Source organism: Triturus cristatus, chromosome 7 (genome assembly GCF_964204655.1).
Source record: "Triturus cristatus chromosome 7, aTriCri1.1, whole genome shotgun sequence".
NCBI classification, from domain to species: domain Eukaryota; kingdom Metazoa; phylum Chordata; class Amphibia; order Caudata; family Salamandridae; genus Triturus; species Triturus cristatus.
Genome location: NC_140590.1, coordinates 1,710,544,901 through 1,710,689,079, shown reverse-complemented (window position 1 = coordinate 1,710,689,079; position 144,179 = coordinate 1,710,544,901). Strand labels below are relative to the sequence as shown.

Sequence of the window (144,179 nt, the reverse complement as noted above, 5' to 3'; positions counted from 1 at the left end):
TTAAATAAAAATCATAATAGTGTGCAGATCATACATAATTTAAAAGCAACCCCAAAAAATACATCATAAATGCAATAATACATAGTGCAATAGATGAAACACTCAATAAAATCGATAAAAGATAACATAGAGGAAGATAGCAGCTTAACATATTATACTCTTGAAAAAGCGTTACAAAGAATTGTAATACATTTGCAAGAAAAGATACCACAAGCTAACATGGGTATTAATGTCTCGAGCGCAGAACCTGCTAAAATCCATATCACATAAAAACAGATTTTAGGTAAAGGTAAAACCTTGAATTATAGAAATGCAGGTCTAACCTGTCTAAAATTTACAGATGACATAGGAGGCCTTATAAATTTATAGTGAAGAGAATCAGATCTGGGGCAAATAAGAGCAAAATACAGAGTGTTACAAACTGATGTGTTCTCTTCGCACAAACAGGTAATTCAAACTTTGTATACCAAACACCATTTGCAAACATCAGCTGACAAAAAAATACCTAGTCTAAAGAAAATCAAGAGCCAGCAAGGTAGTTAGACATCTCCATATGAAGATAGGGTTCAATACCAGTTATTGTCTTCACCATAATATACTGGCACATCGACTCCTCGATTAAAGCAGAGGCCTCACACTCTGCTGCCACCCAGAGAGAAAAAGTTTGCTTCAGCCAAGCAAGATCTTCTTTAATGATGTGACCATGAACAAAAAAGAGCTCTGGTCTCCCAAGATCATTAAAATCGGACATGATATACTACAGCCATGGAATATGTATTCTGTTATCCAGACTCAAACAGTCACAGATAATTAGTCCATTTAACTTTAACTCTTCCTTCAGCCAGACTGTACACCAAAGTAAAAGGGGTAGGGGCGGTGTGTTGAATGTGCTGGAGCCTTTGCAGAAAATACTTTGGAAGATCAAATCGAAAGAAATGTGTATAATCCATGCAGGAGCTAAAGCTCTGACTGTCTAAAGATAGTAAGGAAATATGCTGGGCAAAACACGATGGACTGGATTGCGGTCCAGAGTAATTGCTAATGATGAGAATAAATCAAGCAATCTCCCTGCTACTTTTTCACAGTATAACACTTGAAGTGTGATGATCATGTCCAGGCATGAGTCCTGTGCTCACTGTGCCATGAGAATTAAACTGCACCCTACTGGTAAAGCCTAAACAGGCCAAAGCCAGTCTTGGATTGCTTCTGTTTCCATTGATATGGGATGTGGTCTGGAAGTTCAGGCAGTTCTATATCCTACAGGTCCAAGAATAATCTGCATAATACTTTTGGCTGTTTACTGTCACAAGTAGCATAACACAAAACATGTTACAAGTGACTGAGATTAATTCAAGCCATGATCCATGACTATTTTGTTTATCTCAAAAGCATGTGATTGTCAATCCTGGGTTGCCAATGTGATGCATAGGCAAGTGAGTCAGATTCTGCCCATCTGGGTGCTTGAGGGTAATCACAAGCTGCTGATTGAAGGCCAAACACATCGACTTATTGCATTTGCAAAGCAGGTATTGAGAGAATAAACTGCATGCAGGCATTTGGGAAAAATATATGTTTTTTTAAAGAATGTTAAACTAATACTAAGACACACAACTGTTGAACTCCATTGCGTAGATAAAGCCTATATTTCAGTAATAAGGATATAATATAGGCAATACTTTTTGAATACTGTTTGCCAGTGCCAGAGAGCACTTTCTTTTATAGTTGTTATTTCAAATTTGATGGGTAAGCCATCCATTATGTAAATTGATAAAACTGTTTAGAACATTATCATTGGTACTAATGCTTGATCAAAGCGTGTACGATCAGTGGACCCTGTAAGGATCCTATAACCTTAGCTGTAGCTCCAATGCCTAGGCCTATGAGATGTGTCTGACTTGTGGTTTAGCCCAACTGTCTATTAGTTGAGAGATTGAGATGTGTGTAACATTTGTATTTTCATCCAGATTGTCAGTCGTAATTGAAGATTGAAAAATGTGTTTGAAGGAGGAAGGACAACAGGTGGAAAAACACATTGAAGATAGATGTAATAAACATCATGAAATATTATAGAAGGACTTATATAACTGGGTTCTCATACCATTTGATATTGAAGGTAGAACTTACAGTTTTATAGCTATTTTTTAAGAAAACTGTAATGAAAAAGTCTTATTTTTCATACAATTTTTTATGAGAGTTACTTGTGGTGGGGGAATGTCCCCATACGATGCCCTAAAGTAGCATTTGGCTTGTCTGTCACGCCATTTGAATATTTGACAAACTACCTGAAAATCTATGTCGTCAGCTAATTTAGTCCAAAAGTTGTGTGCTAACATTCACAGCTTGATCTCTTTTAGAATGTTCCTAAATGTTCTTGGGGAGTAGGTGCCCACCCTCACCTGAGGGGAAGGACAATCTCTGCTGGAAACACTTGCTGTTCTAGCTAATTATCTGGTTCATGGAATAACAATGCAGTCATTAACAATAAATCACCTACGCATTTTTATATATGCATTCTGAAAAGGCCGCTGAAACTGTGACTGACAAGCACGAAAGAGCCTGATCTTAGCTAGTGAAGAAGATTTGCATAATTTAATTGAAGCAATGCTAGTTTGTTGCTTATATTGTCAGTGTTTAAATGGGCTATGTTTTATTTACTTTATTCTATTCATATCTGAAATAGTCAAGAAAGCTAGCCACAGGCCTTTTTTTCAAACTATACTTTTTAGTACATTTTGTAGTCCTATGAAACGTACTAAAAAATATAATGCAAAATGTAGATTTTACGTATACTTATGTGTGCAGAGTTCTCTGCTACAAGTGTGGAGTATCATGCCCCTATAACTCTAGATTTTCATAGTAAATGTGAGAGGGACAGAGGGGAGTGAGTGGGAAAAGGAACGGACTTACTAATAAAGTAAATGGGATTAGGGAAAAGAAAGAGGGTTTATGGAGGGTCAAAGATGCGTTTAGGGAGGGATGTCACGTACCCACACAAGACTAAGACAATTGCATTACTTTAGGGGTGGAATTATGCTAGTTCACAATACAGTGCTTTGTTTTTTTTCCTTTTATGTCACCTCTGAAAGGAACCAGTCAAACGCACATTGGTCTAGGTCCTGCTCCAATATGAATACAACTGATCCAACTGCCAGGCCTGGTCTCTTCTCATAGGGAATGCAAGCAACCCTGGACTGGAATTAGCCTATTCATCTGGGCCTTCCTTTCACACTGTAGGGTGTCACATTAAGGAAAATATAAGTGACAGGGGGATTGCTTGAATTCATCTTAGTTCCGTGCAATAACTCTGGGCTGCAATATAGTACATTGTTTTTCCCCACTATCTTACTTTACTTTATTTAGACTGTGAGCACATTGAAGTTTTGGATTCCGCTTGAACTGTGTGCAAAGGTTTTCTATCTGGATTTTTCTACACATGTTTTGCAACTGCTTAAATTCATCAAAAAACATGGCAGCAACTTTGTTTTTTGGACCCCTGCGTGGCACTTTCTTCAAGCCTGTGCTTCAGCAACTGCATTTCTCAGAACCTGTAGTTTAAAATATGTTATAGGATATATAAGGCCTTGCATAATCAATCCCATGGCTTTATCAGAAATTCTCATCTTCAAAGAAGTACTCCCACAAAAACTGCCATCTTCTTTAAACTATCTCAATGTTAAGAAAACAATGGGTGGCTGTACTTTTTTTCAAATTTGGCAGCAAGACTATGGAATTCTCTTGATGTTTCCAGATCTGATGTTTGTTTTTGTAGATAATTTGTTTTCAACTAAAAATTTGAATCAACCATTAGGCTTTGGATATCTTATTGATTATTAGACTTCATTTGACTACACTGAACATACATATGTCTATTTACCATTGGGAATTATGCCTGTAATAAAATATTTTAGCATGACATATTATGCTACCTCAGAGAGGAACCAGCCATATGCATAGCAGTCTTGGCCTTGCTCTGATGACTGAAAGACTAGCCCAAACTGCCAGGCCTGGTACTTCCTGCATGAGAACACAAGCAACCTGGACCGTAGTGGTAAAAAAACATGCATCTGAATTTTGGTTCAGAGAGATCGCTAGTAGCTTAATTTAATTCAATTATTCCTTTCTACATCTTGTTGTTTGTTGCATGGGACAACCACCCACTTCATAAAAGCCCACCTAAGTTAAGAAATACATCGGAAGCCATGGGTTTCTAATGTATGCCAAGGAAGGAAGCGCTATACCTTAAGTGGCCACACCAAAGACCAAAATAAAATAAAGTTACTTGCAATATGTTAAGAATGAACAGTACACAGCCATCTTGATGACTACAGTGCCCAAACTATCCCAGTAAGGGCCACAATATACCAGAGCCACCAAAGTGCCACGAATGACTATAATGTGGTAAAAGAGTGTGCCAGCAAAGTATTTATAAAACCGACATTATGCCAAGGAGGGCCAACTTATGCTATGGCTATCATAATGCCTACAATATCCATAGTATGTAGAGAGGGCCGTATTAATGAGAAAAATGGCCACAGTGTGGCCCAAGCCCAATATGTGAGGGCAACCATGGTGCCTAAAAGACCCACCACAATCTTTGCATGAGTCAGTGTCACCTCGGTCTCCTCATTCCCTTCTCACCAGTATTTGTCTCCCACTTGATTGCCTCTATTCTTCAGTTTCTCAAAACTCAATTTTTTCAGTTTCACTTTCGCCAAAATCACTATACTTTTTTCTTACCTGTCTCTCTGTCCTTCTTAAATATCTAGTGTATCAGTTCATTGTATTTGCCATCCTTTTCTGCCTTTGTGTCTATTTTCATTTTTATTATGTTAAATTCTTTCTGTAGGTATGTTTTTCACCACTGTTTTCCTGTTCTAAGTTCTATTGGTATTTATTTTTTCTAATACTTCCTTCCTCTTTTCCTCTCTCCTGTACTCTCTTTCTCTTTTCTTCCTCGACTTCATTCTTCCTTTCTATTCTTTCCTTCTTTCTGTTTATTTCCTCCTTTTTCTTTCTATGCATTGTTCCTCTTGCTTTCCTTTTTTAGTTTCTTTTCTCACTTCTCTTTCTTTTTTCTTTATTCTGTCTCCCACATTTTTTCTGTGGTACTATAATTTGTGCCTTCTGTTTCCTTTTTCTTTCTAGTTCATTTCAGTTCTTCATCTCTTTTCCCCACCTTTTCTATTCTTCTTCTACTGTTTCTTTAATCTATTACTTTCATTCTTTTCAAGTAAATTTTTCTTTGAAACAATGTTTTCGTTTTTTGGATGTCTTTTGTTCACTCTTATTCTCATTCTTTCCCATCTTTTTTCTTTCTTTATGTTTTTCTTTCTTCTCCTTTTCTTTTTACTTTCTTCTTAAAGTTTTCTTCTTTTTTTCCCCCTCCTAATTTTCTTCTGCCATTTGTTGTTTTCTTCCCTTTTATTTATACCTTTCTGATTTTTTATTTCCTTTCTTATCTTGTCATTCTGTTTCATTCATTCTATTTTGTTTGTTCATCCTTTCTGTCCTTATTTATTCTATCCTTCCATTATTCCTTATTTTCCCTTCTGTTCCTGTCTTTCTTTCTTTCTTCTTAGCTTCCCATTTTTCTTCCTTCATTTCTTGTCCCATCTTACTTTCTTATGCCTGATTATATTTCTTTCTTTATTTTTCTCTGTCCACCTCCCTTTTTCCTTTCCCTCCCATTTTTGTAATTTCACAGTTTCTATCACTGTACCTGATTCTTTTCACATCAGTCTGCCCTGTTTTCTTCACAATGCCAATATATTCACTTACCGTATATTTTATGAGTTTCTGCTGAAGATGTCAGAGTTATGCATAACCAGCTCTCCAGCCCATCAGCCCATGTGGCAACCCCCACATCTTAACTGCCAGAGTGGTGGTTCATGCTGCTCTTGACAGTGTTGAAAGCCATTTGCCTTAATGAGAGGTTAATAGAAGTGTGGGGGGGTGTAACTTCTATGAAGTTTTAATACCTACAACTTCAGTAGTGCCCTTGTAAAACACCAGAATTATGCTTATTCCCTAACACAGCATAGGCTGTTTTAAAGCCCCTTTTAAATGTCATTGAAAGGGGGAGGGACTTACCAAACTCATTTGTGAAGTGGCACTGTAGATCAAAATCCTTCCATCAAAAAGGAGTCCTTGGGGTCTCTTAGACCTGCCCAATATTCATTTAGTAAACTTACTCAGAAAGGGCATCCGTTCATCGATGAATGCTATGTCTCTGTTGCCCCTAAGCACTGTATGGGCTGGAAAAAAGAAGGAGGGTGCAAGGAAGGAACACACAAAGTCATGAAGGGGAGTCTCACTCTGGAGTGAGGTGGAAGGAGTTTGCAGAGAAGAAGAATGGAGAATAGGATTGCGATTGCCCATAGAGAGGTTCTTGAGGTATAGATACTGTGAAGAGGCCTGGCAGCATAGGGTGACAATGAGAAATAAGCTAAAAGTGCAAGCCATGATTATCTGTTTCATCACCAGGTTGGCTACAAGTTTGACCTCTTTTGTTTGAATTACAATTATATCTCTTTGACTTACTCAAAGGGATCTCCGGAGTAATATGTCTGTGATATATCCCTGGGCTGATAGCACTCCGCACAGATTAAAACCCAGCACTTGATCAGATCAAGATGTGATGACTAACTCTTTGTAGGTATGACAATGATTCCTAATTACCTCTCCTCCTCCTCCCCCAAGACATTATTCTGTGCCTGGAAGAGCTTTTTGGGCATTTTAAAAACCTAAATTACTTTCATAAAGATGGTCCTCACTTTTTGTAACAGCTAGGTCTGCTTCCATGAATAATGTAATTCTATGTTACCTAAATTTTGCAAAATGCCTAAAATGATGCTAGTGCAAAATTCCCATAAATCTTATGCTGTCAAGGACTGCTTCATGCAGACAATGTCTGACAAAAGAAAAGTCTGAGTAGAAAATATGTTACAAGTGACATTTTCTCAGGAAACCCATTCCCTGCCCAGTGTCTTGAGTGACCTATGACTGAAAGGAATGCCCTTAAATTGCATTTCAATCAAAATGTAGCAAAATTCTAATTTCAGAATTTACTTGTATTGTTTGCATTATTTTCTCGACATTTCATGAAATGTTGAGGGAATAAATTGTGCAGTTTTGCACACCATTTGTAAAAGTATGCTTGTACAAAAATACTGCTAACAGACCTGCTTTACCCCTTTAGTACTGTTGCACTTCCTACAATCCACTTTTTTTTTTTACATTTGGGGCACTTAAGTCTTCATAACACAATGTTTTCCACAAAAGATATCCCGGAAAAATGTGTGTCCTGCATGTTGTGCATTCTGAAAGTTCCCAGGGTTTGTGGATACCTTTTTCACCACAGTATTTGGAATTTACTACATTGCAGTCCATATTTCCTGTTTTTGTGGTTTATTTCTACTTGAAATATGTGGGGTACAATGAGAAGTCAAACTCACGTGTGAAACTGGAAAGGTGCACATTTCTGAAACATAGATATCATTATAAATTTACAAGGAGGTAATTTAATAGATCGTTCATGGTTTTCCAAAATATACCAATAATTGAAATCAAAAATCAATGACAGTAAATTTGAAAAAATTGAAATAGGTGGGATGAAAAGCTGTTCACATGCTCTGCATATACAGGTAGTGTGGGGGAAATGAACATCTCATCCCCTGCACTAAAGTGGTTAGGGGCATATCAGCATATCTCTGCTTTTTTGGCTTTAAAAGCCAAAAAAGGAGAGATAAACTAGCGCCCTATCAACAACAGGGTGCTAACACGCAAATTTGCATGTTAGCACCCTTTTACTCTACGCTTCCCCTTACATCTCTAATGAGATGCAAAGGGGGCGTTCCAGAGTAAAATAATAGGAGAAATGTCGCTAAGCGACATTTCTCCTATTATCAAGAATGTCGCTAACCCTGTTAGAGACAAAAAAAGCAGCGCTAACCGCGGTTAACGCTGCTTTTTTACGTCTGGTATTTTTCTGCCTTAGCCATGATATCCTATGGAAGGAGGATATCATGGCTAAGTTTGCCTGTCCCTATCAACAAGGTAACGTGAGATTATCGCTGGGTTTCCAGCGATAATCTCATGTTAGCCTGTTAGCGTGAGGATTTTTATCGCTATTGAGATAAGCGTTGCTAATAGCACGCTATCTCAGCGATAAAAATTCAAGCTAGCCGGCGATAATTATCCTAGCGCTAAGTGCGCTTAGAGATAATTATCGCCGGTTGTTGTTGATATGCCCCTTAGTAAGCTAATGCATGCAAAAACAGGCATGCACAACTGCACCCTAGTTTCCATGCCATCCTCTATCCTGCTGTGTAGTGTTGCAAGCTTGTGGAATAAAAAGCAGTGCACAAATATATCAGAGACATGGAAAGAGAAGCCCATTGAGGGGATACACAAATAGTCAGTGCACATTCGTGAATATCAGTTTTTACATACTTTGGGGCAGATTTACAATAACTGGTGCATCCCTGCATATCAGCAGGGATGCGCCAGTTATTGTGCGTCACGGCTCCGCCACCATGGATGCGCCGCATTTACAATGCGGCGCACCATGGGGCAAAAACGGGCAGATGCGTGACGCATCTGTGCCGTAAAGGCGGCGCATTGCTGGAGTTGCGTCGCAAGCGCAACGCAGCTCCAGCAAGGCTCTGGGGTGCCCTATCATTACAATGCTGCGTCAATCCTTACGCCTGCTTCAAGCAGGCGCAGGGTTTTGATGCAGCATGGGCTCAAAAGTGACTGAGTGAAATCCGTAGATTTCACTCAGCCACTTTTAGGAGGCGTTCCTGCAATGGAACGCCCACCCCCCTGCGCAGGAACGCCTACTTCTGGTGCAGGGCTTTACAACGTGAGGCATCTCCCAGATGCGTCACGTTGTAAATATCCTGCAGCCTGGCGCTTGCTTTGCGCCGCCGCTGCGTCACAAAAGTGACGCAACGGCGGCGCAAAAGTGGCGCACGGGGCTTATAAATCTGCCCCTTTATATATTAAAACCAGACCCATTGTGTTTCATAGTGCTTGTTTGCTTTTTTCATTGTGGCAACCTTGGTGATAATTGTATATTGAGCCATTGATCCATTGCTCACTGTGTCACTGGATTTGAGCTCTAAGTCAATGAGGATGCCCAACAGGCTGAAAACAAGGGGCCAGTTTCACAGAACTAATCTGAGGCAAAATTCTAAACTTACTACTTTTGGTATTCACAGAAGGCACTTACTCCTTTCGGTATTCACAGAACGCACTTACTACTTTTGGTTAAACTTACTACTTTTGGTTAAAATTACTACTTTTGATTGAACTTACTACTTTTGGTATTCACAAAAAGCCTTAAGTGGTAGTAAAGTTAGTTTACTACTATGAAATGCCTTCTGTGAATACCAAAATTAGTAAGTTTAACCAAAAGTAGTAAGTTTAACCAAAAGTAGTAAGTGCATTCTGTGAATAACCAAAAGTAGTAACTTTAACCAAAAGTAGCAAGTGCATTCTGTGAATACCAAAAGTAGTAAGTTTAGGATTTTGACTCAGATTAGTTCTGTGAATCGGGCCCAGTGTTAGGACACTTTTGTTCATGTTAGGAGATAATACAGCTTATCAATGCAGGCTGCATGGTTCCTATTCAAGGAGGAATAATTTTGAAATACAAATGTTTGGACTCTCTCTATAGTGGCAAAATGTACAAACAAAACACTGCATTGGAATCCAGCCCACGCAATTAGTGGTGGCTGAGATAGGCTTTCCACTTAACATCATTTTTGTTTTGTTGTGGCCACTTTGATTGCCCTTACCATAGTATTAGTTGTTTTAGTTGGTGTTGCCATGGTGACAGCTTTTGTCTTTGGTTTGTTTGAAGCTGTGGCCATTACTGTTATTCCTGTCATGGTGGCTACTATGATTCTGCTGCAGTCAAAATTGGGATGGAAGGTTTTCCATTGTTGTCACCCCTGCTGTCCTTATTACTGTCATTGCAGCTGTTGTTGCTACGGCGATGCTGGCTGTGGTGGCAGGTATTGTTCCTGCTTTTGTAAGACATGCTGTAGAAGCTATTGAGACTCAAAAGGCCAAAGTTAAAAAAACATTTAGTAGAATCAGGGCTCAGTAAGTCATGACTGTCCTGGGGCTCCTGCTAACTTTCTCAGAAGGTCTGATGCAAATATGGTAAACTGAAGAAACCACAGAAGAAATAGAACACAACTGAATGATAAAAGTGTATGTTTGCCATTCTCTGAAAAAAGGCTTGCCTAAACAAATAACTGCTGTGACAGTTTATTAAAAAGAGGTGCATTGTTTACAGGCCGCTGGGTACAGGATGCATCCTTGAACACACCTTAACATGTGACAAAAATCATTAATTCCTTTGCATGCAATTGCAATCCGTCTCCAGGACCCTCACGCCCATGATATTTATGTTTCAAAGATGTGACTTAAAAGCCAGCACTGGCTGAGGGTCTCACACCCAGATATGCTACTTGTTACCTGGGTCACTGGAGCTATATGTAGAATATGTCAAGAGTCTCCTAACAACCCTTATTATGGTTGGTGAGCACAGAGAGAGGGTTAGAGGACCAAAGATGAGTAGCTGTGCCATCAGGAGAGTGTAGGTAGAGTTGAGCATCCATTCAGTGATGTTGGGCTTGAACTGACATTTGATTTGATTGTCACAAAATGTTTTTTCTGCACAGATAAGCTAGCACACATTTAGTTTTTGCACTAGCAACTCTCTAAATGCCACTGAAAAATGACTCGGCGCTGGTTCAAAATATCCTGGTATCAGTGCGGTTTTCATGATCCAATTATAGAGCAGGTGGCATAGCTATAACAATGTTTAGGTTCTCACTGTTGAGATGTCTAAGTTGTGGTTTAAGACAATGGAAATGAGGAAGTTACTGGACATAGTTCTAAAATCTTGAAAGTTTGGATGAGTAATTATAATTTTAATAGGTTGTATCTGTCCTTAGTGCAGCGTGTGCACAAGCATCAAGGACCAGGGTTGTGAGTGGTCCTGGGCACCATACTCATAGTTGTCTTTCACAACCTATCAGGTTGTGGAGGGGCGTATTTCTCACATGAGAGGTCAGGATACCCGTGTTCTACCTTCAAATGGTGCATAAACTGACTTATGGCAAACACATAGCATTTCACTTTCAATCAAAGCGATTTTGCATTAAGAGGCAAGCAATGCATGTAGCTGAGCATCAGATGACCATTCATCTCTTTGAAAATGTAATACGTGTCATCCTCTGGAATTGAAAGTAAGTCAGAGAAGGGTGGTATAAGGGGAATCACTTTCAAGCTGCAATCTCACTCATTGATTTTGCCTGCCAATCCCCACATTTTTACTATTGTTTGTTTTAATACCAGGTTATTTTCCTCCTCTTCTTTCTCTTCCTTGAGTAGAAGAGAGGGCTGGAAAGAATGTTTCTCTGTTTTTCCAGTAGAGGATCGAACCATGTTGCATTCAGCAGTCCACTGACACTTCCACATACCTTTCCTGAAGACAAAGGAAGCTGGTAAACTGCAGCTGTAGATGGAGGGCTGAAAGCTCCTTCGAAAGAAGGCTAGAAAAACAGTATCTTAGTGCTTGCATTTGGACAACATCAAGCTAATACCATCTGGTCTAGACTAACATATTGTTTCTCTCTCGCTTATCAGGAAGAGTGAGGACTTCCCCCGGCTCATAACCTTGGTGTAATTGTGCAATAAGTGCTAAGAATGATTTCCCTAGATGTCAGATGCACCATAGAAAATGCAGCACAGAGTCCAAGTAATATTCATGACCTGAGAGGGTGGAAGTCACTTTTTGAAGGGTCAGTACCTCTCAACTTAATTGTTAGGAAAAACTCTTGTGGAACATGTACTGGGCACCTAGCAGACATTCGATGTATTTAACAATTGTTGAAGTTGGTGGTGCGGATGGCAATGGAGTGGGCACAACTTCTTGAAAAACATCTGTCCTTCTTCACTAGAAAAAAGCTTCAGAGCAGAGAAATCCACCAAAATGTCCAAAACATCCGAACAATTCCTTGAGAGGTTGAAGAACATACCTCTTGTCGTGGACCAGCTGCAGACAATTCAAATGTTGTGGTCCAAGTGCAAGATACTGTTGCCTAGGTATCATTTCTTACTCTACCTCCCAGCCTCAGAAGTGATTTCACAGGCTGGGATGGCTTTAGAAAATGGTCATGTAAGTTCAGGACCTAGTGTTAAAGCAATCCATTAGTTTGTTCTTTCCTTTTGTTGAAATCTTTGTAGCTGCACTGAGTCATTTGTCAAGTGTCCGTTGTGTTTTAAGTTTGTCACATTTGTTTTTTTGACATTCCTTGCCTCTGCTTGGCTGTGAGGTTTCCAAAATCTTTTCAATTTTCACTTAGGTTTTTATGAAGTTCAGTTAAGTTTCTAATCCATTTCACTCAATCATGACTCTGTCAAAAGTATCATTGCTCCTGAACACCATTAGTGAAAAGCAAGGCAAGTAGTTTTGTCGCCAGTAAGGATGCTGTCTACTTTAGTCACACAAACAAATTAGGGATGGAATGCTGAATAAATCTTAAATTCACCTACAGTCAGGAGAACTGGCATAAATACATCGTTCTTTTGCTCACCATGCCACCTCAGTTTAGACCCAGCCATATGCAAATCGGTCTTAACCCTGCTCCTCATGGAAACAGTCCAGCCCAAACTGCTTTTGTCCGTGCATAAGTCAGTGTGCACATGATGGACAAAATGATCTGTAACTATCAGAATGTTTTGAATGACCTCAGTCTGAGGGATTGACAGGATGTCCATCCAGACTGGGGCCAGATTTAGAAAGCTTTGAGGCAACACAGGGCAGCAATCTAAGTTGTTGTGCAGCATTGGATCAGCTGAAGAGAGAGCAGAACTTCACCAAAAGCTTGCTGTGTGTTCAACTGTTGAAACCTTGAATCAAAAACAGGACTTCTTGTGCTAATGGATTGGAAGCAGCCTGGCACTATCACTCCTTAAGTGGGCCACCAAAACGAGCATGAAAGCACCAGGCCCAGCAAAAACATGGATAGGAAAGTGTGCAGTACAGAAATCACTTTTTTAGTATAGCAGGAAGTGTTTTTTGTATTCAGTATAGTATGTTTTATTTGTCATGTGAAATAGATACAAATTTATACCGTTTTCGGCGATTTCAACATTCATTGGGACTGCCCCTTAGATTAGTAGGTGGTTACTTTAAATTACATTATGTGACCTTCGGATCTATCCCAATTTGTGTCTAAACCCACTCACAAGGGAGGATACATGCTCATTTTCATTTTTACTAATAAAAGATTACTGATGTCAGACTTTCTTCCACTATAATGGAGGGATCACTCCCTAATTCATTTTAGTTGTCCCAGTCCTTCACTCTTGAGCTCTGACGCTTGCCTTTTTCCTGGTCCAGTCAGTCGATATGCCAAGGTTACCCAAAACACCTTGACCCAGAACATCTTGCTAAGTATACTGCAAGATACATTACCAAATCTCCAGGGTCTGATCAAGTCAGATGCTCAGGATAACTGGATTTGCACCTTTGTGGAAACATTGGCACCTTTATCAGGACAAAAACTGGGTATAGATAGGAACCCTGGGTTATGGTTTAATGATACTATGAAATAAAATAAAAAACTCTGCAAAGAAGTCAAAAGAACCTGGTAGAAAGAATTCAGCATAGAAAAAGCCAAGCATAAACAGGCACTTAAAAGAAATACCAGGAAGTGGTTAACTAATAAAAGGGAATACTTCAAAGGTAGGATTAAGGCAGTGGATAACAAAGAAAGATATTTTTTGGTAATTTCAAAAAATGTCTCCGATCCAATAGCCTGTCAAAGAAATAAGGAACCCCCTACTGATTGATGGGAAACAGGTCACGTTCTTCCATTAAAAAAATCTGGAAATTCAAAGTAGCCTAAATGTGACAGCGTTACCAGACACTCAATCCAAGAGCCCAAATAAGGTTATTTGCTCCTTATCTTCCTTTAATGTGCTTTCTATGGAAGACACGAGGGCAGACATCCTAAACCTGAAATCAGGTTCTCACTTGGATCCCTGTCTACCCTTTCTTTTCACCCTTTGTGTGAATGCCATTAACCCAGTGGTTAATACTTTGCTGAATGAGTCTCTGCCAACAGATATAGTTCCCGCATTGTATAACAAGCTAAAATCTTACCCCTCTTCAAAAAACTAACAGTTGACCCTAATGTCCCAGGAAACTATAGGGCTATTCACCTGCTGCCAGCGCAGTTCAAACTAATGGAAAGGTTTGTAAATCAGCAGTTGTCCGAATATTTAGAATTGAATGAGCTACTACAACCCAGTCAGTCTGGATTTAGGCCAACATTTAGTACACAGACCGGACTCCCGGAAGTATCAGAACTGGTCAGAAATAACCTGGATGGGGCGTGGCTTAGGCGCCGTCAGGAATGGCAGCCGCTGTTCGGGGCTCCGGGAGAGCGTAGCGCGCCAGAGATCCTCCGGGCGCCCACCGCACTCAAGTGTATCCCGGGACTGCTTATCTAAGCGGCGGTAGCCCTCCTGCTTGGACTGTGGGAGTAATGGAGCTGTTTGGTGAGCGCGCATAATGCTTTACCTGACGGTTTTTATCGGCCGTGACTGGAAGCTGGAGCGCGGCCGCCATTTTGTGCATACAACCGCTTGCTGCCTGCTGCATGTCCTGTGTCACTCTTATATCTTTTCCTCTTGTTTAAAGACGACTAACAGCATTTTTTAGGGATTTTTAAGAAGTCATTTTATTTTGTTTCAACTTCCTTTGAATTCTAAAGCAACCTGGTTGGTGGTGTTTTCCATGCTCAGTCGTCTTACATCTCCTCAGTGTTGATCTTTGTCTCCCTGGATGCCATTTTAGCTCTGTGGCTTCTACCTTTCCACTATGCCATTGGAGGTTTAACTGACTGCAGTGCTTCTTTCCTTTAGCCAAAGATCAAATATGGGCATTTATGGATGAGTTTGTACTTTCAATACACTTTATTGGATTTTCATTTTTCTCAACATTTTTCAGCACTATCTGAAGCATCATTTTAATGTCTTGTGTGCACCAGCATTTTTGGGCAAAATGGCTCGCTCTAATCGCAGTACCGCACAGCACGTCAATACCAGCTGCGTACCTTTAGAGACCAACAATCCTTTTAGTGTGTTACAGGACGGCGTCACTGACATGTCTAATGACTCTATTGAAATGGGAAGTTCCTCTCCTGGTTCTTCCCGTACGGGCTCCAAGCCTAAATCTAAAATTCTTTCCACTCCAGGAAAGCGAGTGAAGGCGAACCCGCCTTCTCCTACCAGCGTCTCCTCCTCTCTCTCCATGGAGTTGCTTCTTGAAGAAATACGCTCGCTCAAACCGTATATGGCTGAAACAAATACCCGTCTTCAGAGCCTTGAGGATAATTGGTCTCATACCAAGCAGCAAGTGGCAGAACTTGAGGAAAAGGTGTTTTCAATGCAAGTGATCTCCGCCCAGGTTCCAGGAATACATAGAAAAGTACAATCTCTCAAGCAACAGATTGAGAATTTGGAAAATCGTAATAGGCGTAATAATCTACTCATTTATGGTCTTGCGGAAAATCTTGAAGGCACCAACCCCATATCTTTCTTTTAATCCTTTCTGCCAACACTTCTTGGACTCCCTAGCTCTCCTCCATTGAATATTCAGCGAGCCCACCGTCTAGGTCAAATCTCTCGTTCTGTCAGCTCCTCGTCCTCTCCAGTGAAACCTAGGGGTGTTATCCTGTATTTTTTGGAATATACGGATCTGATTAAAGTCCTTCAGGCTGCCAAACAGAAGGGGAGAATTACTTGGAATGGTTCCACTCTTTTCTTTGCTCAAGATTACGCTAAAACCACTGCGGATCGGCGCAAAAAGTTTTTGGACATGAGACCTGCTCTTCGTGCCCTAAATGCTCGTTATGGACTGTTTCATCCTTGTCTCTTCAAAGTGACTTATAAAAATAAAACAACAAATTACGAAGATCCCACGCTCCTTCAGCGGTTCCTTGACTCCTGCAGAGATAACTCCATGGACTCCTCTCGACAATAATTAATGTTATTGCCTAATTAAAGTCTATCTGCTGTTATGTGTTTGTTTTCTATTGTTTTACCTTCCTTCCGGATACACCCTGTTACGTCCTGAGATACCCTTCTAATGTTTTTTGTTCCTTTTCTTCTCCCAGGTGCGGTTCTGCGATCCTTTTGATTCTTGTCCTCTTCGTATCATGCCCGGAGGTTGAGTCTCCCCTTGCTGCGCCCTCTTGTAGTCCTCCGTTCGGTGTGCTACCTTCCTCATGTGGCTCCTCCATCCCCATTCTCATTGTCTTTTTGTGGTATGTCTTTTTGACATTTTCTTTTATCATCAATTATCGTTGGTTTTGTTTTGCATTCTTGTTTCATGTTTTTTCCTTCTCTGTTCTTCCTTCTTTCTTTCCTTTTTCTTTTTTCCTCCCCTTCCTCTTTTTTCTTATTTCTTTTTCCTCTCAATTTTGATAACAGTCTTATCATTCCTATCGCTCCTCTTTGTCTAATATTCATTCCTTATCTATTCTCCAGTTCTTTGTATCCTTATTATTTTCTCGGTAATACATTTAGCTTTTGTATTATTGGTTACAAGATAATTGCTCGAATTTATTTTAACTGGTCACTGTTTTGTTCCCTTTTTTACCAGTTATTTAGTACCGTGCTTAGTTTCCTATCTGTCTGTCTGATAATTTACAAATTCATTTTGATCAATTCCATTTCCCTCTTTTTCTACTCCTTCCTCTGTTCAATCTCTACTTTAAATTTTTCTTTTATGCTCCTTTTTTATATCATCTTTTTTCTAATTTTCATTTTTTCTTCTATCCCATGAATTTTTGTATCTCTCACTATTTAATGTTCATTTCCTGTCTTTTGTTGCATAATTCGCATGGTGTTTGCTTTTATATATGGCATACTTTTTCAAGAACTGTTTTCATTGTTTTGATTAATTTTATATAGGATTTAAATGTCGTTAAATATTATATCTTGGAATGTTAAAGGTTTGGGTTCTCCTATCAAACGCCAACGAGTTTTGTCGCATATTGCGAATTTGAAGGGAGACATTGCTCTTTTACAGGAAATTCATGTACCAGATACTGAAATAATTAAATTACGACGTAATTGGGTAGGCCATGTTTTTGCATCACCTGGCTCAGGAAAACGCAATGGTGTAGCTATTCTCTGCCATAAACGTTTGGATGTCCAGCTTATAAGACAAGACAATGATTCTGAGGGTAGGTGGGTTGTGATTTCCTTATTGATTAACAAGATTCCCCTTTCTATTTTTAATATTTATGCTCCCACTACTCAGGATAAATTGTTTTGGCCCCAAATTCTCTCCCTTTTAATGCAATGCAGTGATGATCATTTGATTTTTGGTGGGGACTGTAATATGATTGTAGACCCCTTTATTGATAGGAATTCCAACTCCAGATTCATCCCTTCCTTTACACATTCACAATTTACCTCCACTATTTCTCAAAGATCCCTTGTAGACTCTTGCCCCAGTTTCCTTCAGTTTAGATCTACTCCCCCATTAAAGGTACTAGACGATGGAGATTTAATAACTCTCTTCTATTAAACCCTAAGTTCACACCAGCTTTTCTCGATTTTGCCACCTTATTTTTTGATGAAAACGAATCTCCCCAGCTGTCTCCCCAACTTGGGATTCTTTTAAAGCTGCCTCTAGGGATTTTATCATTTCCTTTGTTGCTCAGAAGCGGCAGGCAGCTTCTCTTTCATCTCAGGCACTTAACTTACAAATTAAAAAATTGGAACACTGCTATTTTCTCACAAACAGTCAATCTACCTTAGAGGAACTTATTAATGCCAAACTCTCTTTTAATAAATGTTCTACTAATTCTGCAAATCTATATTTACTTAAGTCTATCGCGAAATTCTACAGTGCACAAAACAAATCAGGTAATCTTCTTGCTAATTATCTTAAAGTCAAGAAAGAGCGTACTAAAATTGATTCTATCATATCTTCATCTAATACCATACTCCATAAGGACGAAGACATTCTTTTAGAATTTTCCAACTTTTGCAAATCTCTTTACACACCTGAATCTTCGCCTCTTTTATCAGATATTGATCAATACTTAGCCTCTCTTCCTCCACCTACCTCTTTGGATGTGGATTTCTCCTTTCTGGAATCTGATATACACACTAAAGACATCCTCAAGGCTATCCAATCGCTTAAAAAGGGGAAAGCTCCAGGACCTGATGGTTTTACTATAGAATTTTATACCCATTTTTCAAATCTCCTTATTCCCAAATTACTTAACTTATTTTTGTTTTTATCACTTCCCAGAGATCTGAAGGATCATTTCAAGAGGCTTTGATTAGTCTCCTTCCTAAAGAAGGTAAAGACCATAAATTCTGCAAAAATTACAGACCCATTTCTTTAATCAATTTGGATTATAAGATCTTTGCGAAGATTCTTGCTCTTCAACTCGATAACATTTTACCACAATTAATAGGTAAAGAACAATGTGGATTCTATAAAGGTCGTCACCTCTCTGATAATACCCGGCTCTTTTTTAATGTACTTAGTAAATCTCATTCTCATCATTCTTTGTTAGCAGCTGTGGCCTTGGATGGAGAGAAAGCCTTTGATAGGGTTAATTGGCAGTTTATCTTTTCAAACCTTACTTGGTTTGGGTTTGGCCCTAAATTTCTTTCTTATGTTTCCTCACTTTATTCTTTTCCAAGATCATTTATTTTAGCTAATGGGCTCGTTTCCGCTTCTTTCCCACTTCTCAGAGGTGTCAGGCAAGGTTGTCCTCTCTCTCCCCTTTATTTATTTTAGCTCTAGAGCCCTTCTTATCTAAAATCTGGATGAACAAAAATATTACTGGTTTTCCGTATGGCGATAAGTATCTAAAGCTCTCGGCATATGCCGATGATATTCTTTTATTTATTTCTAATCCTCAGACCTCCTTGCCGGCTTTTCATTCAGAAGTCACTATTTTTTCTTCAGTTTCAGGCTATAAACTCAATGTAGACAAATGTAAAATTCTTCCATTAAATAAATATTGCTTTCATGCTGATTTTGTATCTTCTTCTTTCCACTGGAGTCCTACTAAAATTAGATACTTGGGTCTATGGTTTACCCCTTCTATTAAGGATACTGAATCGCTCAATCTTAAGAATCTCCAGTCTACTTTAACTAATTCCACATCGCGATGGCATCCTTTGTATTTATCTTGGTGGGGTCGACTAGATTCTATGAAGATGATGTTGGTCCCTATAATCTTGTTTTTCTTATCTAACCTTCCAGTTAACATTCCTAAATCCTGGTATAAACAAATATATGCTATTTTATCAAAATTTCTGTGGCAGAACAAAACGCCTAGGATTTCTTTCTCCAAGCTTAAACAACCTAAACATTTAGGTGGAGTTAACTTTCCTGACTTTGCATCTTATCACGCTTCTTTCTTCCTTAAGAATTCCTCTTCGTTATTATCACAAAATGTGACTGAGGTGTTATCCTTACCTTTATGGGTAGAAATTGAATCTTATTTTATTTCCCCTCTCTCATTTGATGAGTTTTTATCCTTACCTAGCACTCCCCATAAATTTTCTCTCCCCATTCTTAAGCATACTCGTCAACTCCTTCACCCTCTGATGGTAGAAGGTTTGAACGACCGAAAGCGTTTTTTTCAATCTCCGAATTGGTATAACAGTTACATTAAGATTAAAAATAGGACTCTTTTTTGGAAGGATTGGTTTGACCTGGGTCTTAAATGGACTCACCAGCTTTTTCAAGGTGATAACTGTTTGCCCTTCTCTATATTACAATTGTGTTATTCTCTTCCTTCTTCCTCTCACTCTAAATATCTATTATCAATCCCAGCTGCTCAAAGTTCTTACGATAACCTTCAGACTTCGTCCGTAGAGACCAGTTCTTCTTCTCTACAAATTTCGTTCTTGAAGATAGGCACTTCAGCTTCTCAAATTTATAATAAACTGAGGCATATTGTTCACACTCGTGACAGGTCTGCAGTGGAATCTAGTTGGGAATCTGATTTAAATTCTTCCTTTCCTTCTTCAGTATGGGCTAAAATTTGGACTAAAATAAGGAAATCTTCACGGGCAGCAAATACTACACAAACGCTATTTTTCATATATAATAGACTCCTAATTACTCCAGCCAAATTACATCAGATTAATCCTCTCATTCCCTCTACCTGTTGGTCCTGTCCAGCTCCTGTAGCAGATCTTAAACATATGTTGTTTACATGCCCAGTTATTCACCAATTCTGGATTAGGGAATGGCAACAAGTTAACAAAATATTTCACACACATATCCCTTTTTCTTTTTCTCATATTTTCCTAGGTAGTGTTGCTGAAATTTGGTCCTCTTCCACCTCTCTTAATACCCTCATCATTGACTTACTTCTCGCTGTTGCTTTTCAACAAATTACAAAATCATGGAAAAATGCTTCAAATGTTTCTTTTCAAGCCTGGTGGTATGGTGTTTGTTATAACCACAGACTAGATGGAGCCCATGTACACCCGATTACACTTGCTATTAAGCGTGACTTATTATGGCTGCCCGTTACCAATTTCTTAAATATGTCTGCTCAATCATTGCCATCACATACTCCAATCATAGAAGAAGTTCCCAAGCCTCCTTAAGCTACTGTTAGTTAACCATTATTATATTATGCTTTTATTTTGCAACACATAATTAAGTTTGTAGTAATGAGCTAAGTATGACAGTTATGTTATATTGTTGAGGGATGCTTCAGCTGTATTCATGTAAGGTATATATATTCTTATGCTTCCCTTCCCCCTCCTTCCCTTATTCCTCCTCCCTCTTTTTTCTTTACTGTATACAACATAGTTTCATTTTTTATTATTATATACTGTAATGTATTACTGTTTTATCTTCTGCTTATATCCAATAAACTTTCTTTAAACTTAAAAAGAAATAACCTGGATGCGGGGTAAAAGCTTGCCTTGGTTTTGTTGGACATGTCAACAGCTTTTTACATGGTCCCCTATTCCGGGCTGCTCTCTATGAGACAGAATAGGGATTGGGGTTCAGTATGGATGTGGCTGAACTCTTTTCTTGATGAAAAAAGACAGGAAGTCTGGATGCCTCCATATTCCTCAGGTAAAAGAAGAGTCAAAGCAGCCTTGCCTCAAGGATCAGCCCTTAGCCCAACGATGTTTAACACCTATATGACCCACTTGCTGCATTGGTAGAGTCTTTTGAGGTCAAAATAATCTCCTACACTGACAACATTCAGCTCTTCTTTTCATTTAAGAAAGGGAAATCAATTCCCACTGATGCTATCACACCATGTCTTTCAGCAGTTTTTCAATGGTTGGGCTTCAACCAACTTAATTGCAATGCACAGAAGACAGAGGTACTCAGCTCTGGAACACATTTTAACTTGAATTGGCAAATCCACTGGCCATAGGGATATGCACTTCCCAATTTGCAAAATGAGGCTGTCAAACCTGAGAATCAAGGTCGACAAATAGTTGACCTTTCATACACAAATAAACACTGTGACAGGAACGTGATTTGGTCTTTTAAGCACTGAAAAAAATGTCTGCACTTCCTTTCTATCCCAGCCAGAAAAAGGGTGGCATTGGTCTTGGTTATGGCCAAGCTAGACTATGCTAATGCTCACTACTCAGGTTTCCCACAGTACCTAGTTAGAAAATTGCAAATAGTCAAAAATGCTGCTGCTAGCCTTACGCTCAATCTCACAAGAAGGGCTCATATCTCTCCGCAATTGAGAGATCTGCATTGGGTCCCTGTGAACAAGCGTATTTTGTTCTAAATCCTGCTCCCACTGTACAGAACGCTGCACCACACTGGCTCAAAATATCTGTCCACTAGGGTAGTGCGATACTGCCCCAAAGAGAAACTTGCTTTTATTGGGGGGCCGCTTGGCCACAGTCAATAGGGTCTGCCTTTTAAATGGTGGAGGCTGCTTTGTTCCTACTTGGACACTCGGGAATGGAACAAACTCCCCTTAGACCTCTGGCAAATTGACGTTGAGGGACACTTAAAAAAAAAAAAAAAACGAAAGACTTGGCTTTTCACTCAATAGTCAGCTGGCATCCCTTTTCTTCATTAAGTGTGGATAGCACTGGGACGCTGTTTTGATCAGCAGAATGCTGTATAAATTCTGTTTTATTCATTCATTCATTTATAATCTGACTCTTATGCCTTTGCATTAGATTGACATACCAGAGATGACCATCATGCTTTTTTGGAAAACAAAGTTATTGATACATTGCCTGAAATAATCTCAAGCAACTAGTACTTGCAGTGGATCACAATCCAGTCAATCTCTTTTTGCACATAAAGGTACCAGAGAGGAACAGGCCATATGTGAATCAAACGTACTCCTCCTCTAATAGTAATAGAACTGATTGAACAGCCACACCAAGCCACTCTCAATGGCAACACAAGCAAACAAAGATGCGCCCTGGCCTATTTAGGCCTCACCAGTAGGGTGCAGCTGGAGGCCCATGGCCCAGTGATCATGCGACCTACATCTGGCATGCCTGTCACAGTTTGGGTGTTGCACTGAGAAAAAAAAATGAGTGGTGGGTGGATTGTTTGAAATAATTTTAGCCACTTGTAATTACTATATTAATCCTTGACTTTTGCCCAACATCTTCATTTACCATCTTTACCATCTTTAGACTGTAAGCATACTGCAGTCAGAACCTTGAATCCTGCCTGGGCTATGCACATTTCCTCTACCTGTACCTTCCAAAATATTGTTTGCAAAAGATCCATGGCATCCAAAAGACTGCAGCATGTTTGCATTTTAGACCCCTCATGTGCACCTTACTCCAAGCCTTTGTTTCAGAACTTGCATTGGCATCTTGTGCTCAGCAAGTGCAATATGTTGTATGATCCGCAAGGCCATGCATATTCATTTTCCTGGCTTTATGCATTCACACAAGAACCTTTACCTTTCTTATAAAATATCTCATTGTTAACAAATGAAGAGCAGATTGCCGTACTTTCTAGAAACTTTGCAACAAGACTATACAAATCTCTTCTACATTTTTTCAGTTATGAGATTGTCTCAAAACTTGGACTTTTTGTTAAGTTGAACAGTTGCACTTCTAAGAACCATTGGTGATAAAACGTATAATAAATTATTTTAACATAACATAATGTGCCACCTCAGATAGGTGAGCCCACCATGAAAAGCGTGTTAGAGAGGCAACAAAGGGGGCATGAACAGGGCCCCATTGCACCTCTGGGCCTGGTGGTGCATGTGGTGGAACACATGTAGTGCCCCCCCCCTCAATTTGCATCCTAATTTACTGCACGGTGTTGCCTTTTTGGGGACCAACTGCTAGAGCCACTTCCCCTCATTCGAGTGGTTAGGGGAGCAAAGAACTATGGAATAGCAATGGATTGCTCAGTTTGGAAATTATGTTACAAACTACAATGCATTCTATCGGGTGTCGCAATTTTTTTGCATGAAAAATAGGTGTTGAATTTTCACATCTATGTAAGAAGATAAATGTATGTTCTTCAAAAAACTGGGAGCGTGTGGGTCTATACTAATGATTTTTAAACCCCCAAAACACATCACCTAAATAAACAACACATAACAACAATTATAATTTTTTAGTATATTCAAAGTCATATATCTAAATAATATGAAAAAAAAAATCTATTTAACATAATGCTGTCAAAAACACAAAAAATATATAGAATGATGTTACTTGGTGATAAAGGGAAGAGGGAACTTTTGAAGTACCCTGTGCCCTGATCCAAGAGCACAGCTGGGTCTACCTTCACTTTTTGGATACTATGGGGCATATTTGAAAAAGTATGGTGGAGCACGGCGCTAATATAAAATAACTAATTTAAAAAAAGTAGGATTGCACCGTATTTACAACAATGTGGTGCATCTCTGCGTTTTCCCTAGCACTGGCACTGAACTCAGCTGCCTAGTGCCAAAACAGGCACTCTTGCACCATAGTGCAAGAGTGCCTGCATTGAGGGAATGATTGTTTATGTGCTGGAAGGTGTTCCTTCCTGCACATAAACAATCCAGAATGGTGATTTGTAACCTCTATGTGCGCTGCATTGTGCAGCACACATAGAAGTTGCAAATCGTCATTTTTTAAATAATTGTTTATTATCAGGAAGGGGCACCTTCTTGCACATAAACAATCATTCATAGAGTTTTGCTTTTTCTATGTGTCCTGCACAATGCAGCACATATAGAAACAGCAAAAAGGAGGAGAGATAAAGCAATTATCCTCATTTCGCCATGTTAAGACCAGGTTTTCCTTGGTCTTAATTTTGGTGCTGCTTCCAATGTATGCCACCCTTGTAAATCGGGAGCAGCATCAACATCAATGGATGTTGCGTTTGAACGCCCACCACAACACCCTTTGCCCACCCCTTTCACGCTAAGTGTAGTGTGAAAGGGTGCCTGATTTACAAGGCGGCTTTAAGCTACATTAAGTGGCTTAGTGCCACCTTGTAAATAAGGTGAAGCCACTATCGCCACAGGAACGTTGATAAAAGTGATGTTCCTGTGGCCATAGGGGCTTGTAAATATGCCCCAATAAGTGTGTTTATTATTACAGAGGCTTGTGAGCTAACATTGGAGATTAAGGAGTTTACACATTCAGAAAATATACACAAAAACACCACACTGATTGTAACAGTTCAGCGATAGTTTATGCTATATAATATCCCTGCAATAGACTATATTTGGGAAAAACAAGACAAATGTTGAACGCAACCTCAATATCTCAGCAGAATTAGACGTAAATTCCAAGGGCCCCCTCCGTTGAGCAGACTATGGGACAGATAGCTCAGTCTTCCCCTTGGATACTGCCCTGGGATTGAGCTATTGAGGGTTCATATTTTTTTCCTGTTGCAGATCCATTGAGTAGCTGGCCATTGATTAGGGCAAATAGCCCCCCAAGGTAAGAATCCAGGATGTGTGTTGCTGACCCACCTTGGGGAAGACTACTCCTGAAACCTCTTCCACACTTCCCAGTACGTTACACATTCATGGGTACTATTGGCATTATGACTTTGAATGTCAGAGGTATGGGGATGACTAGTAAGAGACATGTATTATGACGATATATCTGGAGGTGCAGGTTAAAAACATAGCACTATTATGAGAGCGCCACATGACAAGGGGGCAGGAGACCCAGTTCCAGAAGTGCTTGCTGAGTCATTCTTTTTGCACCGTCTATCCTTGTTTGGCAAGGGGTGCCCTTTTGTGGGTACGTACGGGGGGTTCCACTTAGCCCTTTAGATACTTCCATAGAGCCTGAAGGGCAATATTTCTTTGTAGAGGGGCTTCTTGATGGTTGCCAATATTTAGGGGCAGTGTTTCTGGGCCTCATGTGGCCAACCTGAACTTCCTTCTACACGTGTCCCTCACCCTCACGAGGTGGGCCCATATCCACTGGGATGTGGATGGCAATTTCAATTGTTTCCAAGAGCCGCAGCTTTACCGTTCTCAACCCACCCACCATCTTCTCCAGTGTTGGCAGCATGCCTTACACAATGGGCTTAGCAATGGTCCCTCCGATACTGTTGGTGGATATTACATACGGAGACCCAGGAGTGCTCCTAATACTCTGCAGTACACAATCTACACATTCGGATTGAGAATATTTGTTATCACCACACACTACAGCCTGAGGTGCTAGATGCTGAATACCTGGGGAGAAAATTCTTGAAAGATAACCCTCTGCACATACACATTGGGTGTGGTGCACAACTACACCCTGTTCACACATGGTAACTGAAGCCTATGTTGTTGTTGCCCCATGCATTTTGTGAATTGCTGAGGGAATCAATCTCCAAATATTTCAATGACAACTGAGATACAGCCACTTCTAGGTTGTTGGAGTGGGAATCACTGAAAGCAGTACTGAGCCGGCAGATGCTTGGGACTTTGGTGGCGGCTAGGGCCAAACTCCACAGGGCTTTGATGCAAACAGAGGCACCACTAGGTCAGCAGGAGACTGCAGTCCAGTTGCAGCCTGGAATTTTACCCACCCTGACAGATACTCAAAAACACCACACCCATCTCATTGAGCAACTACGTTGCTTTTACTTTAAAACTTTACAAGCTGAGATGTACGCAGAGGTAGATAAGTCAGGGCAACTCCTGGCATGCTTCCACCACGGCATAGCACCAACACAGCACATGACGATGATTAGGGATAACCTAAACCAGATGGAAACTAGTCAGGCAGCCATCCATGAAGCCTTCACAGTATATTGTTTTGGCCTCTTCATCCCCCATAGTCTGAGTGTCAGGTAGATATTTCCAAATTCCTAACTGGATTGAATCTGTCTCTACTTGATCCTGCAGCACGTGCAGTGATTTGATTTCCACCCCATTTGTTGAAACCGGAGATATGCAGAGTGATTAAGAGCGCTGCCATGTAAACATCTCTGGGGTTGGATGGCCTCCCGTCCAAGCTCTACAAGGCCTATGAGCTTTTACTTGCCCACAGGTTACTGTAGCTCTAACAGGCCACCTTGAGTGATTGGAGACAACCACAATCCATGCAAAAGTTCTTCTTGGCATCACTGGTAAAACCCAACAGTGACCCAATGGAACTGACTTCCTACCATCCATTGTCCATGCTATTTCTGATTATAAAATCCTTAGTAAGGTAGTGGCGCCCCACTTACTGGTACACATGCTGCATCTAGTGCATAGGTCCAAAAGGGTTTTATCCGAAAGATCCATGACATTTAATATTCAGAAGCTAAATAGGATGCTGGAGCTGGTCCTGGGAAGGTGGCCCTATGCAGCCTGCCTAGTGCTGGACTTAGTGATGGCATTCCTTACCGTTGATTGGAAATACCTGTTTACCACTCTGTCAAAACTGGGAATTGAGGTGCAGCTGCAACAGCACAAATGGCTTTTTCCTACCAAGCCGACTGTCCAAGTCATGTTTTCAAAATACATATCACCCTCTTTTACATTGGGCAGGGGGACTCGTCTAGGCTGTCTCCTTTCTCCACTGCTCTTTACCCTGACAATGGATCCGCTAGCCCAGCAGCTTTGTCAGGGGTGGTAAGCATGGGGAGTTCCACTAGGTGATGAGGTACATATAGCATCCAGAGAGACTAGCAGATTTCCAGAGTGCGTTGAGTTTGGGTGTTAACTGTGTCAAGCCTTTTGTTTTTCTCCTCTATGTGGACTATCCTCCACAAGAGGTAATGGCAGTGGAGCAGAGGGTGATGTGGGAGCTTCGGTGTTTTGGTATTTAGGGATCTGTAACTGTCATGATGCAAATGCTCTCATTGTGGAAATCTGACAAGGTCCATATCCTCTTTACGTCCACAGATGGCTTTTTGGAGCACTCTCCCAATTACAGTCCAAGGATGTATATCACTTTCCAAGATGGTAATGCTTCCCTGGATCTTGTATTTTTCCATCACCTAGCGGTGGCTTTGCCTCATACCACCTCCAGGGAGTTGGACACCATGCTGTGAGGGTTAATCTGAAATAGGGCCAGGAGAAGTGTAGCTCTGTGGAGGCTGCAGCTCCCGGTGGGAAAGGGTGTCCTGGCTGTGCCGCTTTATGAAAATGTTATGTGCAGCACCCCTGCAATGGCCAGCGTGATGTTTGGCTGGGAGGCAGTTGTACAAAGTGGGAGAGTTACCAACATGCATGGGACAGGAAATGCTTGGACCGATGTCGCTCCCTAGAGTGCTGCTTCCTTGTGGAGCTCACAGCCTGGTGAAAGTGGCTTATTGGAGCTATAAGAGCCTGAAGCTACTGACGGACATGATCCCATACTCTCCATCTATTACTCTGCACTTCCTACCACTGTTCCACACAAGCATTGTTAGGGAAGGACTTACGGCATAGAGAGAAATGGTATTGATCTCAGTGGGGGGCCTATTTAGGGTCCGGGAGCTCATAACTTTTGGCCAGTTGCAGGAAGTTCATTACATTCCGGTGGACTATTTCTTGGCATGTAGCACACTAATTGCTGTGATGGGATGACTGTGGAGGGCCAAAGAAACGGAACTAGAGCATTATCCATTAACCCACTCCCTGCATGTCATGGGTGTAGGTCGGAAACTGGTAACCTTCTTTGTTATTGGCTTGGTGCACACGACAACTCACTCTCTGTTACCTGTTCGCTGGCTATGGGACACTGATAGAGGACGAGCCCTCACAGCCAAGGAGTAGAATGCACTAGGCAATACCGATGTCAAGTATCTCGTAATGCCAAACTCCAGTACATTCAATTCGACATCCAGCACTGGACATATCTCACCCCAGTTGTCCTACACCAAAGGTTTGTGTCCTCCCCTCTGTGCCTACAATGCCATGCACTTACTTAGGATTTGATACATATGTTCTGGGCATGGCTGGTTGTAGCAAACCTGTGGTCCAGAGTCACAGATGTACTTGACACAGTGACTGGTCATTTGCTAGTATTGTAAGGCCACTGCACTCCCAACACTGCAACATGTGGGCACAGTGACTTTCTAATGGGGTAGGGCTGAGGCAACTCTGCTGTGCAGGGATGAAGTTGTGTGTCTCCAAAGGATTGCAATAGCTAACCTGTAAGACAACTTGTTACAGGACTTACAGGATACACAGGAAGAGCCACTGGATGGATGAAGGACTTTGAAGGGCTGGGAAGGGTGGGCTCTTAGAATCCACATATGCTAAAATGGAAACTGTTAACAATGGCTGTTGTACTAGAGGCCACTGTTTCACCCCCCCATGTCTTGACTGTGAGGTATCTGGGATGCTGACCTTCTAAATGACCAGGATCCCTCTGTGCTTGTCTATCTTGTTATGGTTATCATGCTTTTGAAGTTGTTCAATATTGAACCATATGCTCCTGTTGTGGTATTTATTTATTTATTTGGACAGTTTTATTTTGCGCTGGCTACACCCGAAGGTATCAGAGCGCTTTACATTAGGAAGGGCGGGTTACAGGTTACATAGATACATCAGTAGAATCAAAGAATCACGTTAGGATCAGCGAGTTACAGGTAACATAGTTGCATCATTTGAGTCAAAGAAACACAGGGGGGAGGAAACATACACGGGGAGAATAGGAAACCAATGTCAAATGACCGGCTGGGTAGGTGATGGCCAAGGGGGTAAGCCAGAGCCAAACTCCTCTTTAGCTGCATGAGCCAGCTCCACTGGGCATCCGCAAAGGTTGCTAGGGATCCGCGCTAGTAGCAAACAGTTTAGATATCCACCCAGGGGGCATCGTCATTGATCATCAATAGAATCAAAGAATCATTTTAGGATCAGCGAGTTGCTTTAAGGGAAAGGGTTAGTGGAAGGATTAAGTTTTGCTGGTTTGTTAGGCATGTAGTGAGGTTTCTGATATGCTGTAAGACAGTGAGCAGTATTCTTTTGGGTTGTGATGAACACCTGTCTCATTTAATCGAACTTTACCACCTTAGTGGTATACTTGTGCCGTCCTAATTGAGGCATGCTTAAAACAGTTCAATAATGTGTGTGTCTGTGACAACATTTAATTTGGGTTGCTGAGGACCTTTCTCACTGGAATATACATTTTGTTTGGGTTATGAGAGAAGAGCCTGTACCATAAGGGTTAATTGGCTTTGATAAATCTTATTTGTTGTAACAGGGTAAAACAAACTACCAGCAGTAATGTCTTGAACACGAGTTGAAGACCTTACCTTGATGATACCTCCATTATCAGTCAACTGAGAACTCCATTCTCAACTGCCCATTCTAATAGTTATGTCCCATCCTCGTTGGTTGGTGTGGGGGATGGGTGCGGTCCTAGTGCATTTTAAAATTAATGCAACATTGTGTGCTTTAGCCTTTTATAAGTTTACGTCTGTCTCTGACGTAGATTTTTGGTGTTTCTCTCAGTGTACCTTTCTTGACATGCTCATCTCCTCGGGCTGTTGTCGAGACATGTACCGCAGAGGCGCCTGCAAAGGGACAGCTTCAGTAATGGGGTGCAGTGTTCAATTGCCACATCACTAGCGTGGAGGGAGTTGAGGTTACAGAAAGCCAGAAAGTGACTTTCCTCCCTCTATCTCCACATTTGCCACTCACTGCAGGCGCTTGGAGCTGGAGACACTGCTCCCTGGCACAGACTCTGAGGAGGCAGGAAAAAGGATGCTTGTGATGTGCTAATGCCTCATTTTTTAGAATATGCAGCATACAAGTTGGAATTCCTCCACCCACATCTGGAAGTGCCAATACTTCTGTTTCCGGGTGCAGCAAGAGCTGTCCACAGAGCAGCCAGCGAACCACTGCAGCTTGCAGAGGCTGGCGCTGTGGAACTTGAAACCACCGTGGGGAGCACACTGAATGAGACAAAGCTGCATAAGAAAGTCCCCCTCTCCCAGCGTGGTCTGCAGACTAGAGCCCACAGAGGAGCACAAAGTCCACAGCAGGTATAAAGACTCTGCTGAACTTCCTTTGATTATGGCTGTGTGTTTAGTTCTTGCTTACTGGCCAGGGACTCAGAAGTGTCTTTGTGCTAAGTGAGGTAAGGCACTTTCTGTTTCTAGCCTGAGAAGGTGGGTTATGGGTGGGTGAGATTGCCCCAGAGGGAAACAGTACAGACACATACAGTGCCCCCAGGCAGAGCTTGCACCTTAGTCACCACTTGTTGAGCTGTGCCTACTGGCCGCGAGGAGGCTCAGGGGGAATTATCTCACAGGAGCCCCAGGTTCACGGCCCTCATCGAGCTGGCTGCAAGATGTGGTCAGGTTGGGTTCAGACAATTACCCTGCATGTATATAACACAAAAGTTTGATTAATTCGCCTGCACGCGGAACTCCATGGAAGTTTTTGATAAATCCACATATTCCGCAGACTGAAACTTCGCAAGCTCTGCCCACCTCTATCCTTGTTCAGACAAAGTGTATCCAACGAAGCTGATTTTCCTCTTCAGAATTTGTCATTTGTCAAGGCGAGTCTGGCATTTTTGATTCTCTGTAGTTCTCCCTGTAGGTATGCATGGTGTTCTTTCAGTGATTTGGCATAGACCAGGATGTCTGACATTTATTGCCCCTGGTAATCTATTTAGCATTTCTCTGATCTTATTCTGAAAGACTTCTACCATGCTGGATATGCCAAAATTCAAGCGACGGAAGCAGCGTAGCCCAACATGTGTGGAAAAAATGGCTATATACAGAGAATCAGGGTGAAGTGGTAGTTGATGACACCCAGAGCTGAGATCCACCTTTGAAAACCACATGGCTCCACTTAGCTCTCCCAGTATGTCATCAATCGTCAGGGTTAGATGTCTCTCCCGCTTAATAGCAACATTGGGGAGCCTCATGTCTATACATGTGCAGACCTGCCCCAGTTGTTTATGCTTCTTGGCAACCACAATTGGAGATACCTATGGGGTGGGCCCTGTGACCTTTTCTATGATGCCAGCCTTTTCAAGCTTTCTAGCTCTACCTTTGGCCTTAGATGGAATGTGATGTGGAAATGTTGCAGAGCAAACGGTTGGATGGATGGACCTCTATGCAACTTGACTTTATTGTGTTATGCAGACAATCCCTTTGAAAACAGTGTCAACCTCTTTGAGTAGTGTTGCAAGCTCTTTTTTCTGTACTTCCAGCTCAAATGATATTAGCCCTAGTACCTCTACAGTGCCACTGTTTACCAGCATGCAATGCCTGTCCTCAGCTACATAGACTGTTGTGTCTGCGTTGTTGCCTGAATGGGCTAATGTAGATTTGAAACAACCTATGGGTGGGATTACTGATTTCTGTCCGTATACAAAAACTTTGATCTTTTGCCTTTTCCAGTGTGGGTGGTGGTCCACAGCTCAGTATGTGGGCTCAGACATTAGCTCAATGGATGCTCCAGTATTTATGTTGGCGATGATCTGTTGAGTGCTGATGGTGATTTAACACTTTAGGAGATGGCAGTGAGTGGAAGGGGTTGCTCCTACTGTGAAGACATAGTGCACTGAGTACTCTTCATTGTTGTCATCCATGTCTTCCTTGCCTTCTGGCATGTTGGATGCCACTTGTGTTGTCTCTTGCCTTATTTTGGATGATCTACACACTTTTGCAAAGTGGTTGTACTTCCCACACGTTGCACATCTTTTGCCTTTTGCCGGACAGTCACTCATTTTGTGTGGAGATTCTCCACAGTATACACAATTTATTTCCTTTCTGGGAAGTCCTTGAAAGGTGTTGCTGATGGGTGTGACTTGGCCACGTTGACTTGCTCTGTTTTTATGGGTTGATTTAGAGCTGTCTCTATGTGTGAGGCACATGCTTTTGCTAATTCTTTGGATCTCCCTAGTGTCAGAATGACTTTTAGGGACTTTCCTCTCTCACTTCTGTAGAGTAGTACCCTTGTATAATCTGAATGTGAATTCTCTGTCTGCTAATCCTGGAATTCCCACGTTCATGCAAGTTCTTTCAATCTTTCAATTGACCATGGAAGGTGTTGGGAGATTCTGTGGCTTTTTGGCGGGTCTACCGGAACACAAAGTGCTCATAATTTTGGTTGGCCATAGGCTCGAATTGAGCAGTGAGAGCATTCAGCAGCGTGTGATATGTCGTTGGTGTTGCTTCCACCAAAGGTTTGTAAATTCTGTGGATATCCTTCCTGCCCAGATATAGTAGCATCTCTCTCGAGATATGCCTGCACCTTCAAAATAGAAGTTCAATCGCTCTGTCCAGTCCATCCACTTGGGTACTAGCTTGGACGGCGCACCATTCACGATGAATAGCTCAATGGCAGGAATGGCCGCCATGATGGATGATGGGCAGGGTCTACCCCCAAAGGACACCTTGCAGCACAAACACTGTCCTAATCTTGTTACGTTGAGGACAGCCTCCAGGCCGAGGGAATAAGCCTATGGTGGATAATGGTTTATCAAGTCAAGTCAAGAAGGCTTTATTTCGATATAAATATATCTTAAAAAGCATACATACACAAGGTACATATTAAAATATTAAAAGACATCAGTGCATTAAAAGATAGCCAAACATTTCAGGACCGCTACTGGTGTCAATAATTTAGGTAAAAGCCAAAATATTTAGATAAAAAACAAATTAAACAAAATAGGAAAGCCTAGTTGATCTAATGCGCCAAGCCCAACCTAGGAACTTGGCTAACCCACAGGCAAAAAGGGGCCGTGGGTCGTTTTTTAATATTCGCATGGCCTCTGTGTGGAGCCTGGTTCCAAGTTCTCTGCAAAGGGGCTTGAGCCATCTGCTCCGGGAGGTTGCATAAGCCGGGCATTCAAACAATAGGTGGGGTACAGACTCAAGCCTATTTTCACAGAAGGGGCAGGAGGAAGTTGTCTGCGTTGGAACCTTCCACCTAGATGTCAGATCACCAACGGGGAGTAAACCAACTCTGAATTGGAAGTACAAAGCCCTATCTTTGCGGTTTGAAATAATGTCCAGGTAGGGTTCACAGAAATACACTTCCTTGATCAGGAGAAAGTCCATAGATGTCCTACACAAATTGGCATCGCTATTTCTAGTACCAGCTACCCAGGCCCAATAGATTTTTTTCAACTCTAACTTAGGAGGAGCAGTTCTATTGGTCCAGTTTTCGCCGAGGCCAAGGTTGAAGAGAAGACGCTTGACTTCCCTCAGCCAAGGAATCTTGGCCCAGGCTGATGAACCCAGCACGTCGGTTAGGCCGTCTGCGTAGCTGGATAGTTCTGGTGTTCTCCATATTCTTGCCCATAGGAGGAGAGGGCGAAGCTTTGCTTGATCGCTCAATGGGCGAATTCTCGTATCTAGAAACAGGGGGAGGGTTGGGGTACTATAGGGAAGCCCCATTAGATCTTTAAGGAATTTATTTTCCGAACGGGAAAGAAGATCTACCTTTTGAACCCCCCAAAGTTCGGCCCCATATAGAGCAGCGCTAACAGCCCTTGCCCTGTATATGTCCAGAACAGCAGCGATGGGTTTTAAGGATGAAGCGCGGTGTTCCTTGAGCAAGGCACCCACCACCCTCTTATGTGTCAGCAACATCTTTTGAAGGTGGCAATTCCAGCTCATAGAGTCACAGAGTCGGACACCCAGGTAATCGAACTCTGAGACTCTCTCCAGCGCGACAGAATCTAAGGTCGGTGGTTTAGCCAGTTTTTTAGGGGGATTGAGGACCAAATACTTGGTCTTTGCAGTGTTAATAACTAACCCTCTTGCATCACAGAAGGACTTAAAGTTAGTTAACAGACTCTGCAAACCTGCCGGGGATTTTGAGATCAGGAGGGTGTCATCTGCAAATAGAAGGGTAGGTATTCTTCTACCAGCCAGGGATGGTGCATCTGCTGGGTGTTGGAGCAGGTGCTCCACCACTCCATTAACATATAAGGAGAACAAGGTAGGAACAAGAACGCATCCCTGGTGTACCCCTCTATTTACAGGGATGCATGCTGTTTTTTGCCCCTGGCTACCCCACCTGATCTGTGCAAAGTTGTCCGTGTGAAGATTTATTAACAGGTTTAACAGATAGGGTGGGATACCCAGTTCGTTTAGCACTCTCCAGAGTTGGCTACGTGGAACTAGGTCAAAGGCAGTCCGCAAGTCTATAAAGGCAAGGTATAGACTGCCCTTGGCCAAAAGAACAACCTTCCAATAGAGCATCATTAGTCGAAAGGATTGCTCTATTGTCCCCGTGCCTGATCTGAACCCTGCCTGAAAATCAGAGAGAATGCCCTTATCCTCCACCCACTGCAATATCCTGGTTAGAACCACCTTTCCAGCCACCTTTTGTGAGGTATCTAAAAGACTTATTGGACGGTAATTAGCTGGGTCGTTCCGACAGCCTTTCTTAAAAATAGGGACGACCTCAGCACCCTTCCATGAAGTCGGAAAAGTTGCCCCTTCAAAATTAGAATTTAGTAGGGCAGAAATGAGTTTTCCCCAGTGTTCTGGATTGGCGCGTAACAGGTCTCCGGGAATTCCGTCCAGACCTGCTGCTTTGTTGGGGACCAGATTATTTATTGCCCCCTCTACTTCCTTGGGTGTAAACTGAAGCTCATCCTTAAATTGGGCAGAGTCGTAAGGGTGTCGAGCACTCAAGCTAACCCCCGCTTCCTGAGCCATTGAGTAAAGTTTGGTGAAGTGGTCAACCCATGCACTCTCTGGTACATTGCACGTAATCATTGTGTCCGCGGGTTTCTCCCTGGATCTCAAAAGGTCCCAAAAACCCTTTGCATCCTTCCTTGTGCTTGCGGCTTTGAGGTCGCACCAAAACTGGTCTTCCCAATTTGCCTTTGCTTTTATTAGTGCCCTCTTGTAGTTGCCCCTGGCTGCACATACTAGGGTTCTATTCTTAGCTTTTACTGCTTTTAATAGTTCCCTTTTGGCCGCTCGACAAGAATCTGAGAACCACCCGGGTGGGCCCTTCCTTGAATCTCTCTTAGCCCCCTTGCCCGCATTCTTGGCTGTAAATAAGTCACCTATAGCCTTTGTGGTTTGTAAAAAAACTACAGATACCTCTGGTGCACTAATGGAGGGGGAGTCTAGACGCAATGAGATATTAGCCATTATAGATTGTGCCTCCCGCATCTTGGCCTCATTGCCAATAAAGGTCTTCCATTTCAGGCGCCTGCCGCAGTTAGAAGGACATACTTCGTGTGATAATTTCCACACATGAGGAATTGGGGTAGGAGGGCTGCCCTTCCACAAGGGAGACAAAGACAAGAGCAAGGGGTTGTGATCACTGTCTATAGACGGGCGGACCTCCATATCCACCAAGAAAGACCACAAGCAAAAGTTCAACATAATGTAGTCGATCCTGGAGGAATGGCCTATTCTGTTAAATGTATGTGCCCCCTTTTGGTCAGACTTAGATCTGCCATTGGTAGCTCTCACTCCGTATTCCAGACAGAGCGCGTTGAGGTCTATAGCATTTTGAGACCATCTTTTGATTGGAGCAATTGACAGGGGCGGAATGCCTCTTCTTGCATCATCATCTCTATAACCCAGCACATCCTCCGCTGCAAGAGGTTCGAAAGTGCAGTTAAAATCCCCCGCTAATAGGACAAGGGAGTTTGAGCCACAGTTTTTAAGTTCCTCATCAATGCCGGTTGGAGAGAGAATAGATCCTCCACCCCTAGAGCCTCTAACATAAATATTAAGTATTTCAAGTTCCGGCCCTCCACACGGGCCTCGAAGTGAGAGTCTCTGTAAATCCGGGGAAATAGTGGCAATGCATTTAATAGAGCACCGCAGGGAAATGCTTACCCAAATTAAGAGCCCACCGGAGGGGCGCCCCTTGCCTTCCTTGGGTCGAACAGCTGGAACAAAATAGGTAGTAAAGCCCAGCTTATGCTGTGGTTCCAGGCACCACGTTTCCTGGAACAGGCAAATCCCAAATGTTTCAATAAATGCATTCCACTCAGGGATGGCTAAGTTTCTCGCTAAACCAGCAATATTCCAACTGGCTACCTTCAGAGGCGCAATTGGGTCCTTTCCCCGACTTAGGGCTAATGCACCTGTAGTGAGAATAGAGTTAGTAATATTGTTTACATCACCAACAAGTGGAGCCACGTCATAAGTAGTCAAGAGGCTCTTAGTGGGCGAATCCCTACTAAAATCATGTGTAGCCTGAGAGTGTCCGCACGGGATCGGTAGAGACGGGAAAATACAAGTGGCGGGACTCCCCAATTGATCTCCTATGGGAGAGTTACCGATGGCTAATTCACCAGGTGCTTCAATGTGGCACTCATGTCTAGGGCAAGTTGTGTGTCAATAGCCTTGACGAGGGCAACCCTGTGGCTGGCTGAGGTTTATGTTGAATAAGCTGAATTTAGAAGTGTTACCACGGGAGAGGTGGCTGTCCCAGCTCTCCCTCGTGTGGAGTCCACTTTGCCTCACGAGCGGGTTAGGAGGATTAAAATAACTAAGATCACGGGTATCGATTGAACCCACACTGCTTACTAAGCTATTTCCCTTCCTAGAGCCCCTACATATGTAGCTGACAACCTTTGGATCTTCAAAGTTCACTATAATGCAATCCCCTTTGGTGGATTTTTTCCTACTTCCAATTCAACCCACTCTGCATACATGGATTATCCGGCCCTCCCAAGACAAGGGTCTATTCTCTTTGAGCCAGAATAGGGTCTTGTTAAACAAGTCAGTATAAGGCTCACTCTTGCCCGGGCTGAGGACCGGTACACCAGTCAGCACAACCACATAGGGCTGGCAATCAGGAGGCAGATTTATATTGGGGACCCGCATTAAGGAAGGGGCCTCATCAGGCTCCACTGTGTTTGCCTTTGCAATTCCAGTTGAACTAACGGTTGGGGTCTCATTTATACTACGAGCTGCTGGCGGGGTAGACATGCTAAATAAGTTTTCGTCGCCTGAGCCAACCGGGACTTAGGGGCGTGTCATCTTGTTGCCTGAGATATGGCTTGGAACCTTGGGAGTCTTAGATTTAGCCACATGCTTGTGGGAGGTATGAACTGGATGACTGGCAGTATCTTCCACTAACACAGTAGGGTACAGGTTACAGTTAGGTGTTTCCAACCCAGCTGGTATCCTGTCAGTGGAGGTTACTGAACTAGATAGAGCTGTTGACAGCGAGTTGCCGTCATGCCCCCCCCCCCCCCCAAGTCCTTCTTCCCTCGTCTTTAACTGCATTGTTATAAAAGATTTTAGGGAAAAAAAATTGTCTAAAGTTGTCTGTTCCAACTTATCCATACGCTCAGTTAGCCCTTTAATTCTGTCAAGTACTGGAAGGAGTAAGGATTTTATTATATCCTCCATTTTTTTAGTGGGGAGGGAATCTAGGGGGAAAGTCGCTGCACTATCCGCAGCAGAATTTTTGGACACAATAGCAGCAGGCCCCTCAAGATTATTTTCTTCCTGAAGCGATCTAAGTGCTCCTTCCACTACTTTGTTGAGATCACCCCTCCTAACGCCTACCCGCCTCTTGTTCTTACGGTTCTTTAACAGTCTGGTTATCCGGGGGTAGCGGATCTTGCACTCTTAGTAGTGGCCAGATGGATTTCAGCCTGAACCCCAGTGTCCGCCATAGGAGGCAAAGTTAGGGAAATGGTGGAATCAACCAAATGTGGGGAGGAGGAAAGAGTGCCTAACTTAGTTACTACTGGGATGGGAGCCACTTGATTTTGGGTGTTGAGTGTCGTGGCCGTCAGACTTTCGAGGCCCTCGATGTTGGCCCTCAAGGCCGCAACTCGAGTGTGATCTAAGGAGTGGGGGGCGTTGGGCAGCGAAGTTCGGACCGGGGAGGATATTTGGGCAGCTGGCCAACCGATGAGCGCCTATCAGTAAACGGACTTTGGGATAGCCGGCGTTCAGCCATACTGATTTCCTTGTCGATGACATTGGCCACACGCGTAATAAATTTATCCATGGTGCCCACCATGCCCCCCTCCTTCCCCCTCAGACTTTTCCCAGAGCGAGTTGGCATAACTATTACTGGACAGGGCTATACCTAAAATCACAAGAAAGCCCTGAGACAAATTCAAGAGTCCGAAGAATAGTACAGAATAACCCGCACTCTATCGTGCTTACATTCAGAGAAAGTTGCCTTGGAGATTAGTCCGCTACTGACAATCCCAGTCCACAACCTCTGTAATATGCAGGAATTCACAAGGATCAACAGCAGTACCTGTATGGGGCCGGTTATGGAGATACCGACAATTTAGGGGGTGAGCCCAGCCCGGCCTCTTCCGGCCCCGGACGGCCACAGACGGTCCCGCCCTTGTCCCGGGCTTCTCCCGGCGCCGACCCGCGCGCGATCCCGCGACGCGGAGGGAGCCTCGGAATATGTAGCGCCTCCGGGCGCGTAGTCCGGCGGAAGTGGGCGGGGCAAAGGAGAATGCTGGGGCTTGTGGTTCGACCCTGCGGCGGCCTCAGGTGGCTCGAGGCGGCGGGGGAACCAGGCGTCCACAAGGGTGCAGGAACTGTTGGCAGGTGCCCCAAATACCAGGTAGGTGCTGCGCAGTGACCACACTTGCTGGCTTCGTTGCGTTGACCCCGTTGCGTTGGTTTATCAGTGTCTTGGTTTGTGAGTTCAGAATATAGTTTTAATAGCTGTGGGGTCAGAAGATTTGCTGGTCCCCTATCATACTCGGCCTTTGTAGCTAAGGTCCTAATGGTGAGTTCCTTTTTTCCGGTGACTTGTTTCACAAAATGTTCAGAACCAGAACGTGCGTCTGGAGAACAGCGTGTGTGGTGCAGTATACTTTCTCTACATATACAGCAGGCTACACTGCAGAGAGATCCCACGTGCTGCTTGTTGAGGAGGGACGTATAGCGTGCCTGATGAGGGTGGCCAGAGAAAGTGCTGGCTTAGCAGGGCATTTATCGCAGCACTGTGGCCGTGCCAGACTGCTGCGTGATGACATGGGTGGGGATAGCATCACGGAGGGGTGTGTTAGGCCGAGACTCTGCAGCGGAGACAGGGCTGCAGGATGTTGGGGCCAGGTACAACAGGTGAGTGCGGAGTTAGCACTGTTTCCCTACCATCACTGTAGATACAATGGTGGCACATCATTCCGCAGATGCAGGTTGGCCGCTGCAGGCAAAGGCCACACTTGCTTGCACGTCAGTGGTCCAGGCACCTCAAAGCTGGTGAGGTGGACCTCAGGGTTAATGGCCCCTCTCGTCGCCAGTTTAGGGACTGCCCTGGGGTATATCGAGGGACTAAGACCGGTTCCGGTGGCCTCGTGGCATTGGCCAAGCTCTTCAAGATTTGGACACCACACATGGGAGTTTACTTGACTGGGCACACTTGAGGGAACTGACTCCTCATCTTCCGCCCACTTTATTTATACAGTACCCCCATCATTCAACGAGACTATTCCATTATGCTTACACACACAGGTGTAACTGATGGAGCAGGTTTTGTCTCTCCGTGCAGCAATTGCAGCTGTTGTTGGTGCTGTGTCAGCTGTTGTGACTGTTGTGGTGACTGTCATTGTTTCTGTGGCTCCCCCTGTTGTGGAGGCTGTTTTGCTTTTGTTGCGCCTTTGGTGATACCTCTGGTTAGTGCTGTTGTGTTTGCCTTGCAGTTAGTTGCTGCTTTGATGCCTGATGTGCTTCTAGCTGTTGCTGTTGCTCTAGTCTTGTTTGTACTGGAGTCTGTTGCTGCTTTTGTTATCCCTGACATGATGGCAATTCTGGTTGCTTCTGTGGTCCCTGCTGTTGAAGCATCTGTCATTGCTGCCACCTTGACAGCAGTTATTGCTGCTGTCGTCCCTGCTCTGGTAGTAGATGTCGTTGCCACTGTGGTCACTGCTGTGGATGCACGCTGCTATACCAAGGAGAGCAGAGGCCAGTTTTTGGATTAGAAAAGCTCTGCAGTGCTATCATTGTTCCAGACTACAAATTTTAATCACCTCATTAAAATAAGAACACAGTGTTAAACGTATAACTGTGCAACACAACGCTTTATTTTCTGTATTTTCCCTTTGTTGCCATGGTATGATTCCTCTCAAACATATCAATTTATCTCCAGTAAGATCTCAAAAGGGCTATGACCTAGCCTTTCCATATTTCCTCCTCACTTGATCCAATTGTCAGCTCATCACTGCTGGCAGACATTATGTACCAAACCACAGACCTTTCAGCCATGTACAACAAATATTCTGATGAATAACACATCTCCTTTCAGATTACTTAACAAATTCACCTTTGCCCAGCATTGCTTGTACCTTTAATGTCCAAATGTTGGAGGAGGATCCATGCTTATTTGAAAGGGTATCACATCGCTGCCACATCCTTCCTCCAAATGACCCATTTTTCTCTGTTTATATCTTTGGGTGGTTTGACATGCATTTGGAATAGATATGGACAGTGCATGACAGGCTGAAGCACATTGTCACATAAGGTACTTGAAGCTAGGGGTGCAAAGGAAAGGCTAAGCTAGAGAGAAAGTGAGCAACTAAGTGAATGTGTTAGTGAGTGAGAGAATAGGTGTGTGGGAATGATAACTGAATGGTTGAGAGAGGGAGTAAGTGAGTTAGTTAATGAGCAAGTTAATAACTTTGGGAGTGTATGAGAGAATGATCTAGGGAAAGGGCGGTGGATCCTGAAATTGTATGAATTAGTGAATGCCTGGCTGTTTAAACACATTTGTTTAGACAAGTTTACAGTTCAGCGATAGGAATAAAACTGGAATGTTAAGGACCCTACTGGATTACACTGAAGTATTCAGATCTTTGCGGTCCCAGTACTGTCACACCGAAGTTTCTACAAACCAGAATTAAAATACATTTTACAAGTCTTTAATATCTGTTTATATTTCAGCGTAATTAATTTAAAGCATAGAGAATGTAGAATACTAAAATTCAGATATAACAAAGCACAGACAATGTAAAGCATTTAAAGATGGTTAGGGTTAGCTTTAGATCAAGTGCTTTACTTTAGATGTAGAGTCTAAAGTAAGGTTTAGAATTAGCTATAGACAGTAGAGTTGTGATGCTGTTTTTGCAGATGCAAAGGTAATGGCATTCTGTGGGAGACAGGAATATTTAGAATTGTGTCTATTTTACTAAGCAAAGTGTCCACATCACAAGGGGAAGAGAGGAGCACGTGTTCGTACACATATAGTAATTTTAAACATCATGTGCTTCTGTGAATGATTTCTGTGCATCCTGTTTGCTTTTCTCATGTCCCATGTCTATAGAGGAGCCTGCTGACATCATCACTAAGAGCCTCATAAGACCAGCCACCTGAAGCGGTGATTACTGCAGAGAGGACACAAGCTAGTAGATGACAGTTCAAGATCACTACAGGTGAGTGCAGACAGCTGGACTTTGGCACTTTTTGATATCTCAAAGACAACACAAGAGAAAAATGTCATTTTCATTTCATAATTATGGCTTCCCGTTTTCCGTTTTTACTGATTTTTACAGATACATGCAAACAGAAAACTGTGTGTTTCCTTACTATTTATTTTTAAAAGTGGAAAAATACCGAATATGGTGCTTCTTGAGAAAGACTCTTCATGCTGTCTTTCATGAATTCCAGGCAACAGTTGAGCAGATAGACAGCATTGAGAATTAAAAAACACAGGATAAAATTTCCTGAAATACATGCTTATGTTAATATATATTTGTAACATAACTCTAATAAGTACCTTGTGAGTGTAGTGTTTTGTTATACATGGCTGCGTAACTTGCTCAGACGTGACCAGCATCTATGCATGAATGCACGTCCAAGAGTTGTATAAACATGTAAATATACAATTTTACAGCTCCATTTATTCTCAAAACACAAAATTAATACGAACAAATACCAATAAAATGTACAGAAAAGAAATACGGATCAGGGCCGGCTTTAGCACTGGTGGCGCCCAGTGCGACGATCATTCTTGGCACCCCCACACCCTGTGACCGCTTCCTCTGATTCTCTCATTACAACCAGGCAAAAGTGCCCCTCATCTCTCCAATCATAAGTCATTGCTAAACATAGCGCCCCACCCCGAGGACAGAGCCCCCTCCACAGGTAAGCGCCCAGTGCGGCCGCACCGGTCGCACTGCCCTAAAGCCGGCCCTGATACGGATAAATACAGACTGAAATGTTAAAAAAATGAATTCCAAAAAACCAGGCGCCCTATTCCTAAGCATGACATAGTGTATTTAGAAATACACCCGAACACAGCAGGTTTCTCGATAGAGATTGCGAGGACTTGGCCAAGGCATCACAAGTGCCTTCACTGGCTCTGGCAATACACATCAAATTTAAACCCCCTCACTAGTACACTGCAGATACCAAAAATCAACCCACCCTAATATTTATTTATTTATTTATTTTTTGACATTTATAAAGCGCTAACAAATACCCGTGGGCGTCTCGGCGCTAGACTTGACTATTCTTATCCATCCACAGCATCATTGCACCTTTCTCTATCTTTTCAGTCCACAAAGTTACCATCTAACTGCCCCATGGCCTCCTTCGTAATCTTCTTCCTCATACTCCTCTCCGTTTCCCCTCTGTCCTCTTAAGATGCCTGCTCCTCCAAGCTAGCTCCTTTCTTCATTGGTGAAATTAATCTTCTTTCTGTCCCTTCCTAGTTTATCCAACCTGCACGCCCAGATTGTAAACAATGCAGTGCAGTCACACAAGTAGCAAATTACAAGACATACCCTAGTATACACACCTGGAAAACTAACAGCTGCCTTCAGGAACATCAACTTCCCCCAGAAAGACTGCCCAGAACCCCCATCACCCAGGAAACAGTTCTTACACTCCAGAAAATGTGAGGTGAGAAGGTATGGAGGAATACAGCTCATAGCTGCACAGGGACACAGAGAAAAACAAGCATTGGCATAGCCAATAGGTCTCGCCTTTGGAACCTATAAGTATTTAGTTTAAAAGTACAATATCCTTGGTGAAACAACATTAACTGTTGCATGGCTAAACACTTATAAGGTCCCAAAACCATGACCTATTGGCTATGCCAATGTTTGTTTTTTAAGGTACCGCCGCTACAGAAGTTAAACGATTTTGTGCTCTCGACGTGGAAAAATTAGATGGAAGCATACAAAGGAGAGTCGCCATTGGCTGAGCATTAATCCAAGGGAAAACCTAGGTCTATGCTACCATTATACTCCTACCAGGTCCAGCGCTTAAGGACACCCTCCTCACTGTCAGCGTAACCTCTCCACTAGCTACGTTAATGGCCCACTCCATTATAAGAACAATAGAGGTAGGTTTGGTAAGGGGAGTGGCAGGGAAACCAGTTGCCTTCTTTTTCCCCATGACGGTTGGACAAATGGGCTTTGAGTTCGTGATAAGATTGACAAGCGAGGGACCCCCGAATGTTGCGCAATCAACAGATATTTCAACGACAGGCTCCACAGGAATAAAATCCTGTACAATTTCGAGTTAATCAAGTAAACCCTTAGGAACAGTACCCGCTGTTGTGATCCTTGTTGCATTCATGTTTGTCAATTACGACTGCTGTTTCCTGCCCTTAGCCCCACTAATACTCCCTGCGTAGGGATTCTAAAACCGAAATGAAAACCCAAGTACATCTACCGAGCCACCTAGAAGTCTGGTGGATAAAGGCTGTCACCCCAAGACCTGCCATTGCCCAATGGCCCTCCCACCTCTGGGCCCACTTTTAAATTAATATATGATTTGGAGGTTGGGAGGAAGAGGGGAGGGTGCCTTGTGGCATTTTTGCAGCATGGCAAGCGCACATGTGAGGAAGGAGCGTATAGGCAAGGATGAGCAGGGACAAGAATGACTAAGGGGTCCAGAGAGGGAGGCCTCCCTGGCAAGGTGGCATGGGGCAATGAGTGCATGAAAGATCACTGATGGAGGGTGGTTACAAGGGTAGCAGGGCAATGCAGAGAGGCACAAGAGGCAGGTATCCCTGGGAGGGATGAGTACTGCAATGGGAGCAGAGGGGAATACATTCTGGGAGATGGGTGCATAGACAAGGTGGGACTGCGGGCAAGTGAGGGGCAAAAAGAGCTTGATCATCAAGGTAAGGAGACTGGCTCACAGGGACAGCATGGGCAGGCAGCCATCAGAAGGGATGGACCTAGATGCATAGCAATGCATAAGAGGCACAGGAGGCCCAAGGAGGTTAAGAAGCACTGCTGTATGGGAGGCAAAGGCAAGCAATGTAGCTGGGTAGGCATTGGTGCAATGGCCAGCAAGACTCAAGAGGCACAAACAGGAGGCATAAAGGCCCAGACAGGATTAACCACTAGGGGCATGATTAGTACAATACTGACTGTGGTATCATGGCACAGTGTAATGTCAAGATTAACATCCTTGGACAGTGCGAGCTCTTATGGCATCCTATCCTTCTCAGCTTGCTCACCCAGGACATTTAGAGGTTACAGTCGTGACAATTTGACACTTTTACCTTCGGTGTTCTAGGACCAGCTTACTATTACCCATAACAGATTACCAAGTATACCCCTTTAGCACTTGACCCCTAAACTAATGGACAGAGCGGTCTAAGGCTTACTCAGGGAGGTGGTACGCAGACGCAGAGGTCACCAGAGACAATAATACAACCAAAAAATGCTACTAATCCAACTAGTGTTTTTACTTTAAAAAGAACAAAACAGTTTATACACTATTAAAATACTAAACATGGAAATATGAATACTCCTGGAGTAAGAACACTCAGTATAACACATGCTTTTCACAAAAACCAGACGCTGCCTTTTGCTTGACCTTGACACAGGCTACACAACATCAAAATTCCTCTACATATTGACGTTGACAGATGATCTTCCCTGTCAAACTACTGCCTATGAACCATCGTGCCAGGTTTTTCGTCATATGCAGACTTAAGCCTATTGGTTTTAACAGGGAGTTCTCACTGTCAGCAGTTAATACTTCTTCTGTGAAACGCTGCTCACATAATTAAGAACTGACTAGGTATGGGGCCCGTAGCTGGTCACAGCTGCCAAGATACTGTGTCAGCCCCACCTCCTCTGCTCTCATTCTGCTCGCTCCCCATTCTCCCTCAAAGGAGGAGACATCATGGTGAAGGCGGCTGCAGGCTCGCGCAGCAAGGTTGTCTTCTCTGACATGCTTCTCCAAGTCAGAGGTGGACGCCATACTTCATTAAATGCACAGGAGAAAGACTCTAGCCTTGCTGAACTTGTGTACGCAGTCTAGATATGACTGCGAAATTGTCTCAAACTTCTATTTTGTACCTTGCTCTGTTTACTACCCTTCAATTTGGTACGTATTGCGCTGGTACTATTTGCACTGTATTACACCTGGATAACGAGTTCATGAATTTTATTCTTGTGGTTTTTATCTTTTACTAGGGTCTTTTTATTGTAAAACAATGAATGTTTACCAATTTTTTTTTACTGTGTATTGTATTGTGCTTTTATGACATTCAGTCGAATAAAGCTTTTATGATGACTCTAGCAGCTTCCTTGGGCTTCATCTCAACCCCTTGCCCCTTCCGTGGACAGAGGAGCCCGCCTTTGTGGCAGAAGGTATTATCCCGGGATGGATTGGAGGGAATGGTGTTTATGTCAGCATCGCCATTCACGGTGTGGATATGAATTTCAAAACTGTTCGTTTTGTGCTTTCATTAACATAGGAGAATCTCAGATGAGGTGTTTGCATTGTACTAAATGTAATGGAGTTCTTAAGTGGACCTAGCCGAGTTTTCAAATGCACATGAAAATACTTGTGATGTGCAAGTTGAACGTTGAAATGTTTTCTCATTCCTTTACCTGCGCACCAACATTTGCAAATGTGGCCTTAAGTATTTTTTTTAATTTTACGAATTTCAGTCAGTTTTATAGTTCTGCTTGCACTGTAACCTTTGAAATTGTAATATTTTGTTCCTATAGAAAGAACCGATTTGTCTGTAACAATTGAAGGTCATTTTCTATGGCAGTACAGACGTGCTGTTTATATTTTGAATGTGCCTTTTTTTCTGTTGTGAAACAATAATGTAGCCTTATCATTAGATCATGTAAAGCAAAAGTCATTACCTCGAATTTCTTGCGGAAGTTGTCGTCTGCACTTGTGTGTAATGAAGGGATAGTGTCTGAACTGCGCGCATGCTCAGTGATGCTGTTTCATGTTGATAATGCTATCAGGTTGCTTCGGCCGCATCGAGGTGAATTCTCCTCCTTAGAAGGTTTGGTGGAAGTCACTTGGTGATAAGTTGTAATAAGCTTGTTTATTGTCTTTGCTTATCTCTCTGACGGCGAAGCATTCAGTTAAGAGAAGGTACTGTTTTGTCAGCCTTCTTCCTCATCAGGCAGTTAGTCGGTGTATCTTCCTATTAAGAAGAGCAGCCCTTCCATGGAGGATGAGAGAATAAACAAGTGCGTTCCTCGCGCTAAATGGAGGCAGCAGGGGGAGGGGCGAGAGGAGGGGGCGAGTGAAAGCGGTTCACTTGCGGGAGCGTGCAGCGCCAGGAGCGATAATTGCTACCATATGGTTCCGCGCGCTTCCGCAAGTGAATCTCCAGACGTGCACGCTTTGCCATTGAAGGCAATGGAACGCGTGCACGTTTTTGGCTGAAAAGCCAAAGCGATCGCAAAAGGTCTTTTTGCCTACGCAGCGCATGCGCGCTGCGTAGGCGAGACCTAATGAAGGAAGCCTTCCTCTGTTCATCACCCCTGGTGGTTGCCATTCCCCCTTTAGAGATGTGAGAACTGCAAATGGAAAACAGTGATGGAAATTGTCCCTGCACTAGTCCACCAAAGAAGGCATGCTGGACTAGGTGAGCAACATAAACAATAACCCCATAAATAGAGAGTCAATTAAGCCTCTCATTTACACATTAGAATTCTGATTAGGCCTTTGAAATATCGGTAGACTACAGAGTCAACAAGTACAGTACCAAAGATGCTCTGAGGATGGAAACTTAGCACCTCTCATATTTTCTGTATGTAAATAAAATGCATCCAGTCTTCTAACTGGCAGGTGTCTGTATCTCATATACGAAAAATGAAATGATTCTTCCATCCTTAAGCCAGTGTTGTGGTGCTTGTGGTATTAATAAAGAATGCAATGGGGAAATATAGAAATATTCAAAATGTTCTCGTCATGAGAGTTTGAGGGAGAGAAAGCGTGTGATTATCTTATTGAATATTTAAATGGACTTACCTAAATTAAATGTTATACTTACTATCCCTGCATTTCCTCTGGGTCAGCTGAACAAGAGTGTGTTCTATTAGTGCTGCAACCTTTTGCTTTTCTAATTGGTGTGGTGGGGCTTTGATGACTAAATGAAACCCGAAATTGAGGCTGACTACTGGCCCATCAACCCAGACTATACACTGACATTTTCTAGTTACTGCGGATCAAGAACCAATATTGCTTCGCCATATGCTTTTTAACTCAAATCACTGTGGGAAGATTGGCTATTAGCATTCCAGATCCCAAAACTCTGGTCTCTTGACTCCATCATGTATGTAAGCTCAGTGCAAGTGATTTACTGATGGTGGGTGATTGATGGGGTATATCTGAATCCAAGTGCATGGTGAACAACTTGGTGGCCCTCCTGATGCAGGCTGCCTAATTGCATGGTAGACAGGTTACCCTACACCTAATGCTTCTTAAGCTTCCCTCCATAATACCAATTGTAGTTGGTGGTTGAGAAGAAAGATGCCAATGTATTCCTTTTGTCACATTAGGTTTGTTCCTGCTCTAGTGAAACTCACGTATCCTCTGCTTCTGATGCTGCTGTTAGTCTCTGAGATTATGAGAACCAATGGACAGGGCTGTCTGGCTTGGAATCAAAAAAACAACCATGGCCAGTCTATAAAGGTCTGACCAGTGATGCTTGGGTTCATAATGCAGGAATAGCTGGAAAACAAAAGGAGATTGGGCTACTTTCTGTTGCAAGATTTGCATAGTGATTCTGGGCTCTGACTGCAATGTACTTGGTGTTCATCAGCTAAAAAGCAGAATTAAATTTAGTGCATGGTTGTTAGTGTGTGGCCTATGTGGAATAAATCACAAGAAAGCTGAGTAAAAAATGCAATTATGGGTTATTTTGGGAAACCTCTAGTCTTTCACAAAACTGTAATAATGCTGATATGTGGTCATTGTTGTAGTGACACCGAGGGGATTTCCATCATTGGATGTTGGTTTTGCGTGTTAAAAATTAGGGTTGGACCTGACTCCCATAATTTGCTGTAGCATAATTAAGTGAAATTCCAGCTAAACATTGCGAGAGGAGAGTAACCTTATAGTTTGCACTAAATAATGCAATGCAATAGAACATTAACAGCAGCTGCCAACAGCTGCTTGCACTCTGTTTGCGGTTGGCATTTTTTGCTACAAATCACTGTAAATTACGCAAATTACATAATTGTGTAAGTTCAGTAATTTCAGGTCATAAGAGTAACGTTAAATTACCTAAATTACTTTGATTGCTCTGACATACATAAAGTTTTGCCAAGGCCTAGTAAAAATCTATTGGCGTGCTCTCCTAAAGACTGAGTCTTATTCCCTTAAGGTACAGTTTTTTCATTGGCCGTCTATTGGAAGTCATATTTGCGAGGTTCAAAACTTCTGCTTTCATTTTGGTGGTTGATATTAGTTTGGGTCCTCCTGAGCCTTGTCATTTCCATCTTTGTCCTTCTGCCCACTCTTCTTCTGTCCCCTTAGTATTCCCTGCTCTGGCAGGCCTTTTTAGATCCGATTGTCCTCACCCTTATCCTGCTACCCAAAATGATTGATCTGTTCTACTTGGTCTCCTTCTCAACCTGGCTCAATAGGTCCTGATCTTCACAGCCCAATAGGCTATATAGTCCCCCTTGTGTTGACCATCCTGCTGCCATTGGCCCTGGGCCCCCTGGTAGTAATGATCCCTATCCTGCTTATCGTTGTCTCCTGGTCATAATGGCCAATATACTCCCAATCCTGATTTCCAATGTTGTCCCCATTGTGGCCCTGATCCTCCTGGTCCTCCTGTTCCTTATTCTTATGGTACTGCTTCTCTGGTCCTCTAGATTCTAGTTTTCCAATTTCACAGGCCTCCAGTCCTGTCTCTCTTCATACTCCTCACCCTAGCTAGTCCATCTGGTTCTTCTGAACTTGTTCTTTAGTCACACTTATTTGCCTGTTTCTAATGCTTCAAGCTCTTGGTACCGTTTTCCGTGTAGTCCTGGCACTCCTGTGTCTGATCATCTGCTGCTGGTCCCACTGCCCATTGTTATTCTAGTCCTCTTAGTACCCCAGTCTCCTGCTTCAGCAAGTCCTACTAATCCCACTGCTGTCCTAATTTTCCTGTTCCATCTTATTCTTGTCCATCTGACCCTGGTCTCCTCTGTCATTGTCCTCTTATCAATGGTCCTCCTGGATTCAGTATTCCTTGTTATTGACCCCTTGACCTTGGTCCTTCTGGTTGCCATGCTGTGGGTCATTCTTGTCCAACAAGTCCTTGTCTTCCTGGTTTAGGGTCTTCCTAACTTTGATTCTCATCGACCTTCTGATCCTAATGTCACTGGCCCTATGTTTTCTGGTCCATTCTATTTCTCTGCAGTCTGCTGATCTATGGCATCCTGGTCCTGCTAAACATAGTCCTTCCTGGTTCTGGTATGTCTGTTCCTGGTCTTTCTGCTTCAGACCCCTTGGCCTTCCTTGATATGATCTCTGTGGCCCTGGTCCTCTTGCTTCTGGTGGTCCTTTCCAATTGTCTCCTGGTAGTGGTCCTCCTGGATCTGTCCACATAGGTCTAATGTTCCTGGTCCTCCTCATCCCTCTGATCCTGGTCAGTGCACCCGAACATTTCAAGCCCTTCTTGTCTTGCTGATCCCGGGCCTTTTGTACTGCATAGCCCAGGTCCTTCTGTTCCTTTGGGCATGTGTCCACTGGTTCCTGCTGGTCCTGTTCCTCCTCGTACATTTGTTTCTCATCCCCTCTGGGATTCGTCATCCAGGTTCCTGGTTCTTCTTGCCCTGGTCCTCATGGCTCTGGTATCTAGCTCATCTGGTGGACCACCTACTGGTCATCACCCTTCTCTTTTTTCCCCCAGTCCCCTCCACAATGATCTCTAAGTCTGACACTCTGGTTGTTATTTTTGTCTTCCAGATTTTATTTGTGGAAGCAATACTGTCAAGAAATGAGGGCGCCCTAGAGGGAGGACCTGGGCCACTTAAAACACTGCTGAGCATGTTAATAGTAAACTACCATTTGTAAAATACATTAGGTAGGCACCTAAAATGTCATGTGTCTGAAGGGCCACTAATGACATGGAACCAATGACGGTCAATGCCTGAAACCCACTCTGGTATGTGAATAGTGTAAATAACTGTGTTTATTCAGCTGGTCATTGAGTGAATAGACACATTCCTCTTACATTTGCTTACCAGTCTCCTGCTTTCACTTCACCTTTCCCAAGGAGCCAATTACTGTGTCTTATCCAGTTTACCTCCTCCATGTGCCCCATAGCACTGTGTCCGCTAGCAGCAAATGCCTTATGTTGTTTTCTCTCCTTCTGTGGCCCAGATATCAGCTGTGTTTCTCCACTGCCTCTTTGCTGCTGTTTGTCAGCTGCTGTTATGTTGCCAGCTCTAAAATACTAAGCTACTGCAATCCACCTTAAAAGGAAGCCCAAATCTAAAACAACCCCTTCCATAAGAAGAGGAAAATGAGCCCAGCTTCACATATCATCAAAAGGCAATTCCCGAATGCTATAAAAAATGTATTGTCATGAGTGAACAAAACATGTATGTAACATACTTTACAGTTATACTCATCATTCTTTTCAGATACACAAATAGTACTAGATTGCGGCACAAAATATCTGTGTGCCACATCCTGAAGCTCCTGAAACAGGTTTGAATTTCATTACTTATTTGATATTATGTGAATATACAAGATGCTTTACAAAATGTATTTACTGCCTTTTCCTGTGAAAACAACTTATTCATGTAGTTTTGTACTTTTTTGTATGTGAGTTTACTTTTGAATGCTTCATAGTCTTTCCTCCACTCCTATTGTAAGATAGACACAAACCTGGCCCTGCCTGGAGTTTCCCTTCATGTTTGGCTAAATAAAGACCTCCTTCACACTATTTATCTGGACGCACATCAAATAGTACATGATCTCTACTATGTCGTCTGTGGCCAGATAAAGAATGATGCAAAGCAGCAAAGGTAGAGGAGCACTGTTTCTGTACTTAATACCAATGTTTATCACAAGCCTTTTATCTCATGAGGCAAAATGCATATTCAAGAAGATAAGATAGAAGTGTCTTTTACACCAAAGAGAACACAACAACTTTCTTCTTTTGAAAAGTTAATATCCTTATTCTTTTCTTTTATTCATGACTCTTCCTAGCAGTGCATATAAATTACAACGTACAGCCTACGAGTTTCGTCCCAACCTCACTGGACTTCTTCAGGGCAAGGTCTAAAGGTACATTACTCCAATTTCTTCAAAAAGATGTAACAACAATACCTTCCAGTCTGTTTAGATCTATGCGCTATAAGTATTTAATTCATTTTCAACGGACTGCGTCAAAAAGAACTGAGTACTCCACAGTGATTCTGTTTTATTTTCAAATTTAGTTCCCTATAAGACTTTATTTTCAAATTCGAGTTAATTCACTGCCTCCACAACCCTTTACGTTGGTTCTGTCAGAGCGTGATTGCTACATTCATTTTTAAGAGTCCATGTATGTTCACGTTGTATCTCTCGCAAAGGTGGTGCCTTCACCTATTTAGGCGTTAGGCATTGTCTGATGGACGAGGGAAAGATCTTCCTGTATGAAGAGTGTGAAAAAATAAAGATAAAGAATGATGTTCTGATATTTAGCAGCCCGCTGGCTAAATTGCTTACATTTTATACTATTATGTCGGCTTCTGAGTAAATAGTAGAGAATATTTACTATTGATTGGTGGCCAAATAAATAGCCACTTCATAAAGCAAAACTAAATAACTACCTGGAATCAGTCTCAGAAATGACCATTGGAACATACAATTACAGATAGAGGAGAAATTTCCAACTAGTGTGGCAAGTTTGCTCAACCAGATTAGGGGGTCTCTACACCAGTGCTGATAAGGAATTCTCTTCTCCAGGGTTGAGGTATCTCCCTCAAACTCCCCATGCTAGGTTCAGGAGCAGGAACCTAGGAACATAGCTTTGAACTGGCAGGAGAGGCAGCCGGATACTTCCTTGACTTAGAGAGCTGCTCGACTGCTCAGGAGGAATATTAAAAGAAATTAAGAATCCTTGAATGAGTCTAGGCACTGCTCAGAAGACATGGTGCCATGGAGAGGAAGATGCGGAACAAGCCAAACATCTTCTGTGCATGGGAGAGGGATGTGTACTGCTCTTCAAGGGGGAACACTTAGGAGTCCCTGAGATACCACAAAAGCCTGATCTGACTCATAGCTGCCAAGTTCTCAGATTGCTTTGTTGTGACATGTCTATGGCTTCAGTTGGCATATGAGAGATATTCGTCTGTCAAAAGTGTGACACTTCGAGTGACACTTTCTGTTGAGTAGATCAAATAATGACCTGTATTTGAGTATTTCTCAGTGCATTTTCTGTTCATATTGTCCAGACATATTATACAACAATGAGCATACACTTAAAACAAGCCAGGCCTACTGGGATTACCAATGCTAGAATAATCATCTCCATGAGTGATGACAATTATTTTCTTCCAAATAAACAAAATAGAAAAAGTTTCAGTTCGGAGATTATTAACTATGAACTCAATATCACTAGGGCTGTGGAAGGGGTAGTGACCTTCAGAGAGTCTCCATCACTCTGCTTTCCCCCTCACCCCCTTACAACTGCAGTCTCCCTCTCTGACATTTTTCTCCTGATGTCTTTCTGATCTTCTACACATCCTTCCTTTTCACCGGTCTTTTCACTCTCTATTTCTGCATGTACTTTCTTGCATCTTCCCCTTGGCCATGTACTGACTCTTTCTCTCTCTCACTCATTCGCAATGTAAATGTAAATGTAAATTGATACTTGAATAGCGCACTACTCACCCGCAAGGGTCTCAAGGCGCTTGTACGAATACCGCTGTGGAACCCATCCTGGCTTTCCCTGTGAGGTGTCCACTCCTGGGCACCCCCAAGGTGGAGGCCAGGCATCCTTAGCGTTGTGGGGGTCGTTGTGGAGATTATGCAAGCTATTGCCCAGAGTTGCAGAGTGGGACTCCATGATTGGAATAGGCACCGAGGCGACAATTGTCAGGTCTGTGGAATTTTGAGCCCAAGACCCACCGAGGCGGGGAATTGAACCCTGGTCCCAGGCCAGACCTCTGCATCAGGGTCTGCCTTTCTAACCATTGAGCTACACTTCTCCAATCAGACACTCATACACACACACTCTTTCTCATTCTTTCTCCACATCTGTAAATACATTTCTTTTTTCTGAGTTTGGTGCTCTCGGTATGTTGACAGCGATGTACCTCCTTTGTACATAGTGGTAATTATATTAGTCCCATGTGGGAGAATTGCCCTGTGCAACAGCCAAGAGGCTGCTGTCCGCATTAACATGTATTCAATACTTTACTACTTTCCTTTATGATTTAATGACAGGAAATGTGACAAACTTCTACCGACTTCAGTAAAAGTAAATAAAATAGGTGGAGCCCAGCCAATTTCCATGGTAACGAGGCATCTCTCCTAGTTCTGGGTCTAGCTCATAATAAGTGCCTGGGGCAGAATAGCAGCACACTGGCTCATGAGTTTATTAACCCTTTAGCACTACAGATCCTAGTCTCGCATAAAGGTGCAATGATTCTGCATGACATTAGCATTTCAGTGCAGGGATGAGTATACCAGCACTAAAAGTGATACTCTAACCCAGTGGTCTCCAACTCTTTCTATACTGAGAGCCACCTCTGATCACTGAAAATCATTGTGAGCTACTAAAGGCGGTGCAACGTGTACGTCGTTCCTAGAGACCCCTCCACATCCCTCTTCACTGACTTTAAGCCGAACGTCTCTGGAGCCAGTACTGTGGTTTGAACAAAATACGTTAAGGGCCCTAGAAACATTGATAAGAATGACTTTGGATTTGTGTTGTCTCCATACTTTATAGTATGGAGAGAGAGGAGTGAGTTTGCAATAAAAGTTGTACTATTTTGAACTCAATGAAACTGACGAGATAGAAGCGCTCTTATCATTGAAATGGCCACATGAAACTTTGTTCTTCTGTGCTGTGCTTGTTTAAGAGTGAGCTCTCTGTTCAACTTCAGAGCTTATTATTATATAATTCACAGTTGAATAGAACATGAGCATCCGCAAGGGTGGGGGGACATGGGGGTGCCTGCCTCCCCCTGGATTTGTCGCCTCCCCTTTAAAAACATTTCAAGATCACACTTTTGGTATAACACCAGCAGCACAATCTTGAAACATTTTTATATATGCCCTTCCCCCAAAAACCTTTTGGCTTTTCGTTCTTCAGTCAGCTTAGACTTCCAACGTGGAAAAAATCTGAGTCAAGAAAGATAAGTCAGCCTGTTCAGGGCAGCTTCAATAGTACTGTGAATTATGTAATGATAACCTCTGAAGTTGAGGAGATAGTTCATTCTTAAACATGCACAGCTAAGATGGACAAACTTTCATGTGGGCATTTTAATAAATAAAATATTTCTTTCTCATCAGCTTCCAGTGACTTCAAAACAGAAGTACTTTTATTAGCAAACTAATTCCTCTCTCTCCTTCATAGAGCAAGAATTAACACATGCCAGAAATAAGCACAAATCCATTTACACTTCCTGGGTGGAAATAAAAGTTGAAACAAAAGAGAAAAGTCAGCCTGTTCAACTTGGTCTGTTAACATTGATCAGATTAATTAACTTTTGATTTATCCGATAACCTACCTCTCAAGTTGGATATTTTAGAAGCCCTTGGCCTTTCACTTATTGTGTTGCTGTGCCAGAACACTTGCACAGTAGCCAACCACAAAACCTGGGCCTTATATCAAGGCTCCTGTGTGAAGGCTACAGCTTCGCCTTACTGGCCACACAGGTTGTGCCGCGTGGAAGGGCGGTGCCCAGCTGCAGAAGGGAGGCGTGCGATTCCAGTTGGGTATTCTAATTCAGCTCATGCCAGAGTCAGGCTTTCAGCAATGACATCACTTGCTTCTGTCAGCCCTGCCCTAGCTAAGCTCAGTTAAGAGAATCAGAGCCACTGGTTTATTTGAGGATGGGCAAAGGCTACAAAGAGGCCTGAAATTGAACCAAATAATATAGACTGGCTATACTAGGGTGAAAGTAGATACCAGGTCACAAGCTACTTGCAAGATGTCTGTGAGCTACCAGTAGCTCGGGATCTATTGGTTGGAGACAGCTGGTCTAACCCCTAATGTGTGGTACCTGGTAGGGCTGCTGACTGTGCACATCCATGGATGTACGGCACCTGGGAAATTTAGGGCCTGATTTAGATCTTGGCAGAGGGGAATACTCTGTCACAAATGTGTTGGATATCCCATCCCCTGTATTACAATCCCATTACATCCTATGGAGATTGTTGGAAATGGCCCTTTTTGCAGGGTTAGCCCCAAACATTTTGCTTCTTCATCCTTTGTTTTCCTGAGCTGTGGTTGTAGGACTCTGGGCATCTTACCACTGCTGATCAGTGCTAAAGTGTATATGCTCTCTGTGTAAATTGTTATTGTGATTGGTTATCCATTACTGGCATATTTGTCTAACCAGTAGGTCCCTAGTAAAGTGCACTGAGTGTTCCAGGGCTGGCAATTCAAATGCTACTAGTGGGCCTGCAGCACTCATTGTGCCACCCACATGAGTAGCCCCAAAGAGATGTCTCAGGCCTGCCACCGCAGTGCCTGTGCTCAGTTTGCTAACTGCCATGTTGACCTGGCCAGTGTACCCACTTGCCAGGCCTGACCCTTCCTTTTTCTTACACCTAGGACACCCCTATGGTAGGCCCAAGGTACCCCCTGGGCAGGGTGCAGCGTATGTTAAAGGTAGAACATGTACTAGTGTGTGTAACATGCCCTGATAGTAGACTACTGCCAATTTAGTTTTTCACTATTGAAAGGCTATCTTGCCCATAGGACAGAATGGGAAATGCAGTGTAACATGTTTACCTGCATATATTCCCATAGGAGTGAGATAGAAACTTGGAGTCTGATATCCCTGAACTCAGAATTTAATAACATATCTTTTAGGAAGGATGGTTTTTAAATTCTGTGTTTGAAAATATCACTTTTAGAAAGTGGCTATTTTCTTGTGTACCTCTGCCCGTTTGTGGATTGACTGTCTGGTTTGAAAGTGACAGGGGCTGGGTGGCTCCAGGAGACTGGGTGAATCAGCACTAGGCTGAATAGACCTATCTGCATTTGGAGTGGTGGGAGGAGTAGCACCTCGGCCTGAATAGGGCTGTGCCTGCCTTCTACAATGCTGGCTCCACCTCCTGTGGTGCGTCTGATGACCCTGGCCCACACTGACAAAGGAAGAAGTTATGCACTGGCAGAGTGCACCCAGAACTGGTTTCGACTGGGTCCAGGACCCCTCACACATAGAGAACAAAGACTTTTGGGGTATAAATATGAGAGCTGAAACCCCTGAATTTTAGACTAGGAAACTTCATGATTAAGAAGGAATACCTGCCAAAGAATAACAGCTGAAGAAGACTGAGGGAAAGTGCTGCCATTGATGTGTGTCTTTCAGGCTGACCTGGAGTTGCTGATGTTGCTGAGGAAGAGGACTAAGGGACTTTCTGCTGTGTGCTGTGTTCCCCTACTTGAAGAGGAACTGTGCTGTGTGCTTTGTCCCTCTGAAGTGAAACTGTCTCCAAGGGCCTGAGAAGAGCTGGCCTCCTGTTAGAAACTCAGGGATACAAACGTTTCTCAAAGACCCTGAAGCTCGCACCTCCTGCACCGTGCTCCTCTTTCTCTACTGCCTCTGGGGATATTTGTGTGCCCCCAGGACGTCGCTGGTGCCCGCCGTGAAGCCCGGCTTACCTGCACGCCTATTTGCTCTCAAAAACCAGAGAGAGCACTCTGTTTATCACCGCTGCCGGCCCGTGACCGGAGAGAAGCACTGAGGGCCGGTATTCCATCACTGCCGGTCCCCGATTCCCAGAAGTGCTGCATGCTTGCTTTTGTTTCACCACCGCTACTCGAGCCAACTGCCCGAAGCCGGGTTAGCTGAGGAGAAGAACCGCGGTTCATCTGGAGCGGAGACGGAGGGTCGCCTAGCAACCGGGACTCCTACACCCACGTCACCACTACACAGAGTGGGGGGCCGCCCGCAAGGAAGTCTCATCCTTGCCGACACATCACCGCCGGAGGAGAAGGGCTCCTGCCGGGGGATCGCCTGGAAGTGGACACCAGCGCGAGAGCAGCCCCAGGTAATACGACCCCAGCCGCGCTGTTGTCTGTGCGAGGCCGGGAGCGGGTTGGGAGCCGGCAGGGCTGCAAGTGACTTTGCGGGGGCGCTGTTTTCTGTGCGAGGCAGAATTTTGGCTACAAGTACAACGGGGGCATATTGTTGTTAGAAACGCAACCTTTGAGGCAGCATTTCAGCTGTGAATGCCGTAATTGGGCTAAACCCGATCGGAGGGTGAGAGAGGCCCCGCGCACAAGGAACAAGTGCCCAATGTTGATAGTAGCACATTTTTAAAGTGACTTTCCACACGTTGGAAACAGAGTTTACAGCAATACTGACTCTACAAGTTCATTTATTTTTACAAGAGCATTCCAAAGAATATTTCTAAAGGAAGGATGAATTATGTATGTTGGTTTCATGTCGTTTTGATCTTGCCTAATCAGATAAAGATATTTATATTTTTATAAATAACTTGTGTGGTGTCCATTTGTGGTGTTTCACTGTGTTACAGTGAGTGTTGATACAAATACTTTACACATTGCCTTTGGGATAAGCCTATCTGCTTCTGCCAATCTACCAAGGGGGTGAGCAGGGGTTATCTAAAGTGTGTATCCCCCTTACCCTGACTGGAAGCAAGGGTCCCTCTTTGGTCAAAGGTACCTACCTCTGCCAACTAGAGACCCCCATTTCTAACAGAGATCATAATACTGCGGACAAGACTACTGTCATGTTTATGATGGAGTATTCCATCCGCCGTGAGTTCCCTCCAACCTCCCAATTCTGAAAGGTTGTGAAGCTCTGCTGTAGACCATCTAAGCACCAGAAACCAGGTTGGCACTATAAGAGAGTACACCACAGTCCATAGTTTTCACAAGACACAAGCCGAAGTCCGGCAGGAGAGCCACAGTTTATCAAGTAACTGGACAGCAGTTGACAGTCATAAAAAGAAACAAGCTGAAGTGCCGGAGTAGATACGAAGTGCTGGGTATAAACTGCAGTGATGGAGAGGCCAACATCAGGAACTACTTACCCACCAATTGTTGCCACCTAGTATTTTGTGTGGTGGAATTCTGACATTTGCCAGTGATTAACAAACAATGAAATCCTGCGCAACTAAAGATACAATTCAAAAAGTTGCCGCATAGCACTTGCTTTGAGAGTGAAAAGACAAAGGGTGGAGGTCAAAAATATAAAGTAAAGAATAAAAAGAAAAGAAAAAGATCTCAATAGGGATTGTTAGCATCCCATCATTACACTACTAAGTGCCCAGTGTCATCATCTGGGATACCAAACAACTCTTCTAGAACCCTCTTTAATCACAGAGGGAATATGAATGAGTTGTATCCTCTTATCAAGTTCTTATCAGAGGAAAATATATATAGAAGAGGAAACTTTCTTCCAAGAAATGCAGTGCAAGTAAAACAAAACAAGAAATTGTGATTTAAAATAGGATAAGCAGAAAAGACAGAAAGTAGTGTACTTCTTGCTTATATTCTTGAATCGCATTCCTACGTCAGGACCTCATTAACAAAACTTTGCAATTTTTTTGTTTGTATTTTAGATGTCCTATACATCGAGCTTACACTGAGGATTTGAAGACAGTTACCCATTAATTTCTGCAAAGCTTGAATATAGCAGTAGCAAAGTTTTGTTAATGAGGTCCTGAAGAAAGCCAGGGAGAACTTTCCCAATGGCTGAAACATGTCGACCAGAGATACGAGCAGTGATTAGTTACAACTGCTATTCCCCCTTTTTTCCTGCACTGTTTTTACGTAGGACATCCACAAGACATATGATCCTGCCTTCACTCCTACTGCGCTCCATGGTATATTAGTCCTGCACCTTAACGGAAAAACACTGATGTTTTATTGAACAGGTTATTGCAGGCATGCATATCTGGAAGATATCTTGGCTTACGAAATCACACAGGCTGCCAAGTATCTACGTTTTGCCGTGTCCAACTACAGCATAGGCTCTCCACACCCATATCACCCCATACCCCCTGATAGGCACCCTCGATTTTCCTCCTGCAGCATCTGGGGGGGGGGCATTTCAAGCCAGGCAAGACACCAACTGCAAATGTATCAGGGATCCATTCCGACCCCGGGACCCTTATGGGCTTTCCTACGCTTCAGGAATCCTATGGTCTGCCTGAGACTGCGAAATGGCAATATTTGGCAGTTGCGCACTGGGTGACGCAATCGTGGATTCGATCGCATGCTAGCAATACCCTGACACCCTGTGTGAAATGGCTCCTCACAAGACTTTCAGACTAGAAAATACTCTCTGACATTTACACGTTTTTAAATACAATGCACTCACCGCTGCGATCACCAGAGCGGGACAGATGGGAAAGGGAATGTGAGCGGCCTTTCGCTGACAGGGAATGGTGTGACATACTGCACGGAACACGAAAGTCCGCTTAACACACTACCAGCAAGGAAATGTTCCTAAAAACTGCCCATTACTGGTATCTTACACCAGCTAATATGGCAGTTTGGAACCCGAGTGGGGGCAACCGTTGCTGGTGGGACTGTGGACAACAGGGCACACTCACCCACCAGCTCTGGCACTGCCCCAAGCTTCAGTCTTTCTGGGAGGGAGTGCTAGCAGCCAAAAATGCCATTTACGGGACGTACATTCCGAGGTTCCTTAGCTATATATTACTAGGCCTCCCAGAGGTAGAGCCATTACCCTTGCTTTTGGAGCGGCTAAACACCTTCTTCTTAGTAAATGGAACACCACAACTATCCGGTCGCACTTGGATTGCTTACAAGAAAATGGGGAAACAGCCTTTTCAACGCAACAGTTACAACGCATGCAATTACCTTGCATGCCGTTGCAAAGCAACAGGTGTGCAGCAGTGGGTAGAAGGTATTGGATTTAAATCCAACACCTTCCCTATTGTTGCACACACTGGAGTTAGGATAGGAAATTAATCTATTCGAACTTCCAGTGCTCCCCCGACAGAAAGTCGGGGTAAAGTTTTGCATTGCAACGGCATGCGATGTAAAGGCATGTGTTGTAACGTCACATATTCCAAAAATTGTGGGACATAATAGGCATGGAGAAATTAACAACAGTAGCAATGCAGCACCTCCCCCTCTTTGACAAAATGTGGCAGCCCACCTTGACATACCTCTCCACTTATTTCCGGGAATTATCTTATCCCTGCTATCTCTGCGTCCTGCGTTTAGTACCAGCAGAGGCCCCTGCAGAATACCAGCCACCTGAACACACCCCAGTCTTCTCTACTATTGGGCAACTTTCTCTCTTTCCCACTTCCCTGTTCCTTCTGATTTATTCCCCATGATCACTGCACACTACGTAGTATCCTCTGCGCATACAAGACCTGCCTTCCCCATTATCTGATCACCACCGGCCAAGCTGATCTAGGTGGACAGTGTATTCTGAACTTCACGATTAAATAAATAAAAACAGATTTAAACCTAAAAAAAGTATGGCATCAGGGTATAGTTTAATTTCACACCTGCTGTCTAGAGGTTGTGCAATTTTTCTTTCTGTCTTCCTGAATTGCTACTGTCAGGGGTTCAATAAAAAATTAACACAAAACTGGGGTAAACGGGAATCCATCCCTGCTTCGATGCCTTACTCTGATGGGGATATTCATCTCTGAATTAAGCAGAATTTTTGTTTGTGCATTTTCATATACATTGTGATCAGCCCTTGTGAGTTCGCAAGGAACTCCAAAAGGATCTAAAATTATAAATAGACTACCTTAGCTCGATATTTTGGCATACACCCCACACATGATGGGAATGTCAGGATTCCAATCCTTAAAAAACCACTGATGTGAACCCCTTCACATTTGTTCACTGTTTCTCAACTGCTACCCATCTCCTCAATTGGTCACATTTGATCTTGCAAAATGACATAGGACTGGGACAATCTGCCATGCAATCATGTTAAGGAGAAGGAATCAATAGAGGCCATCAGAAATCTGTACGTGCAGTCATAATACCTATCCAGTGCTGTGCATAGAATACAGTCCAGTGCAATGGACTTTTCTAAGTTGGGCTGGTTGAGTAAGCCTTTGTCTTTGCATGACAAACTCCAAAGCTGCTATGATACCTGCTCAACTACCATAGATTCAGGCCTCCTCCATCCTACTCAACAATGGCAATTTCCAGACATTTTTTAAATAAAGAGACCTGAGCAAGTCCAATCAGTTTTGACTTGAGTGAATGGCCCCAGCTTTTATATCTCATGGTTTGCAAACATTAATGTACTGAGAAAACACATTTTGTCACGCGCAACACTGAAATATGATTCCGCCTATCATTCTATATTCCCACACTCATTCAAATATTAACACTATGTCATATGTGGATGGGTGCAATGCACAGGAGAGAGAAATACCAAAAAAAGATAACTGACTTTACAAATTCCTTTCTAAAATATGCATATAAAATGTAACTGATTTGTTTGCATGTTTATAATAGTTCTCTCTCCCATTGATGCAGTCAACCATATTTACTGAGTACTGCTTTTATTGGGAAAAGTGTGGATATGAGAAATTGTGTAGTTGGTCGACTGGGGTGTGAGCCCTGGTCAAGCAACAGCCACAATCTCTAGCAGAGTGAACCACAATAAGTCACTAAATTCAAATGAGCTTATCTCTGAGTGGCTCGGATTAAAAAGCAGTCTGGTTTAACTTTGAGACAATGTGTAAAGTATTTATGCAGTACACAATCAGCAATAATATGAAAAAACAACATAAGAAAACTCCTGAAATACTTTAGAAAAATAGAGTAAAGTTTAATCATTTATTTGACACCACAAAACCAAATATCCAATCAGTAAAACAAAAGTTATGCCTACTGTGATGGAGCTCCGCTCTGATACAAGAAGTGAACTGGGCCTGGTCAGAGCTTAACTTCTAACTTTAAAAAATCTGGAAATAAAAGTGTCTGAGAAGGTAGAAGTTTGGTGGAGCAAGGCTGCAGGAGTGTCCGAGGAGAGAGCATCAGCGGCGGATGGCAGTGGATAAAGCCACAGTGAAGATTCTTAACTTGGGTCTTAGTCAAAAAAATGGAAGTTGAAATTCTCCAGCTGGACGAACCAGAAGGCTGTAGAGGAAGACAGTTCCCAAGATTGGATAGCCCTTTGGTGAAAGACTGTTGAAATGGATTTGCTGCTGTGGAGAAGAACGTAGTGGGAAAAACTGCGCAGTCATGCCGACTGGCGATGCACCTCAGGTGGACAGGCAAGCAGGTTGGTCTCGATCTCCTCCTGGTTCTCAGAGCACTTTTTGGGCAAATGTTTTCCTCATCCTCAGTTTTAAAAAGAGGTCATCTGAGCACCTTTAACACTACAACTAAGGGTCAAGGAGTGAATGGAAACCTCTTGGGGGTGCAGGGCTCTGGTGGGGTCCAGGTGCGGGTTCAAGGTGGTGGGAGTGCGTGGCTCTGAACAGGAGACCAGCAAATTAGCCCTTGCAGTCACTTGCAAACCTGGGTGCAGGTGAAGATGCATGGCTCAATGACAGGGCTGGCCTCTATGGGTTCAAGGCAGGCTTCAGGCAGCAAAGCAGTCCTTCCAGGTACAGTAGCAGTCTAGCAGAGTGACTAGCAGGTCATAGCTGAAGGCTGTCCCCTGAGGGTCCTCCCGCAGGTTCATTAGTAAACTGATGAGTGGACTAAAGGTCTTATTTTTATTCCGTGGTGCCCTTCCCCTGGAAGGTGGGAGAAACTTCTAGAAAGGTTCTTTGAAGTTCTTGAAATTTCTTGACTCCACTGCCCAGTCGCCAAGCTGGCTACAGCGACAATACAGGTTTTTTAGGCCTATTGTGTGGGGATAGGAGACAGCCTATTCAGGTGCAAGTTGGGCTGTACTCATCTCCACTCCCCATTCTGCCAGTTAGTTTATTGAGGCACAGCTAATCCCAATGGTGTGTGACTGTCTGGGAGGAATTCATAAAGTCTAACTAAAAGCTACACCCAGCCATGTGACTCAAGATATGCTGGAGGCACAAAGGTCTACAGGCAGGAAATACTAAGGGCAGGAAAATGCCAACTTTCTAATAGTGTCATTTTTAAGATTTTAATGAAAAATCCGACTTAACCATTAAAAAGGATTTATCAATACAATTCGGTAGGTGCCACACACAACACATGGACATCCCCTCTATTAGAAATTACAGCTTATTAAATGTAATAAGGCATCCCCAATGTTATCCTATGGGAGGGAAAGGCCTCACAGTAGTGTACAATGAATTTGTGAGTTTTTAACTACCAGGTCATGTAAAACCTAGAAGTACATATTCTCCTTTTTAATTGCACAGGACCCTGCCCTATGGCCTACCTTAGGCGTAACTTTTATGTAACAAAAAGGGAGTTTAAGAAAAGAGTTTTAAATGGCAAGTTGACATGGCAGTGTGACACTGCATTCAGACTGCAATAGAAGGCCTGGATGCAGTGGTTTAAGGTGCTACTTAAGTGAGGGGCAAAATAAGTGCTGCAGGAACACTGGTAGTATTTAATTTACAGGTTCTGGGTAGTATACCATTCTACAAGAGACTAACAAGTAAATTAAATATGCCAATTAAGCCAATTATGTGGTGGTTTAGGGAGAGATCATAAGAACTTTAGCAATGGTTAGCAGTTTTAAAGTGCACAGAGTCCTAAGGCCAACAAAAATGAATTCAGCAAAAAGTGGAAGGAAAACGTTTGGGGCTGACCCCTCAGAGATCACGATTTTCAACAGTGGGAATGGAGGGTAGTAAGATATTGGCATTGTGAGCAGTCCCAGCGTTATACAGTACATAACATTGAACGAATAATGTTTTTATTGTTGCAATGGTTTGAGTTTGGCAGGGTGTAATTGGAAAGAAATTCCTCTAATATCAGCAGAGTTCATACTGCACTTTATGATATGCTGAGGTGGTTAGAGGATATTACCTGAGGGTCATTCACCAGGCAGTATGTACATGACCTTAGACTAAACACTTTCTCGCACACAGATTCCATCCCTCAGCCTGGTGGTAGCACAGGCTGGTTGTTTAGACCTGGAGACAAGGACAAAATGAGAGTTGGTGGTTCTGCACATACAGGCATCCATCACTGAGATGGTGGTTTGTTGCCTGGCAGCTATTTGGGGAAATAGAAAAGGAGATACATGAGTAGCCATACTGCTCACAGATGACTGAAAAACAAAGTACCTTTTTTCACATCAAGTGTACCCACTGCGATCGCTGTAATTGTCTCTGCTACAAATGCCTTCTTTGGAGGATTAAAGCAGGTTGTCCTTGTAGCCCTCCCCCCAATGTGTGTCTTTCTCATTGCATTACTGGTTACTGCGCCATTCTCAATCTAGGGTAACAATTTCCAAGTTTCATCACAAGGTGGTGGCTCACACTGGCCACTTCCTGCTGCATTTCAACTAGTGCTTCCTTCCTATGTATTGCATTTGTCTTGTTTTATTTTTCTGTCCATCAACCTCTCACCCCATTATTCTCAAATGTTATGCTTTATTTTTTCTTCTTATAGATTCAGGCCTAAGTATTACCTGCTCACGTTGAGAGCTGTGCAGAGCCAGCAGAAGTCATCCTGTTGCCAGCAAATCCAGTTGCCACACCAAATTGTGAAGAGGTAAGTTCAATGCTTTGGATCTTCTGGCTCTTGGTATCTCCAGATACACCTGGAGGCATGGAGTTTAAATATGTCCTGGTGCAAATGACTGCTGCCTAAGTATAATTAAACTCATGGAAGATCAGGAGGAAATCTTGCAAGATATGCCAAACCTCCCACAAAAGGAGGGTGAAGTCATGCAAGAACTCTCCTTGGTCCATTTTTTTTGTCTTTGAGCCAGTGACAACGTTTGCTGCTTGAGTTGTATGTGTCTGTGCCACCATTAGTTAATGTGGCAGGCCTTGCTAAACGGCCTACTTTAGTGGGATGCAATTGGTGGAATCGCTTTATAAGTCAAAGGAATAAATAGATGCTGCCAAATCCCGGGATCTTTCCTTCCGACTATATCTGTTCCAGTCTAGTAGATGCCGCATCATGCACTGAACAACCCCAGAATCCAACATTAAAAGCACCTCACACTGCAGCTCAGACCCATTAATAAATATTAACCGTCATGGGAGGAAATCCTGATATTGCCCCAGGTACTCAAGTTTTTACCATTGAACTGCAGAAAACTGAAATGATGAAGCATAGGAAGCAAGGCTAACCACACTGAGAGCCTATGACTTTGATGACTAAGGCCTTTCAGATATAACACCCTGATAGCCTGCCATGGGGCATAAGTGTGACAAGAATAATTTGCTGGTTTGACTTGCTAATGGTATCTATTTGACTTGGCAAAAGAGGCTGAATTTAGTGGAAATATCAACTGATATCTGTATGTGTTAAAACCCTGGGGGAAAGGTGAAGCAGCTTCAAAATCATGGACTGGTAATACTAGGATGTGGTGGAGGATTCAAAGAAATAGGGACACCTATGGGCCTTGCCTTGGCAACTTTGGCTGTGAGCACAAGGCACAGGTGGCAACAGAAGGAAAACGCTTGCTCTTATCCTATCCCACCAGGCATTCTGTTGTACTGGAGCATTATATCTGGAGGCACTGCCAGTCGTGAGAATAAAGATTGGAAGAAATAGACACCTTTGTGATAAGTAGACCAGTCTTGCTCGCTCTGTTAGCCCCTGATGTTGTGTCATTCAGGATGGATATGGACCATGGCAGAGTCTCTCTTATAATATGCAGTAAACTGGCTCAAAGCCCTTGAATGATCCTCTCCAATGAAGTCATCTTTATCTCTCACACATTCAGATTCATTCGAAATATTTTTGAGGCAGGGCTTCCCTCTTAACCTTCTGTAGGCCTAGTTAGAATGATATCACAAATTTGAACTTTGTGAAGAAGCGTGATCATTGCAACCATCTATCCATCAAGGCTGTGGCTGGGTTGAGAAAGAGTAAGATTGTATGATTGATAAATAACATTACTGATCAGCAATGGGTCAAGAAGTAATGCTATCAGTCCTCGAAGACTGTTATTGCAGTATACCTTCTTGTCAAATATTGTGTGACTTTGTTTGGCCTACTTTAATTTTTGAAAATATTCAGTCACTAGATAATTTTTGCCAGTTGCTAGGAAAGAATTGACCCTTTCGCCTAGTTGGAGGTGGCTGCTGCAACGAGCACCTGGTGGGTAGCGGCAGTATTCTGCAGAACTGGCACAGAAGTGAACTACATTTTTACGACCTGGAATGCTTCTTCTAATTTGTCCACTTAAAGGTTGCCCCTTCCTTTAGTAGACAAGTGGTGGATGGTATTAAGGGTGAGGGGAATAATATATGGTGAAAAGCAAAATCTGCCCTTTTTTACGGCACCCTTCGCACCAGAATTTGGTTTGAAAAGACAACAAAGTCTGACCCGCAGTCTGACTGGCAGATAGAGTACATTTTGTGCTGGAGCTCACCTGTGTGTGGGCTGTCCGCACCCGCTTGGACCACAAAACGTATTCAAGAAAGCCCCTGGATACCCACAGCTATAATTATTGGCTGTCAACAGACAATCAAAATGGCCGAAATGCAGGGACAAACTCTGATGGATTGCAAGTGTGATCCATTATTCTGCAGTTGTTTTGGCCTCTGTAAACACTCGAAAATAAGAATAGGAATTGTTACCAGAATAGCTTCAGACAGGCATAGTATTTTGAAAAGTGTGATCATTTTAATAATTACTATTGTCGCCTTCAGAATAGTCCACTCTTATGCCACTATGACTGAGAGCTGCATCAAAGGCAGCAAAGCCATGGGCATCAGCTGGCCATCCATTGACTTCCGCCTACACACTGTTGATCCATTCCGGATATTGAAGCCCTTCCGGTGCACTCGTGGCGCCATGGAGAAACAGGGAAGCAATGATGCTTCGCTGGTCATACCGTTGACGAAAGTCCACTCTGGACAGTCTTTTGGAAGGTTAGATGGGCAAGGCCTAAAGGGATGTATTATTTAGGGGTTTTGTTTTTCCAATCCCAACTTTAGCTCCATAGCGTGGAACCCTGAATTCATACCAGCACACTCAGGTGGATGGTTTTTAAAAAGGAAGGAGAAGGCTTGACGGTAAGATGGCTGCCTTTTGAGGAGGCTCTGCCAATCAGAACATTTTATTCAGCAATTATCCCCGTCCAGAGGCAACATCTGGAGAGCGTGGAACAGCATAACCCCGGAGGATGCGCTGCTTTAATTGGTATCTTTGGTGGATACCTTTGGACTGCAGAGCTACTATTATTCAAAAAGAATTCCCTTTTGTATCTATATTTATTCACATTACCACTCTAAGGGACATATGTATCAAGCCCTTTTCCCGTTCGCAAACGGGTCGATTCTCAGAATCGGCCCGTTTGCGAACGGGAAAAGGCCTTTTGGGATGTATCATCCCAAAAGGGCATCGCAAAATAGAGAATCGAAAATTTGCGATTCTCTATTTTGCGATTGCATTTAAGGAAATGCAAATAGCGATTCCTTAAATGCAATGTAACAAGCACCCAAGTTGTGCGATTTCTCCTTAAGAGATCGCAAATTACCACCAAATTCATGTTGGTGGTAATTTGCGATTTCTTTGAAAGATGCACTTTTTGGTATCTTTCAAAGTGCCATGTGGCGCACATACATGCTCTTAGGGCATGTATGTGCGCCACATGCGCACAGATGCTCATTTCAGGGGTGCATCATGGTGTCCTTATGACACCCTTGCACCCATGAAATTATTCTAAATTAGCGATTCTCTAATTGCGAATCGCTAATTGAGAATGTCTTCTCATTCATTCCTATGGGCCTCCTGGCCCATAGGAATGAATGGGAAGGTATTCCTTTATTGCGATTAGCAATTTGCTAATCGCAATTAAGGAATGCTAAGAAATCGCAAAACATTTGCGAATTTTTTATTACATCCCGTTTAGCAATTCTCAAATAGCGATTCCCTAAAAATCGCTATTTGAGAATTGCAAAAACGGAACTTGATACATATGCCCCTAAGCTACTACTGAACCAAAGAATATAATTAATAAACTTTTTATCTTTGGATTGTTGTACTGCTCGAGCAACAGATTTGGGCTTAAGTTTTTGTTTGGACCAACTTTATATAATAATTAATGTAAACTCTAATATGTACCTGTGAGCTTTTGATACTGTGTATTGATTTTATATATTAAATTTTGTACAAAAAATTCTTTTAACAAAAGAAAACCTGAAACAAATATCGGGAAATAAAAATATAAATGTATTAATAAGAAAACGTATTATGATACTTAATTTTAGTGATATTCTTTGGTTCAGTAGTAATTTAAAGTGGTAATGTGAATAAATATACATACAAAAGGGAATTATTTTTGAACAGTATCATCACCTGGTCCCTTTCTGGGCTTATCTGGGTAACTCTCTCATTTTTGGTGCAGAGCTACTATGCCAGACACCTTGTGGCCTATCCCTGGTCATTGTGGCTGACGGATGGTGCTGGTGACGCTGATGCAGCTCAGAGGTGGCTGCACATCACACCTTGGATCGTGACCCCCTTGGAGATAGTCACAGAGGAATGCGGATGCAAAGCACACTGGGCAGTGAGTGCTCTCCTCCTACAGCCCGCAGGGGTGTAGGCGGTCTCTTGCCTGAGGCGTCGGTCGGCCGTGGAGCAGGCGAGGTGCCTTGCCTCGTCTCTCCCTGCGCCGCAGGCCTACTCACCGCTTGGCTTGCCCCTGATACTTTGGGGCTCTCTGAAGCTGGTGGAAAACCTGGACTGCCTGCATTTTGCTAAGGAAAGCAGCTGGAAAGGCCCTAGAGTGGCGAGGCCTACCCTTGCAAAACTGGACTTTGCGGCCCCGCCCGGACTGGGGACTTGTATACTGCCAGGCCCCAGACTGGAACTGATGTTTCTACAGCTAGACCTCCCACTGGCCTGATCATACCCCTTGGTACCCCAGGGTGTGGAAGCACCCACTACATCTGCTCCATCCCACCACCAGTGCTCCATTCTTTATGACTAATATCACATGAGTTGTAAGACACCCATTTTCCAAGGCTGTGCTGCGGCCTGGAGAGCCCCTGTGGGCAGATGTGACAGAGTAAAGGGGGTACCCTTACTTCAGTGAAGAATTACTGGTGAAGTAGACTCTATAATTGAGTCAGTGGGCCCCTGTTGTCTATAGTGTGCCCTGGGGTGCACTACTGTCTAGAGTTTGGGCATCGGATCATGTTGGCTACCACCTGTCTAGTGGTGCCCCTCATGGTGACATCCTGAGGTGTGGTGGAACTCTCCAGTGGTGGCCCTGTTGTTATAAAGAGGTATTACCTTGCGTGCCCAGATAGATATCTGTGGCCCTTCCAGATTAACCCATTTAAAAACCATTGCTGATAAGGGCACACAAACTACTCCCCTCCTATGTATCCTGTCTTGCAAATTCTTATTGAGTTGGTGGCTAGCCCAAACCTTTATATGTGAAGGGAAATACAAGCCAAGCATTATGGTGAGGGAGAGAGGGCAGGTAAGACACTGGCTGGATTTCTACGTAAACCCTGGACGAGTGACAATGTGGTTGACCTGTTAGATGACCATCAAAATCTGCACATTGGAAATGAGGCCAATCAATGCACCATGGTTGATTTTTATGCCAATTTATACTCCACATCCCAAACCTCCCCCTGACTTAACTTCTTGCTTGGTCTCAGTGCAGCTCCTCTGGCAAGAGGAGGCCCAACACCTTTTTCTCAATGAGCCCTTTACAGTAGAGTACATTTTTCAGGTTATTGCAGGTTTGCCCAGAGACAAGGGCCCCAGCCTTGACAGCCTCACAGTCGCCTTTCATAAAGAATCTACGGCCCTGATGGCCTCCATCTCCTTGATATGTAGAGGAGTCCATGCACATCGGTGTCCTCCCAACATTCCTGCTAGAGGCCCTTATTGTGTCCATCCTGAAGCCTGACAAAGACCCCAAATGTTGCAAGTCTCGTAGACCTCTCTGTATGATAAATAGTAACAATAAGATTCTAGTAAAGCGTATCGCCTCGCGGCTCCTGCCTCTTCTCCCTCATATGATTTGCCAGGATCAATTCAATGTTGTGCATGTTCAGTCCACAGCCCACAATCTATGCACTTTCTTTGCCCTTCTCTATACACTAGACCCTGCTACTGCTGCATTTCTTGACGCCTCCAAGGCTTTCGACTCGCTCTAATGGCCCTATCTTTCGTGCCTACCCAAGCGTCTTGGTGTGGGTCACAAATTCCTATATTTAATTAGTTTCCTCTATTCCCTACCTGTTGCACATCTGTGGATCAATGGCGTGATTTTACCCACTTCCCTGTTGCCTGGGACATGCACCAGGGGTGCCCGCATTCTCTTTGCTATTGCGATGGAGCTCCTGGGCTGTGGATCCCTGATAACGTGGTCCATCTCAGTGTCACACCGCTGCTGCTGGAGATGAAGGGTGGCCTGGCTGCAATCAATAATAAAACAGATTCTCATATGCAACTCATGGTTGACATGAAAGAGCGCCTAGACTGACAACAGAACAGACTTGACATGGCTAAAAGGCGGCTCCCCGATATCGAGGAAAATGATGCTCACCAGGCAAAGATGCAAAGTGAATTGAAATCAAAACTGTACCAGATAAAGGCAAAGAATGAGAACGCAGAAGCCTGCTCACAGAGACATAACCTGCATGCTGTTGGCATCCCTGAATTCGTCAATATAGCACATGGAAAGGAAAATCTACTTGTCTAAATTTTTAGGCGCAAGCTCCTGTCGCAGTTGTTTGTGGTGGCGAGGGCGCACTGCTCACTTGCCCCAAGACCAATTCCCAGCGCTCCCCCATATCCAATCATGGATAAACTGTTCAGCTACACAGACAACATTTGTTGACTGGTCCAGAAAGAGGCGATGTACAACATGAGGGTTCTACTTTTTCACTTTATTCTGACTTCACTTAGGTGATTTAAGATGCCAGGCGTACGTTTATTCCCATTAAGAAGACTCTGTGTGATCTTGGTCTTCCATACACCATGCTATATATATCCTGCTTGTCTCAGTGTTCTATGGAAAGGCAAGCCACATATGTTCAGATCCCCCGAGGATGCAAATGCCTTTTTCAAACATCTCCCATGTTCCACGTCTGGTAGCTTTAAACTACACAGCAAGTCACAAACTGGATAATTTGAAGTGACTTTAGAGAGAGCGTACTCAGGGGTGATATCAGAACTTCGCCCAGCACCATTCCATTTGCATTCAAGTCCTCAAACAACAACCTATGTTAAACTAGCTCCTGGTCTTTTGAGGCCATAGCCAAACTATACCTTTTGGTTACATCATGGTCCCTAAGAGCACCACAGACAGTTCTGCTCATAAGGCTAAAAGGGAGATGTGTTTAGCATGGCACTGCAACAAAATTCTGAGAGGCAGATCTACAAGACAGTGCCGCGGCGCGGCACGGCAAGTCCTTTGGCTGCGCAATGCTGCAGCACTTTCAGAGCACAGGAAAGTGACATATCTACAATGATATGTCGCATTCCTGTACTCTCTGCACTGGCGCACAAACAGCTGCCATGCGCCGGCACAGGCACCCTTGCACCATGGTGCAAGGTTGCCAGCGCCATGGGTAGATTGTTTTTGTGCAGGAAGGGGCACCTTCCTGCACAAAAACAATCACTACAGGCATTTTCCTCTCAATGTGTGCTGTAGAATGCAGCACGCATTGAAAGAGGAAAAAACAAGGAGAAATGAAAACATTTCTCCTCGTTGTGCCTGGCTTCACCACCCCTAGGGTGGCGTAGCAAACTGACGCATTACCAGGTTTAAGATTTCTCATAAATCTGGAAATGTTTCTGGTTCCATGGGTCTTGCGTGGGAACACCCACAGCAACACCCATGGAACGCCCCTTTCACGCAAAGTACTGCTTGTAAAGGGGCTGTATTTAGAAGGACAGGAAAAGCCACACAGAGTGGCTTTTCCTGTCTTTGTAAACATGGGGCAGATAAATGCGCTACCAGTGAGTCACAAAAAGTAACACACTGGCAGCGCAAGGGGCTTTTAAATCTGCCCCTGAATGTTTGGTTCCTCTGGTCTAACCCCAACAGTTTTGAATAAATACTGAAAAGTTTACAGACTGTTCTCGTCATTTTATTTTGTGAATCGTGCTTTATGGGGGCTATCATCGAGGTGTTGGGGCTCGATATGGGTAGGGGCCTGGGGGTATTCGGAACATCAGAGTAGCACGCAACACAATGTATGACGAATGACGTTGCAAGTCACTGGTCAACACCAGCCATCGACATGATGCTAGGCACACCGACTCCAAAGACAGAAGTTACTATGCAGAATGCTAGACTCCTTACATGGAAAACTCGCAGAGGGAACAACTCCAGAAACTCCAGGAACTCACCCTCGGTACCTCATCCTGTAGATGGTGCCATCATCCAGGAGACACATCTGGCCAACTCACCCCTCTATGCTTTTGCTAATAGATGGTGCCCCACACAGATATCTCGGACACCCAAGGGCGCTATAGTACACTCACATTTTTTAAAGGCGACATAAAATGATCATTAATAAGTGTACATGGCCCAAAGTAGATGACAACTATAAGGGGGGTTGATTTTTACCTTTCCAGGCACATTCGGATATGGGGTGATGAGGCGTGTCTGAGCTCGGACAGAGTTGCAAACCATAATAACCCGTGACGGGCTTTATTACCCGGTGCGTGGTTCCCTCTCCATGGTGGACATCTGGCTGGGCACTCTGGGTGTGATGGGATGGCCTGTCTAGATAGCACACATGCTTAGAACCCCGCCAGGCAGTTCACTGTGCCCTTTTGGATCCCACGTTGGTTTGTGGCTCCAGACTCTGGAGCCAGTACTCGGGGGAGCTGAGGGATGTTAATGTAAATGTAGTGCATTTATATAGCGCTCCGCACACCCCCGAAAGGGTCTCTCAGGCGCTGTGCACATACCGCTGTGGAACCCTTCCTGGCCTTTCCCTGTAAAGTGCCCACTCCTGGGCACCCCCAAGGTGAAAGCCAGGCATCCTAGTGCTTTTGGGGCCGTTGTGGAGATTAAGCAAGCTATTGCCCAGAATTGCAGAGTGGGACCCATGATTAGAATAGGCACCGAGCGAAGAATTATCGGGTCCGGGGAAATTGAGCCCAAGACCCGCCGAGGCGGGAATTGAACCCTGGTCCGGGCCAGACCTCTGCATCAGGGTCTGCCGCTCTAACCATTGAGCCACACTTCTCTTTTCGGTCCGCCATCGGGCACTATATACATTCCTACTTCCAGCTGAATCAGGGCTTTGTGATGATGGTGTGAGTGCTTCGGGAAACGTTCATGGTGGATATTAGGGGCAAATGCATCTCTAAAGGACAAGGTTTACTCAATCCACACAAGGGAACCTGAACAAATTAGTGTCCGACATCCGGACACTAGAGGACACAATGGCGGACCGTTCTCACAGATATAGACTTGTGGCATTATACTCCAAAGGCCCCACCCTGCTGAGCTGCCCTATGCCAAAGGGAACGGGCAGGCATGCACCATATTAAGCAATACAGTGCATTCCTGTCTTTGCCTGCCTGAGCTGGCTCATTTTGGCAGCATAGCGCCAATGCAGGATCCCTTGCACCATGGTGTAAGGGGACTTCCATTGCAGGCATGATTGTTTTTGTGCAGGAAGGGGCACCTTCTTGCAAAAAACCAATCTTTCAAAGTATTTTCCTCATTACACCTCACCTCGGGATGCGTTCAGATTTCCGTTTCCCCAGGTTTACAATGAGTATGCAAATCTATGGCATCAAATTTCATGGGTGTTACGTGGGAAAACCCACCACAACATCCATGGAACGCATCCCGGGTGCAGAGTGAGACAATGGAGCAATTTTCACTGCTTTGCCTTACTCATGATTTATGAAGCCACTCAAAACCACGCAAGGTGGCATTGCATGGGTTCATAAATGTTTATTCGAGCCCTACATCACGCACAAACCACTTTACGTGGTGCAAAAGTGACACAGTGCTCTCATATATAAGCCCCCGAGAGAATTGTGGAGCGGGAGGTAACAGTTTTGGGAAAATACGAAGTGGCCTGGTGATATAACGAAGCTGAATGCCCAGCACAACGCTGGGTGTAATGATCCGCCATTCATGGAATTCTTCGGAGATTATTAAAATTCAGCCCCAAGCTGCACCCAAACACTATAGGCTGGTTGAGATACTGCAAGACGTCACGCACCTTATACAGAGCTTTTCATTGCCAAAACATGTCACAGAGCATTGCAAATTACAGACTGTCTTGAGAAAGCCACAATAGTATGGCTAGAACAACCTTAGTGAGAACCGTTTTACAGCCCTGTAAATATCTGTGAAATTCAAGTTGCCATGTGAGACTTGAGGAATTGATCTGCCCATGGGGGAGATGTTCAACAAGTTGAATTCTACAAAAAAGCTACTGAGGGACTCGCACAGACCCTGCTAGAACTATTATTGGATGCATTTGAGAAAGGCTCCCTTTCGCCAACACCAAGCGCCTTGAGACCCTCCGGGTGAGTAGTGCGCTATATAAATGCTTTGATTGATTGATTGAATAGTTATTACCCTACTTAAACCTTGCAAACCTGTGCACCTTTGCAAATCGTAACATCCCATCTCCTTGAAAAATGTGGACACGTAAATACTGGCAAAATTAATAGACAAACAACTTCTCCCAAAACTTCCTTTCCTTATTTGATTCAGTCAGACCAAGCTGGATTCATCCTGAGCAGGTCAACCTTAGACAACTTGCACACACTGTTCACCCTCACTCCTCAGATAGACCCAGCTATGGTGCTTGTGGTTATTTCCCTTGCTGCAGCTAGGACCTTCGAGTCTGTTGAAAGGGTTTATCTCATTACAGTGCTTGAGAGGATGGACCTAGGCCGAGACCTACTATATACGAACCTGAAGGCCACAATCAGAATCAGAAACCTGATGTCGCCCCACCATTTCCTCTAGGCAAATAGGCACTGCAAGGGTTTTCCCTCTGATTGATTCTATTTTCCCATGTGATTGAGACCCTCACCTGTATCATTAGACAACACCACTCCCAAAAAGGAATCCAGGTCTTTACACACCACTAATATTCTCTCTGTATGCTGACGACATCCTGCTGATAATTGAAGACCCTAACAACAACTTGACCCAGGTTTTTCTAGGGATCATAATAGTTCTGGCCTTGTCGGGACTACAAATTTCCGGGGACAAATCTCTCATTATGCCACTGACGGAGGCCATCACCTGCCCACGGCTAAAGATCTCTCTACAGTGGCAAAGGAAGCCTGTTCAATGCTAAATTTTTCAGTTCCATATGGACTGGGAGGTCCTGTACTGCAGAATCTATGGAAAATGCATGTCTAAACTAGAACAGCAAGACGTAGGGTTGGATCAAACTCTCCCTCACACTAACCAGCAGGGTAGCACTCATTAAGATGGTGGTTCTCTTCAAACTACTAAGCCTGTTTCAGAACCTCCCACCACCACTCTCCCTAGTTTTTTTCACACACCTTACAACTTTTATGATTAGGCCACCAGCCCAGGAAAGAGTGGGACATGCTGCTGGTCCCATACAAAAAAGGAGGGTTCGTAGGTTGTTGGGTTCATAAGGAATTGGAGTGGAAGTTCTTCTAAATATAAAAAAAAAATGTTAATGTCAATTAAACTCTTAATTTAAAATGTATTATATACATTATTTATATTGATTGATATTTTAATTATTTGCTGTTTTTTAATTAAATGTTAAAACTACTAATCCTTTTTTTATATACATTTTTAAACTGTCATATTTATTTTTATATTTAGCTTTATTTAATAGTTATTTCAATATTAACGATGTTTAATTTATAACAATGTTTTAATTAATTTCAATTATTTTTTTTTGCTGGGGTTTTGTACCTAGTTGGGAAGGAAGTGTATTCGTTTTAACTTATTTTCATTTTTGAATATTTTTAATTCATTTTGTAATATGCAGTTTTCTTATTTTAATGTAATTTTATTTTATTTATCGATATTGAATATATTTTTATCATAAATATGTTTAATTCTTTTTAAATTATTATATATAAAAATGCATTTCTTTTAAGTTTACGACTTGGAATAGTATATTTAACTCCTCCAAAGTCGAACATTTTACCCACAGTTTTTCAGATTAGAGTGAGAAAAGTGCATCAAACCCCCTCCACAGTCTAGTACGCCACCTACTGTTGCTCAAATCAGAGAGAATAGTAAACATAACCCCTCCAAACTCCACTGCCTTTGCTTATGTTGGTGTTGGAATAGAAAGTCACACTAAAGTGTACATAAAAGTGATGGATGGAATGCTTGAAGTGATCTCAGCCACTGGAATTACCCGAGTCACACCCCAGTCTGTTGTTATTTTGCACACAATTAAGTTTTGGACCAGCTGTATACATAAAAGTCTTGACCCTGCTCCAATGAGAACAGTCCAGCCCAAACCGCCATGCCAGGTCCTCCCTGTACTGCAATACAGGCACCCCAGGTCCAGTTTGACTCTAGTTAGGGTTCCTCCGCCAAGTATAGCTTGATTTCAGTGACACACTGTGCACAGGAAAACCCACGTCTGGGAATATCATCTCATTTAGGGACACACACCAAAGTATACAAAAAAGTGATGGATGTAACGCTGCAATTAATTTAAGCCACTGGTAATTTCTCGGGCTGCATCCCATTCCATTGTTAAGCCGTACACTATGCTACCACAGTTCTGAGCGGCCATATGCAAATCCGTTTTGTCCCTCCCTGCTCCAATGAGAACAGTCCATCAGTAAGTCTGACCTGTACAAAGTCTTCACTGTTGCTGAGATTAGAGTGGTATTAGAAAATCTAGCCATTGCAAACTCCAAAACTTTTCCTGTTTTGCCTACGTTGGTGTGAGAATACTAAATATAACACCTTCAAAGTCTGGCACTTTCCCTTTTTGAGTGGGAATAGTAAACGTGATGCCTCTAAAGTCTAATGCTAGTTCTACTGGTGGCTTACACTGGAGTTGGAATAGTAAATCAGACTGCTTCAAAGTCCAACACTTTCTTTATTACTTTGGATAGGTTTTGAAAAATGTATTTTTATTCACCAATTTCACTGTTACATACAGTTGTGAACCATAAGCAATAAATCAACATCAACAACATCTCTGCGTTCACTTGTCTGATAGTCCAATATTCTCTGTCAATTTAGAGTCATTTCCCTTCCCTCACCAAGTTTTACATATGTTACATTCATTTCCAGTGACTGTGCCAGTGACCCCTTGAACTTCCATGGTCCCCAATTATTCCCCCCTCTCTATCATGGCCGCCCTTTCGGGGGCGTTAATTCCAAACCACCCACCCCTCCGTCCTCATCCCTGTTTCAGTGTGTTGTATGCCACCTGGGGAGCCCTGTGTTTGTGACCTTGGTGCTGCATGTTCCTCTCAATTTCCTGAAATGTTGTCAGTAGTGACACCCAGGCCTCCAGATCCTCTAGCAGTTTTTCTTCCCACCTACCACCCTCAAATGTATCTTTTCTGTTAATGCCCATTCTACAGTGTCCCTGTATCATAATGCTAGTGAGGGAGTTCTATCACCCAACCATCCCATTGCTGTACATCATTTGGTAAGGACCAGTGTGAGTTGTAAAAATGTCCACTGCTTCTTGTCCCCCCTGGGTTGCTTTATTATACCCAGGAGGCACTGCGTTATGTTATGGTGTCTCCTAGGTAGTCCCTGTCAAGGTCCTCAGTGTTATCACTGTTGCCATTCAGAAAGCTCATACTCTTGGTCATAGTGAAGCCATAAGCAAGAAGGAGGCTCCATCCACCCCGCTCTTCAGGCAAGCTGCAGTCCTGCCGCTGTACATTTTACTTAGCTTAATGGGAGTCAGGCATGTTCAGTGAACATAATTCAAATGTGTCAACTTGAAACTGGCATTACACAAGGCCATTTTAATTAGCGCACATGTCGTCTGCCTTTCTTTGTCTGTCAAAGGGTCCACCAACTCACCCATCCAAACCTTTTGGGACTTGGGTCTAATGTTGACCATATCCTTTTTTAGTGCTTTGTGAAACATAGAGGCTAAGTGGCAGAGAGAGCCCACAGTCAGCACCATCTGCAATGTCTCCATCTGTCGGGACATCTCCTGGAACCCTGCCCAAATTTCCTGCACTGTTCTTGCAATTTTAGCAAAACTGACCACTCCCCACATAGAAAGCCTCACAGGCCTCTGCAAAAGTAAGGAATTGCTCCCAAGGATACAGGTTTCAAGTGTTGCACAGCCTCCCTTCCTCCACCATTCAATTGACATGACCCCACTAATACGTCAGAACTGAAGCACTGTCCGAATGTCCAAATCTTGTGCAAAGGGTGGTCTCTTCAACACTCCGCTAATCACCCTCTCCCAAATCTCAGCTGTTGGTCAGACTATATATGGAATGCTTCCATCTACTCTGGAGATGCTCATAAGCAGCTCCATTAGGGAAGTGTCTCCACATGTACCCCTCAACAGTCACATCTCCCAGTTACCCCCTTCCACTGCTCATTGCACAGCAATTTACAGCTTAGCTGTATACTGACGCATGTTGTCAGGCAGTCCCATGGCACCCTCCACTAAGTCCAGTTTGAGCACCAGTAGTGCAACTGTGCTTCTTTTTCCTGCCCATACTAAATATATCAATGGGCTATCCAATGCTTTGAAGATGTCCCATGTAAGCGTATGCAGTGGGTTTAGGATCTTATAGAGGCATCTGGGTAGGGAGACCATTTTCGCCACCGCAGTCCACCCTGCTACTGTAAGCAGAAGCGTGTTCCAAAACCAGGTGTACCGCATTCAGGCCCCCTCAGCATCTTCTCAATGTTATAGTGGCACTGCCCCTCCAAGGTGTGTGCCACCATGATTCCAAGGTATCTAAAAATATCTGACCACCTCAATCCCTGCCTGGGCATGTCATTCTCATGTGCCATAGCCCTCCCAGAGGGAATAACAGCATCTTACACCTATTGATCCAGAGACCAGCAATGGCACCGAAATCATCCAGTTGAGTTAACAAGTGCAGGACAGCATCCCGAGGACTCATGAGACAGAAAAGGACATCGTCCGCATATAGGGATATCAGGTGCACAGAATCACCGATTGTGATGAAAAATTCCCTCGCATTCTTCCTAAGTTCTACAGCCAACGACTCAAATGCCAGGGCAAATAATGACAGTGACAGGGGGCATTCCTGCCAAGTGTCTGTCATGTTCCACCACTGAATCTCTGGAGACCGTCAATATCTCTGCTTCCACTTATAGGATTTTTGTCCTTTTGGTCTCTTGTTTTATTTATTAAATTAAGTTCTATTATTCGAACCTGATGTGGAATCTTTTTGTGGGTTGTTTCCACTTTTTTTACTGCTTGAAGTGTTGAACGAGTACTTTACACACTGCCTTCAGGTTCAAGCCTGTCTGCTCTGTGCAAAGCTACCAGGGAGTTAGCATAGCTTAATTTGTTGATTAGTGGTGTCTTACACTGACTAGGATTGTGGTTACTGCTTGACCAGGGTTCACACCCCAGTCTAGCAGGAACCCAATTTCTAACATTGACATGTTTAGGGGACGTTGCACGTCCCTCAGGCAGCATGCTCCCTTCCTGGGCTAACCATCACAGGGCTGCACCCTGTCTGTCCACCGAGGGGAAGGGTCCACCTGCTGGGCTACTGCCCCAGCAGATCTCACTCTATTGCGGGCCAGGACAGCCCCAACCAAAAGCCAATACTCCAGGCCACTGCTCCAGAAGGCGAACCAGCTCCCCCACACCTTAATGACTGCTGCCTACATACGGTCACAGCATGCAGTAGGGCTCAGCTACAGTAATAGCATAGCTCTCAGAGGCCTCAGCATGAACTCTAGGCTTGGCCACACCTCCCGATAGGCCTCATCACTGACAGCACTGGACGCAGCTGTCACTAATCCCTGACACTGCAGCTGCGTGGCGCGATACTTGCACAGAACACCAGGTTTTTTAAAACTGCTCTCTTTGTGGCTGCTAAAACTGGTATTTTAAGTCATTGTGTGCCTAAAATGCTTTTATTGTTCTTGTCATTTTAAAACACTCACCTTCTCTCCCTGGCCCCGGGCCCCGGTCTGACGCGGCAAGTGCCGTTGCGCGGGGGGCCACCGGGAGCAGATCATCGTTGTACTTCCGCCCTGCCTATCATAAAGGTAGCTCTCATGCGCATGCGCAGCGGACGCAGCTGTCACTAATCCCTGACACTGCAGCTGCGTGGCGCGATACTTGCACAGAACACCAGGTTTTTTTAAAACTGCTCTCCTTGTGGCTGCTAAAACTGGTATTTTAATTCATTGTGTGCCTAAAATGCTTTTATTGTTCTTGTCATTTTAAAACACTCACCATCTCTCCCTGGCCCCGGTCCGACGCGGCAAGTGCCGTTGCGCGGAGGGCCACCGGGAGCAGATCATCGTTGTACTTCCGCCCAGCCTAGCATAAAGGTCGCTCTCATGCACTCGCGCAGCGGACGCAGCTGTCACTAATCCCTGACACTGCAGCTGCGTGGCGCGATACTTGCACAGAACACAAGGTTCTTTTAACACTGCTCGCTTTGTGGCTGCTAAAACTGGTATTTTAATTCATTGTGTGCCTAAAATGCTTTTATTGTTCTTGTCATTTTAAAACACTCACCTTCTCTCCCTGGCCCCGGTCCGACGCGGCAAGTGCCGTTGCGCGGAGGGCCACTGGGAGCAGATCATCGTTGTACTTCCGCCCTGCCTAGCATAAAGGTCGCTCTCATGCGCACGCGCAGCGGACGCGTGCAGCGGGCGCGCCGGCGGCACGCCAAAGGCAAGCCCGTCTGCTCCCGTCCGCGCCTGGACCGGGCCGAGGGCCACCCCCCCTGGTCCTGAGTGTGACATACGTACTATGCACAGGTATACTGCCTTAGATCTTTATAAATTATGCCTGCCCCCCGCATAATAAAGGCTGCACTCGCATGTGCCTAGAGAGCATGACCAGGCCTATGTAAACCTGCCCACTCTGCAAAGACTCCCCCCACACCTCAATTAAGCAACTTAAGTAGTGCACCTTCTCGCACTACTCCACCCAACAGGAATCTTAATGCCACCCTCATTAATGCGCATTCCCTTGTTAAACACAAATATGAGATAGAACGACTTATCACTAATCATAAACTTGACATCAAACCTGGACAGACCCCACCTCAGGACCGGATCTTGCAGAGGCTACCCCAGAAGGCTATACCGCTTTAAGGCAGGATAGAGCAAATAAAAAAGGTGGTGGATTAGCTTTAATTTTTAACAACAAACTCTCAACTAAAGTTTCACCCATCCCTTTACTCACCTGTGAGGCCTTACATTTTTCCATTCAGTTAACGGCGTCACAAACCTTTAAGGGTATCCTTCTATATCGTCCACCGGGACCTAGGACAGACTTCCTCGGTAGAACCAGCAGCAATTGAATCCTCCTTTACAGTCCTAGGTGACTTCAATTTTCATTTGGAGAACCTTTTAGACAGTCAGACAAAAATCCTACGTAATGACATGGAAGCCGTAGGCTTATTAGAGCAAGTCCAAACTGCCACTCATCAAGCTGGCCATATTCTAGACGGCCTTTTCTCTAACTCTCAAACCATCCAGGATAAAAACATCCTCCCTTTAGTGTGGTCCGATCATCATGCCATCTTTTTTTAAATTTCAGTTTGTGCCAAGCACCCTCTCAGAACTTCCGTCTTGATACAGGGTCCTCGGAGAGCCTGGAGGGATACTGACCCACAGCTCCTAAAAAACTGCCTTTCCCATACCCAACCTCCAGTCTCCTCTGATCCCAATATAGCATCAGTAAGATATATCAACTGGCTCAGCGATGCGTTCAATCGGCTGGTGCCACTTAAAAATATCTCAAGGAATCGAAATGCTCCTTCAGCCCCTTGGTTCTCGGAAACTCTCAGAGAAAAGAAAAAACTATGCAGGAACTATGAAAGAAAATGGCGTGGATCCTATAACCTGCAGGACAAATTAGTTTATAAAAATGAGCTCACTAAATACAAATTACTCATCATCCAGGAAAAAGGCAGATACTACACCTCGCAAATTGAAGGTGCTCAAGACTCGAATAAACGCTTATTCCAAGTAGTGGCAAAACTCTCTGGACAAACTACTACCAATAGTATCTCCCCCACTCAGCCAGTCTGTGACTCTTTAGCACACTTCTTTGTCGACAAAGTGAATGACATCTACACCAAGTTCGCACCAATCTCTAACGCTACGGTACAACTGGCAAAAAAAGACCCCCCGGGCAGTCTCTTATGCTCTTTGAGAATACCACCGCTGAACAGATTGCAAATATCATGATAACTATCAAATCAGGCTCTGCCACTGATCCCTGTCCGCCAGCCGCACTCATTCCTGTACTGGAACAAGTGGCTCCTGTCCTATCCACCATTTACAATACTATATTCAAGTCTGGCACATACCCCACCATATGGAAAAAACAATAATAAAACCTTTATTAAAAAAAGCCAATCTTGACGCCAGTGACACCAAAAATTATAGACCCATAGCCAGCCTGCCATTTCTGGCAAAAATTGTTGAAAAAATTATCAATGTTCAAATCTCTAAGTACATTGAACTTCATCAACTCTTAGACACCACTCAGTTTGGATTTCGGAAGTGTCACGGGACTGAAACTGCACTTATAAAGGCGACCGAGGATATCAGAGTTCTTTTGGACCAGGGGGGGAAAAGCGGTCCTTGTGCTGCTCGATCTTTCTGCAGCCTTCGACACAGTCAATCATACCATACTCATTGACCGTGTCGCAGAGCTAGGCATTGGGGGCAAAGCCTGCGCTCTTCTGGCCTCCTTCCTGGCCAACCGTACTCAGACGGTTAACCTTGGCACCTTTCAGTCCTCCCAACTGAGTCTTCCCTGTGGAGTTCCGCAGGGCTCGTCTCTGAGCCCGACCCTCTTTAATATTTACGTTGCTGACTTAGCCAGAATCATCAAGAGCCATGGGTTGAATCTCACATCATATGCCGATGTTACGCAGCTGGTGCTGGCTATACATAATGATGGCAATAAAGCAGCCTAAAAATTTCAATGTGGCCTATTGGCCATTAGTAACTGGATGACCAATAATTGCCTCAAACTAAATTCTGATAAGACAGAAATCATGATTTTTCGTAAACTAGCCCCAGCATGATCTTCTACCTGGTGGCCTTTGTCTCTAGGCCCCCCGCCCCCCCCAGTCACCAAGGTCAGAAACCTAGGAGTCATATTTGATGACAGACTCACTTTTCTTTCTCATGCCAACTCAGTAGTCTCAGCCGCCTTCTACAAGTTACGGATGATAAAGAAAATTCTTCCTTTCCTCCCCCTAACGTCAGGCAAAACTCTCATTAGCACCTTAATCATGTCAACTATTGACTATTGTAACGGGCTTCTTTTAAATGCCCAAACTAAGGTCATTCACAAATTGCAAACTATCCAGAACGCAGCCGCAAGGCTGCTCTCAGGAACCCCAAAATATGAGTCAATTTCACAGGTAATCCGAAAATACCACTGGCTTCCAGTGAGGAATCGGATCAAATTTAAGGCCTTGTGTATTGCGTATAAAACTTCACGCAACATTGGACCTCATTTCCTGATCAAAGACCTGGCAGCCTATACTCCGACCCGGGCGCTTCGCTCCTCTACGTCATCTTTGTTCACTGTACCTCGGACCAAAACGGCCGCCTGGGGCGACAAACGTTTCATTGTCGCAGCTGCCAGACTCTGGAACTCGCTCCCCCTTAATATCAGAACCTGTCAATCCTTACTCTCATTCAGAAAAATGACCAAAACGTGGCTATTTGCACAGTAGTCCTTGGAATAGGTTTCATGCTGTTGTCCTCAGCGCCGAGACACCCATGGGTATTTGTGCGCTTTATAAATTTTATAAGCATAAACATAAACATAAACAATGTCTGTGTTGCAGCTGTTAGGATTTCATGGGTCTCAGCCGAATAATAGTCAGCTGCACATCAGCCAAATATTATTCCAGGGCTCAAACGGGAAGAATTAGGACTGATATTTTCTTGGGCCAACAGAGCACAGTTTCAACTCGTCCTATCGCATATCTTGTCAGGCCACGCTCTTCTTTAATTTGGATAGTTAATATTTTTTTATTTTATATTTTTATTCTTTTGTTTCTAAAAGATTTATGATCTATACAAATAAATAATTTGTGAATTTTTCATTTATATTTTATTCCTATTGGTTTTGTATTCATTTTCTTTTTAATTAAATTTGATGTGTTTCTGTCATATATGTTAATTATAATATTATAATATTAATAATTTTAAAGTAGTGCGTTAATTGTTTATGTATTGTTGTTCTTTCTACATGGTGTTATATTTTTTACATTAATATTTACAATATTTATTCTTAATTACACTACTATTTGTAACTATCATATTTCTATGTTTCATAGATATGCACTTATTGGGAGGCTATTGACGTGTTTCCTGAGCAGAAAATGTATTAAGTTGGTTAGACCTGATGAAAATAGGATCAGTGGTAAAAAAGAACTGCCCCAGTTTTCATTCAACCTTACGCATCTTGAGAGAGGTTTGTGGGTGAATGAGTACTTCTCAGTTTAGAAAACATAATTAGTCTTAGATTGAAAATTTGGGTAAAGTAAACTAATCTGGTTATATCAATGCTCGGATATGAATTTACCTTGAACAAATGAAAAGACAAGAGGCATTTTTCTAAACAGGAAGAAATTGGTTTAATTCAATGCAGAAGTCGGGAGAGCATCAACAGAGTTGTGTCTGAAGACAGTCTCCATGTACAGAAATGTTGCCGAGTAATATATACAGTTCTTGAGCTACAATAAAATTATTATACATTCTTGTAAAACATGTAGATCTGGGCCTAGTCATGAACAATAAATACAACCATCTGATAAGGGGGACGCAGGTGGCTCTTGACCTCATGGAGAGCTAGTATGAGCTAGTGTGTATGTGTCCATATCTCCTGCATGAGGAGCGTGTGATCACTGCGTGTGGTGTGCATGCTGTGTTCTGATTGGCTGAGTTCCTAACTCCATGAGGCACCTGACGTTGTAGTATTTTTAAAATGCATGCCTTTGACCAATATATTTTTTTTAGTCCAATCTCCTCGGACCGGTTCGCTTTGTAACTGGCTATCTGTAGAACGATCGGGGTTTTCCCTGTTTGCTCGTTTGTCTTTGGGCTAAGTGTAACCCCACTTGTGAGCTACCAATTGGTAGGCCTGGGTTTGTGTCACAGGGCCTGTCGACCACGTATCTCTGATTCGGGGTTGATTGGGAGGTCTTCTTGGCTGAATTTGACAGCAATGATACAAGATCTTTATTACATATACATATAACATGATGGTCATTGATATCATATTTACCTACATTCTCGTTATTATTCGTACATTTGTCATAGTGTACATCAACATTGTTTCTACTGGTATTGACATTGATATGCATGCATTAATTATGGCCTACCTTGACATTGCATTCCCTGGTATTGTCGTTGATATGCATTCATATATCATGGCATACATTGACATCACATTCACCGATATTAACATTATCCTTGATCTTGACTTTGGCCATAATCTACTCTGTATACCTCTTTGGTCTCCTATCTCCTTTGTAAATTTGTTGTATACGCTCTTACTAAACACTAAAAACATACAGGAGCCAACATTGTTGCTTTTGGGGCTTTGAAATATTGGAAAATGAAGCCCTTATTCTGGAAAACCCTTTTCCAAATACAGAAAGTCGAATGTCTGGATCATGAAACCTTTCCTCTGAGAAGGGAAGAACCAGTTTGCACACAACCTTGATGATGTTCCGTCACTGAGTGACTTTTGTTTTTTCTTACAGAGAAACGTATTGGAAAACTATTGCCGAAGACCATGAACACAATCACTGTCTATGAACACCCCGACTTCAAGGGACTCCATAAGACCTTTACTAATGATGTTCCACGTCTGGCAGAGCACAGCTTTGAAGACTGCATCACATCTGTGAAAGTGGTGGGGAATCCATGGATAATGTACGATCATCCAAACTATCAAGGATGGTGCATTGCCCTAGAGGAGGGAGAATATTCATGGGCTGAAATGAATGACAGGGCATCTTCTCTTAGGCTGATCACTGATGAACTGAACGATCCCCAGATCACAGTCTATGAGCATCCCAATTTCTTGGGTTCAGTGATGGTTCTGAAGGAAGAGGCCAATTTATATAATGGAAGCATGAATGATAAGATTTCTTCCCACAGAGTCCAGAGAGGAGCGTGGCTTCTGTATGCACATCCAAATAGATCTGGATGGTCGATTGTAGCTAGGGCTGGTGAGGCTCTGGCGAGTTACTATGATGTTGGTTTGAATGACCAAGTCTCCCACGTGCGTCCTCTGTGCCCTGGAAAGTCCTCAGTGACAGCCACAATTTTGTGGGACAAGCAGAAGACAGAAAATGAAACAAACATCCAGATTAATAACTGGGAATACTCAAACAATTCAGAGAGTGAGCAGCAGTTCACTGTCACTTCTAGCAAACAGTTGGATAAATATGTCTCCCATAGTTTCGAATTCAGTAATGCAACATCAATTAAGGTTGGTGCCTCATTTACCTTGAAGGGGCTGGCCTCTATTGAGACAGAGGTGTCTAACACCTTTACAGTGAAGAAAGGTGAAACTGAGTCAGTTACCCTGAGGGAAATAGCAGATTTGAGCATGCCAGTGAGGATCAAGCCATTCACAAAAGCAACCGTGAACTTCATGCGCAAGGAGGTCACAATCTCAGTACCAGTGGAGTTGAAAACTGTCCAGGGCACTAAGACTGTGACCGAAACTGGAACATACCGATGCAAGAATGGGGCAAATATCTACATGGATGCACGCTCTCAACCAATCAGTAAATCTTAATGGGAGCCACATGGCCTTCTCACTAGTGCCCACTTTTTAATATTAATTCACTGCTCTTTGGGTGAGGCCTGTGAAGGATCCTTTTGTAGCTGCCATTTTCCTGAACCCTTTTTTTTAAAAATTAGCATCAGCGCATCAGGCCTGATGAAATCACAAACAAAAGAGGGCCAGCGTTAAACTGAGTCTAGAGCAAAGTTTACTGTTTGGATCACAGAACAATAAATTGTTTTACACATCCCTATTTCTAGGATCCCTTCTTTAAAGTGTATGTATCGACTACCAGTGGAATGCCTTAATAGGCAATATTATCTTGTGAGTGGGTGTTAAATTATATTAGAACATTGGAATGTTGGGAGCTCCCTTGAAGACAAAGGAGTGCTCTAGGCTTCTATGGACCGGTAAAGGTCTGCAGAGCAACATTCCATAGTTTGACAAAGGCCTCTGTAGCTCGAGGGGATTTAAATCCCCTCGAGCTTCTGGAAGCCTTTATTTTATTTGTTAGAACAGTCTGCCTTCTAGTGGCAGAATGTTCTAATAGCCTTATAACCGTTCGTAGCAGGGCTATACCGGTTATTAAAGTCCCGTCCCTTGTTAAAGTCCCTCGCCTTCGGCTTGAGCCTTTAACATGGGAGTGGGCCTTTAATAGCCGGTATAGCTTGCTACGGCGGGCTATAAGGCTATATTAATTCAGTTTTACAATTGGTTTCTTAATTGAGAGCTATGTAATGTTATCCTTACATTCTGAAGAAAGCCATTGACCCTGAATGGACAGTATAAATGGCTGCAATATGTAACGATTTAGGGACTGATTTAGATCTCGGAGGACGGGGGACTCTGTTACAACAGTGACAGATATCCCGTCTGCAGAAATAGAAATCCTATAGGAGATAATGTGATTTGTATTTCGGCAGGCGGGATATCCGTCACCATTGTAACAGAGTAAAATGTCTAGTGAGATCTAAATCAGGCCCTTAGTTTTCTGAATGTACAGAAAAATTATTTATCTCAAAGCTTTTGACTTTTAAATCTTTCCTAAGTCACCCATTCCTTATGGGATGGACTGAAGACAATTTTAAGTCTTAAGTATAAGAATCCGATTCCACCTTATTATATCTAGTGCTTCCGCTCCAGAAGCACTTGCCCTGGAGTATCATAAAAATTCTTATGATAAAAAATTCCACAAAATTTGGTATAGAATAGTTTTTATCTGAAAAGAAGGGGTGTTCACACAAAACCAAGTAGTAAACTCGCCACTCCTGGCACTTTACCTCTGGGCCTCTTTTGCTTGTGATTTAGTGTTTAGTCGGGAGGATGGACCAGCTTAAGACCTTTCTATCCCCCTCTTTGAATAAAGTCATCCTGTGGTGCCACTGCTACTCCAACCCATAAAAGAGATTCCACTTGTAGTGTAGTGAGAAATTCTAACCCCCGCCATAATGTCAACCAATGTCATACTTGGATGTGGCCCCAGGCACTGACTGCTGCATAGTGAAAATACTATCTCCTTATGGTTGAGAGCCAATGCCATACTCAGACTGGCCACTAGTTGTTTCTCAGGCACCAATGGATGGATGTGCTTTTCTTAATCTCAGCCAAAGCATAACACAATAAACATAACATGTGTATTTGTAAAGCGCACGTTCACCCAGAGGTCTCTTGGTGCTGAATAACAGATGTTCATTGTTACCCAACTCAATTGCACTCATTTTATCGACCTCAGATGGATGAAAGGCTGAGTGGATCCACCGGGATTTGAACCTGTGACCATGAGGTCAAACACAGACCCCTGCAATGGACGCATTAGTCCACTGAGCCACCAGGCCCGGCTGGGTGCCATGAGATGCCATGCTGATGCATATATCTGTTGGGTGCTTCAGATGTTTAGTATAGGCCACATTGAGAAAGGTCACTGAGTGACAATACTTCAATGGAATATGATGCTTTAGCTTCTCCTGCACTCTACCTGGTCATGAATGTTTACTACTGCATCAGGCTCTGTCTGCTTCTTGCAGAATCCCTGCCAAAGTCAGGCTCTGTTGGCCACTGAGTGTCCCTACATTATTGACATGTTTTTACTCCATAAGGCTGAATGACACCATATCACTCATGGTACAGATAGATCACTATCCGAGGGCTATCCAAGATTACGCTTCTAGAATAGAAATGACGTAGAGGCCCAACTGTGATAACTTCCCGCCCTATATTGGACAAAGCAAGTTAGTGTCGTGAGTGAATCTCACCTCTTTACGATTTTAATTGCAGAAACTGTAGTCCAACTGAAGACAGATTGTCAGAGGCCAAAAGGTAGTGATTAACCAATGAGATGTTTGCAGGGACAATTCACTTTTATAGCAAAGTTCAAACCAGTGCACTGAACCAGTCCCTGATAATCCAAGTATAGAGCGCAAATGTAGTGAAAGTCATTTACAGTTTGAAGAAAGGCCTGGGGAAGGCACCTGAGTTGTCAATACTTTCTTCTGTAGGAGAGGTGAACATATTAAAAGACACAGATCCACTGGCTTCAAATGTTTGGTTGTGAGGGGTAAAAAGATTAACTAAATGAAGCGTATTGAAGTACCCCGCTATACCCATTGATGCCCAAGGTCCCAATTAGTGACTGAAGGTGCAAACTTCATTTACATCAGTAATGTGCTGCAGCATCGATTACTTCAGATGCATTTATGTGGAACTCTAATACCACATACATTTGAGACTCTTTCTTCAATATGGCCTCTAATAATATTGCTTCTTAAGCTGGTACATGGAGAATGTTCACCATCTTCAAATGTGATCAAACAATAGAAATCACTGATTTGTAATTAATCTGCCAATATTAAAATCATTAATGTTGTAATTAGCAGTACTTTACGGCTGTATGCTTGGCTCTAGCTTGCAAAACAAGGAAATGACCAGTGTTTGCTTGGATTCTTTTTCCTTGCTTTATTACAAATAAATCTCAATTATAAGCAGTTCCAGGATGCATGTGTCTTTTTTGAACTGGAAACCTTCATTGTCAACATAACAGCACTGATCCGTGTTAGCAAGGGTGGTTCAAGGAGCACAGGGCCAGATGTACGACCCTTACATTTTGCGACTCACAAATTGCGTTGCTTTGTTACTTCCAAAATGCAATTTACAACAGTGTTTCAGACACTGTAAGTGATTCCAAAAGCGGTCGCAAAACAATCGTACATTGAAGTGTGAGTCACTATTAGAAAGGGACGCCCTTGGTACGCCCCTTCCTAATAGCGAGTAGCAAACCCTATTTTGCAAGTCAGTAATAGCTTACCAACTCTCAACATAGGGTTTGTACATGGGGCAGACCAATTTTGAGGTTGCAAACGGGCCGATTTCCGGTTTGCAACCGCAATAAACGGTCGCACATCTGGCCCACGGTCTCTTGTACACTCTCATTGCGTGAAGCTTCCAAGTCTTTACATTACCCTGACCCTACTATCACAAGGTACCACAGCAGGCCCGGTTCTAGTGGGTGGGCCGGGTGGGCCAGGCCCACCCACACATGAGCTTGGCCCACCAAACAAATGAGCCTTGGCCCTCGCAGTGAATCTGCCACCGATGTACAACAACAATAAAAACTGTTCAGATAACTGGTGATTTACGATCCTGCTGCAGGGCAACCATATGTCTGTTGGTAGTTTTTAAATGCAGATAAACTGAATTTTATGGGAATAGCTCAGTGGGTTACTACCTCTGTCACAGATATCCTTGTGTTACTTGCAGTTCAGAAGTTACTATCCTAACATAGGACAGTGACTTATGAAATGTTATCGAAGAACTGCATACAAACTTCTCTTTTTTGTGTTGTGATATTCTAATGTTACTAAAAAGAGTTTGGGCAGTTATACATTTCTATCAGTAAAGCTAACACCCAACCACTGGAGTACTCTTTAAATCCTGAGTTTGTGCTTCTCCAGACCAAACCCCCGTTAAATATATTGCCCACCAGTATGGATGACGTGATTTCTACACCTTGTAATCGTCATTGGTATATGTGACTTTCCCCATAGACTGATTTGTTGTCTCTGTATAATGTGTGCTGTTATGTAAAGTACTGTGACACCCTACACTCATATGAGTAGCACTGTACAACTAATGGAATGGATGCGAGAGGGGCAACAGAGAGATGAGGGGCACTAGTGGAGGGTGGCAGTGAGGGAATCTGAGGAAGAGATCATGGGGTGGAGGGGAGCTACGGAGAGATGAGGGGCACTGGTGGAGGGTGGCAGTGAAGGAATCTGAGGAGGAGGTCATGGGGTGGGGGGAAACTACAGAGAGATGAGGGTCGCTAGTGGAGGGTAGCAGTGAGGGAAGCCGAGGAGGAGGTCATGGGGTGGGGGGAACTACAGAGAGATGAGGGGCGCTGGTGGAGGGTGGCAGTGAGGGAATCTGAGGAGGAGGTCATGGAGTGGGGGGGCTGTGGAGAGATGAGGGGCACTGGTGGAGGGTGGCAGTGAGGGAAGCCGAGGAGGTGGTCACGGGGTGGGGGGGAAACTTAAGAGAGATGAGGGGCACTAGTGGAGGGTGGCAATGAGGGAATCTGATGAGGGGGTCATGGGGTGGGGGAGCTACGGAGCGATGAGGGGTGCTGGTGGAGGGTGGCAGTGAGGGAATCTGAGGAGGAGGTCATGGGGTGTGGAGGAGCTACGGAGAGATGAGGGGCACTGGTGGAGGGTGGTAGTTAAGGAGTCTAAGAAGGAGGCCATGAGGGGAAGTGGGTACGGAGAGATGAAGGGCACTGTTGGAGGGCGGTAGTTAAGTTATCTACAGAAAAAGACGTCAAAAAAGAGGTCAAAAAGACTTTTGCACCAGCACTAAAGCCGGCCCTCTCATGGTCTTTCTGTTTTCGTTTTTTTAATTAACAGTCAGGTGATTAGGACAACTGTGGAGCATACTTAAACATGTATGCTAATTACATTTACTGCTATATTCAATGTTTCAAGTTTGAAGGTGATTTTACTATTGTTTTTTACTGGGAAAAATGAGAGTGGAACTGAATGCTGGCTGATATGGGGCTGGGGCCCAAGGTCAGCTGTGAGATAAGGTTTAATGGAGAGGGGTGGTAGAAAAGTGGATAATCAAGCCTGTAAGGGAGTGCGCTGCAGAGTCAGGGGTCAGGTGGAGGTAGTAATGAAGAGGGTTTCTCCCTGAAGGCTTGCACAGAGGGAGCCCGAGTAGTGTCACTTGCTTGATACTCCCACCTTAGAAACCTCCTCTTCCCATCAAAGGGACATTACATGGAAGAAAATCACTTTTTGAGAGTGATAACATTTAGAAAGAGACTTAGAAAAGAGTGCGTTTTGCTGGGCCTTGTGAGACTAAGGAGAGATAAAGGAGGGCCCAGAAGCAGGCCTGGCTAGATATATAAGTGATAAATCGGGCCAGCAGTGGTCCACCTGAATGTACCCTTAGCCCACCCAAATAAAAATTCCTGGAGCCAGGCCTGGACCACAGTAGTCAGATCAGAGATAGACACACCCCTCCCCAAACACACACTTACACAGACAATAAACAGAACATGCAGAATCACACACATTAACACACATACACACAAATACACACACACATTCACACTGAAACTGACACATGGAAACGTTCCCATAAAGTGGCAACAAAGCTGAGAAACACAAACACAGAAATTTCAAAACATAATCACAAAGACATGAATACTATGGTGCAAACTAACACATTTTCACAAAATACCACAATGCATACATATATGCACACCTGCGCTTGTACACACACACAAAAGAGACACAGGCCCAATATACCTAAACATTTGCAACATTTCGAGTAGGTTTTGTTTCATGATTTGTAAAGGAATCTCCTAAATTTGAAACTAGGAGTCTGTTTTAATAGCAGTGGCCTGATGAACTAAAATCCTTTGCTTACTCGAGACCAGCCCAGGATGGTTTAATCAAGGAAATGTAGACCTGATGTTCCCAGGTGTTTGTTCTGGCTTAAGACAGTTACATGGAGACCTTGGGGCTGCCCTCCTGATTGAAGTAACTTTTATGAATGGATTTTACTTAACCAGTGTTAAGATTGCGTTATAGCAGAAACAAACTTGACTATATCTGCTGCATAATATTTGAGCAAGCAAAAAGGTCTAATTTAAATAAGAGTTCCTAACTTTTAAAATGTGTGGGCCTGAATAATGCGTGGTTCTCCCCAGACTGTTTTAGGATAGTCTTCAGGCAGGGAAGAGAGTCCTACATCTGTCTAGAGCCAGGAAATACATTTTGTACCTCCAGGTGTTATAAGCTTAAAATTGTATTAATCCTGAAAATACATTTTAAAAAATGTCTTAACCTAGGAGCAATCCCATTTAGGTGGTACCCTATGTGTTCAATTGTATCTTTGATTGGAAGAAGGCAGAGAGCACCTAAGTACAGTGCAGTTCTTCATTCTTTTTCACTTTCTATATAGTAGAAAAACGCATATCTAAATGAGTTACCAGAGAAATGATCCAATAATGATATGTGTAGATTATGAATTTCTAAAATTGAAAAATGAACCACAGAGAGACCATAAAATGTGGCTAATCGATCAGTATCTAATCATTTGTTATTATGTATTGACATTAATTTATTTATTGTTTTTACTTTGAGAATATATATTTCATGATTACATTAAACTGTAGCTAAGAAAAATAGATGAACAAAGTAATGCATAACAACTTCTTTAAAAAAAAAAGCATGTGTTTCAAGTAAATTTCCACATACAAAAGGATATTGAGAAATCAATTTTTCAGATTCCTTATATGTGCAAGCAGTTCACAGTATAACATGGACCAGTATGCCACAATCACAGATAATTGTTTATTGTGACAACTTGCCCAAGCCCTCAAAGAGCTCATATTGACAAATAGCAAGTGGGTTTCAATTCCTAGAAATGAGGTCGATGGAGAAGAGTTAGATGGGCAAGGACAATGGGAAGAAGAAAAGAACACATACCATCGAGCAGCAGAATGGCAACTGTGGGGTTATGAAAGACAGCAAAGATGTAAAGATGTTGTGGATGGGTGGTTATAGCCGGGGGTTTTTAATGGTGGATTGTTAGCGCAGTTATGTTTCATTAAAGCAGCTCTGTACACACTAAAGCACCATTACGACCTTGCCTGATTCACTGGTCTCTTTAGTGAAAACCATGGTGTGGTCAGGAGGTGTTTATGAATGCAATAAGTCCTGATTATGGAATGAAAGTGTCTGTTTTCTTTTGTTCTGTTTTTGAAATGTCGCAATTTCTTGCTGCCAAAGACTAGCTGGCTACTCTCACGAGGGAGGATCTTGTGGTTGTTGTCAATCACTTAATCAATCAATCAAGGGCTTCTAAAGTGCGGCTTCTCACCCGTTAGGGTCTCAAGGCATTGGGGGTGGGGTGGCTGCTGGTCGGTCTGGGTGGAAGATCATTCGAAGAGCCAGGTCTTTAGGTCCTTCATGAATTGGGTCAGTGACATTGATTGCTGAGGTGCAGGGGCAGGGAGTTCAATGTCTTGGTGGCGAGGTAGGAGAGAGGCCTTTCTCCAGTTCTGCCCTTGTGGATCCTAGGAATGGAGGCAAGGGAGAGATGGGTGGATCGGAGTTGCCTGGTGGGTACATGGAATGGGAGGCAGTGGATCAGGTACGCAGGTCCTTCGTTGTTTAGGGCTTTGTAGGTGTCAGTGAGAAGCTTGAAAGTGACTCTTTTGTTGACTAGAAGCCAGTGGAGTTGTCGGATGTGCTGCCTGCTGTGGCTGAGGGGGGATGTCGAGAACCAGTCTGGGGGCAGCATTTTGGATGTACTGTAGATTGTTGAGCTGCATCTGGGTGGTGCGCCCGTAGAGTGCGTTGCTGTAGTTGAGTCTGCTGGTGATTAGTGCGTGCGTGGCCATTCTTCTGGATTCTTTGGGTATCCGTCTGAAAGTCTTTCAGAGCAGGCGGAGTGTGCGGAAGCAGGCTGAGGAAATAGCGTCGATTTGGCAGTCCATCGTGAGTGAAGAGTCCAGTAAGGCGCCAAGGTTGCTTGTGTGGTCCTTCGGGGTGGGGGAAGCACCCATAGCAGCTGGCCAACAGGAGTTGTCCCAGGCTGGCATGGTGAGTCCCAGGATGAGGACTTCGGTCTTGTATGAGTTGAGCTTGAGGCAGCAGTCCTTCATCCATGTCAGGACAGCCTTCATTCCGCTGTGGAAGCTGGTTCTGGTGGTTGAGGTGTCATTAGTGAGAGAGAGGATCAGCTGGGTGTTGTAGGTGTTTAGTCCGTGGCTTCTGACGATGGCTGTGAGGGAGGTCATGTAGATGTTGAAAAGGGTAGGGCTCAGGGAGGAGCTCTGGGGAACTCCACAGCTGATCCCCATGGGTTCTGAGATGAACAGTGGTAGTCTGACTCGCTGGGTTCGACCAATGAAGAAGGAGTGGAGCCATTCCAGAGTCCAGTCACGGATGCCGGCGACATGGAGTCTGGTGATTAGGATGCTGTGGGAAACGGTGTCAAAGGCAGCCAAGAGGTCTAGTCGGATGAGGGCTGCTGTCTCGCCCTGGTTGAGGAGGAAACAGATGTCATCTGTGGTGGCGAGGATTGCAGTCTCTGTGCTGTGGTTGCTTTAGAAGCCGGATTGGCAGGTGTCCAGGACCTGGTTCACTCGGAGAGTTGAGCATTGATGGGCTTCTCCCTGACCTTGGCTGGGGAGGGGAGATCAGCCTAAAGTTCTTGAGGTCTATCCGGTCTGCGGATGGTTTCTTTAGCTGGGGGTTGATCATGGAGTGTTTCCAGTCATCGGGGAAGGTGGCCGTGTTGATGGAGCAGTTGATGGTGTGGCAGAGCTTGGGGAGGCGATGGTGGCAGCTGTTCTGTGGAAGATGTGGTATGGGCATGGGTCCGTTGGGGTCCCTGAGTTGATGCTTTTCATATTCTTGAGCGCGTCCTCTGTAGTGAGCGGGTTTTGGTCTGTTGAAGGGTGGCATGGTTGTCTGTGATGGTGGCAGGTGTGACAGCCGGGTCTAGGAAGTCAAAGCTATCTTAAATCTTCCTGTTCTTGTGATGGAAGTAGGTGCAGAGTTTGTTGCAGAAGTCCTGGGAAGGGGGAACGTCTGAGGTCTCACTGTAGTGCCTGGCAAACTCCTTGATGATGGTGAAGGGTTCTTTGCTGTCGTGTGCGTTGGTGTTGATTCTGTTTTGGATGAGCATTTTCTTGGTTTTGAGGAGGTGGTGTATGTTGATGGCGGACTTAAAGGTTGCGTGAGTTTCCAGAGTTTGTTTGCTACTCCATTTCTTCTTGAGACGTCTGCAGGTGCATCTGGTTTTGTGGAGGGTGGGGGTGAACAAAATGGCCACCTTGGATTGGTGTTTGCCAGGTCTTCTCTTGAGGGGAGCCAGGGTGTCCAGTTGGAGATCCATTGGTGGTGTTGGCGTCCGTGGGTTTAGCGGAGTGATAATGCAGAGGGAGTTGACGTGGAGTTCTTCAGTGGCCTTGGTTCAGCTGCAGCACGGGGGTGATGGTGTTGGTGGTGTGTGGTGGGCGTGCCAAAAGCGAGGTGTGCGCTGTGATGGTCAGTTCTGGGGAGTTCAGTTGTGTGGCTGTAGTTGATGTTCCCACTGCCAAAGAATACGGGGTTGAGCATGTGTCTATCTGCGTGGGTCGGTGCGGTGACTAGCTGCTTGAGTCCGATGTTGGCGAGGCCCTCTAGGAGGGAGGCGGTTTTCTGGTTGCTGGGGATGTCAGGGTGGAAGTTGAGGCCTCTGAGCAGGATGTAGTCAGTGGACAGTGTGATGATGTCTACAATAGAGTCGGTGAAGAAGGGTTGGGCTGGGGGGCCTGTAGATGAGGGTGCCACAGAGGGTGATATTGGGGTCAGTCCTGGCTTGGAAGTGGAGGTGTTCCATGGTTGTCCTGGTGTTGTTAGAGTACGTGGTTAGTCGGAGCAGGCTTTTGTGGACTATGGCCATGCCTCCTCCTGAGTGGTAGGGCCGGTCCTTGCAAGTGATATTGTAGCCATTGGGGATGGAGATGTTATGTTATGTTATGTTATGTTACTGATATTTCTAGAGCGCACTGCTACCCGAGGGTGTTCTGGCGCTATACTTTATGTCCTGCAATGGCCTAAGCGCAGAAGAAGTAGTAAAAAGTTATTATGCATTGAAAAGACAAGTTTTCAAGGCCTTCCTAAAGTCCAGCAAATTTGTCATGCATCTGAGAGGCAAAGGGAGGTCATTCTAAGCTTTGGCTGCACCTACCACAAAGCTTCTGCCACCCCAGTTGGCTTTTTTACAAAGGGCACTGATACTAACCTGGCTTCTGAGGACCGCAGTGATCTTCTAGATGCGTACCAGTGGAAGCATTGTTTTAAGTGATGGGGTCCATTTCTTTGAAGGGATTTGTGGACCATGCACAAAGATTTAAACAGAACATGGTTTTTTACGGGCAACCAGTGGAGCTTTTTAATTTCAGCAGATTTTGGGGTGCCAGAGAGTAACCTGGCAGTTGCATTCTGCAGGAGTTGAAGTTTTTTTAAGAGCCCCTCCTGGATATTTAGGTATAGGCTGTTGCAGTAATCCAGTCTGGACATGGCTAAAGCTGTGATCACTGTTTGTTGGTTGTCCTTCGGCAGGAATGGCAGACTTTATTTGCAGGATCTCAGAATGTAGGATGTAGCTGAGACCACTGCGTTCACTTGATCCTTGAAATTGAGTTTGTTGTCTATATAAACTCCTAAGTTTTTTACCTTCCTAGTGGGAGATGGAAGGGGACCTAGTGAATCTGGCCACCACGCCGGGGACCAAAAACTTGGATCTTTACCGAACAGTACCACCTCCGTTTTACTGGAGTTAAGTTTCAGGCAATTTTGGTCCATCCAGTTACCTACAGCTGTCATGCAGTCATGGAAGCGGGTTGCCGTTTCCTGTACTCCAGCTGGTAATAGTGTCACCACGATTTGGGTGTCATCAGCGTAAGAAGTTAGATTGAAACTAAAGGATTAAATTAGGGGAGCCAACTGAGACACATACACGTTAAAAAGAGTCGGACTCATGGATGACCCCTGAGGGACCCCACAAGGCAGTGAGAAGGGTTTGGCAGTGAAATCTCCGAGGGAGACTGTCTCTACTCTATTGGATAGGAAGGATTTCACTAAGTTCCAGGCCGTGCCCTTTAATCTGATCTCTGGTAGCCGGTCCATCAGTAACGTATGATGGACCGTATAAAGGCCGCAGAGAGGTCCAGCATGATCATAGAAGCTTTTCCTCCATGGTCCAATGCGGTCCTAATTTCTTCAGTGGATTTAAGTAGTGCGGACTCCGTGCTGTGTCCCCCCCGGAAGCCATACTGGGTGGGGTCCAACAGCTGTCTTTCCTCCAAAAATTGACTGAGTTGGGTATTCATTATTTTTTCTGCGATTTTAGCACGTAGTGGGGGTCTAGATACAGGTCTAAAATTGTTGGCGTCTTTAGGAACTAGATTTTTTTTTTTAGCAGAGGAAGTATGGATGAGCTTTTCCAAGCTTTGGGGAAGTAGCCTTCTTCAAATATAGCATTAATGATTGCCGTCAGAGTTGTAGTGACTGGTTCAGGTGCTAACTTTAGAATAGAGGGTGGGCAGGGATCAAAGGCTGACCCCGATGTTTCTTTCATCAAAAGCTTAAAGATATCTGTGACAGTGACTGGGGTAAAGTTATAAAAATGTGGCAGTGCACTTTTTCCTATCTTAGGATCTTGCGTTTCTACCCGCAATGTCTTCGTAGTTAAGCCTGTGAAAGTAGAGAAGATAGCACCAGCTTTATCAAAAAAAAGTTGGCTATCTTGTCACACAGTTCTTGACTAGCTGTAATCGGAGGGGGGCTGGGTGTGCTAGGGCAGTAACTGTATTTAATAATTCTTTGGTTGGGTTCTTAGCTGAGTTAATTTTATTAACAAAAAAATCCTGTTTGATTTTTTTAATTAACTTTTTATACTGTGCTAGGCTTTGTTTGTATTCAGTGTTGTCCATAGCATTGTATTCCCTCCTCCAAGCTCTTTCCAGGTGTTTACAGGCCAGTTTCTTGTCTCTGAGCTCCTGGGTATACCAAGGTGACGAGGGTCGTTCCCTATTATGATGGATAATGTGTTTTAGGAGCGAGCTTGTTACTTGCTGCTTCTAGCCAGTCAGTATAGACGGGTGTGGCCTTGTCTAAGTTAGTAGGAAGAACAGATGAGGTAGAAGTTAATAGGTCCTGTAATTCATCGGCCTTGACCTTGTTCCATGCTCTACTGACCCCTTGTCTTTTTTGCTGGTTTCTTAGTACCTCGATCTCTGGTCCAATGTCATGTCTCTGCAGCAAGCGATTCTTCAGATCCTTGGCCTAATAAGACTCCTACTGATGATGCCTGAGGTTCAACACTTGTACTGGGTTTTGAGAGAAGCAAACATGATGTACATGTATTTTAAACTACTTAGTTGAGCAGGTGTGAAAGTATCACTATGCCTCTTCTTCGAGTATGAACTTGAGTTTCTCCCTCCCCCTTTCTCCCTTCTGTTTTCGTGCAAGTGCTGCTCAGTGAAATGGGCACAAATCAAAATAGTCGTCACTTCCACACAATGTCATTGGGTTTGTGTCTATGGCACAGCGGGCAGAGCAGCTGACTCCGGAGCACGAGGTTCACTTGACTCTGTGCAATAGCTCACTTAATCTTCCCGACGGCCCCCAGCACCTTGACACCCTTAAGTGGGTGATACGTTCGGGCTTCAAAAATAGGTATTAGAGAACCATCAAAGCTCTAATGTCTAATGAAAATTCTAAGCCTTAAACCTAAACTAAAGCACAACACCTACATTTAACCCTAATCACTTTTCAATGCTTTACATCTTCTGGGCTTTGTTATATGTGAGTTTAGTGGAATACACTGTCTACCTTTTAAATTAGTTATTTTGAAATATACCTGAAATTAACCACATGACCAATGCATTTGGAATGTAGCTTGAAAAGTCTTAAGCGTCACAGCACTGGGATCACAGCACAAAAATCTGAATACTTCAGTGTGAGCCTGGAGTGCCCTCTGTATACTGCTGTATTGCAAACTTTTGGTAAGAGACAGGCAGTCACTAACTCGTACAGTTTCTCATTTCCACTTTCTCTCTCTGAATCATTCTCTCACACATTCCCCAAGTCACTAACTTACTCATTAACCAACACACTTACTCTCTCACTAAACCACTCAATTTTTGCTCCCGCACCAATTCCCTAACTTACTCACTTACTCAATTATGTACTAATTAACTCACTCACTCTCTCACATATGATCCTCTTCAAAATAATTTTGGACATTAAAGGTGAAGGAAGTGGCCCATTCGGGTCACTAATGACCACCTTTCAGCCTTCCTTACCAAACAGTAGAGAATACAAACCAATAATAATTAAATACACTCAGAGCGGAGACCAGTCTGCCAAGTCGCTAGGAGTGCTGAAGAAGGACTGAAATCGACAAGCATAAAGATACTTTATGTACATTTTGTAACTGGGCTAGAACATGCCCATGGTAGAATTTACCGTGGCTTGGCCAGATTTTTCTTTTCATTTAAGGAGGGGATTACGAGGCCCCCCTCCTGAGGCCTCTATTGGCCACGGGGACCCCATCCCCCGGGGCCGGCATTTATTTTATTTTTTTGGGGGAGGGGGGGCCGCATGACCCCCCTCCCAGGCCAATTCTGGCCCTGGGGACCCAATCCCCCGGGGCTGGCCCTATCCGTTGGGGACCGTGGGGAGAGCCCCAATGCCCCCTCAGTCCCTCCTGCTCCCCACCTCCTTCGGGACCCGGCATTGCTTTTCCACACAGGGAGCTCCCCGTGTGGAAAAGCAATCTGGTTTGGATTTTAGAAGCGAATTTTCATTTTCCAAAATCCAAACAACTGTTTGCTATGGCAGGACGAGAGCCGCGCGGCTCCCGTCCTGCCATAGCAAACAGCAGTGTCCCGGGGTGGGCACCCTGGGACACTGCAGGGGTGGCGGTCCCCAGGGCCATCACGGGCTCGAGGAGGGGGGGCCGTGCAGCCCCCCTCCCTATGTGATTAAAGCCCCGGGAGGTGGCGGTCCCCGGGGCTCGGGGGTCTGAAACAGAGCCCCGCATTTCCAGTTTAGTGCCCCAGGGAGGTGGCAGTCCCCGGGCATGTAGGGGGGCTCGAGCCCCCCCCCACAGGATTATGTTTTAATTTTAAAAACTAGCCCCAGGCGGGTGGAGGTCCTCGGGGCTATGGGGGTCTTGGAGGCACCCCACATATTTAAAAAGAAGCCCCAGGGGGTGGCAGTCATTTTAACCAATCCCTGGGGGGTGGCGGTCCCCGGGGCTGTGGGGGCCTCTGCAGGCCCCCGCATATATTTTTTGCAAATGCCCCCGGAACCTGGCCCACCCAGGGGCCTCAGTTATATATTTTTTCGGTGGGATTCATGGACCCAGCGCAAATTTTGCCTAATTTTCTTTTCTTGTAATTCTTTTTTTGGCCCTGGGGGTCCTTGTGGGACCCCCTGAGCAGGCCTAGGAGGTCAGGTTGTTTCTATCCTGCCCCCTTTTCTTTTCTTTCAACTTTGTTTTTCTGTTTTCTTGTGACTCCGTTCTACCGAGTCACAAGATGACTGCCAACACTTCCTGGTTTGGAGTGTTGACAGTCAATTAGAATAAATCTCGTGGTCAGGAGGGTTCGTGGATCCACCGTGCCTCTAGATATCTAACCAGTATTACTACTTTATAAATTATATACAGGCACAGCACATTTTCATATGTTTTATTCATGACTACATCAAACATGACTTACTAATGTAACAAAGAGTTTATGACTGTTAACTATATATATCAAGGTGTATTGGTGAAACAGTGGGTGTATGAGTGCCAGTATGAAAGATCCAGTGGACCAGTGAATGACTGTGATTATGTGTCTCAGTGCATGTGTGGGTGAGTGACTGGTTGTGTAAATGTTTGTATCAGTCTGTCAGTTGGTGTCTAGTTGGTGTCTATGTGGCTGTATGGGTATGTGAGTGGCTAACTGAGTGGCTGTATAGGTGATTGATTAGTTGTTTGAGTACCTATATGAGTGTCCGAGTATCTTTTTGGGTGGGTGAGGGTGTGTGTGGCTGCCAATATGGATGCAGTAGTGAGTGAGTCAGTGGCTATATGGGTTAGTGAGTGTGTGTATGGGGGGCTTATGGGTGAGTGAGTATGTGTATGGCTGTGTGGGTGAGTGAGTGGATGTGTCAGTGGTATATGGGTGAGTAACTGGGCATGTGAAAGGTAGTATAGGTGTTTGATGGGGTATATGAGTAATGGATGGGTGAATGAGTGAATGTGAGAGTGGCAGTATGGGTGAATGTGTACTTGTTATGTTATGTTATTGAAACTTGTTAAGTGCGCGAATACCCTGAGGTGTCTTGGCACTGAAGTTAAATGCAAATACAACTGGATCATGGCCTAATTCTGGAAAAACCAGGTCCCAAAGATGCTAAAGAATTTGCAGATCTAATGTGCATCGGGAGAGAATTAGAAAATGTTGTGGTTCCCCAACTCAGTCTTTGGCCACCCCAATAGGAAGTATGGATCCTGGGCACAATAATGAACCTGGTATCGGTAGAGTGAAGCTGTCTAAAAGTGTGGTACCACTTGAAAATAGTTTTTAAGTAGGTAAGTCCTGTGTTGTTCAGTGATTTGTAAGCCAAGCACATGGCGGCTCACGACCGGAAGCCAATGAAGCTTCCAAATTTCTTTGGAGACTGATTGGTATTTGGCCAGATTCAATAGGATTCTTGCTGCTGCATTTTGTGTTATCTGCAACTTTTTTAGGTGTTGACTTTGCATGTTTTGATACAAACTGTTGCAGTAATCCAACTTAGATAATACTAGTGAAGTCACAACATCCTCCTGGAGTTAATCGGGATATATATATGAACTATCTTCTTTAATTTCTTAATTAAATAAAAGGAGGCAGAAACAATAGCACTCAGCAGATGTAGGTCAAACAGTCAACAATGTCCAAGTCCAAAAAATTTTTGCTCAGGAGAAATGGATTGGTTCCCACAACCCCAATAGGACAACCAAGGTGGTCCAAAACTATACTCAAAAACCTCCGAGCACTCAAATATCCATGTTGAAAAAGTTCCAAAAAATAGAATCATCAGTTGATAAGACACTCCAAATATTTCATCCACTGTTTATTCGTCAGGACAGCAGTTCAATAAAAGTGCAGCCGACACGTGTTTCGTAAAGTCATATCAGACTCACAACTTCTTCAGGGCTGCAAATCAAAAGCCATATAATACATATAAGTACTCCACTCTAGGAGTATAGCATTCTAACAATACAGCTCAATTACAGTGGAAACACCTTCAACACTCCCAAGTCCCAGAAATGTGGTGTAAAGTAAAGATGACACAGACCCCTCCAAGGACATGAATGAGTCACCCAAAAGAGTGTAAGATGTCCAAATGGCAGGCAAGATATCCGCATGCCAAATGTATTCTCATTTAGTACCAAATTAACATAACATTTATTGTCCATAATGATGTCTTATAGGCCCCAAGTAAAGAAACCAGAAATTAAAAGTGATGTGACTCAAGTGGATTCCACGTCATACCTGAAATAGCAATTCTTAGCGCTCCTTCAAGTCCACAACAAAGAAGAAATATATATCCAGCAAATCCGGTCTCCAGTCAATGAACCCTTATACACTCTATAATGACACAATGAACGTAGTAAATGTCACCCTAATAATTACATGTTAGTGTCTTCAAAAACGAGTTATCCATAATGGCAACTCACCCTCATTTGTTTAAGGAGTTCCCAAGATTCTTCCTTCTTATTTAATTCCAGTAAATCAGCAAATAATTCTCAAGAAAAATCTAAGGAAACAGTATATAAATAATACTTATCACCTTGGCCATTATCTTATTTTAGCGCACATATATCAAGTACATTCAATTCAGCGTACTCCATTGGGTACGAGTTGTCATTTACATAATCTCACAAAAAAAAAAAAAACGTAACTCTGTTTCCACGTAGATTTCCTCCGGTCCGGTCTTAACATAGGCTAAGAGAGATTATTATGAACCACCCATTATTATCCACTTTCTGCACTATATCTGTTATCATTAATAAAAACTAAGTCCCTCAATCACTCACCTAGGAAGTGGCAGAATCTCACACACCGAACCTGCCTCTGTAGTACTCCTCACCATAACAAAAGCTCTCCAAATTTTCATACAAAATCGGAACACGAGTACGTGCCCTGTAAAAAGTGTCAAAAGCGCACCATAAATCACCAAATCCACTATTCAATACTGTGAATTAAACTCGCAGCCTCCAGCCTGATTAAAATGTGCTCACATAGAGCTGCGCGGACGTGCTAATGTCCACCTTTAATGTTCCTCCATTAATGGGGCGCGTGGCCAGAAAAGCGCTATGAGCGAAACAGTTAAAATAAGGGGGGGGGGCAAATAGTAGGTGCAGACCTGGGGTCCAGCTCCCCTGTGATAGAGCTGCTACTGGGATAGTTAAACAAACTAAAAGAACAGTGCAGAAGAAAACATAAAATTAATTAAAGTAGGGACTTGCTCTCTTCTGAGATGGCGCTCCCTGAGACCTACGGGAGGCAGACACCTCCCAAAATGACAAGTCATTGCGTACAAGGAAATAAAATGCGCGAGTCAGTGAACCAAATGTACTCAGTGTCAGTGACTGTTTAAGTGAGTGGGTATGTGTTAGTATATGTATGAGTAAGTAAGCGGGTGAGTGTGCAACTGTATGGGTGAGTAAGTGGCTGTGTGATTGAGTACTGGTATGGGTCAGTGAATGGTAGTGTGGGAGTGGGAGTGTGTGTATGAGTAGGTGTATGAAAGTTTCTATGGATTCTGGGTGGGTGTGTTGTTGATTTTGTGGATGATGTCATCAGTGCTGTCATTTGAGATGTCATCAGTGATGTCATTAGAGATGCCACTTACCAAGTCATGAGTAATGTAATATGTGAGGTCATAAGCAGTGCATTGCAGGAGTGTGAGTTATTGTTGCTCAGCTAATTGTAACTGCTGAATTTTACTGATTTGCATGAGTAAAAGCTGATCCTAACTATAATGTCCCTGTAACCTTTGTTTTTTCAGTGAATTTCTAAGGCTTTTGCTAACGTGAAGTAAGATGCCCATCACTATGCACAGAGGGGGTGTGGTTGAATTAAGGGCCTGGCCTGGCATTGTGCTGCCACACCCAAGCTTGCTGCTTCTGCCCCAATCCTCCTTAATATCCACGTGTGGCTGTTGTTCTGCCACTGCCATTCCTGCCGCCCTAAACAGTTAACTTACTGCCCCATCCACCTCCTCCCTACCCTCCGTTGTCTGAGTCCATGCACCAGCCTCTCCCTCCTGCCCTGCATGGTCCGATGAGCTGCCACTGCCTTCCATTTAGCTCCATGTCCCTGCCCACTCCTCCTGCCCTCTGTTCCCAAAATTCCATGCAGCATCATAGTCCTCCTGCTTAGCTTCTGTGCTTAGCTTGATGTCCCAACTCTCCTTCCCCCTGCCCTTAAATGTCTGTGTGTATGACCCTGCTCCCTCCTTTCTGCCCACCATGATCCATGGACCTGTCATCCTTCTCTGAGTTTTCTTTTGAGCTGCCACTGCCTCTCCCACCTGCCTAGCATGGTCAGATGGCTGCCGCTTGTCCCTGCCACTTCCACCCTGCCAGTCAAAGTTCATTCCCCCATCCCCTCCCATCTATCCTCCATGGTCCATTTTGCTGACTCTCCCTTCTGCCCTGCATGCCTTGTTGAGCTGCAACTGCTCCTCCTGGTTGCCCTTCATTGTGGTCTGTCGAGGAGACCCTTCCCCTGCCCTCTTTTGTTTGTGTCCAGCCCCTACCCCTCCCTTCTGTCATCCATGGTCTTTTTTGCATGCCCCTGCCCTCTCCCTCTTGCTGACCATGGCATTTGTGCTGCCACTATCCTTCCGCTTGCCATGCATGGTCGTCTGTGCTGCCACAGCCCCTCCTACCTGTCCTGTGTGCCCTCCGTGGTCAGCTTGCTGTTCCTTCCCTGCCTTCTTATTTCCATGAACAGATCCTATCCCCTCCCTGCTGCCTTGTTTGGTCCGATGTCTATCCATCCTACTCTTCATGGTCCGTTATGCTGTAACTGTCCGTCCCCTCTGTCCGCTATGGTCAGCTTACTGCCCTTGCCTCTTTCCCCTCTGCTCTCTGTTGTCCATACGCATGGCCCTATTCCCTCCCTATTATTTCCGTGGTCCATTTGCTGCACTGCCGTCCCGCTTGCCCTGTGTGATGTATTGTGCTGCTGCAACCTCTAAAGCCTGCCATATAAAGTTAGTTTGGCATCCCTGCCCATCTCCCTCTTGCCCTCTCTTATCCAAGTATGTGTCCCTACTCCATTCCTCCTGCCCTCCATGATCCAATGAACCAAACTTGCTAATGATTTGAACTTGGTAAGAAGGAGATTGGTCTGATTGGCTGCCAACAATTCAGCCAGAAAGTGCTGGCAGCAATCTTGAGACTCTGCTTCATCAACTCCCCCCAAAAAGGTGAAAATAAAGCAAAGGGATCAAGGTAGGAATACCCTGACTGCAACCTGCAAAAATAATCTTGAAAAAAAATTACCGCAAGGCTGCAACAACTTGGTGAATTTGTGGTAAAGTAACAAAAAATAAAACACCATCGAGGGCTCCCGTGTTTGTGTTGAAAAAAAGTCCCCAGATGGACAAAGTCCCGGAGGCATATGTAACAGTGTGCAGGGGCCACCACCATCTCGGGCTATTTGTTAAATAAGTGCGGGGGAGGCCTGTATGGCCTTCCCCACAGCCCCGGGGACTGCCACCTTCCCTGGGTTGGCTTTATGTATAAAGTAAGTGGGGGGTCACATGGACCCTCCTCAAACCCGAGGGACACCCCCTCCCTGAGACTTAAAACTTGAATAATGCAGGGGTGCCATGCAGACCCCCAGCAGCCCCAGGGACCATCACTAACCTGGGGCTATAGCTTTCATTAATAGAGAGGATAGACAGACCCCCTCCCAGCTCCAGGGACCACTACATCCCCAGGGCAATAAATAATAGTAGTGTGGGCAGCCTGCTAGGCCCCCACCTGCACTGGGGACTGCCACCGCCCCGTGGTTCAAAAATATAATGCAGGGGGTCCGTTGTAGACCCCCAGCCCTGGGGACCACCCCCTCCCCGGGGCTAAAGTGAAGATAGGAGGGGTCTGCGTGATCACTCCCCTGGAGCCAAAAATGGATCTTGAGGACCACCACCTCCCTGGGCCAGCTCCCATCTTAGAAGCTGCTGTACTGATGTGTGCAATAGCCAGTGTCACATACAGCACCTCCTCATGATTAGTGTGTGAGTGTGGATGATGTCATCAGGATATAATTTGAGATCTCATCAGCGATGTTATTTAAGATGTCATCAGTGATGTCATGAGTGATGCCACTGACCATGTCATGAGTGATGCAATATGTGAGGTCATAAGCAGTGCCTTGCAGGGGCATATGTTTGAGTTATCTTGAGACCCTCAAGGGTGAGTAACGAGCTTTCAATTCCCTGATTGATTGATTAGCTTAGCTAGCTATAACTGCTGAATTTCTCTGTTTTTTTACAAATGAAATGTCAGCCTAAGTATAACGATCCTGTAACCTTTGGTATTTTCAGTGAATTTCTAAGGTGTTATTAAATTCTATTTAATAACTATATCATCTCTGTAACCTTGGTTTTCTTCAGTGAATTTCTAAGGTTTTCTAAATGCTAATTCCTAACTATAATGTCCCTGCAATCTATGGCTTTTTCAGTGAATTTCTAAAGATTTTTAAAACTCTATTTCTTAATTGTAATACTTAATTACATATACACAGATTTCTCGGGAGGGAGGTATAGTGAAGTTCAATTTTATTAAGTGATAACCAATTTTTCTTCTAGGCACACAAACAATTAAAATAATGAAATGACAAACGCATTTTGGATCACGCCTTCACCTGGCTTTCACATACTCTGCGATGTGTCATCTTTCAATCATAGTCCTTCTTTCACCTCAATGACCCTAAGAAGCTAGAACAACACTTTGATTATTCTTACTCAGGAGGTTCTGTCCTTCATGTTATGTTTTTACATACACATGTAGGTTCAAACTTTAACAGTGGCAAATTAAGTCCAGACATAATTCCACAGAATATATAGCACCTTATATTATACAGTCACTCTCAGTTCTTAAATATTTCAATTTTTATACACTGAAGTATATATTTATTTTTATTAGCCAGACCCGTTTTTGGAATCCGCATTACAAATTCCTGCTTTGTCTGGATGTTTGAATCCTAAAGCTGTTGCACATAAGGTTTTTAAGCAGCACATGTTATCCTGTTCAATTAAGTAAAATGATTAATATTCCTAAAGTGCACAATGCAATTTGAGAACAACCTTCACAGTTCCTGAGTTGTACCCTGAATGCGTTTTTTCCTTTTTACATGCATCTTCCTAGTGTCCATATTTCATGGTACCTATGTCTCTGAGAACACTTATTATAGTATTATATTATTTTTATTATTTGTATATTGCACTACTTTATAATATATACTGCATAATTTTCGTGCAATCATAAAGCACAATTCAACACGACCGAGTCCTCGGATAGGGGCCTCTAGACTCGAGAGGGTATATACGTTTGAATATCTGGGGGTCATATTTAATCAGTTCATGATGTGGGATTCGCACCAAACAAAGGTAAAACTGAAACTGACCCAGATGACGGGTGGCATTTGTAGGATGACGAAAGGACTGACTTACAAACCACTTGGCCCACGCCTTCACATCTACAAAACCCAGGCGAGGGAGGCTGGGCTATATGGGGGTGAAATCTGGGGCCACACAGCTACCCAGAAACTGCAGGTCATCGAGAATAACTTCCTAAGGCACTTGACAGCCTTACCGTCTAGTACACCATTACTACCATTAAGACTAGACCTGGGCTTAAGACCCATCATAGAGGAGCTTGGACTCAAACCTACAATTTTTTGGCGCAAAATTTGGTGTACTCCAGAGCTCCAGAACTACAGAATGGAGCTCCAAGAGATCTTGCGCCTTGTAAAAGTTGCCCAAGTTCCATGGTTAAGGTATGTGAAACAAACCTGCGAGTCACTAGGAAGACCTGATCTGTGGTCAGATCCAGCCAATGTATGCCGCACGATCTCACGTAAAACTATCTCAATGGCCTACTATTAGCAAAACTTACGTGTCTCATTCACGAATGTTCGGGCTGGGTTCTTATCTGATTATTTCCTGAGGTCCAAAGACACATACCATCGAGAGCTCGTCTTTGATGACATAGGTCCAACATTAACAAGGAAACTCTACTTGCAATGGCGCTATGGCACCCTCCCCCTCAGGGCACATATGGCTAGTTGGACACACTCGCAGCACAATGCCCAGCATGCGGTCATCCTTCTGACAGCCCACATGGAGCGTATATATTGTTGTATTTTGAAAATATCCCGTACCCCACGCCACAGGATTATTGTGGCTTGGAATTATCGCCACAATAGGAATCACTCTCAGTATTATTGTTCAGCCGTGAACAAGTCGTGTGTATAAAATTACAGAGGAGACGAAACACGTGTTGGCATATGAACTTCTTACTGGATTAAAGACAAAGAGAGAAAAAGAAAAGAATTTGACTAAATGAATTAATTTTGTGTTGTGAATAACATGGGAAAATAACCACAGTTTGAATATTACGTTTGCTAGGGTGTCTAACCATTGTATCTTGTTGCTTTTGCCACAATTATTTGGGGAGGTTGGTGGTTCTCCCTTACCCTATAGCACCGTCTAAAATTAGTAACTCATCTTTTATACTTGGAGTGGAACTACCTTTGGCGCTTAGATCCTATTACCTATACCACCTAGATCTTTCCCAAACAATATCTTTCATAGTTCACGATACACCTTGGAACCTTATTAAGCAAAAATGTACAGTATATAAATATGAGACAATGAAGCATGAACAAATTGATATATAATGAGAGCTAGATGCATTGAAGAGTCTCCATGTCACAATAACAATCACAAGTGGACAAATAGTTTGGGATCAGCATTGTGGCCACAAAGCATCTCAGTTCCTAGCGATATTATTAGCTGGTAGTCCTGCTTTCTAAGTTCTATTTCTTGGTCTCCTCCCCTTGAGGGCGACTTAACATGCTGGATTCCACAGTAGCTGAATGTATCCAAGGATTGACTGTGACATTGTTCAAAATGGGAGGCCATCGGATAATTCTTTGTCGCTCTTATATGTTGTAAAATCCTCAGCTTTAACTTGTGGATGGTGCTGCCAGAGTATATTTAATTGCAACCACATCTGAGGACATAGATAACATGATCCGTATGGCAAGTGATTCTATCATTAATTGTTACCTTGTGGCCTACAAAAGTTTGGTAACTCTTACAATTGGATCCATATTTATATGCTTTGCATGAGCTACATTTTATGAAACCTACCATGTTTGCCAAGAGCCAATTCTTTTCCTCTCTCTTGGGGTCATAATGACTGGAAGTTAAGATATCTCCTAAAGATCTCACTTTTAAAAAAATCATCCACGGACCCATTCGCACAACATTTTCAAGATGTTCTTGCTTTTCCAGAACGGGACAGTTTTTTTGTAAAATTCTTTTAATACTTGATTGTGCAAATTCAAAGTCCAAGATTAATCATTTCACCTCATGATCCTTTATATATATATATATATATATATATATATATATATATATATATATATATATACATCCAATCAAGAGTTTGCCTGGAAAGAGAGGACGCCACACAGGTAAGTTCAAATCTTGACACCATTTATTCACTGAAGGCAGTGACAACAGGCAGACATCGCGGCAACTTGAAATCCCTCCCGACGCGTTTCGTGCTATGGAGAGCACTTCCTCATGGGATGCTGGGATCGTGATGAATGAAGATGGCAGTCTTTTGCACCACATTTAAACAATGAAACCCCGCCTTGAGTGGGCGTGGCCACCCCTGTGGCCTGATGGTCAATGTAGTGCAATTGTGCTACTTGAATGAGTTTGCCATGTTTCAAACAGCTTACAGTCAATAAGGTCCTCAGTGGGTGTGCACACAGCATGCCAGTCTTTGTACTGCCGCTCCACTCGCTGAATCGCACTCACCCTTCCTTTGTGCTGAAATGCGTTGGGCACATCAACAGGACTGCGCTGAGTGCAGCGGGGTCACTCTCGCGGCTCAGGCGGTGCCGCAACAATCCAATCAAGAGTTTGCCTGGAAAGAGAGGACGCCACACAGGTAAGTTCAAATCTTGACACCATTTATTCACCGAAGGCAGTGACAACAGGCAGACATCGCGGCAACTTGAAATCCCTCCCGACGCGTTTCGTGCTATGGAGAGCACTTCCTCATGGGATGCTGGGATCGTGATGAATGAAGATGGCAGTCTTTTGCACCACATTTAAACAATGAAACCCTGCCTTGAGTGGGCGTGGCCACCCCTGTGGCCTGATGGTCAATGTAGTGCAATTGTGCTACTCGAATGAGTTTGCCATGTTTCAAACAGCTTACAGTCAATAAGGTCCTCAGTGGGTGTGCACACAGCATGCCAGTCTTTGTACTGCCGCTCAACTCGCTGAATCGCTGAAATGTGGTGCAAAAGACTGCCATCTTCATTCATCACGATCCCAGCATCCCATGAGGAAGTGCTCTCCATAGCACGAAACGCGTCGGGAGGGATTTCAAGTTGCCGCGATGTCTGCCTGTTGTCACTGCCTTCGGTGAATAAATGGTGTCAAGATTTGAACTTACCTGGGTGGCGTCCTCTCTTTCCAGGCAAACTCTTGATTGGATATATATATACATATATATCATATATACACCCTCAGCCTTGGTTCCTGCGGATAGGGTTGGCTGGAAGTTGGGGACCCAAGGTTGTTTTATTGCCAGTATTTTCGCTGAGTTCACCTCCTGCAACGCGGTATGAACCAACACACTGCATTATGGGGGCTTGGGGTGGCATTCGAAGAATGTCCACCCCCGGGCAGCTTCGGGCATGTGGTATCGCCCAGGGCCGAGCACGTGCAGGCAGGGAGCCTGCTTTAGAACGTTGGCGTTCAAACGCCGAGTTCTAATTATTGGCAGTTGGGGGCCCAGGAGCAGGTAGGCAGGAGGCGCGCTCGCTTTTCGTGCCTCTTGTGTGATTTATTGGGGCTCTGGCAGGCTGCTAATTAGTCTTTTATGATGGCTGAAGCTGTGGAGAGAGTCAGGGAAGCCCTTAGAACATTGTGCCAGGCAGGGAGGGAGGATTTATTGGCCCCTGGTGTCCTGAATCAGGCTTGGACTGGGTTAACCCTTAAGAAGAGGGCTTCCTCTGAGGGTGTGTCTGCTGCAGTTATTGCCTGCACAATATCGGACAGCTCCCCTGAAGTTTTTTCTGTGGAAAATTCAAAGTCTTTGAAGAAATTATCTAGGGAGGCTCCCCTTCTTACCTCTTTTCAGCAGTCAGCTCCTACTGTTGTGGTAAAAAGCAGGGGGAGGGCTCGCACACGCTCAGTGAGGGGTAGAGGGGCAAGGAAACCTGCCTTTCTTAAAGGGATATCCAAGGTCTCTGAAGTTGTGGAAACTGTTAGTAACGAGGCATTGGCGCCATCTAGCGGCGAAGCACAGTTTCGCGATTCTGGCAATGGTGAACACATTTTTTCTGGTAAATCGCCTATAAAACGCGATATTCCTATTTTTAATAAGAAAATGTTATATTCAGCGGTTGGTAATTCTGTTTCTGGTGACCGGTTTCTTACTCCTGTTAGGTCTTCAGATACCATTAATTTGTCAGCAGAGTTTTCAAGTTTGCCAATTGTTCCCATTGTAAGGGCTGAAGAGAATATGGCTACTGGAGTATCTTCGGATTTGCCTTCTTTGGATTTTCCGGTCAGGGAATTAAATAAGGATTTTTTGTCTGTTTCGGTTGTTGGCGGAGCAGACGTTAGCCGTTTTAGGTCAGCGAGTGAGCCTCCTGCCCCAGGGGGATGGGTTTGGTTGGGGGGGAAATAAAGGCAGTCCTGCGGTGCCTGAACATCAAAGGTCTGCGAGTAATAGCGACTCGCAGGCCAACTCTGCGTCCAGATTGCAGAAGGGCATCAGGTTTGGCGAGTTTCGAGCGTCTTGCTCACCTTTTCACGCGGTGCCTGAAAATTTTCAAGGTCCCCCTCAGTCTGCAAGTACTAGCGGCTTGCAGGCTGACATTTCTACAAGCCTGCGCAAGGGCAGCGGGTGCAGCGGACAGCCATTGAGCAAGTTTCATGCGTCTTGCTCGCCTTTTTCCACGCAAGAAACAGCTGTTAAAGAGATTTTTTCAAATTCCTTACCTGATTATAGGCTTCCACAGTTTAAAAAAGCAGTGAATTGGAGGGTTTTCGATGGTGGTGTTGGGGATGGGGCTAGGCCTTCAGGTAGTGGCGTCGAGCAGAATTATTATGACAATGGGGATCACGACTTATCTGACCTGGAGTAGGGTGAAATCCCCCATCAAGAGAACCTTTCTAATAACTGTTTTCCTTCCAAACAGGGGGGGCTTGTTAGTCAGTTTTCTCGAGCTGATCTTTTACAGACACAAGAATCCGAGAGGAACTGGAAGCGGCTAGAGCGTTTTTCCAAGGCCTCGGAAGGAATCCAGACGAGGAAGCGCGCAGCTTTGGACAAGCCCCTTCAAACAGGTGGGCAAGTTGGCGATGCTTGTTCTTTATTTAATGTTAAAAAACGTAGGGAAGTAGCAATTCCAGAGTCAGTCACAGGTCTGTTGTCATTGTAAATTTGCGAGTTCACAGGGACAGGTATCCCCTAAAACAGATGCGGTTGCAGCTAAGGTACCTGTTTCAGTTTCGCAAGAGGAAAAGAATACCAAAGACAAAGGTACAGGTTTAAAGAGGTTGCCTTATATGGGGTTGTCCATGCCCCTGTGGTCACATTTAACTAAACATACTAAAGAAAAGATTTGGAGCGGGGAGTTTGTAGACGTTTTTAAACTGCTACATCGGGAGCTTCATTCTAAAGAGGGTTCAAAGGAGGAGGCATGGGAGCTAGCGAGAAGACCCAGGGTTCCCACTAATATTGATTCCTGGACATCTGCCTTTCTGATTTTTGCAAGCGTTTACTGTGAAAGGTTTCCGGACCGTTCGGTCTCTCTTTTAAAATATTTGGATACTATTAGAAAGGCGCATGCAGAATTTGAGGGCTTCGCATGGTTACACTATGATGAGGAGTTTCGAGCTCGTTTAGTGTTAATTCCAGAAAAACCCTGGGGTGAGGTAGATAACGAGTTGTGGGTCCAGTGGATGTATCCCCAAAGGCCTCCTCCTGCATTACATACAGCAAGCGGTTTGGCGATTACCCCACGGCCCTTTCTCAGTAGACCCACTCTGGGAGGGGTGGGGTCATGGGCTAAAAACACAGCTTTCACCACAGGGGCATGCTGGAATTTCAACAGGGGTTTCTGTCAAAAATATCCATGCAAATATAGGCAATGTTCAAAGTGCGGTGGTAAGCATGCCATGTTGCAATGTTTTAGTGAACAAAACCCCAGCTTCTATACAGGTCAGGGAAGAGGGAGAGGCGTCTCTGTCCAGCCTCCTTTCAAAGGCGGTTACGCCAATTGACATTCCCAACTTATGTAAGTGGCTAAAATTTTACCCTCTCAGGGAGAAAGCTTTAAAGTTAGAGTGGGGGTTTAAGGAAGGTTTCAAACTCGGTTATCAAGGTCCTAGGCAACGTAGGTTTGCGCAAAATTTAAAATCTGCAAAGCAGTTTCCTCAAGTTATTGCTAACAAATTAGACTCTGAAATTGCTGAAGGTGGAATAGCCGGTCCCTTCTTTTCCTGGCCCCTTCCCAATCTTATTGTTTCTCCTTTAGGAGTGGTTCCCAAGAAAACGGAGGGAGAATTCCGTATGATTCAACATTTGTCTTGGCCTCAAGGACTGTCAGTAAATGATTTTATAGCTAAAGAAGATACTGTAGTGCAGTTTTCTTCTGTGGACGTTTGAGTTGCTATTGATTCATTTTCAAGGTCAATTCTTTGTTGGCAAAGTGTTACCTATGGGATGTGCAGTTTCCTGCCAACTTTTTGAAGATTTCAGTTCTTTCCTACAATGGCTTTTTTCATTCAGGTCCGGCTACATGCAAGTGTTGCATTATTTGGATGATTTTCTTTTTGTGGGTAGAAAGGGCTCTCGTTCATGTGGCAAGGCCCTCCAATTTTTCCAATCTGTGACGCAGGAATTAGATGTTCCCTTGGCGGCAGAAAAAACAGAGGGACCAGAGACTTGTCTAATATTTCTAGGCATAGAAATTGATACTGAGAAGATGGAATCTAGGTTACCACAGGCCAATGTGCAATAAATTGTACAGTCTCTCAATTATGCTAAGGCGGCACAAAAACTGACTCTATTTGAGATGCAACGGTTGTTGGGTCATTTGAATTTTGCCTGCAGAGTAGTGAGATCATTCTGTAGGAGGTTGGGTTTTGCTATGGCGGGTGCGTCATTACCTCATCATAGGGTCAGGGTATCTCTTCACATGAGAGCAGACTTTGAGGTCTGGTTGATTTTCCTGGACAGTTTTAATGGTGTTCCTATTAGGTCCATGGGCGACCAGTTTTTATGGTCTATACAGATATTTTCCGATGCTTCAGGATGTAACGGTTTTGGACTTTTCTGGGTTGGCAAATGGTGTGCTGAACAGTGGCCTCCGCACTGGATTAGTGAGAAGCGCAGTATCGCGTTTTTTGAATTTTTTCCCTTGATAGTAGCACTGTCAGTCTGGGGTAAGTTTCTAGCTCACAAATCTGTTCTCTTTCATGTCGATAACAGGACCGTGGTCGATCTGGTCAGTGGTCAGAAGGCAAGGGACAAACGCCTGCTCCAGTTATTGCAGAATTTCATGCTGAGTTGCTTGTTGTTGAATATAACTTTTAGAGTGAAGCATATTCCTGGAATAGACAATACTATAGCTGATGCGCTATCTAGTTCCCAGTGGCGGAGATTCCGTGGTTTGGCACCCACAGCGGATGTAGAAAAGACTCCAATTCCTCAGGAGCTATGGCTGCTGGCGGACTGACGATTAGGAAGTTGGTGGAGCAATCTCTGGCTATCAGCACACGCTTAGCGTACAGGAGGGCATGGGCGGAATTTCTACAGTCAGGTGCGGTTTGTCATAGCAATGATCATACAGGCCTTTTACTACGCAATTATGACATTCTCCGTTTGTGTTGAGCAACATTGATAAGGGCATTACAGCTGCTACCATTGCAGGAAAGCTACCAGAAAATGTTTTTGGGGATATGACCCGTCTTTGGGAGAGTTGGGTAGAAGGTTAGGAAACGTAGTACAGTACAGCGCAAGCCTATATCTCTAAATTTATTGGAAAGGATTATAACAACGTTGCCTACACTTTGCTTTTCCAAGTTTGAAGCGGTGCTCATTACACTTTGCATGTTATGGCTATTTTTTGGCGCCTTTAGAGTATCTGATCTTTTGGGTAAACCTTTTATTCAGGGTCTCAGATATTCAAATGTCTCTATGTCTGCAGATTCACTAAAAATGTATTTAGAATCATCCAAAACAGACCAAAGAGGAAAGGGGGCTACTGTGGTGTTGTGGAAACTTAGCGGTCCACTATGCCCATGGTTTGCCTGGTTAAAATTTCAAGAATTTACTCATTATCCTAACAGCAGCTGCATTTTCCAACACCAGGATGGCTCTCAGCTGACTGCTTCTCAGCTTTTGGCCGTACTGAGGAAATCGTTGTTGTCATTAGGGTTAAACCCTTTTGATTTTGGAACACATTCATTTCGTATAGGAGCTGCTTCAGAGGCTGCCAGAAGGGGCTGCTCTTTACAACAGCTGCGTAGGCTAGGCCGTTGGTCATCTAATTGTTGTTTGAAATATGTTAGAGATTTTATGAATGTTGAACATCCATTTCGCTGTTGCTAATATGTATCTCTTTCCAGGTCACCACTTACCTTCATCAACCTCCATGGCGAATGTGTGGATTGTAGGACACTCTTTCGTCAGATGGGCAGCCAAACAAGCAGACAGGAGCCACTATGGTTTAAATTTAGGCTTTAGTTTTGAAGATACGGACATTTTGTGGTTTGGTAAGAGGGGAATGAAATGGGGTCAACTGTTGCCCAGTTTAAATGAGTTGGCTTCTTCAAAGCCGCTACCTAAGGTGTTATTAATTCATTGGGCGAAAATGATTTAGTACAGTTGTCTGGCCTGGGACTCCTTTTGGAGGTGAAAGCTGATTTAGCCAAGATAGTGCTTGCATGGCCTAATACAAAAATTGTTTTTACTGCACTGGTGCCAAGGAGGGTTTGGAGAGGCGCTGAGAAGTTTTCTGCCATCGACAGGGCTCGGCGTAAATTTAACAGGGAACTACGGCAGTTTTGTCTCATCAATGACATTTCTTGGTTGGCACATGAGGACATCAGTAAAGATGACTTTCAATTTTTCAGAGCGGATGGCGTAAATCTAACGTTCATTGCAAATGAATTGCACATTGTAAATATTAAAGATAAGTTATCTTATATTTTGGGGTTGCATCCGTGGGGTTGAAGGTTTGCAGTAGCGGCTTTCCTTGTTTGGGGAACATTTTTCATATTAAACAATTTCTGGTTATTCTTGCAATGGTGATTTCTATCATTTGGGGAATGCGTTTAGCACAATATCTGATACTCAAAAAATAAAAAATAAATAAAAAAAAAAAGAGGGGGGGATGGGGGGGGACAGGAAAAACACCTTTGCAGGGTTTTTTCCTGGTGGCAGATTGGGACGGGATTGAGGCAGGTAGGAAGGGTTGAGTCAGGCAGAATAGCTTAGGACAGAAGGGAAACAGAGATAAGGGGCTGGGGTAGAGGTTCCAGGTGGGGGAGAATTGGGGATCTATGTGGGGGAAAAATTCATGGGGAAAATATCTTGGGGGATCGATATGGGGGAAATTTCATTGGGGGATCGATATGGGGGAAATTTTATTTGGGGGATCGATATGGGGGAAATTTCATTGGGGGATCGGTTTGGGGACTTTTCTTGGGGGATCATTGAGGGGTGGCGGGGGCAGGGTAATTGTGCATTGAAAGTCATTGTTTGGCATTGTGATTATTTTGCTATGTTGCTAAATAAAAGCGACCTTTTAACCCCCATCGGCCTGCGATGTGATTCATTGCCCGATGGGGGCTTGGGGTGGCATTCGAAGAATATCCACCCCCTGGGCAGCTTCGGGCTTGTGGTATTGCCCAGGGCCGAGCACGTGCAGGCAGGGAGCCTGCTTTAGAACGTTGGCGTTCAAACGCCGAGTTCTAATTGTTGGCAGTTGGGGGTCCAGGAGCAGGAAGGCAGGAGGCACGTTTGCTTTTCGTGCCCCACCCACCCTCCCTATTTTGTTACAGGTTTTATTTTTTGTGGTTACAGTAACGTTTCCCGGTTCCTGGGTTTTTGGGTCTCTCTCTCCCTCCCCCTCTCCTTCTTTTTCCATTAGGGGCAGATTGGGACGGGATTGAGGCAGGTAGGAAGGGTTGGGTCAGGCAGAATAGCTTAGGACAGAAGGGAAACAGAGATAAGGGGCTGGGGTAGAGGTTCCAGGTGGGGGAGAATTGGGGATCTATGTGGGGGAAAAATTCATGGGGAAAATCTCTTGGGGGATCGATATGGGGGAAATTTCATTGGGGGATTGATATGGGGGAAATTTTATTTGGGGGATCGATATGGGGGAAATTTCATTGGGGGATCGGTTTGGGGACTTTTCTTGGGGGATCATTGAGGGATGGCGGGGGCGGGGTAATTTTGCATTGAAAGTCATTGTTTGGCATTATGATTATTTTGCTATGTTGCTAAATAAAAGCGACCTTTTAACCCCCATCGGCCTGCGATGTGATTCATTGCCCGATGGGGGCTTGGGGGTGGCATTCGAAGAATGTCTACCCCGGGCAGCTTCGGGCTTGTGGTATCCCCCAGGGCCGAGCACGTGCAGGCAGGGAGCCTGCTTTAGAACGTTGGTGTTCAAACGCCGAGTTCTAATTGTTGGCAGTTGGGGGTCCAGGAGCAGGAAGGCAGGAGGCGCGCTCGCTTTTCGTGCCCCACCCACCCTCCCTATTTTGTTACAGGTTTTATTTTTTGTGGTTACAGTAACGTTTCCCGGTTCCTGGGTTTTTGGGTCTCTCTCTCCTTCTTTTTCCATTAGGGGCAGATTGGGATGGGATTGAGGCAGGTAGGAAGGGTTGGGTCAGGCAGAATAGCTTAGGACAGAAGGGAAACAGAGATAAGGTGCTGGGGTAGAGGTTCCAGGTGGGGGAGAATTGGGGAACTATGTGGGGGAAAAATTCATGGGGGAAATCCCTTGGGGGATCGATATGGGGGAAATTTCATTGGGGATCGATATGGGGGAAATTTCATTGGGGGATTGGTTTGGGGACTTTTCTTGGGGGATCATTGAGGGGTGGCGGGGGCGGGGTAATTTTGCATTGAAAGTCATTGTTTGGCATTATGATTATTTTGCTATGTTGCTAAATAAAAGCTACCTTTTAACCCCCATCGGCCTGCGATGTGATTCATTGCCCGATGGGGCATGCAGTCTCAACATTTGGCTGTTGCACCGTCTTGCATGCTATAGCGGCACAGGTGTGCCTTCCACCATTGGGAAAGGAGGAGCTTATTAAGGAGACTTTGTCAGGTGACTAAGCACAGAACTGCAGCATTAAAAAAAAAAGGCGTACAGCCAAAACCGGTCATGCCGTCCAGTTTCTAAATAAAGCAACCATACGTACCCCGCTGTGTCCTCTGCTTTGCTCTTTTGGGAGGAGAAAGTCTGGTGATACATATATATCTGCAGGTGTTAAAAGCGGGTAGATGAAGGGACGAAAGACACCTGCGATTATTTAAAAACAAATGGATTTCCAGGCAAAATTCGATTGAGTTGTAAAACTCAATGTACAGGACTGATGGGAACAACTGACTTTCAACAAAGAGCACAAAAGCGTCTCCAGGATTCAACTTTTCCAACATGAGGAATGCTAGGAATGGCAGTCCTGATGCACCTCATCCAATTATAGAGAGGCAGCACGATTTAAAACAGGTGGGAGAAAAAAACCTGGGAACCATGCATCTGAGGAAAGCACTTTTGCTGAAACTCATCATGCTTGTTTTTAAATAATAAAAGAAACTTTCTGAAGCTCCGTTGTATCCTCTGGTTTGTTATCAAAGGAGAACAAATGCTGTTTTCATATTAGTGAGCAGCCACAGCACGCACAGTGCCCCGTCCTTAAGTGTTCAGAGGTCAACAGTGCCTAGTAGTGGACTTTGAAGGTATCCAAAAACCTCAAGACCGCCGTGATCCACTGGAGATTGGTAACCTGCTGAGAAGTCGGACCTTGACTTCAAGGTGAGGCGTGAATCACTGTACCTGCACCTTCAGGTGTGATCTGCTGGTGTGAAAAGTGGCTGGATGAAGTGACGAAAGAAACCTGCTATAATTTAAAAACAAATAGATTTCCAGGCACAATTCGATTGAGTTATTGAACTCAATGTACAGGACTGATTGGAACACCTCGCTTTGAACAAAGAGCACAAAAGCTACTCCAGGATTCAACTTTTACAACATGAGGAATCCTGGGAATTGCAGTCCTGATGCACCTCATCCAATGATAGCGACGCAGCATGATTTAAAACAGGTGGGAGAAAAAAACCTGGGAACCATGCATCTGAGGAAAGCACTTTTGCTGAAACGCGTCATGCTTGTTTTTAAGGAATAAAAGGAACTTTCTGAAGCCCCGCTGTGTGCTCTGGTTTGTTGCCAAGGGAGAACAAATGCTGCATATATATATATATATATATATCTATATATATACATAGATATATATATATATATCCAATACAACAATGAAGCATGCTCTCAGGCCAAGGGGGTAGATGCCCAAAAGAAGATTTATTACATCATAAATCTATTGTAATGTGTGTTGTCTGACCAGCGGTCTTGATCACACAGTGTGATCAAGACCACTGGTCAGTCGCAATGCGTTAGTCTTGGCATAAGAGCGCACTCATTGTTGTAAAGGAGATATCGATTGCCGGTCGACTTAGCTGGTGAGCGTGCCACCTCTCACTGGTCACAGGCTTAGCGGCAGGAGCATCTGTCTTTCATATATATATCAATATGCTGAGCGCTGCCAGGAGTGAAGGGGGCCTAGCTGCTGGATTGACATTGGCGAGCTTGGAAGCGGCCCTTTCATTTCGTGTGCCCACTTGGGTAAGACAATTTTAGTGAACTCTTCAATTTACAAAGTGGTACCCAACCGGGTTTTGGATGGAACTGTGTCAGCTACTATGGGCGCGACTACACTGACCAAAATGCCCTGTTCTGCGACGCCCACATGGGCGGGACAATGAATTTGAATAAATTAGTGTTCCACTTTTAACCGCTTTGTATATTTCATTTGATGAGAGCCAGTGAACAAGAGCATTACATGCTCGAAACGCGTTTGGCAGTCAAGCAACAGGAATTGGAGGGCTGGCTGAAGGGTATGCTACCGGTGGCTGCGTGCACAACCCCCTCATAGTGTGATATCTTCAATTGGGGCAACCTGTGGTCTTTATATATATGTGTCGAAAGGTGAAACCTCTGGGGAAGAACGCAACATACGTGCGATCACTTTTTTAGACGAATACAGGACAATGCGCCAAACACGAGGTAGACAGAAACAATGAAAGTGAGAGGTCAGAGAGGACGAGGTCGAGGTCGAGGCCGAGGAGACGGAGGAACAGACGCCAACGAATCCTACAACAGTGGCAGAAGAGGCAGAGGAAGGGGCCTCATGGGAAACAACAGGACGCGCTCCAAAAAAACATACTAATGGATCAAACTATGGTCAATAAAACTATCATTAATCTCTCTAAAAGACATTTAAGCGATGTAGAGAAGTATACATTATGTTCAGGATTATCCTTCTGCCCTTCTACCAGATTCAACTATGTAGAAACTAGAATAGATCTTTTTAAATATGTGAGAAAGTTGAAACTTAGAAAGTGGCATATATTACGATGTCAAAAACCTAGAGTAGATTTTAGGGCAGTGGAACACGGTAAGGAGAATAATGATCTCAACATTGGAGATATGGATACACTTACCACCATGTTTGAGCTCCATAGTGACACCGTTTCTAACATAGCTGAGACAGACTATGTAGATGTCTTAACCACTATGGGTATATCACATGACTCTGCGGCATCAACAGGTTTCAGACCACCTTCTACCTTTCTACCCACCTTACCCCATGACGGCATTGACACATTTCATGACAATGTCACAAAGGCCCTCATAGATCTGAGACACAAATCACACAATAACAAAAAGTCTAACAACAACATGACTTACGAACAAAGACAGCTGCTAAAATCACTAGCCGATGACAAAGACATAGTGATACGACCCGCGGACAAGGGTGGGAACATAGTCATACAAGATAGACAACAATACATCACAGAGGCCCAAAGACAACTAGGAGATGGTGCATCTTATATGCAAATCACCAAAGAAATATATAATGACAGCATCATTACCATATGGGATAGACTTGCTACTTGGAGGGACAAGGGTATCCTGGAGTGGGAGGAGTACTGCTATCTAAAAAGAGATTTTCCCAAGATACCGGTACTATACCTATTACCTAAAGTCCATAAGAATCCCGAGATACCACCTGGCCGGCCCATCGTGTCTTCCATAGGCAGTGTAGCTGAGCACATATCCAAATATGTGGACTTTTTTCTCAGGGATTATGTCATTAAACTCCCGAGTTACGTAAGAGATACTAAGGACTTCCTTAGCAAACTTGAGGTTGTTAATTGGGAGAGTGGTTTTCTTCTCATAACATTGGATGTACAGTCTCTGTATACGATCATTGACCACCAGCAAGGTTTGGCAGCCTGTGCACATTTTCTAAAACAGAGAAATATAAAATACTGGGAACATAATCTCATGATTATTGAAATGACGGAGTTTTGCCTCACCAATAACATCTTTGTATTTGATGGCATTATCTACAAGCAGTTGGTCGGAACTGCGATGGGTTCATGTCTGGCTCCTAGCTTTGCGAATCTGTTTATGGGCCTCTGGGAAGAAGAATTATTCTCTGGGGTAAACACTATCAAGAACCTGAACAAGATAGAACTTTGGCTCAGGTATATAGATGACTTGTTCATCATATGGAAAAGCAGTTGCACAGAGGCACAGGAATTCATTCATGAACTTAACAAGAAAAATCGCAACATACACCTCACAGGGGACATCAGTGACAGTAAGGTGGAGTATCTTGATGTCAAAGTGGAGATTAGACAAAACAAAATACATACTTCCCTTTTTCGCAAAACCACTGCTGGGAACAGCATCCTACATGCCCTCAGCAGCCACCCAGAAACCCTTAAGTGGAGTATCCCCTATGGGGAACTGCTGAGGGCAAACAGGAATTGCAGCAGTAATGTTGCATTTGACAAAGAGAGTGCAGAGATGATTGAAAGGTTCAGACTGAGGGGCTATCCCACGTGGGTCCTCAAAAAAGTGATTGACAGAGTAGCAGGCATTGAAAGGAAGGATACTCTGATGGAAAAAACATCCAACTTAGAAGACACTATGGATGTAGACACCAGGATTATCCTCACTTTCAACTCTGAATCAGAGAGCATCAAACCGATTTTAGAACAAAATTGGAAAACTCTGAAGAATGATGGAAGTATAGGTAATACCATCAAGAATAGACCCAATATCACCTATAGAAGGGGTAGGAACCTTAGAGATCAGCTTGTACACAGTGACATAACTCAGATACAGGACAGAAGTATACAGAATCTCAGAGGATTCTTCCCGTGTGGGCATTGTAAAGCGCGTTCAGCTAGCACTTACCGCAAAGAATATACTAGTGGTCCTAATCAGAGAGAAATCACCCAATTTTTAACATGCAGCACCACGTTTGTTATATATGCCATAGAATGTCCCTGTGGACTGTATTACATTGGCAGTACCACTCTTATGGCTAAAAAGAGAATTCTGGAACATAAGCGAGCAATTACGAATAAAGATCCCAAGTATCCGGTGGCTCGCCATTTTCAAGAGAGAAATTTTTCCAACTCCTCGTTACTCAAATATTTTATTTTTTAACAGATCCGGATGGATCATAGAGGAGGGAATAGAACACTCAGACTCAGGCAGAAAGAGTCGAGGTACATCATAGATCTTCAGACCCGAGCCCCAGGTGGTATGAATCAGGATGAAGAACGTTCGATACACCTCAAAAAAGAGTAGACCGTATCTTGCATCATGAGACTCTGTTTTTTCTTGTGTTCTGTTCCATGTTTCCCTTTTCTTGCATTCTTTATTGTCTTTTAGGACGATGGATTTCCTGCTGTAGCATAGTGATCATAGACGATGTTATATACTGAGGAGCCTCCTCTATCCATGTAATGAGTGCATTAGGAACTGTGTTTTTAACCATTTTATCTATTCAAATTGTAACATTACTTATTTGTTTCTTTTGTTATGTTATGTTATGTTATGTTAATAGTATTTATAACGCGCACAGCTGCCCCAGCTAAGGGGCGTCCTGGCGCGAGAGAAGGAAGGTACCTAACCACTACACGGGTTGCCTAACCTTTTCTTCGACTTCACTTTTTGACATCACTATTTTGGTTATATCTGATGACTCTTATGTACATGATGTTATCACAGACAGTTCGTATTGATGACATGTGCGGAGGGTAACAAAAAATATACTCTCTCTCTCTTTTTTGAGTATGAAGATCCTCTTGGTTGATATTATGGTAACGTATTTACATTTTTACCACTTGAACTATTGGATTTATCTCAGACAACATATAGAAGATTATGGTGCACTAAGCACAATATTGACTGACGAATTTGCACATATTTTGTCTGATAGTTAATATCACCTAGCAAGAGTTAACGAACATGCCTATTACATAGTATTGCCTTTATTTTGAGATGGTGTTGATTACTTTTGTCACTACTAAGCTGAGAGACGCAATGATCTGGCATTTGCTTAGTCAATATATTTATATAAGTATCTTGTCTCCCAGCGCTCCCCAATACTTTCAGAGTGAACAGCACCTTAGTGATCTTTGTCATTTATACGAAGATAAGCACTGTGCCTTTACACTTTATCTCAATCTTGTATTGCGTGTAACGCATTACTCTTGCTTTCCGTTTTATTCAACACGCACTAAGCTGGGATAAATATAATGAGCAGAGAGTCACAAGTAATGAGTCCAATATGGCTGGGCTATTTTCCTTTTACCCCCCCTGACTTCTTCGTGGGAAGTAAACATTCGGTTACTTCATTTTTTCTTGGAAATGTATTCACGTATACTGCTTGTGATTGTTACATTATTTTCATTATGCCAGGGCACAATATACGTAATACTGTATATGATTTATGTACTGACATTGTTTTGACGTCTCTTTACAGTAGTAACGAACGATTTTGGCACTTCCAATATGGCTGCCAAGATGTTTACAGACAGAGTCTTTTCTTTATGTCTCATGTTCATGACGCGATGTCCGTGTTTACATATTGCATGTTTTGAGTCAGTGCACCATATTCACGTGAGCAAGGCTGCGGATGCAGTTGAAACGCGTCGTGTGGAATAAAACCTAGTCGCATTTATTTGAGAGAGTGTGTTTCATTGACTGAGAGCGTACTTACTTTGGATTTTTGCATATATATATATATATATATATATATATATATATATATATGGCGACGTACTAGGAACAAATAAACTATTTTGCACTACTAATTGGTCTGTGTCCGTTGTGCTGGAGGCGAAGGCGACTCACCTGCTGTCCCAACACAGAGTTCAAGATATATATATATATATATATATTCCAATCGAAAAACGCCCACAATTGGAGAACCTCATACAGCGTGTCTAATTTCTTTATGCCGTCAGGCAATACAGCAATGCAGACTTGTGTAGTGAAGTAGCAATATCAGCCAAAAGAGTCCCAACATGTTTCTGGCGCTTCCGCCCTTGATCACGGGATTGGCATACTAGGAGAAGCAGCGAGCAAGTATATATATATATATATATATATATATTACCTACTGGTGGTCACCAGTAGGTAGATATAGTTAGGACCTATTTTCCATAGGAAAGCCGCAACATTCTATTTGGAATAACTTTGGCGCCGATTGATGAATCTTCGCGAAATTTTCAAAAGGTTTGGCCAGCTCTGGTCCGCTCATGTCCTGAAAGTTTCATGGTGATTCGTCAAGCGGGGGCCGAGAAAAAAGGGGGTCCCAAAACGCGTTTTCCCCATGCAATTTCCCATAGGACCTTTAGCCGCAGCTACAGCCCGAACTGCTGAACGGAATTACACCAAATTTGGCAAAGAGGTAGTCCTTAGTTCAGACTCGTGCCTTTTGCTTAAATGGTGTAAATCCGTTCAGTAGTTCCTGAGAAAATGACATTTGAAAGTACATATATATCTATGGCCGCGGAGGGTCCGCGTACCCTAAGCACAGCCTAAGCTCACTCTGCCGTGCACGAGCTGTATTCTAATTGGCTGTCAACACTCCAAATCAGGAAGTGTTGGCAGCCAGCGAAACCTAAGAAACAAATGCGCAAAATGCGAAAAGAGGGCAGGGTAGAAACACCCTGAACCGCTAGGCCTGCTCAGGGGGTCCCACGAGGACCCCAGGGCCCAAAAAAGCATTTTCTTTTTAAAAACGGCGAAATTTGCGCACCCAGCGCGAATTTCGGCCGAAATGTAAAGAAAATACGAAGTGCTTCGTTGCTATTTAGCCCCCGGGTGGGCCAAATCCCGGGGGCAATGTTTTAATTGTTATGGGGGGCCCAAAGAGGCCCCCCCAGCCCCGGGGACCGCCACCACCCTGGGCTTTTTGCTAATGTATGCGGGGGGCTCATGGTCCCCTGCAGCCCCGGGGACCGCCACCCCCGAGGCTTAATATAATAATTTTTGGGGGACATCTAAGGCCCCCCGAGCCCCGGGGACCACCACCCCCCGGGGCTCTAGGTAATTAACATTGTGGGGGGCACAATGCCCCCCCCAGCAACCACGGGGACCGCCACCCCCGGGGCTTATTTTATTGTAAATTTTAAAAAACAAACCTGTGTGGGGGGCTTGAACCCCCCCACACGCCCCAGGGACCGCCACCTCCCCGGGGCTCTATATATGTAAATTGGGGGTCTGTGATGGACCCCCCCAGCCAAGGGGACCACCACCTCCCGGGGCTTTGAAGAAGGTGGGTGGGGGCTGCGTGGACCCCTCAAGGGCCCTGGGGACCGCCACCCCCCAGGGCTGGCTCCTACAGTGTCCATGGGTGCCCACCTCCGGGACAATGTAGTTTGCTATGGCAGGGTGGGAGCCTGGCGGCTCCCACCCTGCCATAGCAAACTGCTTTGCTATTTGGAAGAGAGTGAGCAGGGAAACTGCTCTCTCTTCCAAATAGTAAAGCAGATTGCTTTTCCACAGGGGGAGCAGGATGTTAGCTGCTCCCCGTGTGGAAAAGCAATGCCGGCTCCTGCAGGATGCATGGAGCCGGCTGGGACCGTAGGGGGATTGGGGACCCCCCCACGGTCCCATCCATATTTAAACATGAAAGGTAAACCACTTTCTTTGTTGATTTCTGACGGTGGTTGCTTTCTCGGAACACGAAGGATGCGGAATCGGGTAGGTTTGCGTACCGAATTATCTGCCCTCTTTATTATGTGTATCGCAGTCAGGATTACCCTAGAAACTAGAATCCTCTTTCGCTGGGTGATGCTAAGGGGATTGTGTGAATATAGTTTAATACTATGACGAAAATTCTTATGTCGTTATTACTTAACTTTTAAGTTTACACGGTTGGTTGATTATATTATCATTAATTGGATTGATAGGGGTGACACTACTGATATATACGAACCCAATAGGATTTGGGAAAAATCGGGACTGGCCGATATTATTTACTGATATTCATTCATACAATGTGGTGGAGCGCTTACTTCTCTCTTTCCTTTTCCTCAATATAATTTTTTTTTTTTGTGTTTGACTAGATTCTTTATATATATGACTTAATTATAGGCATCTTAAAGACTGTTATTCCTGTCCGTACTCTTGGACGAAGTCGAAATATGATTTATATTGGAAGGATGTGATCCAATTGGCGCTACTTAGCAGATACTATCATTTATCTGAATCGACTTATTCACTTCGTGAATGTGAGTACACATATTATCTTGAAGAAATCCTTACTGTGTTTCGTCACCTGAGTCCCCTAAAATGTTATATTCTGATCTCTAATTATTAATAGCTGGGAGATTGATAAGGGTATAGTTTTCCTCTTTATTGTCTATGATTAATATGTTCACAGTTTATTATTATAGATTACTCATGCATTTAGCCTTCTTATACCTATCTGCTCTCTTGGTTTCCTCTAGTGACATTGAATTGTGTTCCCTGAAATACTACTATTGAAAACACATATCGGTGTATCAGTTCTACGGTGGGTACATATCCAGTTTTCTGCTTCTCTGGCTTTGATAGGGAAATATAATGGGTCTTGCAACTACGTTATGAATACTATTCGCTCTTCTGAGACTCAAACCTAAAGAATGATACAAGCTGATTTCTGTTTGTGGTGGCCAGGTGCCAGACTCTGACCTAAAACACGTCCTTCAGTAAAATTTGAGCTCTCTACCAAGTCCTAACATTGTGATTTTACATCCCAATAGTGCTTTCTTTCTCTGTGGAGGCCCTTTGCAATACTTTGAAATAAAGAATACGGCCCTTTAACAAAGGTTTGAGCCTGTTTACGAAATCTTACACTTTGATCACATATCCCTTCTTGTCAATTGATCGAGCTATCCTTATATGGCCAACTTATTCGTAGTTCTAACCAGTCAATGTGCAGATAATATGTTCTTTGAACTAGTTTATATTAAGTTCTGGTATGGCGGTTATTGCAATCACTGTATATCTATCTATAACTGTTAAGTGATGTCTTTTGTAAATTTTATAGGAATTGTATCCATTTGTATCGTTTACTTTTGTGTGTATATTTTTATGTTTATTTCGTTCTTAGAAATTGTTTGTGTAATGTCCGTTTATGTGCTATTTACATATGTGTTTTTTTCTTTTTTATATAAAAATTTTTTGCAGCCCTGAAGAAGTCCCAAGTTGGACGAAACGCGTCGGCTGCTTTGGCTGCTTTGGATGTTTTTAATGTTTAATGCGAGGTGGGTCGCACACCGCTCGTCATACTAGCAAATAGCCCCATAGGATTCTGGAGGATGTAGTGACAGCGGCGGGTACACCTATGCCACGAGTAAAAAGTTAAAATGCCATCCCTGGACACGTGTTTCGAGGTAATTGCCTCTCGTCAGCAGGGAGCAGGTAAGTATGCGGGGTGCCAAGTAGACTGCCAAAAAATTATTATCAGGTATAGTACCTCTCACGGCGCGCGGGTGCGGGGTCCGGGCTCGTCAACCCATGGCTCAGGGAGCTTAAATACAAAATGCGAGGTGGGTCGCACACCGCTCGTCATACTAGCAAATAGCCCCATAGGATTCTGGAGGATGTAGTGACAGCGGCGGGTACACCTATGCCACGAGTAAAAAGTTAAAATGCCATCCCTGGACACGTGTTTCGAGGTAATTGCCTCTCGTCAGCAGGGAGCAGGTAAGTATGCGGGGTGCCAAGTAGACTGCCAAAAAATTATTATCAGGTATAGTACCTCTCACGGCGCGCGGGTGCGGGGTCCGGGCTCGTCAACCCATGGCTCAGGGAGCTTAAATACAAAATGCGAGGTGGGTCGCACACCGCTCGTCATACTAGCAAATAGCCCCATAGGATTCTGGAGGATGTAGTGACAGCGGCGGGTACACCTATGCCACGAGTAAAAAGTTAAAATGCCATCCCTGGACACGTGTTTCGAGGTAATTGCCTCTCGTCAGCAGGGAGCAGGTAAGTATGCGGGGTGCCAAGTAGACTGCCAAAAAATTATTATCAGGTATAGTACCTCTCACGGCGCGCGGGTGCGGGGTCCGGGCTCGTCAACCCATGGCTCAGGGAGCTTAAATACAAAATGCGAGGTGGGTCGCACACCGCTCGTCATACTAGCAAATAGCCCCATAGGATTCTGGAGGATGTAGTGACAGCGGCGGGTACACCTATGCCACGAGTAAAAAGTTAAAATGCCATCCCTGGACACGTGTTTCGAGGTAATTGCCTCTCGTCAGCAGGGAGCAGGTAAGTATGCGGGGTGCCAAGTAGACTGCCAAAAAATTATTATCAGGTATAGTACCTCTCACGGCGCGCGGGTGCGGGGTCCGGGCTCGTCAACCCATGGCTCAGGGAGCTTAAATACAAAATGCGAGGTGGGTCGCACACCGCTCGTCATACTAGCAAATAGCCCCATAGGATTCTGGAGGATGTAGTGACAGCGGCGGGTACACCTATGCCACGAGTAAAAAGTTAAAATGCCATCCCTGGACACGTGTTTCGAGGTAATTGCCTCTCGTCAGCAGGGAGCAGGTAAGTATGCGGGGTGCCAAGTAGACTGCCAAAAAATTATTATCAGGTATAGTACCTCTCACGGCGCGCGGGTGCGGGGTCCGGGCTCGTCAACCCATGGCTCAGGGAGCTTAAATACAAAATGCGAGGTGGGTCGCACACCGCTCGTCATACTAGCAAATAGCCCCATAGGATTCTGGAGGATGTAGTGACAGCGGCGGGTACACCTATGCCACGAGTAAAAAGTTAAAATGCCATCCCTGGACACGTGTTTCGAGGTAATTGCCTCTCGTCAGCAGGGAGCAGGTAAGTATGCGGGGTGCCAAGTAGACTGCCAAAAAATTATTATCAGGTATAGTACCTCTCACGGCGCGCGGGTGCGGGGTCCGGGCTCGTCAACCCATGGCTCAGGGAGCTTAAATACAAAATGCGAGGTGGGTCGCACACCGCTCGTCATACTAGCAAATAGCCCCATAGGATTCTGGAGGATGTAGTGACAGCGGCGGGTACACCTATGCCACGAGTAAAAAGTTAAAATGCCATCCCTGGACACGTGTTTCGAGGTAATTGCCTCTCGTCAGCAGGGAGCAGGTAAGTATGCGGGGTGCCAAGTAGACTGCCAAAAAATTATTATCAGGTATAGTACCTCTCACGGCGTGCGGGTGCGGGGTCCGGGCTCGTCAACCCATGGCTCAGGGAGCTTAAATACAAAATGCGAGGTGGGTCGCACACCGCTCGTCATACTAGCAAATAGCCCCATAGGATTCTGGAGGATGTAGTGACTAGGGGTGGGCGGAATTTGCGTAATTGCGTTACGCAAATCTCCGCGAAACGGTAAAAAATCTCCGCGAACACGCTGAAATTCCGCGAACACGCGGAATTGCTTGTTCGCGATGCTTTTTTCCTGTTCACAATCGCTGTTTGCGTGCTCGAGGAGAAATATCTCGCGAACACGCATTTTGAGAACGCGAACAAGCAAAAAATTTCGCGAAATCGCGGAAAGCAGACATTTGAGTAATTTCGCGTTCTCCGCGGAACGCGAAATTACGCAAATTCCGCGAGCGGAACGGAATTTACCGCCCAGGCCTAGTAGTGACAGCGGCGGGTACACCTATGCCACGAGTAAAAAGTTAAAATGCCATCCCTGGACACGTGTTTCGAGGTAATTGCCTCTCGTCAGCAGGGAGCAGGTAAGTATGCGGGGTGCCAAGTAGACTGCCAAAAAATTATTATCAGGTATAGTACCTCTCACGGCGCGCGGGTGCGGGGTCCGGGCTCGTCAACCCATGGCTCAGGGAGCTTAAATACAAAATGCGAGGTGGGTCGCACACCGCTCGTCATACTAGCAAATAGCCCCATAGGATTCTGGAGGATGTAGTGACAGCGGCGGGTACACCTATGCCACGAGTAAAAAGTTAAAATGCCATCCCTGGACACGTGTTTCGAGGTAATTGCCTCTCGTCAGCAGGGAGCAGGTAAGTATGCGGGGTGCCAAGTAGACTGCCAAAAAATTATTATCAGGTATAGTACCTCTCACGGCGCGCGGGTGCGGGGTCCGGGCTCGTCAACCCATGGCTCAGGGAGCTTAAATACAAAATGCGAGGTGGGTCGCACACCGCTCGTCATACTAGCAAATAGCCCCATAGGATTCTGGAGGATGTAGTGACAGCGGCGGGTACACCTATGCCACGAGTAAAAAGTTAAAATGCCATCCCTGGACACGTGTTTCGAGGTAATTGCCTCTCGTCAGCAGGGAGCAGGTAAGTATGCGGGGTGCCAAGTAGACTGCCAAAAAATTATTATCAGGTATAGTACCTCTCACGGCGCGCGGGTGCGGGGTCCGGGCTCGTCAACCCATGGCTCAGGGAGCTTAAATACAAAATGCGAGGTGGGTCGCACACCGCTCGTCATACTAGCAAATAGCCCCATAGGATTCTGGAGGATGTAGTGACAGCGGCGGGTACACCTATGCCACGAGTAAAAAGTTAAAATGCCATCCCTGGACACGTGTTTCGAGGTAATTGCCTCTCGTCAGCAGGGAGCAGGTAAGTATGCGGGGTGCCAAGTAGACTGCCAAAAAATTATTATCAGGTATAGTACCTCTCACGGCGCGCGGGTGCGGGGTCCGGGCTCGTCAACCCATGGCTCAGGGAGCTTAAATACAAAATGCGAGGTGGGTCGCACACCGCTCGTCATACTAGCAAATAGCCCCATAGGATTCTGGAGGATGTAGTGACAGCGGCGGGTACACCTATGCCACGAGTAAAAAGTTAAAATGCCATCCCTGGACACGTGTTTCGAGGTAATTGCCTCTCGTCAGCAGGGAGCAGGTAAGTATGCGGGGTGCCAAGTAGACTGCCAAAAAATTATTATCAGGTATAGTACCTCTCACGGCGCGCGGGTGCGGGGTCCGGGCTCGTCAACCCATGGCTCAGGGAGCTTAAATACAAAATGCGAGGTGGGTCGCACACCGCTCGTCATACTAGCAAATAGCCCCATAGGATTCTGGAGGATGTAGTGACAGCGGCGGGTACACCTATGCCACGAGTAAAAAGTTAAAATGCCATCCCTGGACACGTGTTTCGAGGTAATTGCCTCTCGTCAGCAGGGAGCAGGTAAGTATGCGGGGTGCCAAGTAGACTGCCAAAAAATTATTATCAGGTATAGTACCTCTCACGGCGCGCGGGTGCGGGGTCCGGGCTCGTCAACCCATGGCTCAGGGAGCTTAAATACAAAATGCGAGGTGGGTCGCACACCGCTCGTCATACTAGCAAATAGCCCCATAGGATTCTGGAGGATGTAGTGACAGCGGCGGGTACACCTATGCCACGAGTAAAAAGTTAAAATGCCATCCCTGGACACGTGTTTCGAGGTAATTGCCTCTCGTCAGCAGGGAGCAGGTAAGTATGCGGGGTGCCAAGTAGACTGCCAAAAAATTATTATCAGGTATAGTACCTCTCACGGCGCGCGGGTGCGGGGTCCGGGCTCGTCAACCCATGGCTCAGGGAGCTTAAATACAAAATGCGAGGTGGGTCGCACACCGCTCGTCATACTAGCAAATAGCCCCATAGGATTCTGGAGGATGTAGTGACAGCGGCGGGTACACCTATGCCACGAGTAAAAAGTTAAAATGCCATCCCTGGACACGTGTTTCGAGGTAATTGCCTCTCGTCAGCAGGGAGCAGGTAAGTATGCGGGGTGCCAAGTAGACTGCCAAAAAATTATTATCAGGTATAGTACCTCTCACGGCGCGCGGGTGCGGGGTCCGGGCTCGTCAACCCATGGCTCAGGGAGCTTAAATACAAAATGCGAGGTGGGTCGCACACCGCTCGTCATACTAGCAAATAGCCCCATAGGATTCTGGAGGATGTAGTGACAGCGGCGGGTACACCTATGCCACGAGTAAAAAGTTAAAATGCCATCCCTGGACACGTGTTTCGAGGTAATTGCCTCTCGTCAGCAGGGAGCAGGTAAGTATGCGGGGTGCCAAGTAGACTGCCAAAAAATTATTATCAGGTATAGTACCTCTCACGGCGCGCGGGTGCGGGGTCCGGGCTCGTCAACCCATGGCTCAGGGAGCTTAAATACAAAATGCGAGGTGGGTCGCACACCGCTCGTCATACTAGCAAATAGCCCCATAGGATTCTGGAGGATGTAGTGACAGCGGCGGGTACACCTATGCCACGAGTAAAAAGTTAAAATGCCATCCCTGGACACGTGTTTCGAGGTAATTGCCTCTCGTCAGCAGGGAGCAGGTAAGTATGCGGGGTGCCAAGTAGACTGCCAAAAAATTATTATCAGGTATAGTACCTCTCACGGCGCGCGGGTGCGGGGTCCGGGCTCGTCAACCCATGGCTCAGGGAGCTTAAATACAAAATGCGAGGTGGGTCGCACACCGCTCGTCATACTAGCAAATAGCCCCATAGGATTCTGGAGGATGTAGTGACAGCGGCGGGTACACCTATGCCACGAGTAAAAAGTTAAAATGCCATCCCTGGACACGTGTTTCGAGGTAATTGCCTCTCGTCAGCAGGGAGCAGGTAAGTATGCGGGGTGCCAAGTAGACTGCCAAAAAATTATTATCAGGTATAGTACCTCTCACGGCGCGCGGGTGCGGGGTCCGGGCTCGTCAACCCATGGCTCAGGGAGCTTAAATACAAAATGCGAGGTGGGTCGCACACCGCTCGTCATACTAGCAAATAGCCCCATAGGATTCTGGAGGATGTAGTGACAGCGGCGGGTACACCTATGCCACGAGTAAAAAGTTAAAATGCCATCCCTGGACACGTGTTTCGAGGTAATTGCCTCTCGTCAGCAGGGAGCAGGTAAGTATGCGGGGTGCCAAGTAGACTGCCAAAAAATTATTATCAGGTATAGTACCTCTCACGGCGCGCGGGTGCGGGGTCCGGGCTCGTCAACCCATGGCTCAGGGAGCTTAAATACAAAATGCGAGGTGGGTCGCACACCGCTCGTCATACTAGCAAATAGCCCCATAGGATTCTGGAGGATGTAGTGACAGCGGCGGGTACACCTATGCCACGAGTAAAAAGTTAAAATGCCATCCCTGGACACGTGTTTCGAGGTAATTGCCTCTCGTCAGCAGGGAGCAGGTAAGTATGCGGGGTGCCAAGTAGACTGCCAAAAAATTATTATCAGGTATAGTACCTCTCACGGCGCGCGGGTGCGGGGTCCGGGCTCGTCAACCCATGGCTCAGGGAGCTTAAATACAAAATGCGAGGTGGGTCGCACACCGCTCGTCATACTAGCAAATAGCCCCATAGGATTCTGGAGGATGTAGTGACAGCGGCGGGTACACCTATGCCACGAGTAAAAAGTTAAAATGCCATCCCTGGACACGTGTTTCGAGGTAATTGCGTGTCCACGTGTCCAGGGATGGCATTTTAAACTTTTTACTCGTGGCATAGGTGTACCCGCCGCTGTCACTACATTCTCCAGAATCCTATGGGGCTATTTGCTAGTATGACGAGCGGTGTGCGACCCACTTCGCATTTTGTATTTAAAGCTCCCTGAGCTATGGGTTGACGAGCCCGGATCCCGCACCCGCGCGCCGTGAGAGGTACTATACCTGATAATTTTTGGCAGTCTACAGCACCCCGCATACGTACCTGCTCCCTGCTGACGAGAGGCAATTACCTCGAAACACGTGTCCAGGGATGGCATTTTAAACTTTTTACTCGTGGCATAGGTGTACCCGCCGCTGTCACTACATTCTCCAGAATCCTATGGGGCTATTTGCTAGTATGACGAGCGGTGTGCGACCCACTTCGCATTTTGTATTTAAAGCTCCCTGAGCTATGGGTTGACGAGCCCGGATCCCGCACCCGCGCGCCGTGAGAGGTACTATACCTGATAATTTTTGGCAGTCTACAGCACCCCGCATACGTACCTGCTCCCTGCTGACGAGAGGCAATTACCTCGAAACACGTGTCCAGGGATGGCATTTTAAACTTTTTACTCGTGGCATAGGTGTACCCGCCGCTGTCACTACATTCTCCAGAATCCTATGGGGCTATTTGCTAGTATGACGAGCGGTGTGCGACCCACTTCGCATTTTGTATTTAAAGCTCCCTGAGCTATGGGTTGACGAGCCCGGATCCCGCACCCGCGCGCCGTGAGAGGTACTATACCTGATAATTTTTGGCAGTCTACAGCACCCCGCATACGTACCTGCTCCCTGCTGACGAGAGGCAATTACCTCGAAACACGTGTCCAGGGATGGCATTTTAAACTTTTTACTCGTGGCATAGGTGTACCCGCCGCTGTCACTACATTCTCCAGAATCCTATGGGGCTATTTGCTAGTATGACGAGCGGTGTGCGACCCACTTCGCATTTTGTATTTAAAGCTCCCTGAGCTATGGGTTGACGAGCCCGGATCCCGCACCCGCGCGCCGTGAGAGGTACTATACCTGATAATTTTTGGCAGTCTACAGCACCCCGCATACGTACCTGCTCCCTGCTGACGAGAGGCAATTACCTCGAAACACGTGTCCAGGGATGGCATTTTAAACTTTTTACTCGTGGCATAGGTGTACCCGCCGCTGTCACTACATTCTCCAGAATCCTATGGGGCTATTTGCTAGTATGACGAGCGGTGTGCGACCCACTTCGCATTTTGTATTTAAAGCTCCCTGAGCTATGGGTTGACGAGCCCGGATCCCGCACCCGCGCGCCGTGAGAGGTACTATACCTGATAATTTTTGGCAGTCTACAGCACCCCGCATACGTACCTGCTCCCTGCTGACGAGAGGCAATTACCTCGAAACACGTGTCCAGGGATGGCATTTTAAACTTTTTACTCGTGGCATAGGTGTACCCGCCGCTGTCACTACATTCTCCAGAATCCTATGGGGCTATTTGCTAGTATGACGAGCGGTGTGCGACCCACTTCGCATTTTGTATTTAAAGCTCCCTGAGCTATGGGTTGACGAGCCCGGATCCCGCACCCGCGCGCCGTGAGAGGTACTATACCTGATAATTTTTGGCAGTCTACAGCACCCCGCATACGTACCTGCTCCCTGCTGACGAGAGGCAATTACCTCGAAACACGTGTCCAGGGATGGCATTTTAAACTTTTTACTCGTGGCATAGGTGTACCCGCCGCTGTCACTACATTCTCCAGAATCCTATGGGGCTATTTGCTAGTATGACGAGCGGTGTGCGACCCACTTCGCATTTTGTATTTAAAGCTCCCTGAGCTATGGGTTGACGAGCCCGGATCCCGCACCCGCGCGCCGTGAGAGGTACTATACCTGATAATTTTTGGCAGTCTACAGCACCCCGCATACGTACCTGCTCCCTGCTGACGAGAGGCAATTACCTCGAAACACGTGTCCAGGGATGGCATTTTAAACTTTTTACTCGTGGCATAGGTGTACCCGCCGCTGTCACTACATTCTCCAGAATCCTATGGGGCTATTTGCTAGTATGACGAGCGGTGTGCGACCCACTTCGCATTTTGTATTTAAAGCTCCCTGAGCTATGGGTTGACGAGCCCGGATCCCGCACCCGCGCGCCGTGAGAGGTACTATACCTGATAATTTTTGGCAGTCTACAGCACCCCGCATACGTACCTGCTCCCTGCTGACGAGAGGCAATTACCTCGAAACACGTGTCCAGGGATGGCATTTTAAACTTTTTACTCGTGGCATAGGTGTACCCGCCGCTGTCACTACATTCTCCAGAATCCTATGGGGCTATTTGCTAGTATGACGAGCGGTGTGCGACCCACTTCGCATTTTGTATTTAAAGCTCCCTGAGCTATGGGTTGACGAGCCCGGATCCCGCACCCGCGCGCCGTGAGAGGTACTATACCTGATAATTTTTGGCAGTCTACAGCACCCCGCATACGTACCTGCTCCCTGCTGACGAGAGGCAATTACCTCGAAACACGTGTCCAGGGATGGCATTTTAAACTTTTTACTCGTGGCATAGGTGTACCCGCCGCTGTCACTACATTCTCCAGAATCCTATGGGGCTATTTGCTAGTATGACGAGCGGTGTGCGACCCACTTCGCATTTTGTATTTAAAGCTCCCTGAGCTATGGGTTGACGAGCCCGGATCCCGCACCCGCGCGCCGTGAGAGGTACTATACCTGATAATTTTTGGCAGTCTACAGCACCCCGCATACGTACCTGCTCCCTGCTGACGAGAGGCAATTACCTCGAAACACTTGTCCAGGGATGGCATTTTAAACTTTTTACTCGTGGCATAGGTGTACCCGCCGCTGTCACTACATTCTCCAGAATCCTATGGGGCTATTTGCTAGTATGACGAGCGGTGTGCGACCCACTTCGCATTTTGTATTTAAAGCTCCCTGAGCTATGGGTTGACGAGCCCGGATCCCGCACCCGCGCGCCGTGAGAGGTACTATACCTGATAATTTTTGGCAGTCTACAGCACCCCGCATACGTACCTGCTCCCTGCTGACGAGAGGCAATTACCTCGAAACACGTGTCCAGGGATGGCATTTTAAACTTTTTACTCGTGGCATAGGTGTACCCGCCGCTGTCACTACATTCTCCAGAATCCTATGGGGCTATTTGCTAGTATGACGAGCGGTGTGCGACCCACTTCGCATTTTGTATTTAAAGCTCCCTGAGCTATGGGTTGACGAGCCCGGATCCCGCACCCGCGCGCCGTGAGAGGTACTATTCCTGATAATTTTTGGCAGTCTACAGCACCCCGCATACGTACCTGCTCCCTGCTGACGAGAGGCAATTACCTCGAAACACGTGTCCAGGGATGGCATTTTAAACTTTTTACTCGTGGCATAGGTGTACCCGCCGCTGTCACTACATTCTCCAGAATCCTATGGGGCTATTTGCTAGTATGACGAGCGGTGTGCGACCCACTTCGCATTTTGTATTTAAAGCTCCCTGAGCTATGGGTTGACGAGCCCGGATCCCGCACCCGCGCGCCGTGAGAGGTACTATACCTGATAATTTTTGGCAGTCTACAGCACCCCGCATACGTACCTGCTCCCTGCTGACGAGAGGCAATTACCTCGAAACACGTGTCCAGGGATGGCATTTTAAACTTTTTACTCGTGGCATAGGTGTACCCGCCGCTGTCACTACATTCTCCAGAATCCTATGGGGCTATTTGCTAGTATGACGAGCGGTGTGCGACCCACTTCGCATTTTGTATTTAAAGCTCCCTGAGCTATGGGTTGACGAGCCCGGATCCCGCACCCGCGCGCCGTGAGAGGTACTATACCTGATAATTTTTGGCAGTCTACAGCACCCCGCATACGTACCTGCTCCCTGCTGACGAGAGGCAATTACCTCGAAACACGTGTCCAGGGATGGCATTTTAAACTTTTTACTCGTGGCATAGGTGTACCCGCCGCTGTCACTACATTCTCCAGAATCCTATGGGGCTATTTGCTAGTATGACGAGCGGTGTGCGACCCACTTCGCATTTTGTATTTAAAGCTCCCTGAGCTATGGGTTGACGAGCCCGGATCCCGCACCCGCGCGCCGTGAGAGGTACTATACCTGATAATTTTTGGCAGTCTACAGCACCCCGCATACGTACCTGCTCCCTGCTGACGAGAGGCAATTACCTCGAAACACGTGTCCAGGGATGGCATTTTAAACTTTTTACTCGTGGCATAGGTGTACCCGCCGCTGTCACTACATTCTCCAGAATCCTATGGGGCTATTTGCTAGTATGACGAGCGGTGTGCGACCCACTTCGCATTTTGTATTTAAAGCTCCCTGAGCTATGGGTTGACGAGCCCGGATCCCGCACCCGCGCGCCGTGAGAGGTACTATACCTGATAATTTTTGGCAGTCTACAGCACCCCGCATACGTACCTGCTCCCTGCTGACGAGAGGCAATTACCTCGAAACACGTGTCCAGGGATGGCATTTTAAACTTTTTACTCGTGGCATAGGTGTACCCGCCGCTGTCACTACATTCTCCAGAATCCTATGGGGCTATTTGCTAGTATGACGAGCGGTGTGCGACCCACTTCGCATTTTGTATTTAAAGCTCCCTGAGCTATGGGTTGACGAGCCCGGATCCCGCACCCGCGCGCCGTGAGAGGTACTATACCTGATAATTTTTGGCAGTCTACAGCACCCCGCATACGTACCTGCTCCCTGCTGACGAGAGGCAATTACCTCGAAACACGTGTCCAGGGATGGCATTTTAAACTTTTTACTCGTGGCATAGGTGTACCCGCCGCTGTCACTACATTCTCCAGAATCCTATGGGGCTATTTGCTAGTATGACGAGCGGTGTGCGACCCACTTCGCATTTTGTATTTAAAGCTCCCTGAGCTATGGGTTGACGAGCCCGGATCCCGCACCCGCGCGCCGTGAGAGGTACTATACCTGATAATTTTTGGCAGTCTACAGCACCCCGCATACGTACCTGCTCCCTGCTGACGAGAGGCAATTACCTCGAAACACTTGTCCAGGGATGGCATTTTAAACTTTTTACTCGTGGCATAGGTGTACCCGCCGCTGTCACTACATTCTCCAGAATCCTATGGGGCTATTTGCTAGTATGACGAGCGGTGTGCGACCCACTTCGCATTTTGTATTTAAAGCTCCCTGAGCTATGGGTTGACGAGCCCGGATCCCGCACCCGCGCGCCGTGAGAGGTACTATACCTGATAATTTTTGGCAGTCTACAGCACCCCGCATACGTACCTGCTCCCTGCTGACGAGAGGCAATTACCTCGAAACACTTGTCCAGGGATGGCATTTTAAACTTTTTACTCGTGGCATAGGTGTACCCGCCGCTGTCACTACATTCTCCAGAATCCTATGGGGCTATTTGCTAGTATGACGAGCGGTGTGCGACCCACTTCGCATTTTGTATTTAAAGCTCCCTGAGCTATGGGTTGACGAGCCCGGATCCCGCACCCGCGCGCCGTGAGAGGTACTATACCTGATAATTTTTGGCAGTCAACAGCACCCCGCATACGTACCTGCTCCCTGCTGACGAGAGGCAATTACCTCGAAACACGTGTCCAGGGATGGCATTTTAAACTTTTTACTCGTGGCATAGGTGTACCCGCCGCTGTCACTACATTCTCCAGAATCCTATGGGGCTATTTGCTAGTATGACGAGCGGTGTGCGACCCACTTCGCATTTTGTATTTAAAGCTCCCTGAGCTATGGGTTGACGAGCCCGGATCCCGCACCCGCGCGCCGTGAGAGGTACTATTCCTGATAATTTTTGGCAGTCTACAGCACCCCGCATACGTACCTGCTCCCTGCTGACGAGAGGCAATTACCTCGAAACACGTGTCCAGGGATGGCATTTTAAACTTTTTACTCGTGGCATAGGTGTACCCGCCGCTGTCACTACATTCTCCAGAATCCTATGGGGCTATTTGCTAGTATGACGAGCGGTGTGCGACCCACTTCGCATTTTGTATTTAAAGCTCCCTGAGCTATGGGTTGACGAGCCCGGATCCCGCACCCGCGCGCCGTGAGAGGTACTATACCTGATAATTTTTGGCAGTCTACAGCACCCCGCATACGTACCTGCTCCCTGCTGACGAGAGGCAATTACCTCGAAACACGTGTCCAGGGATGGCATTTTAAACTTTTTACTCGTGGCATAGGTGTACCCGCCGCTGTCACTACATTCTCCAGAATCCTATGGGGCTATTTGCTAGTATGACGAGCGGTGTGCGACCCACTTCGCATTTTGTATTTAAAGCTCCCTGAGCTATGGGTTGACGAGCCCGGATCCCGCACCCGCGCGCCGTGAGAGGTACTATACCTGATAATTTTTGGCAGTCTACAGCACCCCGCATACGTACCTGCTCCCTGCTGACGAGAGGCAATTACCTCGAAACACGTGTCCAGGGATGGCATTTTAAACTTTTTACTCGTGGCATAGGTGTACCCGCCGCTGTCACTACATTCTCCAGAATCCTATGGGGCTATTTGCTAGTATGACGAGCGGTGTGCGACCCACTTCGCATTTTGTATTTAAAGCTCCCTGAGCTATGGGTTGACGAGCCCGGATCCCGCACCCGCGCGCCGTGAGAGGTACTATACCTGATAATTTTTGGCAGTCTACAGCACCCCGCATACGTACCTGCTCCCTGCTGACGAGAGGCAATTACCTCGAAACACGTGTCCAGGGATGGCATTTTAAACTTTTTACTCGTGGCATAGGTGTACCCGCCGCTGTCACTACATTCTCCAGAATCCTATGGGGCTATTTGCTAGTATGACGAGCGGTGTGCGACCCACTTCGCATTTTGTATTTAAAGCTCCCTGAGCTATGGGTTGACGAGCCCGGATCCCGCACCCGCGCGCCGTGAGAGGTACTATACCTGATAATTTTTGGCAGTCTACAGCACCCCGCATACGTACCTGCTCCCTGCTGACGAGAGGCAATTACCTCGAAACACGTGTCCAGGGATGGCATTTTAAACTTTTTACTCGTGGCATAGGTGTACCCGCCGCTGTCACTACATTCTCCAGAATCCTATGGGGCTATTTGCTAGTATGACGAGCGGTGTGCGACCCACTTCGCATTTTGTATTTAAAGCTCCCTGAGCTATGGGTTGACGAGCCCGGATCCCGCACCCGCGCGCCGTGAGAGGTACTATACCTGATAATTTTTGGCAGTCTACAGCACCCCGCATACGTACCTGCTCCCTGCTGACGAGAGGCAATTACCTCGAAACACGTGTCCAGGGATGGCATTTTAAACTTTTTACTCGTGGCATAGGTGTACCCGCCGCTGTCACTACATTCTCCAGAATCCTATGGGGCTATTTGCTAGTATGACGAGCGGTGTGCGACCCACTTCGCATTTTGTATTTAAAGCTCCCTGAGCTATGGGTTGACGAGCCCGGATCCCGCACCCGCGCGCCGTGAGAGGTACTATACCTGATAATTTTTGGCAGTCTACAGCACCCCGCATACGTACCTGCTCCCTGCTGACGAGAGGCAATTACCTCGAAACACGTGTCCAGGGATGGCATTTTAAACTTTTTACTCGTGGCATAGGTGTACCCGCCGCTGTCACTACATTCTCCAGAATCCTATGGGGCTATTTGCTAGTATGACGAGCGGTGTGCGACCCACTTCGCATTTTGTATTTAAAGCTCCCTGAGCTATGGGTTGACGAGCCCGGATCCCGCACCCGCGCGCCGTGAGAGGTACTATACCTGATAATTTTTGGCAGTCTACAGCACCCCGCATACGTACCTGCTCCCTGCTGACGAGAGGCAATTACCTCGAAACACGTGTCCAGGGATGGCATTTTAAACTTTTTACTCGTGGCATAGGTGTACCCGCCGCTGTCACTACATTCTCCAGAATCCTATGGGGCTATTTGCTAGTATGACGAGCGGTGTGC

At 44.7% G+C, this 144,179-nt stretch overlaps 1 pseudogene across 5 annotated transcripts; it reads left to right on the top strand.

The window, feature by feature from the left end:
* The first annotated feature begins 41,688 nt into the window (after positions 1-41,688).
* LOC146812837 (epidermal differentiation-specific protein pseudogene) lies at positions 41,689-90,720 on the top strand (annotated as a pseudogene). Of its 5 annotated transcripts, none has more exons than XR_014966919.1 (5): positions 41,689-41,772; positions 51,208-51,274; positions 51,779-51,856; positions 65,271-65,372; positions 86,706-90,720. The product of XR_014966919.1 is annotated as an epidermal differentiation-specific protein pseudogene, transcript variant X1 (transcript). The 5 variants fall into 5 exon arrangements; XR_014966920.1 differs by having other exon boundaries at positions 41,695-41,772; positions 51,782-51,856; XR_014966921.1 differs by lacking the exon at positions 51,779-51,856 and having other exon boundaries at positions 41,695-41,772.
* Positions 90,721-144,179: the final 53,459 nt, after the last annotated feature.